The following is a 135,584-nucleotide window of genomic DNA, read 5'->3' on the forward strand; positions in this document are numbered from 1 at the left end:
ATTTCTTTTATACCATGTTATTCATTGTGTCATACTGGAGGCAAATGTCTCTGAAGTGCTTAGTGATTAGCCAGACTATACATGCTGCTGGTTATGCTGATAAACAGAGCAGGGTTATGACCAGATAAAAGCTTTAGCGCAGCTTTACATTTAAAATGCTGAATGATTTGCGCTGATGCAATTTACTTTCACAAAAATAGAAGTCAGATGTAATGACTGCATTAATGTCTCCGTTGTTATTTTATATCTCCCCTTTTCACTCCTGTCTCCTGGCTACGAGTTGTAGCTTCTCATATCAGGACAAAATCTCCATAAAAAACACTCGGAGTTGAATCGGTTTATTTTTTTTTTTTTTTAAATCATTTTTATTAAAGGTGACAGAAATATGTTCATGTAACTGCGCAGTGGCCGAGCCAAAATGAAGTGTATGTGGTCTCATTAGCTCCTGTGCCAGATGGAATTCTCCAGCGCTTCCATTGATCTCTGCTTTTCTAGTGACTGACTGAGCCTTTATATATTGTACGGGGCTACTGTGCTGGGGAAATCTGTTTTGTAAGTGACAGAGGTTGTTCTGCAAAAATAGGAATGAGAAGAATCCTAGAAGTTTTCTGTGTTGATATGATCTGGTTTCAAATAGTAAGTAAAATAATAAGTGTATCAGTCATTCAGCCATAGTTCAAAGAATATCTAGGACAGCTAATGGTTTCGCCCCAAATTGTACCCATATTAGGAGACTACATTTTCTGCTCCAACCCCTCCCCAGGAGAACCAGCCATACAGTTTGGGAATCTCTACTCTAAAGAAATCATGCACAACCTGACATATGGGGGCCGATTCATTAACTTCGAGTGAAGGATTCGTTTTTTGGGCTACTTCGACCATCGAATGGGCTACTTCGACCTTTCCTCGGACCTCGAAGGATTCGAACCAAAAATCGTTCGACTATTCGACCATTCGATAGTCGAAGTACTGTCTCTTTAAGAAAAAACTTCGACCCCCTAGTTTGCCATCTAAAAGCTACTGAAGTCAATGTTAGCCTATGGGGAAGGTCCCCATAGGCTTTCCTAAGTTTTTTTGATCGAAGGATATTCCTTCGATCGTTGGATTTAAATCCTTCGATTCGTTCGATTCGAAGGATTTAATCGTTCGATCGAAGGAATAATCCTTCGATCATTGGATCGAACTATTTGCGCTACAATCCTTCGACTTCGATATTCGAAGTCGAAGGATTTTAATTCCCAGTCGAATATCGAGGGTTAATTAACCCTCGATATTCGACCCTTGTTGAATCGGCCCCATAAGGTTATTATGAAGAATTGGTGATTCTTCCACTGTCCTAAATCTCATAGTATGTGCTTTAAGTGAATAAAGTACCCCCTTTTGTAAAATATAAGAATATTATAAGTTACCGAGGAGTTTCATGACCATATAAAAACACGAGGCCGAAGGCCGAGTGTTTTTATACAGGTCATGGAACTCCAAGGTAACTTCTAATATCCTCATATTTTACAACTGGGGGTACTTTATTTATTATAATACACAAACTTCAGTGAGTCATGTGACAGAAATGACATCAGAACTCACCGTTTATAACTGATGACATCAGAACTCACCGTTTATAAGGATATAATTTACAAGATATTCATGGCTTTTGTGTATTATATATACAGTATATATATACATCTCTATTAGGGAGGGGAGAAAAAAATGGCTATTACAAACTAACTGACAACTACTAGTGATGAGTGCATCTGTCTGGCGAAAAATTCTCGAAACGCATTGAAGCATGACAATTTTTCTTACTCAAAACGCATTAAAAGCAATGGTCGTTTTTCCTCATGGCGACTTTTTTTGTCCTAATGCATTAAAGTCAATGGGCGTTTTTCCTTATTGAGACTTTTTTTGTCCTAATGCATTAAAGTCAATGGGTGTTTTTCCTTATGGCGACTTTTTTTGTCCTAATGCATTAAAGTCAATGGGCGTTTTTCCTTATTGAGACTTTTTTTGTCCTAATGCTTTAAAGTCAATGGGTGTTTTTCCTTATGGCGACTTTTTTTGTCCTAATGCATTAAAGTCAATGGGTGTTTTTCCTTATGGCGACTTTTTTTGTCCTAATGCATTAAAGTCAATGGGCGTTTTTTTTTATGGCGACTTTTTTTGTCCTAATGCATTAAAGTCAATGGGTGTTTTTCCTTATAGTGACTTTTTTTGTCTAATGCATTAAAGTCAATGGGTGTTTTCCTTATGGCGACTTTTTTTGTCCTAATGATTAAAGTTAATGGGTGTTTTTATTTATGGCGACTTTTTTTGTCCTAATGCTTTAAAGTCAATGGGCGTTTTTCCTTATGGCAACTTTTTTTGTCCTAATGCATTAAAGTTAATGGGTGTTTTTATTTATGGCGACTTTTTTTGTCCTAATGCATTAAAGTCAATGGGCGTTTTTCCTTATGGCGACTTTTTTTGTCCTAATGCATTAAAGTTAATGAGTGTTTTTATTTATGGCGACTTTTTTTGTCCTAATGCATTAAAGTCAATGGGCATTTTTTCTTATGGCGACTTTTTTGGCCAAATACATTAAAGTCAATGGGCGCTTTTTCTTATGGCGACTTTTTTTGTCCTAATGCATTAAAGTCAATGGGCGTTTTTTTTTATGGCGACTTTTTTTGTCCTAATGCATTAAAGTCAATGGGTGTTTTTCCTTATGGCGACTTTTTTTGTCCTAATGCATTAAAGTTAATGAGTGTTTTTATTTATGATGACTTTTTTTGTCCTAATGCATTAAAGTCAATGGGCGTTTTTTTTTATGGCGACTTTTTTTGTCCTAATGCATTAAAGTCAATGGGTGTTTTTCCTTATAGTGACTTTTTTTGTCCTAATGCATTAAAGTCAATGGGTGTTTTTCCTTATGGCGACTTTTTTTGTCCTAATGCATTAAAGTTAATGGGTGTTTTTATTTATGGCGACTTTTTTTGTCCTAATGCTTTAAAGTCAATGGGCGTTTTTCCTTATGGCAACTTTTTTTGTCCTAATGCATTAAAGTTAATGGGTGTTTTTATTTATGGCGACTTTTTTTGTCCTAATGCATTAAAGTCAATGGGCGTTTTTCCTTATGGCGACTTTTTTTGTCCTAATGCATTAAAGTTAATGAGTGTTTTTATTTATGGCGACTTTTTTTGTCCTAATGCATTAAAGTCAATGGGCATTTTTTCTTATGGCGACTTTTTTGGCCAAATACATTAAAGTCAATGGGCGCTTTTTCTTATGGCGACTTTTTTTGTCCTAATGCATTAAAGTCAATGGGCGTTTTTTTTTATGGCGACTTTTTTTGTCCTAATGCATTAAAGTCAATGGGTGTTTTTCCTTATGGCGACTTTTTTTGTCCTAATGCATTAAAGTTAATGAGTGTTTTTATTTATGATGACTTTTTTTGTCCTAATGCATTAAAGTCAATGGGCATTTTTTCTTATGGCGACTTTTTTTGTCCTAATGCAAAGTCAATGGGCATTTTTTCTTATGGGTGTTCTTTCACTAACAACTACATTCCTTGAAAGTTTGCCAAAGGGGCCTTGGCTCTATCAAGTATGAATACACAGAGATTTATCACTAGGGCTCAGAAATTAGAAATAGTATACATCTGTGACTTATTAAAACCACAACTACAGTATATTGAATAGTAAGTAACAGTACAATTTGCAGACAGTTATTATAGTTACAGGGCTGGTTCAAAAACAATGTGACTGAGTCCCAAGTTTTAAGGGGTTCTGCCAGCATGAGACCACTGTCAAAAATGATTTATTGTCAGGGGAATTTTTGAGAAGACTAAAACTAAACGAGTTCCACTGCAGGATACAGAGACACCTTTTTGCAGAGGCTCCATCCTTCATCTCAGTAAAATTCAAATGTCTTGGAGTGTTTGGGAGAGAAAAAAAAAGTTTGTGGTACTTTGCTGGGGCAACTCAAGTGTTAATGCAGAACTAATTATCCATTTTTGTCAGTGACATATTGGCATGTTTGTGATTATTCAATGCTTATTAGCAATTTTCTGCAGTGATCTACAGGCATGTCTGGGGTTAATGCAGTGCTCATTTTTCTTTTTCTCCATTGATGCTACTGGCATGTCTGGGGTCAAAACAATGTCCTGAATCTATTTTCTGCACTGATATTTGTGCCATGTCTGGGACATTATAATAAGGCAACTCTGTATAGCTTTATGGCTTTCGACTGCTCTCCTTTCTGCTGAGACTGAGGGTCTGGACGGTTTTCCTGTAGCAAAAACTTTCTTGCCGTAAGTATTTTCGTTTTTTCTTTTTCATATTTCCTCAGAAAATCTTAACAGACCCAAAATCAGGCAAAACAGAAATAGAAAGTGACCCTGCCACTCTCACTACAATGCTTATGATTATTTTGTCAAAGGAAGCTGAATGCATTGGTTGGACATAATGTCGGCATCAGCACTAATTTTCTCCAAGGGACATCAAAAAAGAATGATGTAATCAGGCATGGAAAGAGCTCAGCATGTCTCCTCCCTCAGCTTCTCCACATTTGGCATCACATCTTTCAGTGCTGCATATTCATTGTGCCTTTGGGCAATGGCAGGTAAGTAGTGAAGGATAAATTGATACTGAGATCTAGGGACCTTGCTGCATTCCCGTGGGGCACAGAAATTATAGTTCATAGGGAACTTCAGCCTAGAATGTACTTTTAGTTTGATGCAGATATCAGGCAACAACAATTTAAAGCGGGTCCTGCTCGGAAAGATAGTTGCTGCTGACTTGGACACTCTTGAGCAAGTCAGAAGCTTACTGGTCTCTGTATGGGGCCAGAATTATGGAATACCTGATCATGGTTCAATCCGATTTTGTTTATTACGGCTGCAATCTCCTGTTTGGGAGAGGCCTCCATTGGGCTGTGAAGGTGCCTCTCTCTCCTCTGCTTAACCCAATCATTGTCCTGTAGTTCAAATGAACAGATGCCATTGTCGGGATACAGAGGTGAACAAATTATTCAATAGTTCGGTGACCCTTAAGGGAACAGTAACGTCAAAAAATAGAAGTGTTTTAAAGTAATGAAAATATAATGCAGTGTTGCCCTACACTGGTAAAACTGCTGTGTTTTCTTAAGAAACACTACTATTGTTTATATAAATAAGGTGCTGTGTAGCAATGGGGGCAGCCATTCAAATGAGAAAAAGCTCAAGTTACACAGCGGATAGCAGATAAGCTCTGTCTGTCTAATGGTGTTATCTGTTATCCATTCGTTAACCTGTGCCATATAGACTTTTTTCAATTTCCGCCATTGCTCCACAGCAGCTTGTTTATATGAACTATAGTAGTGTTTCTGAAGCAAACACATCAGTTTTACTAGTGCAGGGCAACAATACATGATATATTCATTACTTTAAACAATTACATTTTTTGGTGTTACTGTTCCTTTAATGGAACTGTCAGGGTCATCATGGACCCCTACACCCCATCCCCCCAGTATTTGCAGGGTCTGCTTTCCCTGTTGGTTTTTGTAAGATAAGAATGCGGTAAAGCAAATCGGTATTCAGTTTGCTCACTGATATATACTCTCTAGAGATTCACTGATGTATTCATCGCTAATTACTTCTGCAGTTTAGGTATCCATAATCATTGTGTGCTAGTAATTACATGGACACACACACACACAACTTCCATTGGGTTTTCTAAAGGGGTAGTAATAAACAATCAAGTGGTCCCCTATATAGATTGCAAAAGCCTCAAATACTAGAAATACCTATTATTTGGCATTATTACAACGAACAAACACACAAAGCAATGAACAGAAATTCAGCCAGACGAGCATTATCTATTCTTCCTCCTGATTGACCCGGCCAATCCCATACTCAGTAACTATAAATTGGTGCAAGTGGCGCGGCCGGTTTATAGCAACCAACGCTGTGGCAAGAGATCATGTTCTGGTGGGCTCTTTGCATTTATTTGTTCTATTGTATTTGTGCCTTGGACATTGAATCAAGGTTATCATTGTTGCCTTCACTTCTGGAGTCCTAGGGACAGATTTACTAAATTCGCTAGCGTTGCCACCCACAGGGACATTGCCAATTTACTAACAGGTGCAAGCACCAATTTGCTAGTGAACCAGACTGTCGCTGGGGCAGTTTCGGACCCCATTGCCAGGCGTATTTTCGTTCCGGCGAACGGGCGCTACCGCAAAGTGTGGATTTTACTGAACGTTCCCTCTTTCTCCAGAGTTGACTTCACCACCTCAGATCAGGCGAAGTGCTAAAAAGAAGCTACATATTCCTCAATCTTATGTCACTTACATCATATCTTGTGAGTGGAAAATGCATTAAAGTTCAAAAAACGCTGGTGACTTTTACTTTTTTGAAGCAGGATTGCCTGCAAAAGTTCTAACTTAGACTTTTTTTGGGTAACTGGTTTTCTCCAAACATTTTATTTTATAAGGAACATTGAGTTTACAGTGGGCTCATGGGCATTATATTAATTCTCTTGTCTTTTATTAAGGTTCCCTGGACATTTGTAATAAAAAGTGGTAACTTCAAGCGTTTGCACCAACATTTATAATAAAGACATCCAAACAACTTTAAATTTCAAATTGCAAATTGACCTAAGCACAAGATCACTAGCGAATTTTCAGTGGGCACAAATAAATGATATAGCTATGAAATGCTCACACAGCAGTAACGCTAGCGAAAAGTCGCCAGCATTTGACGCCTGATACGAAACTTTGCATTTGCATTAGGAAGGGCAGTTGATGTCCCGAAAACGTTTGATCGTGACCTGCGTGTCCAGAGCACTTAATAAATTTGGGAACCCCCCATTTTAGACTAAGGTATTGGCATCCTATTTTTTCTCAGAGGTCCTGTAGAAGTCAATGGCAGAGGTCCTATTTACAATTTGAAGATATTATGGTCTGCACTGGGTTTCATGCGATAATCCGAACACTTCTGGCTTTTTCGTTGATTCCTCAGATTTCTCGGAAAATTTTTACTTTCTGGGCATCAAATCCAAAACAATTTAAATTCTTAGCGCGTCAATCCGAATAAATTGCGGTATCCGTGCGACAATCCGAAAAAAGACGTGGTTTTTCCCAATCCGATTTCTTAGTGGTTTTTTAATGATAAATAAGGGTAAATCGTACATTCTATTTTAGTCTGGCTTTTTTAAATTAAAATGTCAGAAAAATTTAGATTTTGATAAAAAAACCTTCTAAATGTAATTTTCGATATCAAATATTTCAGAAAAATGAATTGGAAGAGCTGCGCACTTCTGTTGCTATGGGTAAAAAGAAGATTAAAGGACTCCCGGATACCTCAACAGCAGAGATGATAGAAAATGTCACGGTGGAGCCCAGATTATAGGATCTGCAGAAACATTTCAACCCATCATGAAAGAAGAGCAGAAGGGGTAATATCTCCCCAAGGACATAATAGTCTTCTTGTCCTTCAGGCAGCACTTACTCAGCCAGTCTTACCCAGAGATAATATTCCGCGCCTTGCACAACATATACCCACTTGATTGGAGTTGGAAATATCATTCAACATTACTGACAGTTCTTGCATATTTCCCTTCCCTACTGAGACAGGCAAATAATTAGCAGAGATTGTTCCAATTACAGATTATTAAAGCTGATTACAGGCAAGGAGAATGCAGGGTTATCTTGATCTGCTAAATCCTCTATTGCCAGAATAATAATGGCTCTTACACGCGGGCGGCTTTTCCTGCGCTTTTGTCCGTTCAGCCGCAGGAAAGCGCAGGAGTAGACGCACTCAATTATTGTGAAGGGGGCTGTACTCACACACACTTATGTAAGCGCCAAACGCAGGTGGGATGCAGCATGTTGCATTTCATCATCATGCATCTGTGTGAGTACAGCCCCTTTACATTAACTGAGTGCGTCTACTCCTGCGCTCCCCTGCGGCTGAACGGAAGAAAGAACAATGCAGGGGAGCGCAGGAAAAACCGCCCTTGTGTGTTTGTTGAAACATGCCAATGTCTATAAGTGTAAAGGAAAAAGTTCAATCAAAAATAATTTGAACTGGAAATATGGTCATGATTAACCATCGTCCCCGTGTTAAAGGGCAAGTAATGTGACCAATTTAGATTCTCGACCAATGAGCATGCATGCACAAGACAGAAGCATTTATGCCAAACTAATGTAGTGGTCTGGTAAATGAGCCACCCTTATTATTATTGGCAGGTAATCCCCTAGTGATATAGACACCTAAATGGCTCCTATAACACATTTACGTGGGGACCTATTTCTTTATTCTGCCTTAAAGGAGAAGGAAATTCATCCTGCACTTGGAGGTGCTAAATGTTAGGCACCCCCAAGTGATTGTATTTACTTACCTGAAACCCTGGTGCTCCTATCAGCAGAAAACTGCACCGTCCTGGGGTTATACCAGTGAGCACCACAGAGCGATCCTCTTCCGGCTTCTTCTTGCTTCAAATTTCCCGGGGCAAACGTATGCGCAGTTGAATGAAATGGCCGACTTTTTAGTTAAAGGGATACTGCCATGGGAAAAAAACATTTTTTCAAAATGAATCAGTTAATAGTGCTGCTCCAGCAGAATTCTGCACTGAAATCCATTTCTCAAAAGAGCAAACAGATTTTTTTATATTCAATTTTGAAATCTGACATGGGGCTAGACATATTGTCAATTTCCCAGTTGCCCCAAGTCATGTGACTTGTGTTCTGATAAACTTCGATCACTCTTTACTGCTGTACTGCAAGTTGGAGTGATATCATCCCCCTCCCTTTTTCCCTCCCAGCAGCCAAACAAAAGAACAATGGGAAGGTAACCAGATAGCAGCTCCCTAACACAAGATAACAGCTGCCTGGTAGATCTAAGAACCTCACTCAATAGTAAAACCCATGTCCCATGAGACACATTCAGTTACATTGAGAAGGAAAAACAGCAGCCTGCCAGAAAGCATTTCTCTCCTAAAGTGCAGGCACAAGTCACATGACTTGGGGCAGCTGGGAAATTGACAATATGTCTAGCCCCATGTCAGATTTCAAAATTGAAAATAAAAAAAATCTGTTTGCTCTTTTGAGAAATGGATTTCAGTGCAGAATTCTGCTGGAGCAGCACTATTGACTGATTCATTTTGAAAAAAAAATTTTTTTGCGCATGTGTATGTGCAAAGGTAAGAGAAAGCCGGATAAGAAGCTGGAGCTGGTGCTCACTGGTATAATCCCGGGCCGGTACAGTTTTCTGCTGATAGGAGCACCGGCCCGGGGTTTCAGTTCAGTAAATACAATCACTTGGGGGTGCCTAACCCCCAAGTGCAAGATGACTTTCCTTCACCTTAGCTATGCCCCTTGGAGTTCTCAAGTGTCGAGTAGATGGCACTGTGTGACAGTATAAAGGTCTGAGTAATCATGTGCTCAGGGTCCATTGCTTTAGCCCTAGCCCCAGGAAGGGAATGGGTAGTGGAACCTAGGTAGATCAGGCCTAATAAAGGATAAGCTACTGTATACTCTGTAATAGGTCACTCTAGGAGTGATAGACATGTTATTTAGTTGAGCAGCCTGAGGCTCCAACAAGGAGAGTGAGAGGGATTAAGATCCTGGATACTAACTGCCCAGAAGCAGGGACTAAGGGTAGAGAAGTGGCTAATGCTAGCAACTTTTCGCCAACCCGCATTGGCCAATGAACTAACAGGTGCAGGCGCTAAATCGCTAGCAAAACAGCACGTAGCTAGCAGTCATTTACACTCTATTGCCAGGTGAATTTTCGCTCTGGCGAACGGACGTTACTCGGCAAATTCACTAAAATGCGGATTTTACTGAACGTTAGCTCTTTCACCAGAGTTGCCTTCGGCCCCTCAGACCAGTCGAAGTGCTATAAAGCAGCTAGATCTTCCTCAATCTTCTGTCACTTACATCATATCCTGTGAGCCAAAAATGCATTAAAGTTCAAAAAACGCTGGTGACTTTTCCTTTTTTTAAGCAGGATTGGCTGCAAAATCCTTGCTTTTTTTGGTAGGCAGTTTTCTCCGCAACATTTTATTACATATGGAACATTATTTTAAAGTGGGCTTATGTGTAGGGCATAATATTAACTCTCTTGTCTTTATTAAGGTTCCCTGGACTAGGTTCGCTAGGCACAAATGAATGCTAGCGCATCTTCGCTATGAAATGCTTTCACAGCCAAAGTAACATTAGCGAAAAGTCGCCAGCATTCGATGTCCGGGACAAAACTTTGCATCCTAGTGAATTAGCGTATTCGTAGCATATTTGTACTTGGCAATGTGGTGCAATGGGTGCAAAGGTGACGCTGGCAAAAATTCGCCCGTAAGTGAATCTGCCCCTAAGTGTACAGACTTAGGGATGTAGAGTTTCCCCAGGGTTCCACTTAGGAAAATGACTAAAAATTTGGGTTTACCTTCAATTGCTGCTGTGTATGTTCCCTTGCCTGCAGGGACTGAGCTGATCCTTGGTGCTTGTGAGTGTATATACTATCCTCTGTTGCCCTATGTTCCTGTTAAATTCTATGAACTTCTATGTGGATTATTCTGTTGAATAAACGATGTTCTCTGGTTAAGCATAAAGAACCACTGGCACCCAATTATTGTGCACAGCACCCTATTACAGTTGCACTACACCCTGCCTCCACACCGTTGCGAGGGCTTAAACCCTGAGAGAAAGGTCTCATCCGTAGCACAAATATATATTAGGGTAAGCTCATAGTAGAGACGGCGCCACTCATTTTACTATAGCGCTACACTTTCAATCTGGCTCTTTTGCTCTCTATTGCCATTTTGGTCACCAGATGGTGATATGGGTGTGCAGCAGCTGAAGCCAAACTTCCAAAATCAGCCAGGTTGTACTGTATAAGTCAGCTCTCACCGGTGCATTCTTGATACACAAAATAACAGGGAATGCTCTACAGACCCCTGTAGAAACCCAGGATTTGATTGTCAGCTGCCCCATGTCCCCCAGGTCCGTCCCCCAATTATTAACTGATTGCTCACCTGTGCCTTTGGACCCCAATAGAAAGTAATGGCCTATGCATGTATTACCATGCCATGATCCACCCCATTATTCCAATACACGACCCATGATCCTCCCAAACCCCACCCCTTTCCCCACAAGCCACCCCACACTCTTGGGTGTCCTATGACATGGGCCCTCTAACTGCAGTACCCACTGTATCCTGATGGTGGCCCTATGCTCATCCTTGGTATAATGACTTTGATACAAATGTATAGTTACCCATTTAATAGATTCAATTTAAAGAGAATCTGTCATGGGAAAACATGTTGTTTTTTTACAAAATGCATCTATCTATCTATCAATCTATAAAAGAGCAAATTGTTTTTTTATATTTAATTTTGAAATTAGACATGAGGGCTAGACATGATTTTAGTTTCCCACATGCCCCCAGTCATGTGACTTGTGCTCTGATAAACTTCAGTCACTCTTTATTGCTTCTATGCAAGTTGGAGTGATATTGCCCACCTCCCCCCAACCAGACTATCATCAGAACAATGGGAAGGTAACCAGATAGCAGCTTCCTGACACCCGTATTGCTTAAAATGCTCCTATGCCCCATCTAGTGGTAGATATAAGAACAGCACTCAATATAAAAAAAACAAGTCCGTATAACCCTAGTTGTGACTCCTCAGTTACATTGAATAGGAGAAACGATGGCCTGTCTATAAGCAGTTCCATTGTGAAGTCCTGGCTCTTTCTGAAAGCACATGACCAGGCAAATGACCTGAGGCGGCTGTCTACACACCAATAATGCAACTTAAAAATACATTTATTGGTTCAAGAACATTTTTAAATGGTAATAACAGGAAGAATCCCATTAACTTAATAGAGGAACAAAGAGAGTGATTGGTGACCAGGAGCAAACACAGAACTATGGGTTGGCTTCTATTTTTAGTTAAGTTGGGTTGAAAAAAGAACCATCATGAAGAAGTCCATCATGTTCAACCCATCCAAACGAACCCCAGTGCATAGACATCTATATACTCACTTAAAGATCTATATATAAAAATATCTATATTCATTGTAGATTTTAGTATCAGAATCACCTTTGATATTATCGTCATCCATGTGAGCTTGCATTTCGTGGTCCATCACTAAGGGGGTTATTTACTAAGCTCTGAATACCAGAAATTCCCCGAAATCCGAAAAATTCGTGATTTTTTTTTTTATAAAATCTGACTTTTAAAAAAATCATGAATTTTTCGGAATTTATTAAACCCCGAGGGCTAAAAAGCCCAAATATAAAAACACGGCATCTCAAACCTGTCGAAGTTGCATAAAAGTCAATGGGATTAGTCCCATTGATTTTTGGTTGTGTCGAGGGTTTCGGGCAATTTCACTATGTTTTCGGAGCTTTTGGGTGAAAACTCTGAAAAATTTTGAGATTTCGGGGAAAATTCTCAGAAAAATTGTGAAAATCAGAGCTTTTCCCGTAAAAGCTAATTTTCGGCAAAATGTACTAATAAATATGTGTTCAAAACCCGAGCTTAGATCGGAGTTTGTAGCAGCTGATATTGAGATAAATTCGGACCTTGATAAAAAAAACCCCCTAAGACTAAGGCTAAGAACAGGAGTGACACTCATGCACTCACCATCACTACATTCTACATCCCTTTAACTATTACGTATCAGAGTAGCAAGTATGACAGCTGCCCCTTACCAATAATAGCAAGCATAAAGATAATAAAGCCCAAATTGCTGAGCAACGTCTGCACATTTATTTTCTTGCCTGTTACCAAATTAACATCACATTTTGTGCTATATTAATCTCCAGGATATGTTTTTAATTACAGGGGAAAAGGACACGTACTGTTTTTTAATCTTTGCTTTGTACAGTATATTCAATCACAGTAGGAACTGGAGACTGGCTGGTAAAAATGATTTATTATATAGGGGCCCATTTACTTAGCTTGAGTGAAGGAATAGAGGGAAAAAGAACTTCAAATTTCGAATGTTTTTTCTGGCTACTTCGACCATCGAATGGGCTACTTCGACCTTCGACTACGACTTCGACTTTGAATCGAACGATTCGAACTAAAAATCGTTCGACTATTCGATAGTCGAAGTACTGTCTCTTTAAAAGAAAAACTTCGACCCCCTAGTTCGCCACCTAAAACCTACCGAAGTCAATGTTAGCCTATGGGGAAGGTCCCCATAGGCTTTGCTATCTTTTTTTGGTCGAAGAAAAATCGTTCGATCGGTGGATTAAAATCCTTCTAATCGAACGATTCGAAGGATTTAATCGTTCGATCAAACAATTTTTCGTTCCATCGTTCGATTGAATGAATTGCGGTAAATCCTTCGACTTCGATATTCGAAGTCGAAGGATTTCAATTCGGCAGTCGAATATCGAGGGTTAATTAACTAGTGGAGTATCTGTGCCAGTAAGGACCCCTCTTGCTGTCACTGCTTGTCTGGCTGCCCAATCCACGTCAGACATTTTTAAGGATCTTAAAAAAGCAAAAAGTCAGTGCTCCAATCAAATTATTTTAAAGTCAGTTGAATTTTACAGCCTCCAGGTCTGTAGACAGTTAATGGGCCAGTTCTTAGTATGTTATAGAATGGCTAATTCTAAGCAACAATTTTCAATTGGCCTTCATTTTTCTCTTTTTTATAGTTTTTAAATTATTTGTTGCCTTCTTCTCAATCTTTACAGCTTTCAAATGGGGGTCACTGACCCCCTTCTAAAAAACAAATGAATAAAGTAGTTGATTTTCTTTTTTAAGTAAAAAAAAAAAACACAAAAAAAGTATCCAGAAATAACTTGGCACGTAAACTCTGCCGTGGTTCAATAGAAGTCAATGGGAACTGTCTCAGACAACTTCATTTATTTATTTTCCCAGTTCATTAAAACATTCCAGTTTTTTAGCCTCATGCGTATGGGAATATTCTGTCATGTTTTTTTCCTTAAATTAGCGATCGAGAATAAAAGTCACGCGTGTTTTGTTGCAATTATTTTTAATTATCAAAAAGTTTTTATTTTCTTTACCAATAAATGAGTAAATAGGCATTTATATTTATGCATATAAGTAAATAGGAAGGCAACAGCTATACTATAAAACATTTACTACAGGTATGGGATCTGCTCAAGACCTGGGGTTTTCCAGATAATGGGTCTTTACCTAATCTGAATTTATTTATTAAGGGGCCTATTTATTAAACCTCAAATTTTTTCTGGTTGAATTTTAAAGGGGGAAAAAACTTGAATTTTTAGAGAGAAAAAAACCTCAAATTTTTCTAAAAATGTATTATACCCGAAAGCTGCTAACAATTCGAATCTATAAGTACTCCAGTTAAAACCTGTCAAATCATGTAAATGTCAAATGTCCCTACCCTACATAGGATTAACCTTAATAAAGACAAAAGAGATCATATAATGCCCTTGACATGAGCCCACTGTAAAATGAATGTTCCATGGCCCTCAAATGTCTGCGGAAAAATGTTAATCCAAAAAAGTGCAAGTTTGGACACAATCCCGCTTAAAAAAGGTAAAGTCACTATCGTTTTTTCAATTTTAATGCATTTTCAGCAGACAGGATATGATGTCACTGACATAAGATTGAGGAAGATGTAGCTTCATTTTAGCACTTTGCCTGGTCTGAGGTGGCAAAGTCAACTCTGCCGAAAAATTCAGTAAAATCTGCACTTTAGTGAATTTGTAGAGCAACGAACCGTTCGCCTGAGCTACAGAGTATGAACGAACGTTAGTGGAGGTCTCTTTCGCTAGTGAATTGTGATCTGCGCCTGTTAGTGAATTGCCGATGTCCCTGCGGATATGATTTCCGGTGAAAAGCCGCTAGCATTAGCCACTTCGTCCGTTAGTAAATCTGCCACACGTTCTCTTGGCAAGACACTATGCTCTTTCTCTATGAAAATTCATCAACAATGTTGGCTCAGGCCTAAAAAAATTCAAAGGTTGCAGGGATACAAAATCTGCAAAATTTCAATTCTGTTAAACTGCATCTAAACGAAAAAAAAAGTAATAAACAGATACCTCCAGTGAATTTAGAAGAAATGACACTCGAAGACTCTAAAAAGCTTGTCAATCTCAGAGAAAGGCGGTACATTTCGCAGCCCTGCTCTACATAGTAAGACAGCAGCATTAAACCAACCAGGGTTAAAGTTATATTTGCAACACTTCCAAGAAACCTGCTTCTATATTTGAGTGACACTAATAATGCCCTGTGCTGGTAAAGGATGACCTACAATACAACAGACAATTTATCATGTTCTGTTTGCAGAAAGGAGGATCTCAGAAGAAAGATGGAATAGACACATCACAATGCGCTGCAAAGAAAACTTTCATCCAGTACTATATATATTCCCGCAAATCATACAGAAACATGCACAGAGCCTTATATATTGGACTAGACTGATATAAACTATACAGAATTATTCTGACTATTGATGGACGAAATTCGCGAAACGTCAAAAAAATTTGTGAAACTCGAAAATTGAAGCCCACATCAATTTTGACGCCGGCGTTAAAGTCAATGGGCATCCGAATAGTGTTGACGCACGGCGATTTTGACGTGAGCAACTTTTATCGGATGCGCATCCAAAAATTTTTGATTTCCGCGGGAGTTTCATGAACTCATTCACTGGCAGCGAAATGCGGAAATTGACCCATCGCTCATTCTGACAATTTGAAAAAGTTGCACAATTCGATTTTATTGAGACTTTTCCTGCATGGACAATTTTTAACTGAATTGTTAATAAATTAAGCCAGATCATGGATGGGGGTTTGGTCGAGTTTATTTCATTAAAACAAATTGAAAAATATGGGTTTTAGTAAATATGCCCCCAAAAAGTGCCCATTAATATGTTTTGCTCTTACTGGAAAATACTGAATGAATGGACATTATCTTTGGTCTATAGAACCCTTCCCCTAACAATATCTCACTTTTCGATTGAATTGTAAAATGCTGCTGCACCTTGCAATTCAATCTAAAAACGAAACCAGAAAAATTCTAAAAACTCGACCATAGATATTTGAAAGTTAATAAATCGTCCCCTTGAAGTAAATATAAATATTACTGCCATGCCAGCGACCAGCAAACACCTGAGCTAATAAGTACACAAGCTTCATTTTGTTAAATAAAATTTCACAAAATCATTACATGGGGGGTTCACTTGTAGTATATTACAGAATGGCTAATTCTAAGCAACTTTTGAATTGGCCTTTATTTTTTATTTTTTTATAGTTGTTGAATTATTTGCCTAACCAAAAACAAATGCTCTGTAAGGCTACAAATGGATTGTTATTATTTCTTTTTATTACTCATGTTTCTATACAGGCCTCTTATATGCATACTCCAGTCTCTTATTTAAATAAATGCATGGTTGCTATGGTAATGTGGGCCACAACAACTAGATTTAAATAAGTCAATAACCACAAATAATAAAAAATGAAAAGCAGCTGCAAATTGTCTCAGAATATCCCTCTCTACATCATACTAAAAGTTTCTTTAAAGGTGCAATGTTTGTTTTGCAGACTATAAGGTTATTACTTGTAGGAAAATGCTTGTAAAAGACCTTGCCATAGCTACAGTATATGAGAAAGTGGACAGACCTCCATCTGTTTTCTACATATTTAGGGGTGATTAGAGTTTTTTTTTTTACCTCGGATGACCTTGAAACTCGATTGGTATCTTATTTAAGAAAAAACTTTGACTTCTGCATGACTTCGGCAGGTTTTAGGTGGCAACCTATCGAATTCAACTTACTTCCAGGGTCGAGAAGTGATAAATCTCGAATTCGAATTCCCAACTAAAATTTGTGAGTTTTTGCCAAAAATTTCGAATGTACCATTCAAACTTTAAAGGGATACTGTCATGGAAAAACATGTTTTTTCCAAAACACATCAGTTAATAGTGCTGCTCCAGCAGAATTCTGCACTGAAATCCATTTCTCAAAAGAGCAAACAGATTTTTTTATATTCATTTTTGAAATCTGACAAGGGGCTAGACATATTGTCAGTTTCCCAGCTGCCCCCAGTCATGTGACTTGTGCCTGCACTTTAGGATGGAACTGCTTTCTGGCAGACTGTTATTTCTCCTACTTAATGTAACTGAATCAGTCTCAGTGGGACATGGCTTTTACTATTGAGTGCTGTTCTTAGATCTTCCAGGAAGCTGTTATCTTGTGTTAGGGAGCTGCTATCTCGTTACCTTCCCATTGTTCTGTTGTTAGCCTGCTGGGGGGGAAGGGAGGGAGTGATATCACTCCAACTTGCAGTACAGCAGTAAAGAGTGACTGAAGTTTGTCAGAGCACAAGTCACATGACTGTGGCACCTGGGAAACTGACAATATGTCTAGCCCCATGTCAGATTTCAAAATTGAATATAAAAAAAATTTGTTTGCTCTTTTGAAAAATGGATTTCAGTGCAGAATTCTGCTGGAGCAGCACTATTAACTGATGTGTTTTGAAAAAAACATGTTTTCCCATGAAAGTGTCCCTTTAATAAATCTGCCTCTTAGGGGGTTATTTATCAAAGTCCGATTTTATCTCAACGTCTTCTGCTTTTATGCTTATTTATTATTACATTTTCCCAAAAATTTGCTTTGCGGGAAAAAATTAGACTTTCCCAATTTCTTTGGATTTTTCACCCGAAAACTCAGATTTCTTATGTTTTTTTGCAGAAAAATCTAGGGGTATTGCACGAAACCCACTATTTGTTCCAGCTTTTTTTGGAAAATCTCCATTGGATTGTTTTCTAACTTTCTGTAAGTATTTGTGTCTCCTAATAATTCCTCACACTGAGCTTTATAGTGATCTATGTTCATAATTACCGTACCCACGTACCGTACAGCTAGTTCTGAAAGCTGAAAACCATTTGTTCTAGCTTTTTTTGGAAAATCTCCATTGGATTGTTTTCTAACTTCCTATAAGTATTTGTGTCTCCTAATAATTTCTCACACTCAGCTTTATAGTGATCTATGTTCGTAATTACTGTAACCCTGTACCGTACAAATAGTTCTAAAAGCTGAAAATGGGAATGTGATAGATAGGACAGAAAGGAATTATATAATAAATAATCATATGAAAATGCCTCTGTTCTATATCCTGCCAAAGATACAAAAAGATCCAATAACACCCCCAGGTTGACCAATTATTTCAGGCATTAATTACCCAACTAGTAACCTTTCTCACTTTATCGACACTAAATTGCAAGGATATGTAAGCATGCTACCCTCTCTCTTATTTAAAAGATTCAACAGAAGTATTAAATATTTTGGAAGGACGTAAGTGGAATCCAGATTGGCTGCTTGTTACCTTAGATGTTAAAGCACTATACACTTGTATTAAACATGAACAAGGCATAAAGGCAGTACAAAATTTTATATCTCAAGATGAAAATGTGAATCAGGAATATAAAGAATTTATTGTAAGTAGTATAGAATTTATCCTTAACCATAATTTTTTCTGGTATTATGGGAAACACTATCTCCAAGTCTGTGGGACGGCTATGGGAACAAGGTTCGCACCCAGTTACGCAAATTTATTAATCGATTATTAGGAAAAATTAATTCAGAAAACCAATTTCACTAGACATTGATGATATTTTAATTATTTGGAGTAAAGGGGAAGTAGAACTGATAAATTTGATTTAAAAAAAATAATTTGAATGACTTTAACCTGGAATTTTCACTTAATTAGATTTTCTTGATCTACAGATATATATATATATATATATATATATAGAAAATGATAAAATACATACACATACTTTTTTTGAAAGAAGTAGATACAAACAATTATATCTTAGCAGCAAGCAATCATAACCCCAAATGGATTGAAAACATCGCACAGGGACAATTTAAAAGAGTAAGAAAAAACTCTAGTGGCTTTAAGGATTATGATATGCAATCTAAGATTTTAAAACATAGGTTTATAGAAAGAGGTTATAATGAAAGTAAGATACAGAAAACATATGAAGAAGTGAGAAAACAGGATAGAAATCAAATGTTAGAATACAAAAAGGACAAATTGGAAGGGGGCCTTTCGGTCCCAGATATTCAACTCTACTACAAAGCGTGACCTTTCACGTATCCTGCAATGATAAAGGAAAATTATGGTTAGAGGTAGAACAAGCTGTAACAAAAATACCCCTGATCAACCTTATTTGGGCACACAGACTTCAACCACCAAACAACTTTGTAATGCATCCAACAATATCAGCTACTCTAAAGGTATGGCAAAAAAGCTATAAGAAACACAATCTAGCATGCCCACCATTCCCTCTACAACCTTTACTGTTTAACATTGACTTCCCACCCAGTCTAGAAGAGAAAATGTTCGATAGATGGAGTAGACATCAAAACAGACCTACGCTAATAAAGGATTTTCTAAAACAAAATAAAGTAATTCCTCTATCAAAGATACAAAAGAGATGGGGTACCCACCCAAGAGACTCATTATCTTAATAACTACCAGAGCAAAGAAATAAGAACACTATACACCTGGTCAGAAAACGTGATTGCCTCAAACTCCAACCTAAATAAACCCCTATCAATTATATACCAATGAATGAATGTATTGTTAAAAACAATACAGAAACAACACCAACACACCAGACAAAATGGGAAAAGGAACTAAACTTAAAACTACATCAAGACCAATGGAAACATATATACCTCTCTACCTACAAAGCATTCACTGCATCCATGACACAGGAATTTGTATATAAACTGATAACCAGGTGATTCTATTCACCGGCCCGACTGAAGCACTTGTTCCCAGAAGCACAGTCAGTGTTGGAGATGTAAACAACAAGAAGGCACATTTAGCCACATTTGGTACCAATGTAGCAAACTACTACGAGATTGGCTGGAGACAATTATGATTATGGAACAAGTGACTGGAGAAAGAGTAACCACAAACTTTCTACCTAAATTGATACTCCACTATGACCAGGACTCTAACTCCATTATCACAAACAGATTATTGCTTCACATGTTACTAACGACGAAAGCCATGATCCCAAAAAAATGGAAGGATACGGCGTCACCTACGTGCCAAGACTGGATACATACCAGGAAACTGAAAGAGATTACGGCAATTATCCATAACAAGAACACCATATATTGGCAAATATGGTCCCCCTGGATCAATTATCTTAAATTGGCTAACTTATAGAAGGAACTCAATGAGAAGATCCTTTGTTTCTACGAAACATCTTGGGGGGAATTCACAAAAGTGTCGGTAAAATAAGTAACCCAGAAGTGGCGGTCGACAAATTTGTAAAATGTCGTACGAACGGCAAGTTCACAAAGGCAGATGTTACCGTCTCTGAATGTCTCATAAATCCGATAATTTTCTAAAATGTCGTATATCTTTTCATCGTATAAACGACATTTACCAAGACTTTTTAAAAGACAGTTTGACTGACATTTTCATTTTGAAGAGCATAAAGTGTCTGAAAAATTGTCGGTAAAAAAAATGAGTTTACGAGTAATTCATAAAAATGTCGGGAAAAGTGGCACCGAAAAAGCCACGCCCACTTTTAACGACACTAATTCAAAAGTGTCTTACATGTCGGAAAATTGGCGGAGAAATGCTCTGTGAATTTGTCGGCTGTTGCTACGACACTTTTTACAACATTTTAAAGACATTTTTTCGTTCCCGACACTTTTGTGAATTCCCCAACTTGTCTTTGTCTTTTCGCAAACCATAAAGTGACAAAATATATTAATATGAGTCTGATTCAATAGGATTAGGATAGAAATAAGAAACCAGTAAGCTCTTTTTCAATTGAAATGAATATACAACAGTATTATATATAAATGTATGCTTTGTAAACTTTGTAAACATAAGTACTTATAAAATATACTGTGGTAACCTTTTCTTGCTTAAGCATTTATCCCCCCCTCCCTTCCTTCCTTTTTTCCTTTCTGTACCCCCAGGCCCCTTGAGAAATGTTTAAATAAAGAATTTAAAAAAAAAAAAGAATACAAAAAGGAAAGGGAAGTACAAAGGACAAGGGAGGACGGAGAAAAATTCACTACATGCTTTATAACACAATACAATTCAAAAGCAATGGAAATTTACAAATGGAAATTTAAAAAATTGTGGAGAAACATTGGAATGTATTGAGTTTGGATAGAGAACTAGAGTCGATTCTTCCTAAAAAAAACAAAAATCATTTTCCAGAAACAAAAATTAGTACACACCTGTAATAATAAAAATTTTAGGAAAAATGAGGGCAAATATTTTACCATGCAGCCTCTACAAAGCATGAAAACCAAGACCTTCAAAAGCCTAAAAACTGGGGAAACCTTTAAAATTCAAGATTTAATCAAGTGTGAAACTGTTAATGTTATATACGTATTGGATTGCCCATGTGGCCTTCAATATGTAGGAAAAACAAATAGGAAATCAAGGGAGAGAATAGGAGAACATATGAACAATAAATATAAAGGAAATACAAAACATTCAGTATATAAGCACTTTTTTTGAAAAACATAACAAAAATCCAATAGGCCTAAAATGGTTTGGAATAGAGAGGGTTAAAACTGACTGGAGAGGAGGGGTATTTGGTTATTAAAACATTACAAAGAGAAAGCTGGTGGATCCATAGGCTCAAAGGAGAAGGAAAGGCTAAAATGAAGTAAGCTTTATATAGCTATATAATTACTCCAGAAAACTATAGAAGTAAGCTATATAATTACTCCAGAAAACCCTCAAAGTAATGCTGTTCTGAGTCCTCTATCAAAAGAAATACAGCATTTCTTTCCTTTTATTGTGTACTCATGGGCTTCTGTATCAGACTTCCTGTTTTCATCTTAAACCTCCAGGGCTAGGGCTTGAGCATGCTCAGTTTGCTCCTCTCCCCCTCCCTCCTCCCATCCCTGCTGTCATCTGAGCTCAGAGCTGTAAGTATATAACAAAATATCTATTGTTCTGATGTAACGATTTTTATAAAGGAATATCTCTTTGCAACTGTTTGATAATATGTAGCGATAAGAAAGAAACTGTGTAGGATCAATAGAGCTAAGGACTCTTTGAACCATCGTGGGCAATAAAAAAGTGACGAGCAGGAGAAGACGTCATCGCTCTAGGAAGAAGCCAGTCGGTGAAATGTATTAGCGAGGACAACTGTGTCTTGAGATTTGTGGAAACGTGCTGCGAACATGCGCAGTGGATTGTAAAGGACGCTGGAGAACCAGGAGCAATATACGGAGGCTTTTACATTGATTTTACATGTGGTTTTACTGAGAACGCCTGTGAGTGTCATTTTGAATATTTATTAAAGTTATAAAAGCGCTTCTGCACATATCACTTTGTTACAATTTTATTTCTTCTTTTTTTATCTTTATTTTTTATTTTTTATAATTTATTCACTTTGTTACAATTTTATTTCTTCTTTTTTATCTTTATTTTTTATTTTTTATAAATTTTTTATTTTTTCACTTGATGATCACCATATGTTTATTTGATATTATCTTACCAATGAAAAATACTTCTAAGTTGATTGAAATATAAAGAAAGCACTAAGGGTGTAAAAAACATTTTTAAAAATGACTACACTATATTTCTGTTTTTATTTTTTCCCCCTCAATAATCTGTGGTTTTTGAGACATACCGTAATCCAATCCTGAATAGTGTCAAAGGTAAATATGGCATATTAAGACACAGAAGCACAGTGATATAGACAGGGAATGACACATTTAAATAAATCCATTCTGCTAAATCTGCAGTGAAGTGTGCACATCCCTGACAGCCAGATTGAACTGAATATTAACTGGATCAAATACATTTAGCTATAAAGACACCAATTTCCTATCTTTAATACACAATTCAGCTGCTGAAGACAGGCCACTTAGGGGGAAATCAAAAAAGTGGAGAGAGCCCATTTTTGGAGTGAAAGTGGTGGTAAACTGGTGTAAAATACTTTCTCCATATTCACAAACAGAAATCCGCCTAAATTCTGACTCAACCGCCACTTTTCATTTTTTAGTGAAAGACCGTTTACAGACACTTTTATGAATTTGTCTTTTAAACGACATAAAAATGGCGCAAAACTACATTTTCAACGACATTTTCTGCAGACATTTTAAAAATGGAGTAAAGCTCAGTATAACTCTTCCCCGTGTGTCAGATCAATTATAATATAATCTGCTCTACTTTGGTTCAGACTATCTTCATTTTACACCTCTTGTAGGTGCCCCATTGGGGAATTATTATCATATTAATAGGGATCAGCATTTTATAGTCTGGGCACAATTTTCTGTCTAACCCTATAGGTGTAAAAGCCTCATTAACAAAACAAGTAAAACACTGATTTAAACGAAAAAAAAAAGTGTATTTTATACAATTGTATATGTAAAAAGTTTTTAAATCACACTTGCATTATTTTACTAGTTTTATCTTAATGAATGAGGCAATATTAGCAATTTGAGTGAATGTATTATGTAAAGGAAAAGTAAAGCCTCCCAGGCAAGTTTTTAGTTTTAGCAGCACTGAGACACTTGACTTCAGATAATAAAACATTTTTGATACAAATCCCCATATTAGGCAAAATAGCATTTTTTGTATTTAGACCCTTATATCCTGTTACAGAAGTGGAATTACACAAACACGTAGGCAGATTTAGGAAGCCCGGGTTATCCTGAAAAAAATGATGTATAATTTTTCTAGGTAAAATAAACCCCCTCCCCCTGGAAATTCCAATTTGATGTTTGACTGACAGGTTTAGTAAGAGCTAAAGACAAATTCAAGAAAAATGTCATTAAAATGCTGTGCGAAAGACACAATCTGAAAACTGTCTGTTTAAAGGACAAATTCACAAAAGTGGAGATAGAGGTTTGTGAATTGATGGGAAATCCGACATTTTTATCTCCGCTTTTATTTAGTCTCCATATCACTAGGGATGTCGCGGACTGTTCGCCCGCGAACTAATTTGCGCGAACATCGACCGTTCGCGTCCGCCGAATGTTCGCGAACGTCGCGCGACGTTCGCCAATTTGGGTTCGCCTTAGCTGGCGCTTATTTTTGCCCTCTCACCCCAGAGCAGCAGATACATGGCAGCCAATCAGGAAGCTCTCCCTCCTGGACCACCCCCACACCCCCTGGACCACTCCCCTTCCATATATAAACTGAAGCCCTGCAGCGTTTTTTCATTCTGCCTGTGTGTGCTTGGAAGAGCTAGTGTAGGGAGAGAGCTGTTAGTGATTTGAGGGACAGTTGATAGTAACTTTGCTGGCTAGTAATCTACTTGATACTGCTCTGTATTGTAGGGATAGAACTCTGCAGGGATTTGAGTGACAGTGAGTTTAGGTTTAGTTAGCTTTGCTGACTAGTAATCTACCTTCTACTGCAGTGCTCTGTATGTAGCTGCTGTGGGCACTGCTTCTGATCTCATCTGCTGACTGCTGTAATAACCCAATAGTCCTTGTAAGGACTGCTTTTATTTTCTTTTTTGTTTTTTTTACTTTGCTACTATAAGAGCCCAGTGCTATTAGTCTAGCTGTGTTGGGGAGTGGGACTGGTGTGCTGCTCCTCCTAGTAGTTCACCACTACCAGCACCAACCAGAGTCAAAATTGTTACAAAGTATCTTATTTGCACCTGTTAGCTGTTCTGAGCTCTCTGCCAAAAGCTAATTAAGTTAGAAACTGTTTTTTTTCTGGCTGTTCAGTTCAGAGAAAAGAGGGACTTTCCAGTACAAAAGAGGGACAGGGGGTTGAGTGGTCAAAAGAGGGACAGTTGGGAGGTATGCAAGTGCCACCTAGCTGTGTGAGCTTTTTCACATTCTGTCTAAATAACAATAATAATTCCGTGTCCGTAAACATCACCTGAGTGACGTTTTTACAGCAGCAATAATATATTCCGTACCCACTACTGTATACGTTGCCCTTGCAGGCATTGTTTGCCCAGTCTTTAACCAAGTGCCACCTAGCTGTGTGAGCTTTTTCACATTCCGTGTCCAGAAACATCACCTGAGTGACGTAGTGTGATTTCTGCCCTTTACAGCACAAAACGCAGCGCTGTGTCAACAATGTATTTTTCAGATACATTTTTGCCCTTGATCCCCCTCTGGCATGCCACTGTCCAGGTCGTTGCACCCTTTAAACAACTTTAAAATCATTTTTCTGGCCAGAAATGTCTTTTCTAGCTTTTAAAATTCGCCTTCCCATTGAAGTCTATGGGGTTCGCGACGTTCGCGAACCGTTCGCATTTTTGACGCAAGTTCGCGAATATGTTCGTGAACATTTTTTCCGCCGTTCGCTACATCCCTACATATCACCACTTTTGTGAATTAAATTTGAGTTTTCGAATGCAGGCAGGCTGCTGTACATAAATAGCATTTACTGTATAAGCAGATATGGAAGAAGTGGATAGAGCTGAAACCAATTTATAATTTACTATGAACCTATAAAATGCACTAGATTGGATGACATCGTTTTATATAAACCATGTATTTTCTGACTCTGTAAACTCACAAAATCAAGTGAATAAACACCTGCCGACATAAGTAGACACTTTTCTGTTAGCAACAGTCCTAATGAATTGTCTTGGCAATGATGAGTTCTAATGAATGAATTAGGCTTTTATGGTTCTTGTCACCAACGAGCCTCAGATATTTGCAATTTTAGACTGTTTAAACTGCTAGGCAGGCTTCTCTTTGAAGGTAAAAATTGCCAGCAATTGGCCATACATGGGCCAATATAAGCCAGTCAGGGCCAGACTGGGCCAGCAGGACACCTAGGGGCAAATTTACTTATGGTCGAATATCGAGGGTTAATTAACCCTCGATATTCTACTGCCGAATAGAAATCCTTCGACTTCGAATATCGAAGTCGAAGGATTTAGCGCATTTCCTACGATCATGCGATCGAAGGAAAAATCGTTCGAACGATTCGAAGGACTTTAATCCATCGATCGAAGGATTTTCCTTCGATCAGAAAATTGTTAGGAAGCCTATGGGGACCTTCCCCATAGGCTAACATTGGCCTTGGTAGGTTTTACTTGCCGAAGTAGGGGGTCAAAGTTTTTTTTTAAAGAGACAGTACTTCGACTATCGAAAGGTCGAATAGTCGAACGATTCTTAGTTCGAAATGTTCGATTCGAAGTCGAAGTCGTAGTCGAAGGTCGAAATAGCCCATTCGATGGTTGAAGTAGCCAAAAAAAACATTCGAAATTCAAAGTTTTTTTTCCTTTCTTTCTTCACTCGAGCTAAGTAAATGGGCCCCCACCTGACACCTTAGCCTTGGTGATCTGCATCTAGAAAATTGTTTTTATTTAAAAGCAGCATGTGATTGTGGAGGAGCTAAAGACTAATTATGGGCGAATAAATTCACAAATCCGCGTTTCGAAGACGGCGAATAAATTCACGAATCTCCTGCGAAAATTCGCTGGTGTAAATTTCCATTTTTCACGATTTCTTCATGAAAATGTTCGTATTTCACGATTATTTTGTGAAAACGTTCGAATTTCACGATTTTTTTGTGAAAACTTTTGAATTTCACGATTTTTTTTGTGAAAACGTTCAAATTTTACGATTTTTTCTTGAACTTTCCGATTTCACCATTTTCCCGCAAATCTTCGCCGACGGGAGAAATTCTCCCATCACTACTAAAGACTGATATTCTCCAATACTTTAGAAACAGGGATGCTGCTGCCAGGCAACCGTAGCACCCAAATTACCAGGGGGGTGGCAAAAAGCTGCTCTCTCTGCACTAGTGATGTGGCCCCCCTAGACCTGCTCCTGCGCAAGAATGGCAAGTGCTTCGGAGCAGGGGGAGGCCACATTACAGGAGCCACCTCTGCTGGGGGGGCAGATGGGGGCCCTGGGACAGCAGCCTTGGTGGTGGCCCCCCAATCTTGATTCAGTTAACCCAAGGGTTAGCGATTCTCGACTCTCACCAAAAGTCTGGTATTAGCAGCCTAAAAATGCAAATATCTCAGAAAGTGCTAAAAAGAGAAAATGATATTAAACTGTAAAAGCAAATACACTCTCCATAAGTTGACATTAAATTAATTTTTTGGGTTTAGATTTAGGTACTTAGAGCCCTATTTATCAGAATCCTAATTTGTGTAGTTTTTTGAGTTTATTAACCACAACCTTCTTTAAACAGAAAAAGCCCAAATGATTAAAAACATGAAATGAACCCGTAGAAGAATATGAAAACCTCAAAATCCTCATTATTATAAACATTGTCATGCAATTTAATACGGGCAAAAAATGTTGAAAGATTTAACAGCTCCCATTCACTTCTACATGACCTCTAATTGCATTGTTAGTGGTTTAGAGAAATTAGTTAAAGGGGTTGTTCACCTTTAAATGAACTTTTAGTATGATGTAGAACGTGATAATCTGCAATTGTTTTTTTTTTATTATTTGTGGCCTTTAAGTTATTTAGCTTTTTATTCAGCAGCTCTCCAGTTTGTGATTTCAGTAGTTGGTTGCTAGGGCCCACATTAACCAAGCAACCATGCACTGATTTGAATAAGAGACGGAAATATGAATAAGGGAGGGCATGAATAGAATGATGAGTTATAAAAAGTTGCAATAAGAATACATTTGTAGCTTTACACAGAATTTGTTTTTAGATGGGGTCAGTGACCCCCCCCCCATTTGAAAGCAGTTCGGAATAAAGAAAATAATTCAAAAACTAAAGAAATAAAGAAAATAATTCAAAAACGAAAAAAAACGATAAAAATGAAGGCCAATTGAAAAGTTGCTTAGAATTATCCATTCTATAACATAGAAAATTTACCTTCACCCTCTGGCGGTGCCCTACCCTGAGGCATAAGCTAGTCTCCTGCCATCTTTCAAATAAATGTAGGATTAGTAAGAGAGATAAGTAAATAAATGGAAGATATAAGTAATATATAAACCTGATATATTTTTCACTTTAAGAATTCCCCATAAATGCCCCCTTTACTGTAATTTACTCTCATACCTCTGTGACATTCCATCATCCAAAGGCCTGACAGCTGCCTGCCCTTCAGTGATGGGCAAATCAATTCCTCGAGCCGTTCGCGTAATTGTTCAAGATGGTCGTCTTGAGATGTCATTTTAAGAAAGATGAGAGAAATACATTACTTGTGTCTACAACGGTTCCTTTCCTTCCATGCAGCGTTTGAACTGAAATATAGACATTGTCAGATGTACGGGGGGGGGAAGACGTGTTACATGTGCCGAAGAAGCAGCTACAACATATTTTTAAAAAATCCATAGATATATATGCATAATTCATCTGGAGAAAGCAGAATGCCATCGACTTGATTAATTATAATAATTTATACTGCAGAATCCAGTTGATCGCTTACTCCATTATGTTCTAGACCTGTAAGGAAGAATGACATATGGTCAGATGCTGCTAGAACATCTTGTAGAATGAGAATGACTTTGACAACATGGAAAAACGCTGCCCCAACAGAAAGTTTTCAATAACAGAGCTATCTCCTCAGCTCACGCACCTGTGTTTGGGACATGAGACTTGGTCATGGTGCAATGGGTTAGACTAGGTTTGTGGGACACCAGGAAAAAACCCAGTGGGCTCACTTAGAAAGACTGGGAGATGGGCTCACTTAGAAAGACTGGGAGATGGGCTCACTTAGGAAGACTGGGAGATGGTCTCAATTAGGAATACTGGGAGATGGGCTCACTTAGGAAGATTGGGAGATGGGCTCACATAAGAAGACTGGGGGATGGGCTCACATAAGAAGACTGGGAGATGGGCTCACTTAGGAGGACTGGGAGATGGGCTCATTTAGGAGGACTGGGAGATGGGCTCACATAAGAAGACTAGGAGATGGGTTCACTTAGGAAGACCGGGAGATGGGCTCACATAAAAAGACTGGGAGATGGGCTCACTTTGGAAGACTGGGAGATGGGCTCACTTAGGAAGAATGGGAGGTGGGATCACTTAGGAAGACTGGGAGATGGGCTCACTTAGGAAGACTGGGAGGTGGGATCACATAAGAAGACTGGGGGATGGGCTCACTTAGGAAGACTGGGCGATGGGCTCACATAAGAAGACTGGAAGATGGGCTCACTTAGGAAGACTGGGAGATGGACTCACTTAGGAAGACTGGGAGATGGGCTCACTTAGGAAGACTGAGAGATGGGCTCACTTAGGAAGACTGGGCGATGGGCTCACATAAGAAGACTGGGAGGTGGGCTCACATAAGAAGACTGGGGGATGGGCTCACTTAGGAAGACTGGGTGATGGACTCACTTAGGAGGACTGGGAGATGGGCTCACTTAGGAGGATTGGGAGATGGTCTCACTTAGGAAGACTGGGAGGTGGGCTCACATAAGAAGACTGGGGGATGGGCTCACTTAGGAAGACTGGGCGATGGGCTCACATAAGAAGACTGGAAGATGGGCTCACTTAGGAAGACTGGGAGGTGGGCTCACATAAGAAGACTGGGGGATGGGCTCACTTAGGAAGACTGGGAGATGGGCTCACATAAGAAGACTGGGAGATTGCAGATATAGTAGACTAAGATGGCAAAAATTAGAATAAGCTGTCCATTTTGCCCAACTTGCAGAAGAAGGCTGTTGGTGGGAACTAGGAGTTGTATTTCCTCAATATAAGTAACGTCTACTTTGCATCAGTAGTTGGACCCTTCAAAACATACTTTTCCCTGGGTCCTGCCTTAACTTAAAGGGGTTCTTCACCTTTATATTAACTTTTAGGGGCCGATTCATGAAGCTCGAGTGAAGGATTCGAATTAAAAAAACTTCGAATTTCGAAGTGTTTTTTGGGCTACTTCAACCATCGAATGGGCTACTTCGACCTTCGACTATGACTATGAATTGAACGATTCGAACTAAAAATCGTTCGACTATTCGACCATTCGATAGTCGAAGTACTGTCTCTTTAAGAAAAACTTCGACCCCCTACTTCGGCAGCTAAAAGCTACCGAAGTCAATGTTAGCCTATGGGGAAGGTCCCCATAGGCTTGCCTGAGATTTTTTGATCGAAGGATATTCCTTCGATCATTGGATCGCAGGATTTGCGCTAAATCGTTCGACTTCGATATTCAAAGTCGAACGATTTTAGTTCCTAGTCGAATATCGAGGGTTAATTAACCCTCGATATTCGACCCTTCATACATCTGCCCCTTAGTATGCTATAGAACAGCTTATTCAAAGCAACTTTTCAACTGGCCTTCATGTTTTTCTTTTTTATTGATTTTTTAATTATTTGCCTTCTTACTTTTCCCAGCCTTCAAACTAGGGTCACTGATCCCATTTATAAAAACAAACACTCTATAAAGTTACTCTCCTATTCACATTCCAGTCTCTTATTCAAATCAGTGCATAGTAGCTGGGGTAATGTGGACCCTAGCAAGCAGAAATTGCAAACCGGTGAGCTGCTGAATAAAAGACCTCAAATTTAAAATATCAATTTCTATGTCATACTAAAAGTTAATTTAAAGGTGAACAACCCCTTTAAAATATAAACATTCAATAATTTGTGTAATCAAATCAAATCAGCATTTATTGCTAACTATAGGATTCTTCTGGCCTACAGATGGCCAAAAAACATATTCCCTCCACTAAACATTACTACCTGGGCCACCAGGCAGAATAAGCACTCTATGTAAGTTAACTCACTAATACCAAGTGGAAATTTAATAAAATTGTTAAAGGAGTAGTAAAGGCTTTGTGCACTTGGGGGTGCACCCCTATTGACCCCAAAGTGACTGTATTGACTTACTTGAAACCCCGGGCCAGTGCTCCTATCAGCAGAAAACTGCACCGGCCCGAGGTTATTCCAGGGAGCACCACGTAGCAATCGTCTTCTGGTTTCTTCTTTCTTCAAATTTCCCAGAGCAAACGCAAATGCAGTTGAACGAAACAGATGATTTTTTAGTTAAAGTTCAGCTTTTCGTTCTACTGCGCATGCGCAGCCGTGCGAAGAAAGAAGAAGATGGAAAAGGACCGCTCCATGGTGCTCACTGGTATAACCCCGGGCCGGTGCAGTTTTCTGCTGATAGAAGCACCGGCCTGGGGTTTCAGGTTAGTCAATACAATCACTTGGGGCTGCCTAACATTTGGCACCCCCAAATGGACCAAACCTTTCCTTCTCCTTTAAAGAGAGTATTCATTATTTATATCATATTTGAATTATTTATACTAGGGATGCACTCATCAAGGATTCAGTTTGGGATTTAGACAACATTCTGCCTTTTTCAGCACTATTCGGCCGAATCCAAGTCGGCTTTCAAAACTGAATCCAAAAAATAACGTGACTTTTTATTACAAAAAACGAGGAAGTCGACAATTTTATTTTTCCCCTTCATTTCTCTAATTTGCATATGCAAATTCGGATTCCGATTCAGTTCGGTATTTGGCCAAATCTTTCACAAAGGATTTAGAGTTTGGCCGAATCCTAAAATAGTGGATTCAGTGCATCCCTAATTTATACAGTATAAGCAGGGCTGTATCCAGTGCCAAATTGGTTTTTTTAATTAATTCTTTTTATCATGTAGACACCCAAGGGCTGCCCTCTAACACTGCTGCCCTAGACACAGGTCCACCGGTGCCTGAGCATAAAGCCAAATGCAAATGGGGTGTGTTGACCACCCCCATTGTCTGGAAGAAGAAAACAGAGGCAGAAAAAAAAACTTCTTTCTGTCTTTCACTGTCCATAATGTTATATATTAGTGAGTGCCCTGGTTGACACACACCCCTTGCACTTTTTGTACTGAGGTCCACCTGTCACCACTGTGCTATGTTATTAAGTTGAAAATGTACACTAAATGGCCATTTATATCTCAAAAAAAGCATCTATTACTTTCTGGTTTATTTTTTTAGCAATGAGGCTGAATTTTTTTTAGTGAAGGTCCTATGAGAACTTATTGCTCAGATGAGTAAAGTCCATAAAGTATAACAGAGGGTTACACAGATATCATATATTCTACCTACATAGGACAATTCAAACACTGAGCATTTTGTTAACAGTTCACAAAGGTTATTTCATCCTGGCAGGTAATTGTATTTTCTTAGAAAAGAAAAGGATGAAGAAAAATATGAACTCTACAATATCAAAGTGCTGGTTCCCAAGCGAAGTCCAAATTCAGTTTGATTATTGTTCCTAATTGGACTGCGGGCTGACTGTAGAGCTTTCAATTTGTGAGTGGATTCATTCTAACCAAAATAAGCCTAAACGTCTCCAGACATAGAGTAAATAAACATCACATAATCAGCAAAACGGAGAGAAAAAGAGGTATTTTATGACCTCATTCTGCTTCCTCATTCCTCCTGTTGTGAATCGCTCAATTGCAATGGCACAAATGTAGTCGGTCGTGCAAAGAATCTCATTCATTAAAGGTACTTGTGTGAATGCGTGTTCCTTGCACTCCCCTGTAGTTGCCCTTGGCCCCGCTGCTTTCTCGCTCCTCCTGTTGTGAATTGCACAAGGTTGTGTCTCTTGTGTTGAGGAACCCTGGAGCTCCAGGTTTGCCACAGTGGCCTTCACAACAGCACAAAGATAAAGGTGCACTCTTCACTCTCACGTTAGAAGATTAGAAGATTTTACATGTTAATAATAATATTTAGTAATAATAGCCATAAAAATAAATAGAACAGGTAACAGCAATTTCTTTTTTTCATTTGTGTAGTGTAGCCTTGCGTTGCTTCTGGCTGCCTTTAGTAAGTTATTCTCCGCCGGTTCACCTTAATTATCGGGAGATTAAATATCCCCTGTGTGTTCCATTAAATATTACTTGGTAAAGGATCAGCGAACATAGCTTGATGCTTGCCTGAATTTTAGTGTGAAATGCTGCAAAAGGCTTTAAGATTTTTTACTTATTATAATATGTAGGACACCAACAGCTGTTGCAATCACTCAAAATATTAGAGGGCTCTTAACATAGCATGTGAGCTTACAGATTCTGAACAATATTTGATCCCAGTGCCTCAAGTCTGGAGTGACATTACCATATTCAGACTAACAAGCATAGGCTTATTATTTGGATATCAGTAGTAGGTATCAGTATGCTTTTGGGGGTAATAAGGTATAAGCAAGGCAGCAACAGCCATGAGGCAGGTGGCAGTAAATGGCCAGTTACTAGGGGCAGCAAAAAGCTGCCTACTGTATCTTTAAGAGCAGAATTTCTGTTTTTTTTAAAACAGAAATTCGCTTGATTAAACTGCAAATCACAATGCTGTGGAGGTCATTTACTAAACTCTGAATGCAAAAATCCCGAAAAATTCATGATTTCTTTTTGTAAAATCAGACTTTTAAAAAATCACAAATTTTTTGGAATTTATTAAACCCCGAGGATGGAAAAGGCCGAATCAGAAAATCCGGCATCTCAGATATGTTGAGGTTGCATATAAGTCAATGGGAGAAGTCCCAACGATTTTTGATGTGTGCTGGGGTTCGTGCAATACCCGAAAGTTTTTTGGAGTCTTCAGGCAAAAAGCATAAGAAATCTAAATTTTTGGAATTTATTAAACCACGAGGATGGAAAAGTCAGAATAAGAAAATCCGGCATCTCAGGCCTGTTGAGGTTGCATATAAGTCAATGGGAGAAGTCCCAATGATTTTTCGATGTGCGCTGGGGTTCGTGCAATACCCTGAAGTTTTCAGAGTTTTCACTCAAAAAGCATAAGAAACCTGAGTTTTCTGGTGAAAATTCCAAAAAAATCTTGAAAACCAGATTTTCCCGCAAAGCAAATTTTCGGGAAAATGTAATAATAAATAATCATAAAAAACCTGCTTGGATTTGATCAGAGTTTGCAGCAGAAAATGTTGAGAAAAATCAGACTCTGATAAATAACCCACTGTGAGTCTGTGCCAGCATGATTTTCTTTTTCAATTGTGTTTATTAGCATTTTCAAATAAGTATGGTTTTCTGTGTAATGGATGTTGCCTTTTATGAGGTGGTGAGCAGAAACCTTGACTCTGGAATGTCATTTAATGTGATCTACTTTTATTTTGCTAAAGCTTTCGATATAGTAGCACACAGAAGTTTATTGGTTAGATGATTGAATGTTGGCATGGAACATAAAATTAGTCATTTACAAACCCTGGGGACTCAAAGTCAAAAACATAAAGGGCGCAAGAGCACCCCCTTAATGCTGTTAAGCTTGTATGCCCCAATAGTTGTTGCTCTATGCCCAGAGCACCAGATTTAAGATTCAGCACTCCATGCAGAGCTGTTTCCTGACCACTAGAGTTTATTATCTAAATAAGCGTTTGTGAATTTTGTTGCTTCTACGCTAAAACATACGCCTGGCCAAAATCCTCAGATTCTCCACTTCTGTACTTTCTTGTTACTGATTTGAGTGATATTTGCATTATTCTTCTGACCCACCCCAGCTTTCAAATGGGGTTCACTGACCTCATCTAAAAAACAAAGGCTCTGTAAGGCAACAAATTTATTTTTATTGCTACTTTCTGTTACTTCTCTGGCCATTCAAGCCTCTCCTATTTATATTCCAGTCTCTTGTTTACATCAGTTCATGGTTGCTAGGGTATTTGGACCCTAGCAACCAGATTTTTATGACTCTTCTGTTAACACTTGATAATTTTGCCAAGCATATTCCCATATTTTAAAAATACTTAGTTCAATGTGAAGAATTTCCTGAAGCCAAGAAAGCAGTCTACAAGTGTGGGATCTTTTATCCAGAAACCTGTTATCCAAAAAGCTGTGATTTACGGAATGGCCATCTCCCTTAGACTCAATTTTATCCAAATAATAATAATAAAACAGTAGCTGGCACTTGATCCAAACTAAGATATAATTAATTCTTATTGGAAGCAGAACCAGCCTATTGGGTTTATTTAATGTTTACATGATTTTCTAGTGGACATAAGGTATGAAGAACCAAATTACAGAAAGATCGATTATCTGGTCCCAAGCATTCTGGATAAAGGTCCCATACCTGTACAATGGTACCCTTTAAGGTTTACTATGCCCAGATTGTTTGGTGATCCAGGCAGGTTGTTTGCTGGATGACTACATTGTGACATGACTACATTGTGTTGTACATCTGACTCTTTGTGAGTTCAGAATTGTTATGTTTTGGTAGCCGAGGATGAGTAGAGTATAACAGTGCTTTATTAGCAGGCTCATGCAGCCATTACACAACTGGAAGCAACTCTAACACCACAAGCTGTATAGAAAGTATGCACAGTATAAGTCTTGAGCACAGTGACATCTACAGGCCATTTGTATAAACACCACATATTCCCCCTATAGTAGGAAAGCATTTGGACAACTATAATAAACAGCAACAATTAAACAGTATGCATTTTAAAACAATATTATACATTCTTCACATCACAAAGTCCCTGGTCCATGCAGGAAGTTTTCTGATTCTCTCAGTACGCCTTATAGGTTCACTTTCTTCAGGCCTATTGCAGTTGACATCAGGAGTAGAAAAATGTCCTTCATCAAATGGAGCTTCTCCAAAGTCATATCTAACAGGAGCAAGACGACTTGCATTCCATATGCGACCATCAGACAATTCATATGTGTATGGTCCTTGCTGGCATCTCACTTCAAGTGGTGGACATTTAGACTGTCCTTATTTCAGTATTCCTGGTTTCTTAATTCTGACTAAAGATCCAGGCTGAATGTGTACATCTCTGGCACCACGTTTTCTGTCAGTATAAGTCTTGAGCACAGTGACATCTACAGGCCATTTGAAACACCACAAGAATCCAAGAAGCTTGTGTCAAATACATTTTGTTTTTTACCTCTTTAAGTGATTTTCATGACACCATGTATGCTATATAGCCTTGAGCCAATGTTTTATCAAAAAAAAACAAGTCAGTAGAAAATCAGAAAATGATCCCTTCAGTGTTGTTTTATAAGATATAGGTATTGGTTCGGTTATCCAGAACCCATTATCCAGAAGGCTCCAAATTACGGAAAGGACGTTTCCCTAGACTCCATTTTATCCAAATTTTTAAAAATCATTATTTTCTGTAATAATTAAACAGAACCTTGTACTTGATCCAAACTAAGATATAATTAATCCTTATGGGAAGCAAAACCAGCCTATTGGGTTTATTTAATGTTTACATGTTTTTGTAGTAGACTTAAGGCATGAAGATCCAAATTATGGAAAGATCCGTTATCCAGAAAGCCCCAGGTCCGGAGCATTCTGGATAACAGGTCCCGTATCTGTACTTTAATATCCAATTACATTCAGAAACTCAAATAAATGAACTTGGAACAAAATAATACGATTTTTTATATGCCTCAAGTGGGTCCATTTATAGAGAATCTGGTCCAATAGAGATCTGAGTTCTTGAGATATCTGAATGTCCTTAATCTCAATCCACAAGTAATACATTGTAGTTTATTTCCTGATGCTGTATAAAGCCCTATAATTCTGTCTTTTAAATGCACAATAGATACACTGTTGAATTTCTGTGTTAATGGCCATTTTAAACACGGTCACTTACCTGTTTAGGAAGTATAACAATTTTCTAGCAATTTCCTTGGATTTCCCATATATTTACATTGCTGCACAGGCATCATTAATACTAAGTGCATCCTTTGTGCTTCCGAGCATGCTGACTGAAAGATTTGCTGCAGCAATTTCTATCTTCGTGTAGACTTCTTATAGCTCTAAGGGTTACTTGGTACTTATCAACAGCATTACATTATATTGTATTTGGAACTGTATTTCGAAGAAATGACGGCATGGCATTTTTTTGCTCATTATTCTTGATGTGTATGTGGCACAATATGTGCAATTTTAGGAGAGTTAAGCCTCCATAGATTTAGATCATTACCAGCATATTGCTTTTTTATTGTGATTTTTATGTGTTCATATTTTAATCTGTTTCTAAGGATGTGGTAATGTATTTAAGATTTATTTAACCTATTTTATTGTGTTTTATTTAACCTTTCCCCTCCTTTTATTGAAGCCTATTTCTCCATTGCAGAGGGGATCCCTGCGGATTCCGGTGTTCACCCACCCCCTTTTGGGGCCCGGGCTTTCTGCTGTGGAAAACACAAGGGAAAGTGCATAATAAAACAACAAGTCCGTAAATGAGGTACTGGCAAGGAATTAGAAGAGACGTGGTCGAGAATCAGGCAAAAAGTTCAAAGCAGGCGGCAGGAATCGAAGTCAGAGTCAAAACCAGGAAAACAATCTTAGAGTAAATGCTTCAGCTGGAACAGTAAACTGGAACCTAGCTTGGGCATTTTCAAAATGGAGGCCTGGCCTTTTAAAGAAGATTTGGCGCCAAGTCATGACCTCATGGTGATGTCATGACGCTCGGCTTCACAACGCCAGCGTCAACCCGGAAGTGCGCGCCTGCGCACTGAGAGCCTTCAAGAGACTCGCCGAGAGGTAAGCAATCTCCAACCCTTTAGCCAATCAGGGTGCCCTTCTCTCAACATTTTCTACTTGTAGAATGGTCATCCCAAATAGTACTACAGTTATGGGTCATGGAGGAGCAGCACTACCCATAGCAATCTCTAAGGGTGATGAAAAGATGCCCTTTTATTTTACATTAAAATGGGGTCCATGAAAATCTGACCTGTTTTTATTTTTTATAAGTAACGTAGGAGTTATCTTATGAAGGGTATCCATTTTGATGATAAACCCTGAAACTCAAAAGTGGGGTTTAATAAAGAGCCAGGGCAGTTGCTGATCAAAGCTACAGACCAGGTTCTCCTTTATTATGGTTCATCAGTGTAACTCAAGGCCTTCTGATCAGTAAGCTATATTTAGATCCACATGAAAACCATTCTCCTAAAGCACATGCAAAGAAGATTAAATCCTTAGAAGAAAACCAAGCTTTACTTTTAAAATTTCCATGCAGGCCCGGACTGGCAATCTGTGGGTTCTGGCAAATGCCAGAGGGGCTGCTATAAGGTCCCATAGAAAGTCAGTATTTAGTGGGCTGGTGGGGGCTGTTTGGGCCTCTGTGTGGGCTGATTGGGCCTCTGTGTACCTGAAATGCCAGGGCTTATTTTGATTCTCAGTTCGGACCTGTTTCCATGCACTAAACTACAATAATAAAAGCCAATAAGGGCAGGACCAGTCTATAGGTGGGATCTGATCAGTAACTGACCGCTATAACAAAGCCAAACTTCCACTTTAGTTTATGTTACTTATGTAAAAACTCTGGTTGTGTTATTTATAACATTATACATATAACCGTACATTAGACATCAGAGAGAAAAGATGCCAATATATAACGACATGGGAACAAAGTGGTCAAAGTCTAGTAAATCAAAAAGGTTTTATTCCTGACATGTATAACTTAAGTGGCATTTAAATGGGCCCCACCATTCTCCTCTTCAAAGAGGAGGAAATAAACTGCTTTAATGAAGTCAACACTTTTAGGCCCCTGAGAAAATCAAAACAGCCATGGCTACAGTATGGTGCAGTCAGTGAAGAGGATGACCAGGCACATAATATGTACAAGGAACTACCGTAAAGGGGAACTATCGCAAAAATGAAAATGAAATATAAGCTTCCTCATACTGAAATAAGAAACTTTCTAAATACAATCAATTAAATATTCTGCATCATTTCTAAAACAAGTTTATCTTCACTATTCCTCTCTCAGCATCTGTTTCTCTTCATTCTGTCTTCATGCAGCAGTTGGGTGTCAGACAGTTAGAACCAATATATGTTATAGGGGGGGACTCCCTTTCCTATCAGATAAATTTTTAATTGATTGTATTTAGAAAGTTCCTTATTTCAGTATTTGGAAGCTTACATTCAATTTAAATTTTCCTGATGGTTCCCCTTTAATATACTCCTTATATTAATCACTTAATCCTGAGTGAAATGGTTGCTATGATGATGACTTATTGCTGAAAGCTCAACTTTATGCATTAAATCCTGAAAGAGACTTAATAAGCGAGAACGGTATAAAATGATCGCCAATGGGATATGTACAGGTCATTGGTTTCTAGGATTCCAAGCTGGTTTTTTTTTTCATTTTTATTCAAGTTAATCAATGGCTTATGAATCATAATAGGCTATCTACGTAAATGCTTATAAATAGGCTGGTACTGACAAAAAGGATCTTGATTATCAGCTAAAAAAAGGAGAAATCAGACACAGAAAATCATCAGAAAACTGTTGGTTTAAAAACACAACTTTGAAGAGGGTTGAATTCACCTTCCTCTGAATAGATAGGTGTTACCCGGACAAATGCTTGAACTTGAAGGACATGTGCCTTTTTTATAACCTGAACATATATGTAACTAAGCATTAATGTCCTCTTTGAGAACAATGAAAACAGTGGCTTGACACTCCTTTATATTCCAATCCAAACACATGTTTCAGTTACTATCAGCAACCTGTAGAAGAAAACAGCAGAGTGTGATTATGGTTGAGTAGAGAAGATTAAAGGCCACTCTACAGGTAAGATGAAAGCTTAAGTACTTTATTACAGCAGAAAGATTCCAGTACTTGAAGTAGGTGACCTTCTAGCCAACAAGAAGGTTGTTTAGTTAGCAACATCCAACACTCAACACTAGAAATTCATGTTTTTGTACTGGCTGAGTTACATAGGGGCAGATTTACTAAAGGGCGAAGTGAGTAACACTGGTGACGATTCACCAGCGATACCGCTTTCAGGCACTTTGTCGATTTATGGGCGCAGGCGTAACTTCGCTAGTGAAAGAGATAATCCAACGATTTGACTTTCTTTTTTAGTGTGTAAACATACTTAAATAATCCTCTTAGTGCGTAGAACTAGAACTAGAAGCTTTATCTGTGCAACACAGACACAGGGGTCATTAGCCAGCAGCAGTAATAAGCAAGGAATGTTTTTATTCCAAAATTAAATCAATATTACTACACAAATTCAAATATAAGAACCCTTCTGTCATTATAGAATAACATAATAAGCACGAGGGGCTGTATGGGAGCACAATATAAAGGCCAATGTACTGATCCTTAACAGAGGCACTATACCGTGAGTTCAGAATTGTGGGTTTTGCCTGTTTATATTTTAATCAATCATATCTATTTCCATTAAATAACGCACATGCTTGATAAATTATTTATCTGCCAACACCTGCACTCTCTCTAAGGGGCCAATAGGGAGATGAAGGATAAATATAAACTTAAATGGATACTGTAATCAGTATTTAATTTTACGCAAAGTAATGGAAAAAATGAATGGCACTTGCCAGCATGAAGCGCTTAAAGGAGAATTCAACCCTAAACTTAAAAAACCCTTCCCCCCCACCCTACATAGACCCCTTCCCTCCTCTCCAGCCTAAGTGTTACACCGGGCAAATGCCCCTAATGTTTTTCTTACCCCTTGGTGCAGATTCAGGCATCGAAGTTCACGGGCGCCGTCTTCTTCTCTTTGGAAAGAAAATGGCGTGAAGGTGCATGCTCAGTTTGAGCAATTTTCTGTTCCAGGACAGCTGCGAATGCGCTCAATAAAATCGCTGTCTCATTCCAAAGACTACAGAAGTGAACTCCAATGCCTGAATCTGCACCGGGGGTAAGTAAAACATTAGGGGCATTTGCCCGGGGTAACACTTAGGCTTGGGGGAGAAGGGAGAGGGGTCTATGTAGGGTAGGGTTTTTTTTAAGTTTAGGGTTCAATTCTCCTTTAAATACTAGATTGAACTTTGTCAGGAGATCCTATTCAAATTAATACTCGTTTACTATTCATGGATTTGCTTTTTGTATGTAGACAACACCTTGTGCTTGATGGACATTGATGATCTTTTTTAATTGGTTATGTGTTTCCAATTAACTATCATATATCCATATTGATGGCACATCATTTCTTTACTTTCTTAGTAGCCTTAAGGCACAATGCTGCAAATTATGGAAATTTACTGAAGGGCAAATTCACGCCTTGGAAGGCTCTGCCACATTTCTCGCAAATTCGCTAACGTTAATTCCCAGCGAATATGCTTATTTATCAAAATTTGAAGTTTCGTCTCGGCAAACGAAAGCGGGCAAAGTTTCGCCATCGAAAATCCGTCAGCGTCAACCTGGCAAAATAGACTTTGGCAAAAAGGGAAACATACTGGAAACTAATTTGCAGAGTAACGAAGGATGCAAAATGTAGTTAGCGCTGAGCTCTTTCACTTTGAATTAGTCCTTTGCACCTCTTCATAAATTGCCGTTTTGGAGATTTTTCACTAGTGACGGCCACTTTGCCCTTTAGTAAATCAGCTAAAAGACATTTTGTGCATACTGCTACTGAAAAATGCCTTACCCTTTAAACTAAACAGGGATTGTTTGTCCATATATTGCAATATATTTAAGCTGGCCAACTACGTCAAAGTCATCCCATATCTGGCCAGTACTACGCTCAATTGCACATTATCAGTAGCAGTATGCACAAAATGTCTCTGTCTTAAATATATTGATAATGGGTTGAGTGCAGAGGACTCTTGTATTTGTCTATATGTATTTTGTGGTCACAGCCTCATTGCACCCCTTCCTAATGGTTTTAAAAAATAGTGGTGAGCACAACTTTCCCTTGTTTGTTATCGTTATACAGGAGCAGTGACCAGCTCTATGTTGTAGCTCCCACCCCTCCCAGCTATAGTCAGGTGATCCCACTGGTGTCTAATAAAAGGGCAGCCAAGTTTGGGAGTTTTACTTTGAAAGCAGCAAGTAAGTTGCAGGTAAAACCTAGTCCCTTTGTAAAATGTATAATGAAGCAATAGAATTCTTAATGAATCAGATGAAAATTGAGCGTAGGACTGGCCAGATATGGGATGACTTTGACGTAGTTGGCCAGCTTAAATATATTGCAATATATGGACAAACAATCCCTGTTTTGTTTAAAGGGTAAGGCATTTTTCCATTTGTATTTGTGTGTGTATATATATATATATATATATATATATATATATATATAAATAGTTCCACAGGTTGCCAGATATGCCTGGGTGCAGAGTCAATAAAAATCTCTATTCACTGCAAAAAGATTCAGCACTCTTAGGACTAATAATTATTTAAAAATTATTTTATTGCAAAGGACTAACGTTTCGGCCTGTGTCTAGTCCTTTCTCAAAAAGCTATGAATATCGTGTAAATTATATCCTTATAAATGGTGAGTTCTGATGTCATCAGTTATAAACAGTGAGTTCTGATGTCATTTCTATCACATGACTCACTGAAATTTGTGTATTATAATAAATAAAGTACCCCCAGTTGCAAAATATGAGGATATTAGAAGTTACCTCGGAGTTCCATGACCTGTATAAAAACACTCGGCCTTTGGCCTCGTACTTTTATATGGTCATGAAACTCCTCGGTAACTAATAACATCCTTATAATTTACAAGAGGGGGTACTTTATTCACTATATATATAGTCATTGCTTAGCTCACTGTGATTAAATCCCACAAAGACAGGTTTCAACAACATGATTAAAAGTAAAAAAAAAAATCCATAAAACTTAAAGGATAAGTAAACCTCTAAAATAAATGAATGTAAAATTGACAAGAGTGCCATTCTAAGCACCTTTGCATTTACATTAATTATTTATTTACTTTTTATACCAAGATATTAAGGGATACATGTGCTGTTAATATGAATGAATTTTGTTCTAACAGCGCCACTGCTGGTCCGTTTTCAACCAGTCTGATCACCAAGTAGTAAGAGAAGTTGTCAGGAGAAAGGAAGAGGCTGCTCTGATGTCCTTCTGGTTAGAAAAGATTTGAGAGAGGTTTCTAATTTGTTTTTCCTAACCAGAAGAACACCAGAGAAGCCTCTTTCTCTCTCCTGACAATTTCCTTGACTACTTTGTGGTCAGAATGGTAGGAAACTGACCAGCAGGTGGCACTGTTGTAACAAATTAATTCATATTAACAGTACATGTATCCCTTAATATCTTGGAATAAAAAAAAAAATCAATGAATGTACATTGCATCAATTTTATATTCACTTATTTTAAAGGTTTAGATAATGTTTTTCAGCAAATCCAAATAAAAAGGAATGACTCTGCCAGTCAAGTGAGAGCAACAAACAAGGTGGGTCTCAGTGAACCAGCTCTCAGAATGATTTCAACTGTACGTGCAAGAATGCTCTATTTACCAGAAACCTCACCAACACTCATATATTCTTAGTTTGAGGATTTATGTATCTATTTCTTTTTCATTTACCACTGCATGGATATTCTGCTTTTTACCGTTCTGCCATCGCAGAGAATAGAGCAGCAAAATGAAATGCCGATGACTCTGGGGACTGTGCCTCTGAACCGCAAATAATCGTCCATAAGTAACTCAGTCCAGAGATGAAACCACTTCATTCTGCCTATTCCCCAGTTCCAGTGAAAAGAGATCATTTAGGAAGATGAAATGGTTCAGATGCAGCCCAGGTATATGCAGTAGGGACAGCGAGCAATATAATCAGCCTGTAGAACGGCTTCCCTGCTGAACTGCTCAGTCACAAATATGGAGGTAATTAAAATGAATAATAGCAAGGTTCATAGAGTACATAATACATACACTCCAAATAAAATGGTAGGAACCCGCAGACCACTTATTGACATAGTAATTTCGGAAATTGGCACGCTGCGTTTCCCAGTTTCCCAGTAACGCAGCAGTCAGTGTCTATGGGATAATAAGAGTTGCAGCTCAGCAAGAGCTGGTGGCGTTTTGGCTTCAGGTCAAACCTATCCCTGATGTATATACTAAATATTAATATATATAAATATTGTTCCACAATATAATAAATAATTCTCCAGGGGGTCCCTCTGGTGCTAGCCATGTTAAATGCCCTTTTTATTTGTTATAAAATTCATGACATATTTATATAACATCACTTCTCTGTCCACAGGGCCACTGGTATTACTGTTTGATGTAGGGACCAAGGAAGAGGTTGGCTGGGAAACAGGCAAACAGGGATTAACAGCTAAAGTAGCTTTTATTCATCAGAACAAACATAAAAGGCAGAAACAGGCACAGAAATTGTTAACAGAAGGCAGGCACTGGCACAGGTTGGGAGAAAGCACAGCACTGCAAGGGTTAATGTATATAAACTTCAAGGAAATGGGAGGGCAGATTTAAAGCAACGACAGACAAGGGTTAATGCAAGAATTAGACCGGGAGCCATACCTCCCAACTGTCCCATTTTCAGAGGGACAGTCCCTCTTTTGACAGGTCAAACCACAGTCCCTCGTTTGTACTGGAAAGTCCTGTTTTTTCTCTGCACTGAACAGCCAGAAAAAGAAACAACGTTTCTAACTTAATTGGCTTTTGGCAGAGAAATTTTGTAAAATGAACATGGTAATTAGGGGGTGTGGCCACAAAAATGGGCATGGTCAAAATGTCCCCTCTTTTTTATTTCCAAGATGTATTTCCAAGCTTGTCAGTGCTGATGTCTCTTGCTGCACAGGCTCAGTGATGTCAGACACTCTCTAATTACCAAATGCTCCCTTAGAAATAACCTTGGCTCTGTACATGATCTTCTTCTCAACTCCTCACGCATGACTTTTTCTCACTCCCACATCCAGGACTTCTCAAGTGCTGTACCCATCCTCTGGGACTCTCTACCCTGTCCCATTAGCTATTCCCAGAGCCTCCAGGATTTCAAACAATTACTTAAAACCTTTCTTATCATTCAAGCCGTACACAAGTTGACCATCTGCCTATCCATTATTCATTATGCACTTACCATTACCATCCTAACCAAGAACTCTACAATGCCACTGGTTACCGTCACTGCACTTCTCACTTCCTCTGTTTCTTAGACTGTAAGCTCTTGCGAGCAAGGCCATCCCCTTAATGTCCCCTAACAATATTCAACTGTAACTGTGAATTGATTCTGGTGTAATTTTTGTCTCTATATGTAACAGTAATGTCTTACATTTTTTTTATCCCTTACTCTTTAAAGTGCTGTAGGAAACAATGGCGCTATAGCAATAACTATTGCTATAGTTTTTTTTTCCACTAAAATTTTATAGTTAAAAAAACGAAATTTTTTTTAGTTGTTTGGATTCGGACTTTAATAAATAAAAGTCACAGTACAGTAAAGCATCAGCACTAATAATCATGGCGCAGGGAATTTGGAACAATAAACCAGTCATTTTGCCATTCAGCATGTATCACATGGACAACGGAGGGGGGCCCCTGAGCGCTCTTATTTCTATCAGGTGCTTCTCTACAAGGCACGGCAGCTACAGTTGCTCAGCTGGCTGGTAATAATAAGATTCGTGTCAGGTCCCCTATATCAAAGATTGGGCCAGTGAGGTAACACTCCAGCCATTACATTACTCACTTGCCATTTATACCCAGCAATTCCAGATGATTAGATTTGATTGGTACAGATGCAGACATGGCACTGAATGGAACCGCAAACTAATCTCCACATACCCAGGCAGCAGCTGCTCCCCAAACGCTCCTGCTTTATGGCATCTTCCTACTTATATATTTTAGCTTCCTCCAGAAATATCTCAGAGCTGCTTGACATTTGCACTGAAAAAGTGTTTGGAGGGTGAACAATCCTTTTAATGGATGGTTCGCCTTTTTAACTTTCAATATGTTATAGAATGGATAATTCTAAGCAACTTTTCAATTGGCCTTTATTTATTCTTTTTTTTAATATGCTGATCAAGTCCATGACTGCCTTGAGGCAGAACCTTCAATATCAAAGCAAGAAATGTTGCTTTTAAGAGGGTCCTTTTATTGTACCCTTAACCTGCCTGCAACAAGTGGTCCCATTCAAAACATGATCCCCATTGTTTGATACTAATTTCATTATAACTTAACTTTTATTTCACGGACATTTTCAGCATGATCCGACGCGATGCAAAAAATCGCATTCAACGGAAATAAGGTCAGAGTTAGAAATATCGGATGAAGTCGCAGCGTTGGTCAAACGCGACACGACTGTCAGATGCACTCGCTGCAGATGGATCGCGCCAAAAACATCCGTGTAGTCCTACCCGTAAAGCCATACTCAAAACATTTCATAAATGAAAATGAGCAGCCACCCACATGAACAACTTCTACAGGTGACAGGTGTCCCTAAAACACAAAAAAAGCCTTGTGGTCTACAGAAGCCAAAGCCAGCAATCCTATCTGATGAAGCTGTGTAAGTTGTGAAATATATAAGGCAGGTGGGCATTAATCAAATGGACTGTGGAGTAGCCCTCACCAGCCCCAATGCTTTGAGAGTCATTTTGGAGGAACGATGGAGGCTCATGTGTGAATTATGATAATCCAAGTCATTTTTGTGATTAAGGGTACAATTAACACAAATGGGCAGATTTACTTAAGAGTGAAGTGGCCGTCGCTAGTGAAAATTCGCCAGAAATCTTATCCACGGGGACACTGCCCATTTACTAACAGGCGTAGAGGGCAATTCGCTAGCGAAAGAGACCGTCAATAGCAGTTTCGCGCCCTATCACCAGACGAATTTCCACTCAGGCAAACAATCGGTACTCTGCAAATTCCCTTAAGTGCGAATTTCCTTCGCCAGCTTAGCCTTGGCAAACCAATAAGATGAAGCTACATCCTCCTCAATCTTATGTCAGTGACATCATATCCTGTATGCCGGAAATTTAAGGGTCAGTCCACACGAGCAGATTCGGGGAGATTAGTCGCCCCATTGACAAATCTTCTCTTCTTCGGGGCGACAATCTCCCCGAACTGCCTACCCCCTGCCCTCCGCTGGCTAAAATAAAAATCGCCTGATGGAAGGCACACAAGGTGCTTCGTTTTCCGAAGTCGCCCGTAGTTACCTCGTAAGGCAACTTTGGAGCGACTCCGGAAAAACGAAGTGCCGCGTGTGCCTTCCCCCAGGCAATTTTTATCTGCTCGTGTGGCCTGACCCTAAAGGTGGCCATACACTGAGAGATCCGCTCGTTTGGCAATGTCGTCAAACGAGCGGATCTCTCCCCGATATGCCCACCTTGAGGTGGGCAATATCGGGCTGATCCGATCGTGGGCCCTATAGCAATGGGCGGTCGGATCGCGGGACTGCATCAACGAATAGATGCGGCCACGATCCGACGGGATTTTTTGTCCCATCCGATTGAGATCTGGCCGACTTTCGGCCAGATCTCGATCGGTGAAGCCCGTCGGGGGACCCATACACATTTATGGCCACCTTAAAAGTTGTAAAAAATGCTGGCGATTTAAATTTTTTTAAACGGGATTGCCTTTACTATAAACGATTTTTGTGTATAACCATTTGAGGGACATACCACATTTGTTTTAGGGTGGGCTCATGTCTAGGGCATTAGAGGATGTGGCCACTTCAAGCATTTGCAGCAACATTTCTAACAAAACACCTATATGCTGCTGAGATGCAACTTCGCATTTTAGTAAATTAGCGTAGTGGTAACGAGTTTAAGCCTGGCGAAGTGTGGCGGAGCATTCGCTGTCGAAAATTTGCCCTTTAGTGAATTTGCCCTTTAGTGAATTTGCCCCAAGGAGTTTGTCATTTCTCACTTCCTTTAGCAAACGTTTTGTCTGCACAAACCAAAGGCTATAGCACAAACAGGAGCGGATTTGAAGTGGCACTGCAAGTAATTACAAGTGACAAAGCTATCAAATGTATAATAGACTCAGAACAGGCAGACGACACTTCTGGAATAGGTTTATTGGGGTTACTGCTGTAAAACCTAATGCGTTTCGGGAGTAAATCCCTTAATCATAGGTGACCAGGAGTAAATCCCTCAATCATAGGTGATCTATGATTAAGGGATTTACTCCCGAAAACGCGTTAGGTTTTACAGCAGTAACCCCAAAAACCTATTCCAGAAGTGTCGTCTTGCCTTCTGAGTTCTATTGGATGTTTGCAGTGGGACACTGTTTGACAGAGCACCTGGTTAGGGAAATGCGGTGAGCAGTAGTGTCCCTTTCTTTTGTTTCCTATCAAAATGTATATACCAAAGTTACATAAACAATTCTAATTGCCCGGCACATTCAGCAATAACACCATTGCAATATTTTCCGATACACAGACAGAATATACCCAATGGATTATTCTAGTTGGCATTATATTCTAATAGAACAGCAGAGCCATCCATGTGACATAATATGAAATGAAATGGGAGGAAATGCCATTAAAGAATATCAGCCTTGATCTAGGGATAAGGTCTGCTCAATCTGTATCTTACATTCTCCTCCACAGTTCACATTATTACAAAACATATCCCTGTACAGAAGGGAACAATAAAATGAGATATAAAGGTTGTTTTGTGATTGAGGACTGCAATGACAACCCACACACATTTCTGGTACTGGTGAATTATTTAAAGGTCCCCCTGTCTGTTGCTTATACCTAAGACTGATGTTGGAATATTACACTGAAACTACAATGCTCTAGTGCAGTCAGACAGAAAGTCTCCTGCTATTGGAGAAAGGATGCAGAATAAATGTGGTCCAGAGTAATGGTGTCCATTGCAGTAGACGTATAGTCAATATGCAGAGGAAAGGCAGTCCGGGTGCAGAGTCCTTTAGTTTCTGCAATTACATATTATCAGGCACTTTAAAAATACTATGCAATAGAAACTTTCTAATCCACACATAGGGGCAAATTCACTAACATTCGTAGTTTCGCCAGGCGCAACTTCGCCGCACTTCGCCGAAGTTGCGCTCAGGGGTAGCGTAAGGTTGCGAAGTTGCGCTAGCGTTGATTCGCTATGTAAAGCGAAGTTATGCTAGCGAAGGCTAATTTGCATACGGCGCCAAATTCTAATTTCAATGGAGGAATACGTATCAGCACTACAAATGCCTAGAAAACCTTCAAAACATCAAATAAAAATTTTATTTTGCCCTACACATGTGCCCACTGTCTAGGTAAGTTGCCATGAGTCAGGAAATGTAGGGGGAAGGAGGGGAGCCCCAAAAAATTTTTCAATCTTTTTCAGCCTATCACCCATAATGTAGAAAACACGCCAGCGTTTTTTGGGACTTAGAAGAAACAATCCCTATCTACTCTATTGGCTTCGCAGGTCTGAGGTGGCGAAGGAAGTCTAGCGTAAAAGGTAGCGTTCAGTACACTGCGCAAGTTAGTGAATTTGCGTAGTTACGTCGCTAGCGAAAATTCGCCAGGCGTAAGGGTGCAAAGTAACACTAGCGAAACTACGCCAGCGTTCGTTAGTGAATTTGAGCAGTAACGAAAATGCCAAACGCTAGCGAATTAACGCTAGCGTTCGGCGCTTCTGCGCTTAGTGAATTTGCCCCATAGGATCTTGCCCTTGTGTTTGGTTTATTGCCTGGGAAATTGTTTCATCAAAAGGTTCAGCAATGCGGATCACAAAATGCTTACCCACTACCTGAGTGCATTTAAATATTGGGTTACCATGGTAGCTGTAAATTCCGGACTGGAATTTGGTACTGTTTGCATTAATATTGATAATTTGTCTTATACATTGGCTTTGACCCTCCAGTTATGCTGCATTCATTTTAAAGGAGAAGGAAATATGAACTTTATTGGGGATGCAAAACTTAGGCACCCCAAGTGATTGTAAATGCTAACCTCGCACTCTTGGACGGTGCTCCGATCAGGAAAAAACGGCACCGGCCCAGGGTTATTCCAGTGAGCTGTGCCATGTTCACTAGACGCCACGAAACACGTCAAGTGTGGGGATTATAACATCCATGTAATGTACTTACGATTTTAATGGATATTGAATAAACAGAGTTTTTATTTCTGGACCACCGTGTGCTCCGTACCAATTGCCTTGATTGCTGTTCAGTTCGTCAAACTCCGGTGACGTTTTCTCCGTGCAGCACAGGTGTGTCTGGATTCAAGGGACTTTTTGGGGTGAGTGCTCGCAAGTTATGTCTATTATTACTTGATTTGGATCCACAATAAACAAGCAAGGGTTCTCCCTGCTAGAAATACCCACATTGTGCCGGTGATTCTTTATCCCTTCACACTGAATTCGAGGTTGCCAACACCTCCTTCACTGAGCACCAGGGACTGTCTAGGACAGGACGGCCAGGGTTGTTCGAGGGTAATTCCCCCTTTCTTCCATTATTCCAGTGAGCACCACGGATCAATCGGCTTCTTCTTTCTTCGCGCGGGTACGTATGTGCAGTAGCGCAAAAAGTCAAAGTTTAACAAAGAAGCCGACTATTTCGTTCTTCTGCGCATGTGTCTGCCCCGGGAAATTTGAAGAAAGAAGAAGGAAGCCAATTGTTCCGTGGTGCTCACTGGAAGAATCCCAGGATTCCAGTGAGCTTTTCTCCTATAGAGCACAGAACACCGGGGGATCAGTACTCAGTATATATATTACGTTGGTGGATGACCTAAAATTTTTGGCACCCCCAAGTAACATTGCCGTTCTTCTTCCTTGTAAGGTTCGGGTACGTTTTACTGCGTGAAACAAAAGTGTGTCTTATTTGCACATATCTGTGACTATTTACATGCATTATTTTGGGTATTGTAGACCTAGGAGGGCAGGGTTTCTGCTAGTCGTTGTATACTTACTAACTGATTAGGTTGCAGACTTAATGCCAGGACTCTGGCTAACAGTGTTCGATATCTCTATATGCTGGCCATCATTAATTGATAACAATTGGGCAGCACAAATGTAAACCTTGACTTGCCATCCGGGAACATCTGGTACTAATCATCACAGAATACAGAAACATAGTGGGACATTCACTAAGATTCGAAATTGCGTCATCGTCCGCTTCGCCGCACTTCACCAGGAGTATTTTCGCCAGCGCTCCGCAAATTCACTAAAATCCGAAGTTGCGCTCAGGGGAAGCGTAAGGTTGGGAAGTGGCGCTAGCGTTAATTCGCCTATTACGCTAGCGATGCTTAATTTGCATACGGCGCCAAATTGAATTTGAAATGGAAGTATTGTAGCAGCACTACACAAGCCTGGCAAACCTTCAAAACATCAAATAAAATTTTTATTTTGCCCTACACATGTGCCCACTGTATAGTTAAGGTGCCATGAGTTAGGAAATGTAGGGGGGAAGGAGGGGAGCCCCAAAAAAATTATCGATCTTTTTCAGCCTATCACCCATAAAAAAGAATAAACGCCAGCGTTTTTTGGGTTGGGACTTAGAAAAATTTGTAACTTTTTTTGAAGCAATCCCTATCTACTCTATTGTTCTTCGCCTGGTCTGAGGTGGCGAAGGAAGTCTGGCGTAAAAGGTAGCATTCAGAAAAATGCGCACGTTAGTGAATTTGCGTAGTTACGTCCGTTGTGCAAATTCGCCAGACGTAAGGGTGCGAAGTAACACTAGCGATTTTACGCCAGCGTCCGTTAGTGAATCAGCGAATTAACGAAAATGGCGAATTCACGCTAGTGTTAGGCGCTTCGTCGTTAAGTAAATTTGCCCCAGTCTAGTGAGGGCTGGCCCAAAACCCACAGATTTGCCCATGGATCATGCGGCTGGGCCTGCATTTCCACATCCTTTGGCAGGTTTGGGCTCCACTCTTCCTTCCACCCACAGTCATACTACGCCCCACTTCCTCCTCCAGCAGTCAGTATTTATAGGCTCATGTCTACATTGTCCTGCGCCATCAGAGAAGGGTGGGGCATGATTCTATAAATACCAATGCCTCACCAGGTTAGTGTCTAGTAGAATCGACCTTGCCTAGCACTGTGTTACTTTAACGTTAGTCATATTGATTCTATGTCATTGGCATGAAAAGGGTTAACAGAAAATAAAAGAAAGAAAACACATTAGGTACATTATGTCTTTTATTTTACATGGATAGTTGGGGTTTGAAATCAGAGTCTCCTGGCAAGAAGGTTGGGCCTCCGATCTAAGGGGAAGAAATTATGTAAATAAGGGATGTCCACCCTGCAACCTTTTTAACAACAACTCTTGACATCCCTGACTGCTCTGTACCTTATATATACTGTGCCATAACTGTAACCATCAAACATAAACATGACCCTGACAATAGAGGGACAGCAGATATCAAACCATTTCCAGGATACGTTGAGTGCAAGGGTATAAAAATCAACGTTTGGAAGGATATGGGGGTTCAGTTACAAAAGTTCTCATTAGGTTTTAATTCCCTTTATGGTGATTTTTTACATTTTAAAAAATCATGTGCAAATGAACCAACTAACATTCATATGTAGTGAGACACATGAGTTGATAGAGGGGGTGAGATAAGGAAACTGTACATGACTGGAGACACGGGTGTTTTGGGGCCCATGTGCTTGTAGTTACACTACGGTACAGTAGGCAGAACAAGTTGCCTATAGATGGCTCTTCATACAGTATGTAAGGACTCTGCACATGAGGTATGAGCCTGTCACTAGTGCAAGTCTCCTGAGTTGCTGATGGTGCTTCTTTTCCCCACTTATTTCTCCCAAAAAATGCAACACAGGCCAATATTTGATTTGCAGGATCTTATTTTTCTGCAGATGCAGAGTCCTGATCATTTTCTGCTTTCTCTGTTAGAGATTCTGCTGGAATAAGATGTTGCACTTCCTCTGTGTTTATGGCAACCTTCTCTGGCTGCAGCCACCTTCTCAGATGTTCCAGTGAGCTGAAAATGTGAGCAGTGAAGAACAAATTCAATAGGTGCTTTTGGGTAAATGACTTTTTTGCTTCCTCGTCGTCCTGTTTGACTAACCTGGCACCAGTAACATTATATTTTAATACAGTTAGATTCTACTAACAAGAACTACCTACATGAGTCATTTGCTACCAGACACAAGTACTAAAGCACTATTGGGTGCAAAAGTGCTTAAAGGAGAAGGAAAGGTTAAAAACTAAGTACGCCTTATCAGAAAGGTCCATCTAAATATACCAGTACACCCCTAAAGTAATGTTGCTCTGAGTCCCTGTCAAAATAAACACAGCATTTCTTTCCTTCTATTGTGTACACATGGGCTTCTGTATCAGACTTCCTGCCTTCAGCTTAAACCTCATTGCCCTGGGCAAGAGCATGCTCAGTTTGCTCCCCCTCCCCCCCCCTCCCTTCTCTGCTGTAATCTGAGCCCAGAGCAGGGAGAGACTCAGGCAGGAAGTGATGTCACACCATGTTAATACTGCAGCTGCTATCCTAAACAAACAGAGAGTTTCTAGAGCTTTTTACTCAGGTAGGGTAAAACATTCTACAGAATAAATATGGCATTCTAGCTTGCACTATTGCAGCTAATCTATTGGCAATAAAATGCCTCCATAGCTTTCCTTCGTAAAAATAAAATTTTTAGTATAGAAGAAAAAAAAAACACAAGGACAAATTCAACTTTTAAATCGCTAAGTCATTATTAAGAAATAACTTACCGAAACTCCGCTTGCGCTCTTCTTCAGAAAACGCAACACATCGACGATCCATCGTGCGACGCTCGATTTCTCCTCCCTGCCTTCTATAGGAGATAGCCAGGGAGGAGAAATCGAGCGCCGCACGATGGATCGTTGCCGTTTCTGAAGAGGAACGCATGCAGAGAATCGGAAAGTAATTTCTTAATAAAAGCTTTGCGAATTAAAAGTTTAAACTGTCTTTGTGGGTTTTTTTCGTTAAAAAGAAACATATTTTAAAAAAAAAAAATTAAAAAATTATGTTACTGGTCCAAAAGTGCTTCATCAAAAAACACAAAAGGTTTTGGGTTGTGGCTGTGTCCTGCACCCAGTGCTGGATCAGAAATCTGACAATAGGTGCAAAAGGCAGTACCAGTGGGCACAGGACAGCCCTGTCCAAACCACCTGCCATAAGAGCAATTTAATACCTGGAATCCACTTCACAGTCTTCCACATATGGTTCAGGTTCCAAATTCTCCTGCAGAAATCTGTCCCATGATTCTTTCTTAGCCTGTCCAAGTGAGTGCAGCATTTCTTTGGACGTCATTTCTCGAGAGTGGCCTTTAATCTTCTGCAGCTTTCGTTCTAAACTCCAACAACGACAAAGACATTAGTAAAAGGTATTTTTAAGACTATGGGGTACATTTACCAAAAGTCGAGTAGAATCAGGTTTATAAAATATATTTCAAATTAAACAAGAAATCTAAATTGTTATTTTTTTTTTGCATTAAAACATAAATACCCGTTATAAACTTGTTTAATAATCTAAGCCAGTGATCCCAACCAGTAGCTCGTGAGCAACATGTTGCTCTCCAACCCCTTGGATGTTGCTCCAGTGGCCTCAAAGCAGGAGCTTATTTTGAATTTCAGGCTTGGAGGCAAGTTTGGTTGATAAAACAGATGTACTGCCAAACAGAGCCTCAATGTAGGTTTGACAATTCCACATAGGGGCTACCAAATGGCCAATCACAGCACTTATTTGGCACCCCAAGAACATTTTTCATGCTTGTGTTGCTCCCCAACTCCTTTTACTTCTGAATGTTGCCCATGGGTTCAAAAGGTTGGGGATCCCTGATCTAAGCTGTCAATAAATTACTTTCACTTTCCATTCTGCACATCCTAGGTGTCACTGCACTCCTTACATTTCCCATCTCTCCTCACTGTCTAATGCCAGGGCATGGACATCAGGTCCCCCATTCTGGCACATAAACAAGATTTTGGCATGATGCAAAGCTTTCCTTAGTAACAGTGTCCACAAAATGGCAGCTCCCTGCTTTATTTTATTTTTACTTTACAAACATCATAAAATAGGATTTGAAATTATTTTGTAAGGTGACAGGTCCCCTTTAAAGCTAATGCACGCCAATCAAGTTTCCCCTTGATTATATGATTGATTTGCTGAGCAATGTCATGAGGTTTCTTCCATCGTGCTCAATCTTAGTAACCCATTTGGTCTATCTCTTAAAGGATACTGTCGCAGGAAGACATGTTTTTTTTCTCAAAACACACATATTAACTGATGTGTTTTGAAAGAAACATGTCTTCCCCACGACAGTATCTCTTTAAAGGAGAAGGAAAGGTTAAAACTAAGTAAGCCTTATCAGAAAGGTCCATCTAAATATACCATTAAACCCCCAAAGTAATGTTGCTCTGAGTCCCCTGTCAAAAGAAACACAGCATTTCTTTCCTTCTATTGTGTACTCATGGGCTTCTGTATCAGACTTCCTGCCTTCATCTTAAACCTCATTGCCCTGGGCAAGAGCATGCTCAGTTTGCTCCTCTCCCCCCACCCCCCTCCCTTCTCTACTGTAATCTGAGCCCAGAGCAGGGAGAGACTCAGGCAGGAAGTGATGTCTCACCATGTTTATACTGCAGCTCCTATCCTAAAAAAACAGAGAGTTTCTAGAGCTTTTTACTCAGGTATGGTAAAACACTCTACAGAATAAATATAGCATTCTAGCTTGCACTATTGCAGCTAATCTATTGGCAATAAAATGCCTCTGTAGCTTTCCTTCTCCTTTAAGGAACCAATAGGTTTAAATAAACAGTAAACCAATCTGTTTCTTACTGGGAACAAGGCCCAGGCTGGGATTAAAAATTTGTCTTGACACTTCAAGTACACAGAGGCCACCAAAACTCCCTGTACAGGCCCAATAAATAGTGAGAGTCTATAGCCCCTCTGGCATTTGCCAGAATCCAGATTGCCAGCCTGGGCCTGCAGGGTAAGCACATTGTTTACAATATAAAGCTGCGCACAAACCTAGGGAAGCAAGATAAACCTCAGAGTCTTGTAATGGGGCCCAAGGCTTCTGGTTAGGGCAGAGGCAATCAATTTCCATCTCATTGCAATCTTGCAATTCCCTATCAGTATTTCCCTCAGGAGGACTGCACAGGAACGAGTCAGAAAAAGCCTCTGTGACATGCGAAGTTTGGGCTCCAGTAGGACATGGACAAATCTCCGCCCAAATGTCCTGTCCAGACAAAGATCCATTGCACTCTATATTGTCAATCATCTTCATTTGCTCTGTGAAATCAAATATGGGGAAACCATTAATACATTACTATGACAAAATGATGATGTACTCTGTGCTGGACATACAAAGTGAAAATGCAGAGACTTTAAGTGGCAGATTTATCAAAGCGTGAGATCAGAATGCACCACAATCACTCCCTTTCTATTCATTTCTATGGCATTTTTAAAAGCATATTTATCAAATGGTGAACTCAACTGATAAATACGATTTTAAAATATCTCATAGGAACCAATAGAAAGTCAGTGAGTTTTATTGTGGTGAATTCTAATCTCCCACTTTGATAAATCTGCCCCTATGGGTAGTTTATCTCACGTACATTTTTATTAAATAAAACAAAGAAAATCAGTGGAAGTGCTGTATAACTCAGAGTTGCAATACTGCTTGCCTTAGCCAAGTCCCTTAAAACTGACAAGTGATCACCTTTACCTGGTGCAGACAGTTGGTACTACAGACATGGAAAAGGCTAGGGCCACATGGGGGCCGAAAAATAGCTAGTCAATAACTGCTGTCTGATTTCAGCCCTACCACTATCTTTTCTGCAATGAATCAGCTTGCCGCAAGCAGACTTAAAATGCAAAGACTTGCAGTTCTTTGCCAAAATTGGCCAAGTCTGTTTGCACTGAGCTGATTCAATGCGGAGTCAATATGGAGGCTACTGCCCACAGCAGGTCTGAAATCAGCCAGATGATTTCAACTAGCTGATTTTGGCCTCCATGAGGCCCTAGCTATTAGCTAAGCTAAAGCAAGCAACATGGGAGCTTCCACTCATGCGTATACATCCCAATGGTACAGGCCGTTTGTGATTCATTGCTTAGTCTGTTTGTGATGTCATGAATGAAGCCCTGACCTTGCAAACGTGTCTGTTCCCCTGCAAAAATGGCTGTTCTTTTGTGGTTCTTTCAAAGGAAGCAATGAAATATTGCATTTATATCCACAAATGTAAAAGATCCGACAGATGATGTAAAAAGTAACAACAGTTTGTTATGGGGACATCCAGGGGCGATCCTGGCCCCTCTGCCGCCTGAGGCAGCAGCAGTTGCTGCTGCCCCCCCTCCCCCGGAAATTTGCTCTAAAAGTACCAAGAATAGCATTTTTGCTGCCCCTGGTACCTAGCGGGGTGCTGCCACCTGAGGCAACAGCCTCAACTCGCCTCATTGGTGAAGCACCCCTGGGGACATGTTCCCAGGGCAACCCACTCCTTCATAGGAGAGGTTGGAAGGAGAAATTTAACATGACAGTTATGCTTTTTCACTGACCCTCTTGTGCCAAGAGTCTTTATTAGATGGTAATTGAACTGCTATAGCCAGGAAGGGTCAGGGGGGACAAGAGTCCCGGGCCCGGGCATGAAGGGGGGCCTGGCAGTGCAGCATTTTTGAACGAGCCGGCCCCCCTCGAGAATGCTGAAGCTTTGTGGCCATTTTTGAAGTCCTGAACAGCCGAAATGCGGAAGTGGCGAAAAGCCGAAGCCCCGAAGCGGCAAAAAGACCTGAAGCCACGAAAATAGCTGAAGCCGAACTCCCGAAGCGGCGAAAAGACCCAAGAAAACAGCCGAAATTGAAGTCCTGAAGTGGCAAAAAGACCCAAAGTCACGAAAGGAGGCGAAGTTGAAGTCCTGAAGCCATGAGTTCAATTCTACTGAACACCAATTTGTGTTGTTTTTTTTATCCCCTGGCCACCAAAGTATTATTTTAATATTGTATAGGCCCCTGCCACCAATGATTTTTTTAAAAAAAAATTTAACTTGTAAGCGTAGCCCTGGTGCCAATGTTTTTTGTTTTTTTTTTAAAAAATATTCTTTGGGGCCCCAATTTTTTTTTTGTAAGGGGGGCCCTGCCACGAATGCTTTTTTTAAAAAAAAACTTTTATGGGGACCCTGGCGCCAATGTTTTTTTTTTTTAACTTATAAGGGGGCCCTGACCATCAATAGGTTTTTATAACTTGTGTGTGGGGTGGTTACTTTTTTAGCGCTGATGTCTGTGTGGTCTTTTAACTGTGATGTGGAGTGGGCGGGATCTGGGGTGGGGCTTGGGCGCCAGAGTGGGTGGGGCCCAGGGGGCCCGGTGATTTCTAATGGGGGCCCTGGCTATAGCAGAAACATGGGAATGACCGCTAAATTGTGCTCCTGAAATGTTCCCTGCAGCCAGTTCCATGTATTTCCTAGTTGTGCACATCACCGCACAATCCTTTCTGACTCCTACCACACCTCTGAACCAGCCGGTAACTCCAGGCTTCCCTTCAAACTCTGCCTCAATAGGTGCAGTGCACTTGCATCTAAGGGATCGGATGCAGACGTCACTGCCATGGAAAATACCAGAAATTAAGTGCAATTATGTCTGATTTGCAATAAAGTGCGCACACAGTTGCATTCATTTTGCCAAATCAATTGTGTCAGACGCAATATCCCCTCACAAACATAATTAACGCTAGAATTCTGGGGGGAAAACACGGCGATTGCGCTCGAAATGGCACTTTTCTTTTTCTGCACTTGCGGATGTAAATGACCACTTCTGAGTGCTCAGGTTGGGAAGAGAAAGGACTTGGATGCAGTAAATTCAGAGGAGTGTAAGCAGTAAGGGGCATAACTACAATGGAAGCAGCCCAGGAGGTATAGAGGCCCCATGAGGCCCTAAATAATGAGCGATTTCAACATATATTGGTAAAAAAGGGACAACCAGGGGCGTAACTAAAGAGGAAGCAGACCCTGCGGCTGCAGGAGGTCTAGGGGCCCATAAGGCCCTAATTAATGAGCAATTTTAATATTAGTAAAACAGGACAACCTCTAATTATTTTGCTGTGGGGCCCAGTAACATCTATTTACGCCACTGGGACAGACTAATTTATTTAGGGGGGGGGGCATGCATTATGATGTGACTCTTGACAGTTTTGCCAGAAGTTTTCCGCAGTCTCAAAGCTGCAGAGAGTTACAGGGTAACAACAGCTGTAACTGGAGATGCCTATAATGCAAGCACGTGACATATATTTCCTTTGCACAACACCACCAGTCCCCCCCTGCAATACAACATGACGTGCTAGGATTATCAAGCCACAGCTGAATCCCCTTGGCAATATGTAACACACTAGAAACATATTCACCGCAGTTATCATGAAGGAGAGCACAATTAACCCGGTTAATCACAGGCACAGTCCCGCAGCCCGACCCAATTCCGTCTTTGTATTTATAATACAGAATCACAACACAAGCCCTACTTACCAAGCAGTTCTCTACACAACAGCTGGAATGATTTCCGCCCTTTAGTGGGTGTGTCCAAGTTTCGTCGAATCAACGCCGAGCCCGCCCAATAAGTTGAGTCGCAGCGAGCTGATTCGCTTTCCCGTGCAACTCAGCCGCCAATAACTATAAAGGAGGCGTCGTCACCGCCCTTTTGCCATGGCAACTGACTAAGGCTGTGGTTTATAGCACGGCGGTCGCGAAATTAAATGCGGTTGTTGAGATGAGTAGAAAAGCAGAGCTCGTGTGTGGCGCAGGGCTGGTTAGTGAGACGCAAAACGTGTTGCCTTATCAAGTTCGCCTTGCAGTTTAGGACTCTGTAGTTGACGCAGTGGCTAGTTGAAGGATTTTAAAAAACCCAGCAAATTAATTTTTTGGGGCATTAAAAAAAAGTCTAAGCATATCACATACCTCCCAATATTTTGGAAATAGAAAGAGGGACAAAAAAGGTATTATGGCAAAAAAAAACAACAAAATTTGAACACGCCTGTTTTTGTGGCCACACCCCCTAATTCCCATGTTCATTTTACACAATTTGGCAGGTTATGAAAGTTTGAACATATTTCTGTGTTTTTTTCCACAGTTATTACAGTTTTGCTAATGAAGATAAATTGCCCTTTAAGCTGTTAGTCTAACTTCTCCCAAGAGACATTTTTATCTTAATTGTTACAATTACTTATTTGCTTAGCTCAAAATTGTTACAAAAGTATCTTATCTGCTGCTGTGGCTGTTCTGGGCTCTCTGCCAAAAGCCAATTAAGTTAGAAACTTTGTTTCTTTTTCTGGCTGTTCAGTGCAGAGAAAAACGGGCCTTTCCAGTTCAAACAAGGGACTGCAGGTTGAGCTGTCAAAAGAGGGACTGTCCCTCCGAAGTCGCCTGAAATTTCCTCGTGAGGCAATTAAGGGCGACTTCGGAAAACAAAGTGATCTGTGTGCCTGCCCCCAGGCGATTTTGATTTTAGCAGGCAAAAGGCAGGGGAAGGCATATAGTGGAGATTAGTCGCCGCGAAGAAGAGGAGATTTGTCGCCTGGCGACTCACCCCCCCCCCGAATCTGCCCATGTGGCAAGACCCTAAAAACGGGACAGTTGGGAGGCACGCAGATTCATCTCAACAACCGCATTGAATTTATCAACGGTCGTATTACACCGCAACCGTAGTCAGTTGCCATCAGGGTTGCCAGGTCTAATTTTCAAAACCAGCCCAAAACTAGACAAGAGTCGCTTCAAAAGTAGCCCAAAAATAGCACAATACACGCAGTGAAAAAAGTCTAAAAAATAAATGAATATAAGTGAAAATACGCCTTTTTTCAAATTTTCACAAAATTTTACCATGAAGCAAAATGGGACAGATTCACCGGTGTTGTAACTACAGAGGGGGGCCCAGGAGGTAAAGGGGCCCCATAAGGCCCTTATACATATACAATTTCAATAAATATTGGTTGGTGGCCAGCAGATTTTTGCCCCAAAATTGTCTTCAATGGAGGAAAGTTAACGGGAAACGCAAGACGGGAATGCAGAGCACAAAATCTGGCAACTCCTGATTTCTACACAAGTCAGTTCCATTGCATGCTGGGTATTGTAGTCTTACATTCAACAAAACTACATTACCCAACATGCATTGGGAGGCGCAGGCTTGGCACATTAGGGCAAGAAAAGACTTTGACTGGTTTCTAAAGCACAAATCAGCCAAAGGCCCATAAAGTAGCCCAAATCAATACATTGGCTAGTTTGTACCTAGAAAACCCGCTTGGGTCCAAACAACTCCAAATTGATTGTAGGAGGTCCCCATAGGCTAAAGCACCAATTAGGCAGGTTTTAGATGGCGAATAGTCAAATTCTTAAAGGGGCCATACATGATAAATTTTGAATTTTTTTTAAACTCGAATCTAATTTGGACTATTCCCTAGTCGAATTACACTGAAATAAACTCAAAATTTGCATTTAAAAAATATGAATTTTCAATATGACCCTTGATAAATCTGCCCCTAAGGCTACATTCTAAATCCACTTGTTAAAGGGTTAGTTCACATTTAGTTAACTTGTTAGTATGTTTTAGACTTTTCAGTTGGCTTTCATTATTTATCTTTAATAGTTTTTTTTTTTTTAATTATTTGCCTTTTTCTTCTGACTCTTTTCAGCTTTTAAAAGGGGGTCACTGACCCCATTTAAAAAAAACAAAACAAATGCTCTGTAAGGCTACAAATGTGTTAGTACTACTTGTTATTAGTCATCTTTCTATTCAGGCCTCTCCTATTTAAATTGTATTCAAATCAATGCATGGTTGCTAGGGTAAAATGGACCATAGCAACCAGATTGCCGACACTGCAAACTGAAGTGCTGCTGGATAAAAATAACTCAAAAATCACACATAATAGAAAAGACTAAAATTATCATACTTCAGGGTTGAATTTCGAATTTAAAAAAGTTCGAAATTCTAATTCAAAAAGACCAACTGAAATGTTTTTGAAAAAAACGAAGGTTTTTTTGACAGAATAGGTCAGTTTCCGTTCGAATTTGAATTGCACGAATCGAAGTAATAGCACATTCAAATCGTAAGATTCGAAGTATTTAAAAAAAAAAAAAACCTTTGATTTTTCAAAGTCCACCAATTGACTCCAGATAGGTTCTAGGAGGTCCCCCATAGGCTAAAACAGCAATTCACCAGGTTTTAGATGGTGAATGGTCGAAGTCGAATTTTTAAAGAGACAGTACATGATAAATTTCGAAATTCGAATTTTTTTTTTCATATTCGAATCGAATTTGGACTATTTCCTCGTCGAAGTACACAAAAAAGTATTTTGAAATTCGATTTTTTTTTTTCCATTCGATTTGATAAATCTGCTCCTAAAAATTAACCCTTTTTTAATTCAATTTGCACAGTAAATGGACTGCAGTCACCAAACTGCATCCTGAGACAAATAAACAGCAGCTGCACTCTCACTGAACACACATTAAAATGATAGAGAGCCCTTTTGTATTTGCGCCATGATAATTGTGCCAGCGTTTGTATATTTCCTATTTCTTTACAATAACTGCACTTATAAATTTACATTTCCAAAAATGCAAACATCACGACGAGGATGGGATTCGAACCCACGCGTGCAGAGCACAATGGATTAGCAGTCCATCGCCTTAACCACTCGGCCACCTCGTCAGAGATGAGAATTTCGACGTTGAGCTTTACCAAATATCGTGTTATGTTGTGAGAACGGCTTCATATAAGATAATCTTTTTGTACGGTGTCCGTAAGGGCCCACACAATGCGCCTAATCACATTATTTCACTAATATAAAGGCTTTTATATCTCCCAAGCCGAATCTAACCATAACGCCTCAGCCAACAGCGCTATTCTTTATCCAATGACGGAGAAGAGGCGGGGTTGCGAGTTTAGCCAATCGGCGCGCTGTATCTAGCGCGACGCAGAGGATTCTTCTGGTGGCGGTTAAATTTAAAATCATGGCTATCGGTTCTAGTGACTAGCCGTTGTTTAAACGGAGACTGGATCCCGGAAGGAACGAGCGCGGAGAGGCTTTGTGAGGTGAGGGGGTTTTCGGATACGTAGCGAAATCCTGCGGCTATAAAATAGTAAAGTCGGAGAAGGCGCCTGTGTAATAACAAACGAGTGGCACGTACACTCCGAGCATCGCTCTCTCCTGACGTGCACACTGCAGCCGTCACAAGAGCGGCCCACTGGAATCCTTGCGGGGGTGGTAGAATTCACAGATATCCCCTGTCCCTGGCACAATGATTATAATTGGCAGCAAATTCTATGTAGCATCATAGAAACGAACACCGGTGTAGGACTTGCCCAAATAGTAATAGTTCAAGCCATAAATATATGTGTGCAAGTGGTACAATCGGGAGGGAATTGCTGAGAAGGGCAGAAGGTGGGCAGCTTCCATTTTAGTCATTGGCATTCCTCTACAGCTATATATATATATATATATATATATATATATATATATATATATATATATATATATATATATATATATTAATATCTGCCTCTGAAATTCTCTTTCAGCTGCACCTCTGCTATACAATGTAGCCTGCTTTAGGAATCCACATATACACAATACAATTCTTTTTTTTTTTACTACAGACCCATTAAAATGGCACCAGTGTGGGAGCCTAGAGCTCTAACACTATTATTGCTATAGAGGTGGCCCACTTAAAAAAATGGGAACACCAAAAGTCTTTTAAAGCGATATAATTATAATTTATTGTGCTACACTGGTGCTTCAGAAACTCTACAACAGTTTATATAAAAAAGCTGCTGTGTAGCCATGGGGGCAGCCATTCAAGCACAGGATACACAGTAGATAACAGATAAGTACTACTATAGTTTATATTAACAAGCTGCTGTGTAGTCATGGGGGCAGCCATTCAAGCACAGGATACACAGTAGATAACAGATAAGTACTACTATAGTTTATATAAACAAGCTGCTGTGTAGCCAATGGCGCAGCCATTCAAGCAGAGGATACACAGTAGATAACAGATAAGTACTACTATAGTTTATATAAACAAGCTGCTGTGTAGCCATGGGAGCAGCCATTCAAGCACAGGATACACAGTAGATAACAGATAAGTACTACTATAGTTTATATAAACAAGCTGCTGTGTAGCCATGGGGGAAGCCATTCAAGCACAGGATACACAGTAGATAACGGATAAGTATTACTTTAGTTTATATAAACAAGCTGCTGTATAGCCATGGGGGCAGCCATTCAAGCACAGGATACACAGTAGATAACAGATAAGTACTACTATAGTTTATATAAACAAGCTGCTGTGTAGTCATGGGGGCAGCCATTCAAGCACAGGATACACAGTAGATAACAGATAAGTACTACTATAGTTTATATAAACAAGCTGCTGTGTAGCCAATGGCGCAGCCATTCAAGCAGAGGATACACAGTAGATAACAGATAAGTACTACTATAGTTTATATAAACAAGCTGCTGTGTAGCCATGGGAGCAGCCATTCAAGCACAGGATACACAGTAGATAACAGATAAGTACTACTATAGTTTATATAAACAAGCTGCTGTGTAGCCATGGGGGAAGCCATTCAAGCACAGGATACACAGTAGATAACGGATAAGTATTACTTTAGTTTATATAAACAAGCTGCTGTATAGCCATGGGGGCAACCATTCAAGCACAGGATACACAGTAGATAACAGATAAGTACTACTATAGTTTATATAAACAAGCTGCTGTATAGCCATGGGGGAAGCCATTCAAGCACAGGATACACAGTAGATAACAGATAAGTATTACTATAGTTTATATAAACAAGCTGCTGTGTAGCCATGGGGGAAGCCATTCACGCACAGAATACACAGTAGATAACGGATAAGATAGAATCCCATTGTATACTACAGAGCTTATCCGTTATCTACTGTCTCTTCTGTACTTGAATGGCTGCCCCCCATGGCTACATAGCGGTCACAATGGTCTGAAACTGACAAACAGGTGGCGCTGTTGTAACAAAATTCATTCACGTTAACAGTACATGTATCACTCAATATCTTGGAACCTAAAAGAAATAAATAATGAATGTAAATTACAAAAGTGTTTAGAATAGCACCCTCATCATTCAATTATTTTTAAGGTTTATTTATCCTTTAAGGATAAGCGAACCTTAAAACAAATTTAATTTAAAATTACTTGGACTGCTTTTCTAAGAACTTTTGCCATTTATATCATTTTTATCTGTTTCAGAGCTATAAAATGTCATTTTTTTTTTCACTTTTTTTTCCAGTTCAGCTGGTTTTAGATAATTCAACGGGAATAAATCCTTTTTTTTTTTCAATTACTTTCTATTTGTGACTTGTTTTTTCTAATATTGAAGTTTATAGATTCATTTTTCTCTTTCTTATGTCTTTCTGAAGCCGGAGGAGATGACTGACTGTAACTGTTCTAAAGGAAACATTTAGTTGATACTAAATGATTGAATAAGAGACTGGAATGTGAATAGGAGAGGCCCGAATAGAAAGATCAGTAATGAAAAGTAGCAATAACAATACATTTGTAGCCTTACAGAGCATTTGTTTTTTTAGAAGGGGTCATTGAACCCCATTTGAAAGTCGGAAAGAGTCCAAAGAAGACGGCACATACTGTAATTAAAAAGCTACAAAATAAAGACCAAATGAAAAGTTGCTTGGAATTAGCTGTTCTATAACATAAAGTTGTGAAATACCTTTTTTAGGTAGTGCTGAAGAACAACCTCCAGAATGCTCCTGACAGCCTTTGGTTATTTAGGGCTAGTCCACACGAGGAGATTCGGGGAGATTTTGTCGCCTGGCGACTAATCGCCTTGTCTTTTGAGCGACTTATCTCCTCAAACTGCCTCAGCGTTTTTCCCCATAGGCTGCAATGAAAAGTCGCCTGCGCTAATGCACATGCGGCGATGCGTTTTCAATAGTCGCCCAAAGTTGCCTCGAGGCAACTTCGGGCGACTATAGTCCAGAGCATTCTGAAAACAGGTCCCATACCTGTATAATGAATTGTGTAAGAAATGTTATAACAAATTAACTGTGCCTCCTGCTGGTCAGTTCCTGTAACTGTACAGTCCAAGAGATCTACCTTCAGAGGGAAACCAGAGCAGTGTTTAAATGGTGCTCTGCTCAGGAAAGAGATCAGAAGCCTCCAATGACCTTTCCCATCCTTAAGCAGAGAAATATCAGAACACTTTAACCATATGGGTTTTGTTTAGGGTGTCCTATAGGCACTTATATGTGCAGGGGCATAACTAGATGTTACCGGTCCCCACAGCAAATTAATTTTAGGGCTCCCAACAAATCCAGAGGCTGTCCTTTTTTACCAATAGATGTTGAAATTGCTCATCAATTAGGTCATCGTGGGGCCCCTTAAACCCCATGGGGCCCCCTGCGGCCGCAGGGTCTGCTTTCTATTTAGTTACGCCCCTGTATGAGTGTAAGGCTAGCTGAATGTCTTGTTCTAGACCAGGGGTCCCCAATCTTTTTAACCGTGAGCCACATTCAAATGTAAAAAGAGTTGGAGAGCAACACAAGCATGAAAAATTCAGTTGGGGTGCCAAACAAGGGCTATGATTGGCCATTTGGTAGCCCCTATGTGGACTGGCAGCCTACAGGAGTCTCTGCTTGGCACTATGCTTACTTTTTATACAATTAAAACTTGTTTCCAAGCCTGGAATTCAAAAATAAGCACCTGCTTTGAGGCCATTGAAAGCAACATCCAAGGGGTTGGAGAGCAACATGTTGCTCACGAGCTACTGGTTGGGGATCACTGTTCTATGATGCCATGTTTCACTCATGGCTAGTGCTCTAGCTTTATTACTTGTTTCGGTGGCAGCATTTCCTTGCCAGCGTCCTTAGGGCACACACAATTCACCTAAGTAAATAGCGAGATGGTATCGGACACCGGTGGTATTGAAAGAAATGGGCTTGACTACGAAAGATAATCGTCGGAGGTTGTGAGAAGGCCCAAGGCACATTATTACATCTATGGTATTCATGCCCACTGTTACATTTTTGGAATTCTGTTTTAAAATACTGTCATGGGAAAACATGTTTTTTTCAAAATGCATCGGTTAATAGTGCTGCTCCTGCAGAATTCCATTTCTCAAAAGAGCAAACAGGTTTTGGTATATTCAATTTTGAAATCTGACATGGGGCTAGACATATTGTCAATATCCCAGCTGCCCCAAGTCATGTGACTTGTGCTCTGATAAACTTCAATCACTCTTTACTGCTGTACTGCAAGTTGGAGTGATATCACCTCCTCCCTTTCCCAGCAGCCAAACAGAACAATGGGAAGGTAACCAGATAGCAGCTCCCTAACACAAGATAACAGCTGTCTAGTAGATCTAAGAACAGCACTCAATAGTAAAATCCATGTCTCACTGAGACTGATTCAGTTACATTAAGTAGGATAAATAACAGCCTGCCAGAAAGTAGTTCCATCCTAAAGTGCAGGCACATGACTGGGGCAGCTAAGAAATTGACAATATGTCTAACCCCATGTCAGATTTCAAAATTAAATATAAAAAAATCTGTTTGCTCTTTTGAGAAATGGATTTCAGTGCAAAATTCTGCTGGAGCAGCACTATTAACTGATGTGTTTTGGAAAAAACATGTTTTTCCATGACTGTATCCCTTTAGCTATTTGAGGAGAAGTTATAGGAGTTTCCATATTGTCACTAAATCCAGAATGTATTTTACTATTTCACGGCCTAGAAAGATTTGAAAGAACTAAAAGAGATATTTTGCTACAATTATTACTTGTGGTTAAGTCCCTAATACCTTTATACTGGAGAGATAAAACCTACCTGCTGTAGAAAAGTTATGTGTAGGAATATGGACATGGTGGTTCCGATATTTTAAAAAGTCGATCGTAATTACCCATTGGTTAGTGTTATATAGTTATTCAGAGATCCCCAACCAGTAGCTTGTGATCAACATGTTGCTCTCCAACCCCTTGGAGGTGCTTATTTTTGAATTTCAGGCTTGGAAACAAGTTTTAATTGCATAAAAACTAAGTATAGTGCCAAGTAAAGACTCCTGTAGGCTGCCAGGCCACATAAGGGCTACCAAATAGCCAATCACAACCCTTATTTGATGCCCCAAGGGAATTTTTCATGCTTGTGTTGCTCCCAAACTCTTTTTACATTTGAATGTGGCTCACGGGTTAAATAAGATTGGGGACCCCTGTAGTTATTTGTAATGTGTTGTGTTCAAGCCTGAATGAGTTCGGAATAAAGTTATTGGAGATGTCCTAGCCCCGGGGAATTGTTGATTCTACTGGATATTAGAAAAAAAACCATAATTCACCTGTGTCATGTCTCATTGACTATGATGGAAACCAGCTGACACTGCTGCTACTTGATGTGCTTTTTGAACCTCCTATACCAGTGGTGCCGGGTGATTTCTGTTGAACTCAATGGGATCCAGCAGGAGTGGTTTTGGTTATTTGTTTGAAATCAGAAATAAAAATAAGTGTGTGATTTTTTTTTTTTTTCCAGGGTCCCAGCAGCCTTGAAAATGGACGGCAATCCTTTGCCACAAGATGATAGGTAAGTAAACAATACGGGGCCGATTCAATATATATCGATAGTCGAAGGATTTCAATTCCTAGTCGAATATCGAGGGTTAATTAACCCTCGATATTCGACCCTTAGTGAATCAGCCCCTACATGTATGCTTCCTAACTGGAATTTTTCAATTCTTTGCTCTCCAAAGCCTTCCTGAATGCTATGCACAGTACTGTAGTCCAACCCATTGTTAAAGGGGAACTATCGCCAAAATGAAAATTTAATATAAGCTTCAGCATACTGAAATGATTACATTTCTAAATACAATCAATTAAATATTCGGTACTCTTTCTGAAATAATCCTGTTCATCTTCACTATTCCTCTCTCAGCATCTGTTTCTGTCTTCATGCAGCAGTCGGGTGTCCGATATTCATTGACAGTTAGATCCAATATATCTTATAGGGGGCGCCTTTTGCCTAGAAGATGTATTAGAGCTCACTCTATTAAAATCACCAGAAATTAAGATATATTGAACTGTCAATGAATATCTGACACCCAACTGCTGCATGAAGACAGAATGAAGAGAAACAGTTGCTGAGAGAGAAATAGTGAACATAAATGTAATTATTTCAGAAACAGTACAGAGTATTTAATTGATTGTACAGGTATAGGATCCCTTATGCGGAAACCCGATATCCAGAAAGCTCCGAATTACGGAATGGCTGTCTCCCATAGACAAAATATATCCAGCTCTCGCACACCACAATTCAATTAGATATCTGGTGCTCTGTGGTAGAGGTTCGGCAACCTCACAATCTGTTAGAAGTACAAAGTATCCACGGCACACAGCTTAGTGTAAGCAAGGATCTCCTTGCACGTTTATTGCGGTAGTGAGCAACGTTTCGGGGTCACACCCCTTTGTCAAGCCTGACAGGCTTGACAAAGGGGTGTGACCCCGAAACGTTGCTCACTACCGCAATAAACGTGCAAGGAGATCCTTGCTTACACTAAGCTGTGTGCCGTGGATACTTTGTATGTCTCCCATAGACTCCATTTTATACAAATAATCCAAATTTTTAAAAATGATTTCCTTTTTCTCTGTAATAATAAAACAGTCGCTTGTACTTGATCCCAACTAAGAGATAATTAATCCTTATTGGAAGCAAAACCAGACTATTGGGTTTATTTAATGTTTAAATTAATTTCTAGTAGACTTAAGGCATGAAGACCCAAATTACGGAAGAATCCCTTATCTGGAAAACCCCAGGTCCTGAGCAATCTGGATAACCTGTCCCATACCTGTATTTACAAAGTTTCTTATTTCCTTATGCTGAAGCTTATATTCCATTTTCATTTGTAGCAGACCCCTCAAGAAGCAATGATGAAAAGCAGATCTGCTGTTCACTGCTTCTTTGTGTAGACCCATTGACAAACACGGTGTATTTTGGTGAAAATGCAAAAACCGCAATACACTCCGTGTCGCTTCACACAGGCCGACTCCATGCTTGTCGATGGGTCTACACGAGGGAGCTGCTGACTGCAGATCCGTACAAAATGCAGGCGGAGGAAAGCGAATTTAGATCAGAAAGTTTAGCTAAGGCAATTCAAGTCGACACCACAGTAAATGTGTGCATCTAATATGATAAAGCAGCTCTTTTTTTTTTATTTTTTATTACAATACATCCGTCCCATTTCCCAGATCTCTTTTTGTAACGAACAGGATGATGTATTTAGAAAACTGCTATTCATTGTAATAACATTCTCTCTTTACTTGCCTCTTCCTCCCACCCAAACCTTTCACCAACTTGCTAGCGATGTGACGGAGCGCAGCCACAGGAGACGTCTTTCCTCTGTAAGTAGAAGTTTTGTTCACTCTCTTGCATTCAAAACAGTAACTAATTCAATGAGGGGAGCTTTCTGCAACTTGGACTTTCAGCATGGCATAAACACTAGTAACCCAAGGCAATGTGCAGTTTGTTTAGAGCAGTGATCCCCAACCAGTAGCTCGTGAGCAACATGTTGCTCTCCAACCCCTTGGATGTTGCTCTCATTGGCCTCAAAGCAGGTGCTTATTTTGAATTCCAGGCTTGGAGGCAAGTTTTGCTTGCATAAAAACCAGATGTACTGCCAAACAGAGCCTCCCCTAAGCTGCCAGTCCACATAGGGGCTATCAATAGCCAATCACAGCCCTTATTTGGCACCACCCAGGAACTTGTTTCATGCTTGTGTTGCTCCCCAACTCTTTTTACATCTGAATGTTGCTCACGGATGAATTGACTTTTGTCATATATATCTTTGCTTAATACTGTGTATATCTTCTGTGTAGATTTTAAAAGTACCACGGAGCCCTCTGAGAGATCTTGGAAATGTTCTTCATCAGGTATGTCTTCACATATAGGGGCAAATTCATTAACCTCCGAAAATTCGCCAGCAAAGGCTTCGCTCACATCGCAACACTTCGCCAGGTGTAAATTCGACAGGACAACACTAATTCACTAATCTGAAGCTGCGTCCAGGGTACCGAATGCTGGCGAAGTAGCACCAGCATTACCGCGCCAAGCAAAGCCAAGTTGCGCCAGCGTTGGCTAATTTGCATACGGCGGGAAGTTAAAGTTGAATAGACGTATATGTTGCAGCAAATACATTACACTACACAAGTCCAGGAAACCTTAATAAAATTAAAATAAAGTTGTTATATTGCCGTACACATGAGCCCAGTGTATAGTTTATGTGCCATATGTTAGGAAATGTGGGGGGGAAGCCGGGTACCCTAGAAAAAATTTACGATCTTTTTGCAGCCTATCACTCTGAAAAATTAAGTCACCAGCGTTTTTTGGGACTTAGAAAAATTTTCAACTATTTTTTGAGGTTGGGAAGGCAAGTCTGGCACAAGAGGTGACGTTCAGTAAACTCCGCATCTTGGTGAATTTGCGAAGTAACGCTCTTCGCCTGGCGTAAGAGTGCGAACTAGCGCTAGAGTCTATCTCCTTCGCTGGGGAAGTTCCGTCAGCGACCTTTAGTAAATCAGCGAAGTAACGAAATGACGTCACGCTGGCGAATTTTCACTAGCATTAGTCACTTCGCCCTTTAGTAAATTTGCCCCATAGTTGGGGGTGATTATTTATCAAAATCCGTAAATTTCTGATAATTTTCTGTAAAATAGTCCGACCAATCCACACAGATCTAATCGTATGATTTTTTTCGGATTTGACGTCCGAAAACCACTAAATCTTCGGATTACGAAACCCAGTGCAGATCAGGATATCTTCTGGACTTCTACCATTGACTTTTACATGATCTCAGCAGGTCTGGGTTGGAGTACTTTTTTATTCTGATTTTCAACACGGGTGTCCTGGGTGCACACTCTTAGCTATAGTAGGCTCTGACTGGCCCCAGGCTGGTGCGGGCCCTGGTGTGATCGTACCCCTGGTTTTTCTGCCACTGCCTAAGGGAAATGGCACATAGAGGAATAATAAATGTTTTGTTGCCCCAGCGTTTGGCAGCTTGGAGAACAAAAATTCTTATTGCCCATATTTATTCCAATGCAGTTGCAAGAATTGTCTCCTATTGGCCGAGCTTGAAATTGCTCTTATGACAATGTGTAGAACTGCTCTGTATGCCATTACTCTAAGGGGCAGATTTATTAAGGGTCGAATTCGAATTGTCAAATTTTTTTTTTATGGTCAAAACTCTTAAATTTCGAGATTTATCATACTCTGGCCCTTTAAGAACTCAAAATCGACTATTCGCCACCTAAAAACCTGACGAGTTCATGTAAAAGTCAATTGGAGAGGTCCAGGGACCAATGTGGACATGTTAGTAGCCTCCCTGACATTCGAGGTTTTTTTTCGGAGAAAAAATTAGAATCGAGTTTAGTCTAATTCACTTCCAGTTTTTGAGTGGGTAAAATTAGTGCGAGTTTTAGATATTCTATTTTTTTATTAAATAACCCCCCCCCCCAATTGAATGTCGAGTATATTCTAATTTAAAAAAAAAAACTCGCATGGATTCGAAATTCGACCTTTGATAAATGTGACTCTAAGGGTTACTGAGCATATTTTGGGCACTTTTTTATCATGGAAATGTGGTTACAGCCTGATATGCTGTCTATTTGTAACTAGGCCGGGGACTATTTTATATTACTTCAGACTGGGAAAATGTCATGCTGTACTGTGCAACACATAGCTGTGGCTAGGCTTTTATTGACATCTAGGCTTTTTATTAACGCTTACTGTTGGATTATTTTCACAATAGTTAAAGTGGACCTGTTGCCCAGACGCAAAAAGCTGTAAAATAAAAGTCCTTTTCAAATTAAACAAGAAATCCAATATTTTTTTTTATTAAAGCATTCATAGCTGTTGTAAATTAATTTAAAAATCTCAGCTGTCAATCAAATATTGCCTGCCCCTCCTCTATGCCTTCAGGCATAGAGGCGGGGCAAACAATTACTTTCACTTTCCATTCAGCACTTCCTACTTGTCACTGCTCTACCCACATTCCCCCTCCCTCCTTACACTCTACAATTGTGTAGGTCAATGTGTATGGGCATTAGGTCCCCCATTCTGGTGCACAAACAAGATTCTGAGATGATACAAGACTTGCCTTAATAACAGTGTCCACAAAAATGGCGCCTGCTTGCTATAATTATGAATTCCCAGACTGATGGAAACAATAGTCAAATAATTTATACAGTGTAATTAAAGCTCATTTTGCTTGACTAATGTGATAAAATAGGATTTGGAATCATTTTTTTGGATGACGGGTCCCCTTTAAATAACACTATAATAGTTACCCTTACAAACCAATTACATCTAGTTTAATAAACGGTTGGTTGTGATTGGTAATAGGGTTTCTGTTGCAGTTTAACCCCCTTATTTCTCTGTGGTTCCATACACACCAGAGACCAGCTCAGGTCCTATTCGTTTTTATCTGACAAACTTAGTAGTAAGTTTGCACCTTTTCGAATCTGCCTTGTTACACCCATAGGGGTATATTTATCCAAGAGTGAAGTTAGAGATCGTCACGGTCCTCTAGAGTGAAATACAGCCTCTTCTCCATTCATTTCTATGGGATTTTTAAAGTCGTATTTATTTTTTTGATAAATACGCCTTTAAAAGTCCCATAGAAATGGAGAGAGAATGGACTTTGGTGATCTCTTACTTCACTTGTTGATAAATATACCCCAATAGGCTCAGTCACTCCAAATTACATATATTTGGTCCGAAAACATTAAAGGAAAACTATACCCCCCAAACAATGTAGGTCTCTATAAAAAGATATTGCATAAAACAGCTCATATGTAAAACCCTGCTTCATGTAAATAAACCATTTTCATAAAAATATACTTTTCTAGTAGTATGTGCCATTGGGTAATCATAAATAGAAAATTGCCATTTTAAAAAATAAGGGCCGCCCCCTGGGATCGTAGGATTCACTGTACTCACAAACAAACCAAACAAACCATACATGTTAGGTCACATGAGCCAATTAACAGACAGAGTTGTGTCTTTTGCTTCAACACTTCTTCCTGTAACAGTTAGAGTTGTAGTATTTCTGGTCAGGTGATCTCTGAGGCAGCACAGAGACCATCACGAAATGGTGGCTCAAGGCAAGAGATGTAAAAGGGCAATATTTACTTAAATATATATTCCAGTTTGGTAAGATTCTTTAATATGCCACTTAATATGATATGAACTATCTGTTGCTTAAGTGTTCATTTTGGGGGTATAGTTTTCCTTTAAGGAGGTTATTTATCAAAGTCCGAAATTTATCTCAATATTTTCTGCTACAAACTCCGGTTAAATCCGCTCGGGTTGTTTGCGCTTATTTATTATTACATTTTCCGGAACTTTGCTTTGCGTGGGGGAAAAAAGATTTTTTACAGATTTTTCATCCGAAAACTCAAATTTTTGCCAAAACCCAGCGCACATAAAAAAATCATTGGTAGGGATGGGCGAATCTGAGCCGTTTCGCCAAAAATTGGCCGGCGGCGAATTTTCACCGACGCCCATTAAAGTTTATGGGCGTCAAAAAAAATTGTTGCGCAGCGAAATTTTTTTGACACACACCGCCATACAAGTCTATGGGCGTCATTTCTGTGGCGAAAAAATTCGCCCATCCCTAATCATTCGGACTTCTCCCATTGACTAATTTGCAACCTCGACAGGTCTGATATGCCGGCTTTTCTGATTCAGACTTTTTCATCCTCGGGTTTAAAAAAATTCATGATTTTTTTTTTTTTTTTTTAAAGTCCGATTTTATTAGAATAAAAAATTTTTGCTTTTGCAGTTAGTAAATAACCCCCTTAATGTAGAATAATTAACTCAGAGCCCACTAAAGATCTATTTCAAAGGAGGCGCCACCCAGAAACTCAGACTGCAATATAACAGACTAAGTGCCTGGTTTTTCAGCTTTATCTGGGCTCCTCCCACCTGCAGTGAGACAGGAAATCCTGTTTCCCTAGGCTTCCATTTCCTGTCTCCCTAGGCTTCCATTTCCTGTCTGGGTGTGGAAAGTGTCACATGACCAGATCTGTGTTCAGGCACTGGCGGCAGCTTGCAGGGGACATGGTGAGAGAAGGAGACAAATACACAATGATTTAACATCAGGGCTAGGAATCTTGTGTATCATACATACATATAGTTTCTGAGTGTATGCTGTGCAAGCAGTAGTAAATATGGCAGCACTACTTTACTGTCAGGGCGATGTATACACCTTGTTTTCATTACAAATGGGCTTTATTATAAACTGCTCTTATAATGTGATTTCCATAAGCCAGGTAGTGCAGGTTCGATGGTAGCGAAAAACAATAAACATAAGTAGTTATTGACTATTCGTTACAGTAAAGAGACTGGCAAACTTAAAGGGACAGTAACACAAAAGAATGAAAGTCTTTTAAAGTAATGACAATATAATGCAGTGTTGGTAAAACTGGTATGTTTGCTTCAGAAACACTACTATAGTTCATCTAAACAAGCTGCTGTGTAGCAATGGTGGAAATTAAAAAAAAAAAAAAAAGTCTATATGGCACAGGTTAAATAGTGGATAACAGATAACACCATTATGTTCTACAGAGCTTATCTGTTGTGTAACCTGAGCCTTTTCTCCTTTGAATGGCTGCCCCCATTGCTACACAGCAGCTTATTTATATGAATAATAGTAGGGGCACATTTACTAAGTTCGAGTGAAGGATTCGAATGAAAAAAAAACGTCGAATTTCGAAGTATTTTTCTGGGTACTTCAACCATCGAATAGGCTACTACGACCTTTGACTCCAACAATTCGAAGTAAAATTTGTTCAACTATTCGACCATTCGATATTTTTTGATCGAAGTAAAAATTTTATCGAACGTTTTTTACTTCGATCGTAGGATTTGCGCAAAATCCTTCGAATTCGATATTCGAATTCAATATGCGAATTCAAAGGATTTTACTTCGAGGGTCGAATCCGAGGGTCCCTTATTAAATGTGCCCCGTAATGTTTCTGAAGCAAACAAATCGGTTTTACCAGTGCAGGGCAACACTACATTATATTTTTATTACTTTAAAACAATTTCATTATTAGTATATTAATAGTATAGTATTATTATTGCTACATTTTATTACTCCTCTTTCTATCCAAGTTCTCTCCTATTTATATTGCAGTCTATTATTCAAATCAATGCATGGTTGTTATGGTAATTTGGAACCTAGCAACCCAATTGCTGAAACTGCAAACTGGAGAGATTCTGAACAAAAAGTTAAATAACTCAAAAACCACAAATAACAAAAAATGAAAACCAAATTCTCAGTATCACTCTACATCAGATTACGTTAAATGCGAACAACCCCTTTAAAGGGGAACCAACCCATCAATTAACATTTTTCAAAACCATTTACCAATGACTGTAGTTTGATTCTAGGACACTAAATCTAACCGTTCAATTTCCTTCCTCTAGGATTCAACCACTGAAAAGCGAAGAAAAAGTCGCCGCGTTAGCTTTGCTGAGAACATAAGGTGCATTTTTTTTTTATGTCTCTCTAATGGAATGAAACACAAATACACAACCACTCTTTTATAGTAATCAAAAACATAACCCAGTGATAAATGAGTAGTAGGGCATATCTGTTTATTTTGTTTATTTTGTTTATTCTGATTCTAGTCTGTTATTTTGGTGTTTGGTGGGACAGAGGGGTAACAGGATGCAGACAATGTACAAAACAGAATCAAATGACCCCACTTTATTTGTTTTTTCACTAAAATTTTAACTTTAATGGGACATTAACCCATTAAAAGCATTATAGCAATTTTCTCCTTGAGGTGTTCTATTTATTTTTAAAATTTTTTATTTTTTTTGACACACTAAAGTGCTTAGTAATAAGATAGATCGGGGGAGGGGGGATTCACAAGTACCCAGAAGAGCATATGGGCAGAGACGCACGTGGAGATTCTGGGAGATTTAGTCGCCTGGTGACAAATAATCTCTTCTTCGGGCGACTTATCTCCACAAACTGCCCTGCCGGCTAGAATCTAAATCGCCAGTGGGTGGCACTCGGAGCACTTTGTTTTCTGAAGATGCCCGAAGTTTACTTGTGGGGCAGCTTCAGAAAACGAAGCGCTCCGAGGAAGGCAGTTCAGGGAGATTAGTCGCCCCGATGAAATGGATATTTGTAACCGGGCAACTAAATCTCAATGTGTGTCTACCCTTTTAAGCCGATTTTTTTTTTTTTTTTTTTTTTTTTTGGGTGGGTTTATGACTCCTTCATTTTGTGTTAATATTTTATCAAATATTTCACCTGCTGTAAAGGATGCTTTTTCATTTTTATGTTTTTTGCTTAATTTAAAGTGATACAGACTCAAAAAAAAAAAATACTCTAAAAGTTACCTATAGGTCATGTTAATTGTATATTTATTTTTTTTTGCTAATCTCCATCCTGGGAGATAAATAGCTCAGCCGCAGGCACACAGTGTTTATTAAGGTATAATGGCCCTGGGTAGAGCGCCAGCCTACCTGCCACCCCCCCGAGCAAATGGCCCTAATTTTTTCTCTCCCCTCCGATTAAAAAAAAAACCCTCCCATCTACCTGCCCCCCCCCTTGCGGCAGATTCTGGACTCGGAGTTCACAGCAGCCATCTTCTTTCTTCGGTCTTTTTCTGAAGTTTCGGCGCATGCGCAGTTGGAGTAAGTTTCCAGTCCCGAACCACTGCACATGCGGCGAAAGTCACAAAAATTTCCAAAAAACATTTCGGAAATTTTTGTGACTTTCGCCGAATGCGCAGTTGTTCGGGACTGGAAACTTACTCCAACTGCGCATGTGCCGAAACTTCTGTCAAGACATGAAGATTACCGGAGAAGAAAGAAGATGGCTGCCGTGAACTCTGAGACCCGAATCTGCCGCACGGGGGGGCAGGTAGATGGGAGGGTTTAAGAACCGGTTCAATTCTCCTTTTAAGTCTACTAGAAAATCATGTAAACATTAAATAAACCCAATAGGCTGGTTTTGCTTCCAATAAGGGTTAATTATATCTTAGTTGGGATCAAGTACAAGTTACTGTTTTATTATTACAGAGAAGAAGGAAATAATTTTTAAAAATATGGATCATTTGGATAAAATGAAATCTATAGGAGACAGACTTTTTGTAATTCTGAGCTTTCTGCATAATGGGTTTCTGGATAACAGATCTCATACCTGTATAGTGAATAGCCATGTTCTGATCCTTGCAGTTTTCTGTATAATAAGTCTGTGGAAATATAACGGTGGCAAACTGAGTTTACATAAATTGAGACTGTTTTTCTCTTAATGGCAAAGTTTGTCTTTCTTTAGATATTTTATAGGGTTATGCATTTTGCATTTGTAAGGGCTTCTCAAGTTCTAGTTAGATAAGAAACCCATAGAGTGCTAGTAATTTTACTAAATTTGTGCCATCGGTCTCCAAAAGGTTCAACTTCTATTTTTTTCCTTTCTTAAACGACAGTAAAAGAACATACCTAATATTACTGTACTGATGAATTGTCTTTCCTTGTCTTGTAGGGTTTTTTCACTAGAATCCCAAATTGCTGCTGATGACAATGGTAGGAAGGATTGTGGGGTATACGGACAGGGATTAGAGGGGAAAAGGGAGTATGAATTTGGAGAATAAATGTACTTTGGAGGGGAAAAGGGGAGTTTGAATTTACAGATGAAATGTACAAAGACACTTTGCTTAAAGACACCTTTGTGTTTTGGGTAATGTTGGAAAAACATGTGACTAGAAGGCTACTTCTGTGGTGGCATTGTATACAAAAAAAACTATATAGTGGAGCACTTATTTAGTCTATTTCCCTTAAAGGAGAACTAAAGTTTAACTAAAGAAGTAGCTAGAAATGTTGTACATGATGTTTTGTGCTTCTGTACCAGTCCAAGGCAACTACAGCCCTTTAGCAGTAAAGATCTGTTTCTCCAAAGATGCCCCAGTAGCTCCCCATCTTCTTTTCTGCTGATTCACTGCACATGCTCTGTGCTGCTGTCACTTACTGAGCTTAGGGACCCACTCACAATATACAGTACACATAGAATAGAAATATCATAATATAAGGCTGATTAGTAATTAATACAGATAATTACTACATGGCAGCACAGAAACCAGTGCAATTAGCATCAGAATTTTATAATCAGCAAACCTGTATCATCAGCTTATATTACAGGGGAAGCTCATTTTCTGCTGGATAATTAGTGACGAGCCCTAAGCTTAGCTTCTCAACAGCCAATCAGAGCCCACTGAGCATGTGAGTGTCACAGACACTTTCCAAGATGGTGACCCCCTGTGACAAGTTTGAAGTCCTGGATCATTGCTGCTATTGACAAGCTGAAACTTTAGCCTCGTGCAACAAGTTAATTATATAAAATATGGCATTTTTTAGCCATATTCATTTTTTTTTTTTTTACAATCCATTAACTTGATATAATCTCTTTTTCTACAGGGCAAGTTACTGTGTCAGGAAATGAGTAAGTTGACCATTTGAATTGTTCCTAATGGATTTGTCTTTTATTCATTTAATACCATCACTCATTATTTAAAGGGGATCGAAAAAATAGATTGATCTCTGCATACTTAGGAGTACTTTTGCACTATGCATTCATTTTGTATTTTTAGTGGTTTGTGAGATATTGGTAGTTTTAGACCGTTTTATACTGCTATGAAGGCTTTAGCTCATGAGATCTCTTTGAAGACCAAAACTGCTAATGTCCTTTCCATGCAATTCCTGGATTTAGTGAATCCTCGTGTTGCTGATTTCCAGTAAAGCTAAAAGTCTGATCTATTTGCAGCTTAAACTTATAATACCAAACTACTAAAAATTGATAAAAAATGTAAAAAGTAAAAGTGCTCAGAGAAACCCTCTGAATAAGTTTTACGTCCGCTCAGATCTGACCATTTGATTAAAATCTACGAGAGACGTCTTTCCCATAATTCAAAGCTTTCTGGATAACTGGTTTCCGGATAACCGATCTTATACCTGTACTGCACTTCCCGTTTCCCCATGTGTAAAAGCTGACAAGAGAATGCCTTTGTTTTCAGTGTGTTTTCCTGTACAAGGGGCTTTGAATCCATTTTCAGCTTTTTGCTGGTTTAAAGATCAGGCACTAAATTTAACATGAAGGTTAATTTAAAGGAGATATATGAGCAATGCAAAAGAGCTTACACACTAAATAGCTTACTTGTTGGGAATGGATTGTAATATAGAGGGACTCTATCAGCCTTTCACCTCCTAAGAAACACACAGGGTTAAATCTCTTCCCCGTGATGTGAGATCATCCCTATAAAAAGTCTCGTGCTGCAGCCCCTTCCTTTTAACAACGGCTATGACAGTAGTAGTCCATTACTTCTGAGGTTCAATCCCAGTCACCTGGAGCAACACATAGAGGCCCATTTATCAAAGTCTGAATTTCTCATTCTTTTCTGAAACATACTCCAACCAAATCCGCATGGGTTTTTTCACCCTATTTTATCAATACGTTTTCCCAAATAAAAAATTTCTGTATGGGGAAAAACCCGAAAAAAATTGTGAAATAAACATCGTACAAATTTTTATTTTTTTCTGATTTTTGCCCGAAAACCATGAAATCTTCAGATTATTGCATGAAATCAAGCACAGATCAGGATATCTTCGGGACTTCTCCCATTGATTTATATACATCCTCGGCAGTTCTGAGATGCTGGATTTCTGGATTCAGACTTTTTCCATCCTTTGGGTATAATAAATCCCGAAAAATTGTAAAAAAAAAAATTTCCCCCATCGAAAAATTCGGATTTTATTAGGGATGCACTAAATCCAGGATTCGTTCGGGATTCGGCCTTTTTGAGCAGGATTCAGATTGTGCCTGGCCAAACCGAATCTGAATCCTAATTTGCACATGCAAATTGTGGGGAGGGACGGATTTCACGTGACTGTTACAAAACAAGGAAGCAACCCAATTTTTTTCCCACTTTTTCCTTTCCCGCCCTAATTTGCATATGCAAATTCGGATTCAGTTCGGTATTCGGCCGAATCTTCCAAGATGGATTCGGGCGAATCCAAAATAGTGGATTTGGTGCATCCCTAGGTTTTATAGTAAAAAAAACAACTATTTTTTTCGGGTTGTCTTCATTCAGAGTTTAATAAATAACTCCCTCAAACTGTCCCAAACCTGCCTCTTTTTTTTAACTGTTTCTTTTTCTGTATTTGCTTATCTTTAATCTAAACTATTCAGCATCCATTATAGTCAATATTTAATTGGCAACTGATGCAATAATCAAGATCCACTAACTGTAGTGTTTGTTCACAAGTGGATTTATTATTGTCTTTTTTTTTTTTTCTGACTTCACCCACCATACAATTCTGTAAGCCACTGCCAAATCTCACCATCTCCAAATTCGGAGTCGGCAGTTTGCAAAGCACTATGGTTGGGGTGTTTGCAATAAGGGAAATAAGTTGGGTTGGGAAGAAATTTTATAATAAGCCATAATTAACCATTTAAAAAAAAAGAATCTGTTTGTGAAAATGAATCAAGCATCCACTGCAAATGAGTGGATTTTTATTAATACATGCAAGGGATGCAGAGATTACATGGTTAAGTTTGAGGGTATTCATAAAAATTCTATAACTTCTTTTTCTTTTTTTAATTCAGAAATGAAGATGGAATGAAATCCAGGTTCCAGATCACTGGTGAGTTTCTGTAATTACAGTTAAGTTTAAAGCAGGTAATGACACTGCTGCTCAAAAATGTGTGGCTTCTGCCTTCATATTTACACAAACTGTAGGAAAGAAAATCCCTGGAAAGGGAAAAGTGCCCTCTACAATGCCAGCCTTGTTTTCTGTCTGGTAGTTATTTCACTTAATAGATTAACCAAGCTCTTGTAATGATTTTATAAAGCCTGCAAGGCTGACATTTTGTGCTTTATTTTTTTTATATATATATTTTGTGCTATAATGTGTTTTTCATAGATGTTGGCAATAACATCATTGTACATTTATACTAATTCAAAGACCTATGATTGCTATGAAATGAAAGTGCTGAGCAAGCTGTATCACATGTGGTCACATGACTAAATTCGATTTGAAGGATTTAACCATTCGATCGAACGATTTTTCGTTCGCAGGAAATGCGGTAAATCCTTCAACTTCGAAGTCGAAAGGATTCTACTTTGACGGTCGAATATCGAGGGTTAATTAACCCTCGATATTCGACCAATAGTAAATGTAGGAAAGAAAATCCCTGGAGTTAATTGTATGAAATAATCAAATACATTTTTTGTAGGCATGGATACACTGCTTCATGGCCCTATACAAACTCCAGCTCCCCAACCTGAGGTACAACTGTAAACTTATTATATTTTTTTTTTTTTGTGAGTGATGCCTTCATTGTGTCCCTACTTACTTAGATGATGGGGGTTATTTATCAAGGACCGAATTTATCTCAGTATTTCTAATAGCAAACTTCGAGCAACTCTGAATTCCCGTATGGATCTTATTTATGAAGAAAAAAACCTGAAAAAATAGGGTCGGGGAAAGTTCGGAGTTGTCCGCAAAAACTACGATTTTTTTCGGAGTTTTTTATGCTGAAATCATCGGATATCGGTACGGAGCTTTTAGATGCCAGGGTTTCGGATTCCGAGTTTTTAGTTCATTGGACTTTAATAAATCTCTCAAAATTCGTAGGAGTTTTTTTTTTTTTTTTTTTTTTATTGTTGCTCAGAAAACTACGAGGTTCGGATATTCGGAGCTTGATAAATAACCCCCGATGTGTGTGAATCCTTTATTGGGCCAGTGGGTGAAATAAATTGGTTGATGCATCTAAAATGTAAAGTGTGTTTTTGTTTTTTTTCTGTGGCTGCTTTATTACCTTAAACACCTTTATTACCAGTGTTTGTCAGTATTTGAATTTATATTCATGAATTTAAAATGTTCTCGTATGTTTTTACTTTGTAGCGGGACTGTGCAGATAACGAGAAGACCTTATTCTTTTCCTGTGATAATGATATGGAAATGACCTCTAGTAACACCATAAACATTGATGCATTCCTTGAAGAGAAAACAGACAAAATTGATGTTACTTCATTTTTAGCAAGTTTGAAATCTCACGGTGAGGATTCCTGCGAGAGTGTCAAGTTGAACCCTTCAACGACAATAGATTTTCATTCGTCATCCGAATCTGAAGTCCAGCCAAAGATAAATTTTAAGGATTTTTTGACTGGTTTAAAAACTGAAAAACAAACTATTTGTCCTTTTCAGGGAAACGACAAAGAAAACTTTTTTTCCTTTAGCATTTCTAATGAAAAATCTACCCCTGGCAGTGACGTATTTTCTACATTTGCTCAAAGACAAGAAGAAAAGGAAAATATTACTCAGGTTTTTACTGAGCAGGATGATGGACTTGATATGACAAAATGCCATACCACCAATATTACTGCATTTGTTCCAGTAACCGATGCATTTCCATATCATTTTGAACCCAACACCATAAGCTTTCCTAAAGCTCCTTCGAGTCATGAACATTTGCAAGGTGGACTTCAATTACAAAAATTAAAAACTGTATCCAAAAACCAAACCGTCCTTTTAGAAGATGATATGGATATAACACAAAACCGTAGCGTTTGCTTAGATAATGTACTGAGCAAAACCAGAAGTGGTGGAAATACTCAGGCACTGAATAAAGGAATGGGTGTTTGCCCTGCTGATAAGACTGTTTTTTTTACCGATTCAAATGAAATGGAGTTTACACAGAATCATACCGTTGCAATAAATACCAATACTGGAGCAGGGGACCCACTTTTGCACAAGAAAAATCTTCTGAATGCTGAAAATAATTTTGTTTCTCCAGATAACAGCATGGATCTCACAAAAAGCCATACAGTAGCTATCGATGGGAGAAGTATGGTGGCCTCATGTGCATCCACATCTACCTCTTTGCCAGATGCATTGGGAAATCGTAATAATGTCGGTGATCCAATTTATTTCAGTAAGTCAATACTTAGGCAAAACCAAGATCCTTCCTTGCCTTTTCATTTAACAGCTGAAAAGACCATAGCATTTGATGATGAAGATATGGATTTGAACACTAGCAATACAGCTCATATTATGTTTGGATTGGGCTCAAACATCTCTATGCACAGAAAATCTATACCCGTTATGCCAACTAGCCATCTCTTTATCATGAATGATAAGACAGTTGTCTCAAACCAAGATATGGACCTCACGCAATGTACAACTACTGTGCTTGACACTGATTCTTGCTATGGATTGCAAAGTTCAAATGAAACATGTTCAGAGCAAAAAGTTGTTCGCAAGTCAGGTTTCTTGCCTAAACCAACCTTTTCATCTGAACAATCATCTCCTTTTGAAGAAGATAAACCTTTTAATAACACTGTCTCCAGTTCTAAAAGTATGCCATCTACTGTAGCTGATAAAACTCTCTTGTTCTCATGCAACCAGGATGATATGGAGATTACAAAATCGCACACTGTTGCTATTGATAAGTTTTTGCAAGATCCCGATCTGGCTAAAATACCAGAAAATGTTTCTAAGGGTAAAACCGTAAAACCGGGAGGTTTAAGGTTATCTTCATTTTCCAAACATGTATTATTTCCAAAGGCCAGTAATGATGTGGAACTTATAAAAGGCAACACTGTTAATGAAAAGCCCTGGCAAAAAGCAAAGGAGTCTTGCCAGCCATCCTCGGATCACCAGGAAAAGGCACCCACTTTCAACAAAAGCTGTGCAGATACTAAAATCTCTGAAACACGAGCAGTGGAAAATATGACAATGAGAGGCTTGACTACAAATTTTAAAAATATAGTTGGCACCTTTCCTTCCAGTCATAATAAGACCATATTATCCTTGGAAAATATGGACCTCACTGTGACTACTAAAAATGCTTTCAGGGACGAGGGCACATTTCCAACTGAGGAGGTGAAAACTGGTATTACTGCTCAAGATAAGACCATCTTATTTTCATGTGAAGAGGAGAATATGGACATGACAAGGTCACATACTGTTACTATAGATAGGAAAGACCTGTGCAAAGGTTCCAAAAATGCCATAAACATGCTTTCAACCAAAAATGTTTCTACGTTTTCTTCTGAACTAGACTTCATAGAGTCACATACTCTTACTAGGGAGAACAAAGTTTCTGTGGTTGATGAATATTTAAAGTTGGCTAGTAATGTGAAAAGCACAAGTAAATCTATTCCAGATCGTGTGCATACTATATCCGATAAACGGTCTGAAAATAGAACTGTTCGCCTATCTGAAGAAAAGAACATGTTTTCACCCAGTGAGGACTACATGGACTTTACACAGTCTTGCACAGTGGCTATTGAAAATAATTTGTGTGAAGAACTCAAAACTGCTAAGACTACTTCACAGAAATTTGATTTGTCAAAATCTGTTGCTTTGGACGAGACTGTTGAAGATAACATGGAACTTACCAAAAGCCACACAATGGTTATTAGTGCAAAGTGTCCAGATGAGCATCACCACCAATCTTTTGCTACCAAAACAAATACTGAGGCTGGTTTTGGAGAAGATGACATGGACATTACAAAGTCAAATACCATATTTATAAATGAAATTCCTGAAATATCCAAGGGGCTAGTAAAATCTTCTGCTCTAAGACGGAAAAGTGCACCTGAGCCCAAGAGATCTTGCTTTGCTAATGATAAGACCATACACCTAGAGGGTGACATGGAAATGACTACTGCCAACATTGGACCGTTAATAAATGATGCAAATATCCTAAGAGTGAAAAATGTGGGGTTAGATAAAACTGTGGTCTTTTCACGTGAGCAAGATAACATGGATTTAACCTTGTCACATACTGTAGCTATTGAAAGCAAAGGCCTCTGTGAGCTTAATCTGGATGCGAAAAATAAACCTGGCCACTACTCTAAGCAAACGCCATTGCCTCTGAATAAAACTGTCCACATGGTGGAAGATGATATGGAACTTACCAGAAGCCACACTATGGTCATTAATGAACAACCAGCTGAGCTCCACCTCCAGTCAGATCCTGTAAATAAAAGTAATTCTGATGACATGGACATTACAAAGTCAAATACAGTGTTTATTAAAGAAACTGAAATATTTAAAGGGCAAGTAGACCTTTCGATTTTGAAAAAAACAAGTGCATCTGGATCGAGAAGATCTTATGTTTCTGATAAGACCGTACGTTTAGAGGGTGATATGGAAATGACAGCTGCAAATGTTGGGCAGGTTATTAATGGCGCACCATACCCAGTACAAAGAAAATCCATAGGGCTCTCTCATGATAAGACTCTGGTGTTTTCCTCTGAGCAAGAACACATGGACTTAACAATGTCACATACTATAGCCATTGAAAGCAAAGGCATTTGTGAGGTGGCAAAAGCACTCAATCCAAATGTGAATTGCTCAGTACTCTCTGTACCTGTGAATAAAAGTACGGTCATCTTAGAAGATGACATGGATCTCACAAAAAGCCACACAATGGTCATTAGTAAAAATGACCCATCAAATTCCGCTCATAAACGCAATTACAGTACTGATTTTGGACAAGATGACATGGAGATCACAAGGTCAGACACTATATTTATTGATGATATGCCTGTAGCTGAACGATCTAAGGGGCAGTTAAATTGTCTCTTGAAAAGAGAGAGTGTTTGTTTAAAGGGATCTGACTTTTCTGTGCATTTGGATGGTGATATGGAGTTGACACGCGCAGGGACTGGACTGTTGGTCAGTGACACAAATGTACCATCAACAGAAACCACGTTGGGATCGTGCAATAATAAGACTATGTTGTTTTCATGTGAGCAAGATAACATGGACTTAACTGTGGCCAATACCGTGGCGATTGAAAGCAAAGGCCTTTGTGAAGGTTCCGAAACTCGCAATCTGGGTGTTAAGAGAATATTGGGTAGTAGCTCGAAGCACTCGTCTGTGCCTGAGAATAAAGCTTTTACTATGTTTGCAGAAGAAATGGAAATGACTAAAAGCCACACCATGGTTATTGAGCAGAAAACCCCATTGTTAGATGAGTATAATCATTCTGTTGACAAACAAAGCCTTGTCAGTGAAACATCTGAAGCAGATGGCATGGATATTACAAAGTCAAATACAGTTTTTATTGACAGTCACTTAGATGGCCTGTGTAAAACATCACTCGGCTCAAAAAAGCAAAACTTGCCTCTGGCACAACAGTCGTGTTCCACAAATGAACCTTTACATGGTGATACAGTGGCAAAAATGAGAGGGAAAAATGGAAGGTCATCTAATGTTTTCCAGGGATATGACCAAGGTAACACAGATATCGATATGTCTCACACTGATGTAACTAAACAATCGGCTCTGAATAAGGAAATCGGTAATTCAGACAGATTTCAAAATTACATTGATCACCATTCTGCACCTGCATGTAAAACTATTGTTTTCTCTACATTGGAAGATGATATGGATCTTACTAAAAGCCACACCATGGTTATTGATGGGAGAAACATTTTAAAAGGAGAGAATGTGTCCTCCAGACAACCAGGTCAAATAACGGCAAATAGCGACAAAAGTGTTGCTTTTTCTAGTGGTGACATGGATTTTACATTATCTCCCTCTGCAAGACTTGAAAAGGGAATTTTTGAGCTAGCCCAACATGAAGAAATGATAAATATCCTTTCCAAGGCTAAAAAGGGGAACATTTTAGAGTTGCAGAGGCCCTTTCTGAACAAGCATGCAACTGTCAATTTTTCTATGCATGAAGGTGATGTGGAATTCACTAAAAGCCATACAGTGGCTATTGAACTGGACAATCAAACCCCTTCTTCTGTTTTAAATAAGCAAGGTATGGAACCAGAAACCAATATGGGGAAACGCATGAAGTCCCTTGTAAAAGGTGGGCGTATAGTGTCTGACGCCAACATGGACGTAGGCAACATACACACAAGTAAAACTCTGTGTAACCTCAATGACATGGACATGACTAGATCTCTCACAGTTGCTATAGAAAACAAAACTGAAGAGCTACAAATCATGGTTGCTACTGACCCTAAGAATTGGATGGCTGAAAACCCAGAGAATTTGCGAATTCCTTTATCCACTAGCAACCCCAATGTTTTTGTTCCAGATCTTGGTGAAAAAAATTTAAATGAAATGGTTTTCTGTGAAGATGCAGATAAAGCTTCTCCCATGGATCAGCAGGAAACTAAAGTTGTTGAAATTGCATTGTCCGATACAAAGAATTTTAGCAGTGTCGCTTCTTTAGAACCCGCAGAGCATATAAATAGAAGTGAAGAACCAGTTTTGGCAGACGAAGCCTGCATGCTACATAAAGATACAACAGACCTTAAAACCACAAAAAAAGCAAGACCAAAATCAAAGAGGGTATCTTTCATGCTACCAGAACCTGAAGCAGGGTCTTGTGTTCCCAAGGCCAATGTTTTAGAAGCATCGACTAAACCCACCACTGAAATAAACATGGACGTGTGTAACCTAAAGCAAAATTCCTCTATGGCAATTCTGGGAAATAGTGCTGATAAAGAAGGTGAGACTGTGAAGTCCATGGCTGATTATTATGATGCTAATGATGGTCTTGCTCAAGGTTCATTAGTCCACTGTAAACCCAAAGAGCAAAATATAAGTCCAGGGAATGTAGGCAATTTGGAGCAGGAAGACCAAGATACGTTATCATGTAAAGGACCAGTGCTCAAGTCCAGTAACTTAGTGGAGTTCTCCGAAGCAGATAAAATGAGACGCAGAAGAAGTATTGCAGATATTCAGTCAAAGATAAGAAGTTTAAACAAGAAATCCTTTCCAGATTCCCAGACAGCTCCAGTCACTTTCCTTGTTGACCATCTCTCAACTTCATTGCAGGCACCTACTGTAAGTTTAACCAATAAAAGTGAAGATATTTTAGAAGATGCAGAATTATCCAGCAAATTGCCCATTCATGAGAAACCAAACCTGTATACTCAAGCTGATGATGTTGCCTCTTCTGGTGATAAAGAGACCACCTCGAAAGAAACAAATTTGCCAAACAAGCTTTCAGTCAAAGTTTTTCAGGCCAAGTTACCCCAGAAAACCAATCCTAATAAATGCAATGTACAAGAGTCGTCATCCTTCTATGAGGCACATGTAAAACCAGAGCGAAACTCCTTGACTCTTCTCAAAGCACTGACCAATTGCAATAGCTCTCAATGTATAGATGAAGAAATTCTTCCTCTTAGCCCAGATGAGAAAGACCATGATGGCATATTTCATTATGAAGTACCAGAAGGTGCTTGGGAGGAGTTGTGCGAAAAAGAGGCCCTCCATTGCAGTCTGGAGCAGGATATACCTGCATCGCAAGATGGCATAAATGACAAAAAGAGGAACCGTGAACCCGAAGAAACCAATGAGTTTCAAAAAGAGAAGCGTGGACGAACTGAAGGCAAGCTCAACAGTGATAAATCCAAGGTGAGCTTTCTATTCACTATACACTTAGTACAGGCTAAGTATTTAAAGGGATGGTTCATCTTTAAGTTAACTTTTCGTATGCTAAAGAATGGCCCATTGTAAGCAACTTTTCAATTGGTCTTCATTTTTTTTTAGTTATTTGGCTTTTTCTTCTGACTTTTTCCAGCTTTCAAATGGGGGTCACTGACCCCATCTAAATAACAAATGCTACATAAGGCTACAAATGCATTGTTATTGCTACTTTTTATTGCTCTTCTTTCTATTCAGACCCTCTCCTATTCATATTCAAATTAATGCATGGTTGCTAGGGTAATTTGGACCCTAGCAACCAGATTGCTGAAATTGCAGAGCTGCTTAAGAAGAAGCTAAATAATAAAAAACCACAAAATAATAAAAAAATCTAAACCAATTGCAAATTGTCTCAGAATATAACGCCATACATCATACTAAAAGTGAACTCAAAGGTGAAAACCCCCTTTAATTATAGGCTTTGAGCCCCATGACATTAGATAATAGTTCTGTATAATACTTTGTGTATAGGATATTAATGTATCACATATCCAAGTATATTATGTGTAAATTGATAGCATAATTGTTAAAACCATGCCTAGATCTCAAGTGCTGTACTTAAAGGGATTCTGTCATGATAGTTATGATGTCATTTTTATTTCTAAATTACACTGTTTACATTGCAAATAATTCACTCTACGATATAAAATGTAATTCCTGAACCAGCAAGTGTATTTTTTTTTTAGTTGTAATATTGATGTGTAGGTGCATTTCAGGTCATTTTGCCTGGTTATGTGTTTTCTGGCAGGCTGTTGTTTCTCCTACTCCTACTCAATGTAACTGAATGTGTCTCAGTGGGACCTGGATTTTTACTATTGAGTGTTGTTCTTGGATCTACCAGGCAGCTGTTATCTTGTGTTAGGGAGCTGCTATCTGGTTACCTTCCCATTGTTCTGTTGTTAGGCTGCTGGGGTGAAGGGAGGGGGTGATATCACTCCAACTTGCAGTAAAGAGTGACTGAAGTTTATCAGAGCACAAGTCGCACGACTCGGGGTAGCTGGGAAACTGACAATATGTCTAGCCCCATGTCATATTTCAGAATTAAATATAAAAAAAATCTGTTTGCTCTTTTGAGAAACAGATTTTAGTGCAGAATTCTGCTGGAGCAGCACTATTAACTGATGTGTTTTAAGAAAAAAAAACCATTTTCCCATGACCGTATCCCTTTAAGGAATTCCCGGCAACTAAAACGAATTAGACTGGGATATCGCCAGGCGTCAAGACTGACTTTGATAAAGATTCTACACATTGTTTTTGGGTCTGTGGTAGATACTATTACCAACGTGTTTCTTTCTTTTAGGCTTCAGTGACTATCGCTAGCCCTGATGATTATCAAATAAGTGAGTTTTCATCTCTCCACTTAACAAAAACCATAGAGCAGACCAACTACAGCAGCAACAGTTCTCAGGACTCCCGAGGAGATGGGATGCATATGGAACTCAGCTGTAGTAAGTGTTTCAAATGTATTTTGTTGTGTAATATCTTTCATAATCCCCCCAGAGTTTTTTATTATGCAAAGTAAAAGTTTTAAATTTTTATTTATATAGTTGAGTAAGTTGCACTGCCACTGCAGTATATCTGCTGCTGTGGCTTAATTACCCAAAGAAGCAAGCAAACATTTAAAAGGCAAACTGGAATTGGAATGGTTGGGGTCTAAGCAGACCATAGCCCCACAGTCCATATGTTTTTTTGGTTGCTGTGGTCAACAACCCTGGCAGCCAAGAAGAATTTAAAGGAAAACTATTCCCCCAAAATGAATACTTAAGCAACAGTTTATATCCAATTATTGGCATATGAAAGAATCTTACCAAACTGGAATATATATTTAAGTAAAAACTGCCCTTTTTACATCTCTTGTCTTGAACCACCATTTTGTGATGGTCTGTGTGCTGCCTCAGAGATCACCTGACCAGAAATACTGCAGCTCTAACTAACAGGAAGAAGTGAGGAAGCAAAAGACAGAACTCTGTCAGTTAATTGGCTCATGTGACCTAACATGTATGGTTTGTGTGTGTGCACAGTGAATCGTAAGAGCCCATGGGGCGGCCCTTATTTTTCAAAATGGCAATTTTCTATTTATGATTACCCAATGGCACATACTACTAGAAAAGTATATTATGAAAATGGTTTATTTACATGAAGCAGGATTTTACATATGAGCTGTTTTATGCAATATATTTTTTATAGAGACCTACATTGTTTGGGGGGTATTTTTGTTAAATGAATGCATGGTTGCTAGAGAAATTTGGCCCCTAGCAACCACATTACTGAAATTGTAAACAATTAATAAACTGTGAAAAATCAAAAACCAAATGCAAATGTTATCAGAATATCACTCTCTACATCATACCAAAAGATAATTTAAACAACCCCTGACATGCTTTATTATATTTCCTCTTCAGGCCAGCAGTGCAGTCAGATGGAGTCACAGTTGCCCTGGGATACCGGGTGTGAGCAAAGCCTTTGGGTGGTAAGGAATGCAAAATGTAACTATGGGAAGATTGCAAAATACAAGTGTAAAGCACAAGACAAGCTTTCTTCCATTACTTTTGCAATGCCATTTTATGTATAGAGAGATAACCAAATCAAACCTTTAAAATTTAGTAGAGTTGCAGTAGCAAGGGGAAAACAATGTACTTAAAATTTTGAATATTTTTCTCAAGGGCAAATAAAGACCACAGAAAACACTTGCTAAATTATAAGAGAAGGAAAGCTCCCGAAGCAGTTTATTGCCAATAGATTAGCCACAATAGTGCAAGCTATAACACTATATTTATTCTGCAAAATGCTTTACCATACCTGAGTAAACAGTTCTAGAAGTTCTCTCTGTTTGTTTAGGATAGCAGCTGCAGTATTAGCTTGGTGTGACATCACTTCCTGGCTGAGTCTCTCCCTGCTTACTCATAGCTATGGGCTCAGATTACAGCATGGAGGGGATAAGGGAAGGGGGGAGAGAGGAGCAAACTGAGCATGCTCAAGCCCTAGCGCTGGAGGTTTAAGCTGAAGGCAGGAAGTCTGATACAGAAGCCCATGAGTACACAATAGAAGGAGAGAAATGTGGTGTTTCTTTTGATAGAGGACTCAGAGCAGCATTACTTTGAGGGTTTACTGGTGTATTTATATAGACCTTTCTGATAAAGCTTACTTTGTTTTAGTCTTTCCTCCTCCTTTAAAGGGATCCTGTCATCGGAAAACATGTTTTTTTCAAAACACATCAGTTAATAGTGCTACTCCAGCAGAATTCTGCACTGAATCCATTTCTCAAAAGAGCAAACAGATTTTTTTTTTATTCAATTTTGAAATCTGACATGGGGCTAGACATTTTGTCAATTTCCCAGCTGCCCCTGTTCATGTGACTTGTGCCTGCACTTTAGGAGAGAAATGCTTTCTGGCAGGCTGCTGTTTTTCCTTCTCAATGTAACTGAATGTGTCTCAGTGGGACATGGGTTTTTACTATTGAGTGTTGTTCTTAGATCTACCAGGCAGCTGTTATCTTGTGTTAGGGAGCTGTTATCTGGTTACCTTCCCATTGTTCTTTTGTTTGGCTGCTGGGGGGGGAAGGGAGGGGGGTGATATCACTCCAACTTGCGGTAAAGAGTGATTGAAGTTTATCAGAGCACAAGTCACATGACTTGGGGCAGCTGGGAAATTGACAATATGTCTAGCCCCATGTCAGATTTCAAAATTGAATATAAAAAAAATCTGTTTGCTCTTTTGAGAAATGGATTTCAGTGCAGAATTGATCATGATCAGGAACTCTATTGCTGTCACGGGGCTTCTGAATTTTTTTTAATCATTGAGAAGCCCAGTAACAGATACAAGTGTGGGACCCGTTGTCCGGAAACCCATCAGAAAGCTCCGAATTACGGAATGGCCGTCTCCCATATCCAAATAATCCAAATTTTTTAAAATGATTTCCTTTTTCTCTGTAATAATAAAACAGTAGCTTGTACTTGATCCCAACTAAGATATAATTAATCCTTATTGGAAGCAAAACCAGCCTATTGGGTTTATTTAATGCTTAATCCTTTTCTAGTAAAATTAAGGTTTGAGGATCCATATTACAGAAAGATCCATTATCCGCAAATCCCCTGGTTAACTGGTCCCATACCTGTACCACCAGTCCATCTAATGTGTGAGCAGTTTATTTGGTCTTTAAAGGAGAATTCATCCTGTGGGCAAAAAAACCCGTACCCAACACCCCACGTAGACCCTCCTCCCCCCAGGCTAATCCCCCCCAGGGTAAATGCTCCATACTTACCCCTCGGTGCAGATTCTTCCAGCGAAGTTCCATGCATCCATCTTCTGCGTCCTCGGTAATTAAGGGAGAATACCATGTCAGCAGTAATGTGAGTGATACATAATTGTTGTACACTTTTGTGATCCATTTTTTTTTTTCCTTAAAGAAATTCCAAGATGGTACCATTACCGTAAAGGAGTTTTTTATGCTGCTTCGGATTCGTATACTTATTCAGAAACCACGATACAGTGAGCTTCCTGCAAACGTAAGTTTCCAAACTTTTCCTATTGTCATTTGTCTGTTTCCAGGAAAGATTACTGCCCCACATTAAAGGAAAAGGAAAGGCAAAACAATAAAATCCCATTTTTACATTCTTTAATGAAAAATAAACCTTTCTCCAATATACTTTAATTAAAATATGTGTACAGTTTTTATAAGAAACCTGACTGTATGCAGTGAAATTCTCCCTTCATTTACTGCTATGGATAGGAATTGTCAGACAGTCCCAGGGAAACAATCATACTTATGAACAGCAGGGGGAGCTCCTGCCTTACTTCCCAGCCATGTAGAACTCAAGCAGCTTTGTTTATGACGATCCCTAAGCAGCCCAGACCTCACTGAGCATGTGCAGGGTCAGGGTCAGGCCAAGATGTATAACAAAGTTACAAGATGGTGACCCCCCTGTAGCCAACTTTGAAAGCATAAATCATTTGTTTGATTAGGCTTGTGGTGCAGTAAGTTCATGCTTATGTTTAGTATACAAAATACAGCATTTCTAGCCTTATTCTATTTTACACTTTCCTTGTCCTTTAATAGTTCCTGAAACTGCATTTCATCACATGGCTTTGTAATGAGTTGTGTCTTGAGTAAATTTTGCAATAATTCATATGTTTTGAATGAATAAATATCATTCCAATTGGCTACAAACAAGATTCATGAAGCCAGTTCAGTGCATAAGCTCTCACCACATATTTACTAGTGTATGATTTCTGAACTTTTTGTTTCAATAACATTAATATTCTAAAATACAAATCTTTTGCTCTGGGCTTTCCACAATTCTGCGTTTATATATGGTGGTGTTCAAGGCAATTACAAATAAGTTTCCAAGCTGGTTGCACCAGGATCGGTTTGGTCATTTATCAGTAATTTGCATGACATTTGCTTTTTGTGCAGAGCCCTCAAATGTTCACTTTGGCTCATAAAAGTGATGACTAGCCAAAATGTGAACTAAGGCCAATTAATGAACCCTATCTGTATGGTATGCTCTGTCAGTGATCCCCAACCAGTAGCTCGCGAGCAACATGTTGCTCTCCAACCCCTTGGATGTTGCTCTCTGTGTCCTCAAAGCAGATGCTTATTTTTGAATTCCAAGCTTGGAAGCAAGTTTTAATTGCATAAAAACTAAGTATAGTACCAAGTAGAGCCTCTTGTAGGCTGCCAATCCACATAGGGGCAACCAAATAGCCAATCACAGCCCTTATTTTGCACCCCAAGGGACAATTTTATGCTTGTGTTGCTCTCCAACTCTTTTTACATTTGAATGTGGCTCACGGGTAAAAAAAGGTTGGGGACCTCTGCTCTATGTGATCACCGTTCTTAATAGTGGTCTAACCAATGTGTGCTAGAATGGCAAAAATGTGTATGTGTTGCAGGTTTTCCCACTGAGCATGATTAAAGGGATACTTTCATGGGGAAATGTTTTTTTCAAAATACATCCGTTAATAGTGCTGCTCCAGCAGAATTCTGCACCAAAATCCATTTCTTAAAAGAGCAAACAGATTTCTATATATTTAATTTTGAAATCAGACATGGGGCTAGACATATTGTCAGTTTCCCAGCTGCCCCCAGTCATGTGACTTGTGCTCTGATAAACTTCAGTCTCTCTTTACTGCTGTACTGCAAGTTCGAGTGATATCACCCCCTCCCTTTCCCCCCAGCAGCCTATAAATATTAAAAAAAAATTCTTATCTTACTTTCATGGTGGTTGCTGATTTGTGAAATAATAATGTGTTTTTGTTTTTGTTGCCCCAGTACAGAGCAAACAAAGCTGCAATGACAGAAGACCTCCTGTTAGACCAGTACATATATCAACCTAAACTACAAGTGTATGAAGAAGAATGCCATGCTCTGGGCCAGATCATTCAGGAGTATGTTTTAGCCTTTCCTTACACTGTTCATTGGTAATAGGTCAGAGATACAGAATACTGCTGCAGTTTTTTTTCTTTTTGAGTGGCTGTTATACATTGCCAGTACCTTCAGGTGATTATTATTGCTATCCTTTATTAAAGGAGAAGGAAAGCTACCAAAGCAGTTTATTGCCTATAGATTAGCCACAGCAGTGCAAGCTATAACACTATATTTATTCTGTAGAATGCTTTTCCATACCTGAGTACACTGCTCTAGAAGTTCTCTCTGTTTGTTTAGGATGTCAGCTGCCATATTCGCTTGGTGTGACATCACTTACTTCCTGAGTCTCTCCCTGCTCACTCATAGCTTTGAGCTCAGATTACTGAGCATGCTCAAGCCCTAGCCCTGGAGGTTTAAGATGAAAACAGGAAGTCTGATACAGAAGCCAATTTATACACAATAGAAGGAAAGAAATGCAGTTTCATTTGACAGAGGACTCAGAGCAGCATTACTTTGAGGGTTTACTGGTGTATTTTTATATAGACCTTTTCTGATAAAGCTTACTTAATTTTAGCCTTTCCTTCTCCTTTAAGCACAGCCTCATATTTCCTGTGCTTGAGAAATTGTTCATTATTCACATCAGTCCCTGCTTCAGTAGATCTTACAGTTTACAGATTCTACCACTGTGTCATTAATAGTTATTTAAAGGAGAATTCAACCTGTAAAAAAAAAAAAATGCCCCTAATATTTTACTCACCCCTCCGTGCAGATTCTGGCCTCGGAGTTCACGGCAGCCATCTTCTTTTTCTACGGTGATCTTCGTGTCTTGACGACATTTTGGGGGCATGCGCAGTTGGAATAAATTTCTGTACCCAAACAACTGCGCATGTGCCGAACTTTTTTGCCAACTTTTGAAAAAGACAGAAGAAAGAAGATGGCTGCCGTGAACTCCGAGGCCAGAATCTGCATGGAGGGGCGAGTAAAAAATTAAGGGCATTTGTCCGGGGGGGGGGGGGTCTATCCAGGGGAGGGGGGGGTTTATTACAGGTTAAATTCTCCTTTAAACCATCTTTATATATTTGGCATGTGGGAGAAAACCAGCATGCCTGGACACAATTTCATGCAGATCCAACAGTTGCAATTAAACTCTGATCCTATGCACTGTAAGGTAGCAGTGCACACCACTTAGTCACCATAGGTAATGGTTTGTACAAAATATTTAATTGCAGGATAAAGCAATGTCCAGTTGCTGTGCTGCCAGATATTTCATATGATCGCCGCGTAGTTTCTAACCCTTCCTTCTTTTTAGACTGAAGACATTTGCAGAGACACAAGAAAAACCGTTGATGCAAGTAAATAGCCTCCTCTGGGAAGCCATGAGAATGTGCTCAGAAGATGAGGTAGGAATCCTTTCTGCTTTCTTTTTTGTATTTTGTTATGACCTTATTCAGCAACGAGTGCAAAACATGGCAACCTGATGCATGTTCTATTTTAATCAGGTGATCTACTTCGGAGTAAAACTAAAGAGCCTGAAGTCCTTATATTCCAAGAAAAGTAAAGTCCTGGCTCACGAGAGGAAAGTGACTGTGTACAGCAAGCTGCTTCATGTAGCCCAGGTACATTGTAACATTTGTGTTTAGAGGTCTTTAATTTTTAGCATTAATGCTCATTATAAAAGTACTGGCAACAAATGTGCCAGTTTAGCATCAGTTCAGTTAGGGCTTGGAATTAAGGAGAAGGTACAGCTGGTGGACAGCAGGAATTTTATAGCCGAGGAAAAGTTGGTTTGGAAAAATTGGGAACTGGGTTTTGACTTGTTTCCTGTTAAACTTTGCAGACTCGGTGTGAGCAGCTGCAGTCAAGAATAAATGAAGTGGATACGTTTCTTGAAGAAACCGATAAATGCATCTCTGAACTGCAAAGTGGTGAGTTTAATATCAGAGTGGTCTACTTGGAAGTCTTGCAAATGCTATTGGAAGTCATGTTAAAGGGAAGTAAATTCTTTCCTTCAAGTTTAGGGATTCCTTTAGAATCTTTATTTTATTTTATTTTTGATACTGTTACAAGCTACAGTACCCCTCAGTGACATCTGATAGCAGTGTCTCCAAACATGTTCAAATCAATATGACCGCCGGACGCACACACTTTTCTCTGCTCTGTGCTATGCGCCAATGCTTGCTTCCTATTGGCTCCTACTGAGGAGTGTGCAGTTGATGATTTGCATGTGATAGGAGATGTTGATATCAGATACAGCTGCGGGGAGATAATGGCTTCTAAATGGTAAAATAAATAAGTAGAACCTTTGAGATGCTTTTATATAGTACACCTTTTTCATATTGCTCTCTTTTTTTTTATTTCTAACCGTTTTTCTAAAACTTCAAAACTGCTGTTTGTTTGACAGCCCAGTAATCCAAGTACAGACTCTGATCTCTGCTGATCTGTTACGATTTGCTACGTTACTGATACATTTCTCAGCAGTGTGGAATGTTGGCAACTATATGTATCAACTGTAACACCCGCCTTTAGTAAAACTCAGTGGTTATGTGCTGCTCAGGAGAGGCACGAGTAGGTGAAAATGAAGTTTTAAACTTCAATATTAGAAAAACAGTCAAAAATAATAAGCAAAAAATGGTGAGAATCAGCTGAAATGAAAACTGCTAAACTGAAAAAAAATGTTAGAATGTGACAGAAAATGTGTTAACAAATCCTGAAACTTGGTGGAAAGCCTTTTACTTCTCTCTTAAGCAAAATGATTCCATGCAATGCTTCAAATGTGCTTCCAAATCCTAGTCCTCTGAACACAAAACATTTTTTTTTGTGTAAGTGCTAAAAATGGTCATATCTTTGCAAATCTCTGTTTTTATCTTACGTTGCCACAGATATATGGAAACATGATTAGAATGTTAATCCTTTTAATACAATTTTGAAGATACGTGTACTTAGTTTTGGGATTAGTTCCTTGAAGTTCTCATTGCTGGCACATAGGTTGACTGCTCTTCATGCCCAGTAGGCTTTAATTCAGACCACTTGTAGCTCAGTTTGCAGAGTGTGCATTGTCTTGTCCTATCCCTGTGCTGTCCTATCCCTGTGCTGTCCTGTCTTGCAAGAGTTGCATATTTTTGCACTTTTTTCACTGTTGTCCGGTACATCTACAGTATGTTGTGTGTAGCACCATGGTCCTAGAGGAACGTTGTTTCGTTTCACTGTGTACTTTTCAAACGTATATGGATGAAATGACCATAAACTGACTTGACTTGACAGTGGGAAAATATCCCATATGAATATCCAATATGCTGTTTATTTTATCATTTTAAGAAATTGACAAATTGGATGAAGATATCCAAAGCGGAAACCTGATCAATATGGATCCTACCGTGAAAGGGCTGCAAACAGGTATGCCAATAGGCTTTTGCTTCATAAATGAAACTTATAACTGGAAAGGAGCACAAATAATAGCAGAAATTACAGTAGCAAATTCTAAGGTTTATTTTCACTCTGTAACATATTTCAGGCCAATAGAGCCCACTTGGCAAGATCCATATTGCTCACATCAAGAAGAAACGGCCAGTGTGTGTTGTCATGTTTGGTCACACGTATATGCATAATAAGCAACCCAGGACACTAAGCCTTTATTGTTTTCATTTTACTTACAATTTGTTCCTCAGAACCCATAAAATTGTATGTTTCCTTTAATTACAGAACTAGAAAAACTTCAGACAGAAGAAGTGAACCGTCTAAGGTGGAATTTCATCCTTTTTTCATTCATTCCATATTTCGTGCTTCCTTTTTTCTGCACTGTTCTTTGTTATGGTGCCTTTGTCACTTACTATGTCTTTATTTCAGTCCCTTTTATGTGACTTACTTATACCTACTTAATTTCTTCTGTTCTGCATTTTCTTTTGTAATACTGTGTGTGTATATAATACTGTGTGTGTAATACTGTGTGTGTGTGTGTAATACTGTGTGTGTCTGTGTGTGTGTGTGTAATACTGTGTGTGTGTGTGTGTAATACTGTGTGTGTGTGTGTGTGTAATACTGTGTGTGTGTGTGTAATACTGTCTGTGTGTGTGTAATACTGTCTGTGTGTGTGTGTAATACTGTCTATGTGTGTGTGTAATACTGTGTGTGTGTGTGTGTGTGTGTGTAATACTGTGTGTGTAATACTGTGTGTGTAATACTGTGTGTGTAATACTGTGTGTGTAATACTGTGTGTGTGTGTAATACTGTGTGTGTGTAATACTGTGTGTGTGTGTGTGTGTAATACTGTGTGTGTGTGTGTGTGTGTGTAATACTGTGTGTGTGTGTGTAATACTGTGTGTGTGTGTGTAATACTGTGTGTGTGTGTGTAATACTGTGTGTGTGTAATTCTGTGTGTGTGTAATTCTGTGTGTGTGTAATTCTGTGTGTGTGTAATACTGTGTGTGTGTGTGTGTCCTTCATGAACGATTTGGCCGAATACCAATCCAAATCCCAATTTGCACATGCAAATTAGGGACAGGTACAGGAAAAGCATTTTTTATTTCATTTCCCTTCCGCCCCTAATTTGCATATGCAAATTAAGATTCGGATTTGATTCAGCCAGGCACAAGGATCCCGAACTATAAAAAAAAAAAAGCTGTTGTACTCTAGGGACTTTTGCAGTAAAAAAAACTATTAGAATCAACGTTTCGACCCTCTATGGGGGTCTTTATCAAGATAACAAAACATAAGTCAAAGTAACAAATTTATAACCTCATAGGCTCACTCCCCCCAGACAGGCGCTACCATCAGGTGTCCAACATCCAACCAATTAAACCACAATTCCATGTGAAATTATAAGTCAATACTGCCACCTGAAGGTGAAATACAGAAAAACCAAAAGTAAATGGATAAAAATGTACTAGGGATGCACCGAATCCACTATTTGGGATTCAGCCGAATCCTTTGTGAAAGATTCGGCCGAATACCGAATCCGAACCCTAATTTGCATATGTAAATTAGGGGTAGGAAAGGAGAAAGTGAAAAAATTCTTCTTTTGTGACGAAAAAAGTCATGTGATTTCCCTACCCGCCCCTAATTTACATATGCAAATTAGGATTCGGATTCCGTTCAGCCACGCACAAGGATTTGGCCGAATCCGAATCCTGCTGAAAAATGCTGAATCCTGGATTTGGTGCATCCCTAAAATGTACATAAACATTCTTGTATATTAAAAACAAATATTAACATTCACCTAAAAAGGACAGATATGAACAATATTCAAAGTTGGATGAATATTGTTCATATGTGTGTGTGTGTGTTGGATGAATATTGTGTGTGTGTGTGTGTACACACTTAGGACCTGAATGTTTACAGTCTGCATTAACAAACCGGGTTCTCACAATGGCGGAATTAAAAAAGCGACCCTGTTGGTGATACATTATAGTGGCATAAAGCACAGGTCTATCTGCCAGTCAAAACTGTAATCAGCACAGGGTTTCACTTTGACTAATGTGGTTTATTGAGCCAAAAATGAAAGCCAGCTATGTTGACACACCAGTCCATACTTTCTGTTCAGAGCATCCTTTATCCTTACAGAGAATGCGCACAGCTAGAAGATAGGAAGGATCAGGTATTGACACAACTTGGCTGCTTGCAGGAGCAGGCAAATAAGATGGAGAAACAGTTGGAAGAATTCAAGTAAGAAACTTGTTAAAATTAGCCAATATTACCATCTGCCTTCATGTTGGAATAGTCCAAGTGGAGAACATCTGCTTAGTTTTTCATCACTTGGTTAAAAAACAGAAACTTTAATTTGTATTAAAGGCAAATTGCAACTTCTACACATGTTGTTTATATGTATGGATACATGTACATATTGGCTAATGGGGGTTTGTATGGGATGCAAAAAATGTCTTTATGGTGAGATCTTGGTGTTAGAAAGTTCATTAAAGTAATTGTTCAGTGTAAAAATAAGCATCTGTTATGGGTCTGAAAACAATTGTGTTTCTAGTTATCAGAGTTGTGTGAAAGCAGTAGAAATGTCTTTGCCTTTTTACAGTCGGCATCCACATCATGTATTCATTAGGAAGTGTGGATTTCAGGTCTGGCAAGTTAACACAAGCCAAACAAAAGCAAGCGTCCGTCATATTTGTCCAATTAGTCAAGGCCCTGTTGTGGATGTTAGCCAGGACTGACCCAGCTGCATCTTTCAATAGCTGGAGCTGCCACAAGATCCCACAGCCTTGGCAAGCAATATATTAGTGTTTAAAATGACCTGCTTAGTTGAGGGCACACACATGGGGTTATGCAAGTGACCGCAACATACACCTGACTAATAATCTTCTACTTTCTTTTTACCTTTTCACTTTCCCGCTTGCAAAACTGCAAAGGACCACGTGCTTTCATCTTATGTTTTTCCCGTTATTCTTGCTTGTCCCAATGGCCGGCTGACCTTGGTTTTGGTGATCATTGGGCAGGTGCTCAATACTTGTAGCAATTCTCATTGTCCCCAATTGAAATTGATTGCCATTGATGTAACCAAACCTAAAGTCGACTGGCCAGATACTAGTACAACATTTTGAATCCCTCTCTTTGCACACTCCTTTTGAGCTTTTCAACATTAAACATCTTTGCAGGGTTTCTAATAGGGATGCACCGAATCCACTTTTTGGGATTCGGCCGAATCCATTGTAAAAGATTCGGCCGAATACTGGAATCCTAATTTGCATATGCAAATTAAGCAAAAGGTGGGGGAAAAAATGTTTTTTTTTCCTTCCTTGTTTTGTGACAAAAAGTCAGCTCAACCCGCCCACCACCCGTGAAGAAGAGTGCGAGGTCGGCCTGAACCCCCAACCCGTAGGTAGAGTCCTGCAGTGGTTCGGGTACCCGCGGGTCACCCGCAAAAACCTGCGGTACCTTGCAGGTTGAAGGGAGAAGTTCTGGGTGCAGGTAAAGACGCGGCCCGCGGGTCTTCTTAGTAGCTACTGTATATTTACTCCTTTTTTCTGGTCACGGCTACTTCCGATGATGTCACTTCCGGTTTACAATGACAGCACTTCCTGATTCTTGATGGTCAGCGGGTCGCAGGTCCAGATTGCAGATAAGGTACTTGCGGGTAGGGTCGAGTATCGGTTCCAAGCCGGTAAGAATGCGGGTACGGGTCCCAAAAAATGGATACGCGCAGGACTCTACCCGTGGGTATCGGGCCAGCCTGCACATCACTACTTCCCACGCCTAATTTACATATGCAAATTAGGATTCAGTTCGGCCATGCATAAGGATTCGGTCGAATCCTGCTGAAAAGGTCAAATCTCGAACCCAATCCTGGATTCGGCGCATCCCTAGTTTCTAATCCCACGAGATGGTTTACTCCCTCACACAATCTACACAACACTTCAATATTCCAATATCGGCAAAATTATTACAAATTGATGTTTGTCTTATGTGCAGCACAGATATTTTTTGCTGTTTTGTGGCTACTCGTTCATGCCAGTTTATTATATTTCAGTTTTACAGAGTGGGACTTGGATAAGTGGACAGAGGATCAGGCCATTTTTACTTTTCTCTATGACTCCATTGAACTTTGCATACAGTTTGGAGACGTTGTTGGTAAGTATGGCATAACTGATGGTTTTCTGTGGCAAGCCTATGAATGGGCCACATGTAGTAGTAGTGGTAGTAGTAGTAGTAGTAGTAGTAGTACCAGTAGTAGTACCAGAAGTAGTACCAGTAGTAGTAGTACCAGTAGTAGTACCAGTAGTAGTAGTACCAGTAGTAGTACCAGTACCAGTAGTACCAGTACCAGTAGTAGTACCAGTAGTAGTACCAGTAGTAGTAGTAGTACCAGTAGTAGTACCAGTAGTAGTACCAGTACCAGTAGTAGTACCAGTAGTAGTACCAGTAGCAGTACCAGTAGTAGTACCAGTACCAGTAGTAGTACCAGTAGTAGTACCAGTAGTAGTACCAGTAGTAGTACCAGTAGTAGTTGTAGTACCGGTAGTAGTACCAGTAGTAGTACCAGTACCAGTAGTAATACCAGTAGTAGTACCAGTAGTAGTACCAGTAGTAGTACCAGTAGTAGTACCAGTAGTAGTACCAGTACCAGTCGTAGTACCAGTAGTAGTCGTAGTACCAGTACCAGTAGTAGTACCAGTAGTAGTACCAGTACCAGTAGAAGTAGTACCAGTAGTAGTAGTACCAGTAGTAGTACCAGTAGTAGTACCAGTAGTAGTACCAGTAGTAGTAGTAGTACCAGTAGTAGTACCAGTAGTAGTACCAGTAGTAGTAGTAGTACCAGTAGTAGTACCAGTAGTAGTACCAGTAGTAGTACCAGTAGTAGTACCAGTACCAGTAGTAGTAGTACCAGTAGTAGTAGTAGTAGTAGTAGTACCAGTAGTAGTACCAGTAGTAGTACCAGTAGTAGTACCAGTACCAGTAGTAGTACCAGTAGTAGTACCAGTAGTAGTACCAGTAGTAGTACCAGTAGTAGTACCAGTAGTATTACAGTACCAGTAGTAGTACCAGTACCAGTAGTAGTACCAGTACCAGTAGTAGTACCAGTAGTAGTAGTACCAGTACCAGTAGTAGTACCACTACCAGTAGTAGTACCACTACCAGTAGTAGTACCAGTAGTAGTACCAGTAGTAGTACCAGTAGTAGTAGTACCAGTAGTAGTACCACTACCAGTAGTAGTACCAGTAGTAGTACCAGTACCAGTAGTAGTACCAGTACCTAACTGCTAGTTGATCCAGAGGAAGACAAAAAAAAACCATGTAAAGTCTTCACCAATTTGACCTTTTTATTGTTTGTATACTTGTTTCTCCAGATGGTATGCCTTTTGTTAGCAAACCTTGTCGGAGACTGTCCATGGTGACTTTTGACTCCCAGTTGAACGGTAAGTGTCCAAAAGTGGGTTTTTCTATTAGACCTAAGGTTTGAAGATCCAGGCAGTGATCGTTTTCATACACATACTTAAACCTCCAGCATGTTTATTGCTGAAAACAATGGGTGGTGGATGCCAAGTTACAGTGATCACAGGGGTTCTTCCTTAAAGGGATACTATCATGGGAAAAACGTTTTTTTTTCAAAAACCATCGGTTAATAATGCTGCTCCAGCAGAATTCTGCACTGAAATCCGTTTTTCATAACAGCAAACAGAATTTTTTTATATTTAATTTTGAAATCTGACATGGGGCTAGACATATTGTCAGTTTCCCAGCTGCCCCCAGTCATGTGACTTGTGCTCTGATAAACTTCAGTCACTCTTTACTGCTGTACTGCAAGTTTAGTGATATCACCCCCTCCCTTTCCCCCAGCAGCCTAACGGAACAATGGGAAGGTAACCAGATAGCCGCTCCCTAACACAAGATAACAGCTGCCTGGTAGATCTAAGAACAGCACTCAATAGTAAAATCCAGGTCCCACTGAGACACATTCAGTTACATTGAGTAGGAGAAACAACAGCCTGCCAGAAAGCAGTTCCATCCTAAAGTGCTGGCTCTTTCTGAAAGCACATGACCAGGCAAAATGACCTGAGATGGCGCCTACTCACCAATATTACAACTAAAATAAATACACTTGCTGGTGCAGGAAAGAAATTTTATATTGTAGAGTGAATTATTTGCAGTGTAAACAGTGTTATTTAGAATAAAAACTACACCATAAAAATCATGACAGAATCCCCTTAAAATAATAACACATTGTTATGCCACCAACCAAGAGATTTGTACAGTCTACGAAGGAAACAAGCTGAAGCCGTCCTTTTATTTCAGAGGAAGCAGCTCCTCCGTCGTCTCTTCTGGCACACAGACTGATAATGCAGTTCATTGAAAGAAATGGATGTTTTTATGAGAAGTATAAGACCCAGCAAGATCTGCCACAGGTACAACAGTGACATTTTGTCTGTCTATATTATGTTATTGTTGGATATTGTGCTGCTGTCACTTACTGAGCTTAGGGACCCACTCACAATATACAGTACACGTAGAATAGAAATGTCACAATATAAGGCTGATTAGTAATTAATACAGATAATTACTACATGGCAGCACAGAGACCAGTGCAATTAGCATCAGAATTTAATAATCAGCAAACCTGTAGCATCAGCTTATATTACAGGGGAAGCTCATTTTCTGCTGGATAATTAGTGACGAGCCCTAAGCTTAGCTTCTCAACAGCCAATCAGAGACCACTGAGCATGTGAGTGTCACAGACACTTTCCAAGATGGTGACCCCCTGTGACAAGTTTGAAGTCCTGGATCATTGCTGCTATTGACAAGCTGAAACTTCAGGCTGGTGCAATAAGTTCAGTATATGACATATGGCATTTTTAGGGTTTAGTTCTCCTTTAACAAAAGGTGGGGGCCAATCTGTTCAAGGAATGTAGTTCAACGTGGCTGGTAGGCATTTAGCTGACATCATTCTCACTTTTCTGCAGATGTTATTCGACCTGTCTCTGGCTATGAGTAGATGCCGCTTACTTGGAGAAGAGGTTGACTATCTAATGAAATGGGGGGCCAAGTATAATATTCTCAAGATACAAGTTCAGAGCACTGAGTGAGTGTGGCATCTTCTTTACCGAATTATATATGTTTCTTGGTTTTTGTTCTGTTAAGTTTTTTTTAAAATCTGTTTCTGCATCTAATTTTAAAAGTGCCATGTTGAAGATACCTTTTGCTTATTGCTTTAGGGCAGAGACACACGCTCAGATTCTGAGAGAACAAATCTCCTCTTTTTTGGGGTGACTAATCTTCCCAAACTGCCTCCCGCCGGCTAGAATTCAAATCGCCGGTGGGATGGCACTCGGAGAGCTTCGTTTTCCAAAGTCGCCCAACGTGGCCTCACGAGGAATATTCTGACGACTTCGGAAAACGAAGCGATCCGAGTGCCATCCAGCCGGCAATTTCGATTCTAGCCAGCGGGAGGCAGTTGGGGGAGATTGGTTGCCCTGGAGAAGAAGAGGTGATTTATAAACGGGTGAGTATCTGAGCGTGTGTCTCTGCCCTTAAAGGTATACTGTCATGGGAAAACGTTTTTCCAAAACACATCAGTTAATAGTGCTGCTCCAGCAGAATTCTGCACTGAAATCATTTTCTCAAAAGAGCAGATTTTTTTTATATTCAATTTTGAAATCTGACATGGGGCTAGACATATTGTCAGTTTCCCAGCTGCCCCAGTCATGTGACTTGTGCCTGCACTTTAGGATGGAACTAATTTCTGGCAGACTGTTATTTCTCCTACTTAATATAACTGAATCCGTCTCAATGGGACTTGGCTTTTACTATTGAGTGCTGTTCTTAGATCTACTGGGCAGCTGTTATCTTGTTTTAGGGAGCTGCTATCTGGTTACCTTCCCATTGTTCTTTTGTTTGGCTGCTGGGGGGGAGGAAGGGGGTGATATCACTCCAACTTGCAGTGCAGCAGTAAAGAGTAATTGAAGTTTATCAGAGCACAAGTCACATGACTGAGAGCACCTGGGAAACTGACAATATGTCTAGCCCCATGTCAGATCTCAAAATTGAATATAAAAAAATCTGTTTGAAAATGGATTTCAGTGCAGAATTCTGCTGGAGCAGCACTATTAACTGATGCGTTTTGAAAAAAACATGTTTTCCCATGACTATCCCTTTAAGAATTCCTATTGCTTTAAACATTAATCATCTAGTGGTTGTACTTTATTGAGCTAAACAAGGCAAATAAGGAAATTGGAGCTATTCCATATTTGGTCCTTGAGAGGTAGATCATTAGATTACCAGTATCCGACTCCATTCCTTCACCCTCTGTTGTCGATGTTTTGTTAGCCGGAGTCCACTGTGAGGGGGGGAACTGTCTGTGCAAAGGGTCCAAGAAGGCTCAAAATATTACCTTGATTTGTATGGTTTTGAACCCAAAAAATATTTTTTTTCACCTTTTACAGCTTGTGTGCTTCAATTTTTTTTAACGTACAAGAGGTTGTGAATGAAACAATATCCCTTTTGGCATGTTGAATAGTGATGTGCAGGTTGGGTTTTTCCCGAGCCCGGCTTCCCTTTATAGACCCGAGCTGCCCGCCCCACCGATGACGTCACAAAAGGGGCAGAGCGAGCAGGTGTGCGGTTATAAAGCTGGCAGTTGAAGGGGGCGGGCAGGGTAGCAGGAGGAAGAGCTCGACCCAGACCCACCCGCACAAGGGAGTGCGAGGTCGGCCCGAACCCGACCGAACCATAGGTATTGATTGGTCTGGCCCGCACATCACTTGTGTCTAATTATAATTCTGTCTTTGCAGGGTAAAACTTCTCTTTTCAAGTTCATTGGCTTATGCAAAGTTTGAACTGGTAGTACATCTCTCTGAATCCTATCCGACACTCCCTCTCACATTTACATTTCGGAATCATATTGGGAAAATAGGGTAAGTCAAAGTGACAGTAAGTTTGTGTAAAATGCCAATTCTCTTACGAGGGCCAGGTGTCCAGTGGACCATTTTTGTAAGCCACTAACCTCAAAGGGGATGTGTGCACATTCTGTTGTGACCCTAAATGTACTTTGCAAAATAGGTATACTTTCGATTTAGATTTGTTTAAAGAAATATATCCTTTTAAAGGGAAACTAAAGCTTAACTAAAGAAGTAGGGCAGACAATGTTTTGGGCTTTTGTTAGTAAAAATGAATTAATAAATAAATACATATATTTGTGTGTGTGTATACTCTCAATTTGGAATAAAGCATTCCCAGGCCAGCACTTCCCTAAGTAAATCAAGTGATTTTATTTTTCACACATCACAGTGCTCGGTGATGTGTGAAAAATAAAATCACTTGATTTACTAAGGGAAGTGCTGGCCTGGGATGCTTTATTCCAAATTGAGAGTATATGATTGATATTTGGCAGTGCACCCCTGCAATTGCTTTGTTGGAGTGCGGATACTGAAGATCTCTCTCTCTCTCTCTCTCTCTCTCTCTCTCTCTCTCTCTCTCTCTCTCTCTCTCTCTCTCTCTCTCTCTCTCTCTCTCTCTCTCTCTCTCTCTCTCTCTCTCTCTCTCTCTCTCTCTCTCTCTCTCTCTCTCTCTCTCTCTCTCTCTCTCTCTCTCTCTCTCTCTCTCTCTCTCTCTCTCTCTCTCTCTCTCTCTTTCTTCTCTCTCTTTCTCCTCTCTCTCTTTCTTCTCTCTCTCTTTCTTCTCTCTCTTTCTCCTCTCTCTCTCTCTCTCTCCCTCCCTCTTCTCTCTCCCTCCTCTTCTCTCTCCCTCCCTCTTCTCTCTCCCTCCCTCTTCTCTGTATATACACATACATATACACACACACATATATATATATATATATATATATATATATATATACATACATATATTTATTTTTTTCACCTTTTCATATACAGGGAAACCCATTATCCAGAAAGCTCCGAATAACAGAAAGGCAGTCTCCCATACACTCCATTTATCCAAATTTTTAAAAACTATTTCCTTTTTTTCTGTATTGATAAAACGGTACATTTGACTTGATCCCAACTAAGATTGGGATCAAGTCTTAGTTGGAAAACCCCAGGTCCTGAGCATTCTGGATAACAGGTCACATACCTGTATAAAGGTACAGTGTTACTGTTCCTTTAAAGGAGAATTCAACCCTAATGTTAAAAAAAAAACCTGTTTTACCCTGGGCAAATCCTCCTAATGTTTTACTTACCCCTCGGTGCAGATTCAAGCATCTGAGTTCAAGGGCGCAATCTTCAGCCGCTTCGGGAATGAGGCCGGTGCTTCGGCAATTTTTTAGTGAGTTTCAGCGTATGCGCAGTTGTCCAACTGCGCATGCGCCTCCATGCCAGTCTCGTTCCGAAGAATTCCGAAGAGAAAAACATGGGCAAGTAAAACGTTAGGGACATTTGCCCAGGGATCAGCTAGGCTGGGGGAAGGAGGGTCTAAGTGTTTTACTTACCCCCCGGTGCAGATTCAGGCATTGGAGTTCACGGTCTCATGCCGGCATGAGACCGGCATGGAGGCACACGCGTAGTTGGAGCAATTTTCTGTTTCGTGACAACTGCGCATGCGCCGAAAATTGCAGAAGCGCCGGTCTCATTCCGAAGATTACCGAAGCGGCTGAAGATGGAGTCTGTGAACTCCGATGCCTGAATCTGCACCGAGGAGTAAGTAAAACGTTGGGGGCATTTGCCCAGGGTAACAATTAGGCCGGGGGAGGAGGCAGGGGGGTCTATGTAGGGTAGGGGTTTTTTAACGTTCGGGTTGAATTCTCCTTTAAGTGCTTCTATCCACCTTTAGAGAGAGAGAGAGAGAGAGAGAGAGAGAGAGAATAACTTACAGTATAACAATTGCTTTGCATTGTTTGGCCGTGAACTTATGTTTTCATATTTTTTCAGCCACAGCAATATTTCTGCCGTTCTATCAGAAGTTCCTGTTGGCATGTGGTACCTGAAGAGAGCCGTGCGTCGTATCCATCGGCAGCTTCTTGCGTGAATTTCCTTCGTACAAACGGACGCAGTCTGAGAAACGGATAAAGCTCCATTGCGCACGTACTTATTCAGTGTGCCTGCCATGTATATACCTTGGAGTGTATTTATTGTTGCATATCGTTCGTAAGTCTTGCACATATTTTCATGTTTTTCTCATGAAATATTTTAAGAAAGGTGTGGCCAGCATAATCTCTTGTTTTACATTTGTATTGCTCCTTGTTTATAAATGTACATGTCATGCAACGTAATGTTCTTTATTTACAGGCTGCTGTATACGCAACTTCAAATTGATCTCTTTTGAGCAATGGCAGTGTAAATAAAGCACAGTATTAGCGGAAAACCAATAGTTAGTTGCCTTTGTACAGAGCTTCCCCTGCAGTCATTTTAAATCATCATATAATGCTGATGTACAGCCTAGCTAGAGCCCAGTCCCATGTGTGTGCGATGCAGAGGCCAGGTTTGACCTTTCTTTTAATATTTTACTGTTTGTCGTTTTTTATAGCGTATTATTCTGTATGGTTAATCTTTGTTGGAGCTTTAATAAAGCGCTGCCTGTTGTGCAATTTCATTGGCATTAAACGTAAAGGGTTTATATTTTAAGCTCATTGTGGTCCTATTTTGTAAATAAAAACAAAGTAAAGATAAGAACCGAGTAACAGACTGAAAATGACAGAGATCCGATGCAAAAGGGCAAACAATTCTCATGCATGGCTACTTATTAAATTGTTATATGCTCTTTGAAATGCATTCCACGTGGTTTTGAATCGCTCATTCCTGCTTTTCCAGGCATTGGATTTGATAACATATAGTTAAAAAAAACAGTCTTGGTGAAATCTCCTTTCAGTGTTATAGGACCAGTAACATCAAGTTTTTTGTTTTTTTTTAAATTTGGTATACAACGAAAAAAACCACAAAGACAAATTACATTTTGAAATCGCTAAGTCTTTATTAAGAAATACCGAAAATTAGTTTGCGCTCCTCTTCAGAAAAGGCGATCCATCGTGCGGCGCTCCATTTCTTCTCCCTGCCTTCCTTATAGGAAATGGCCAGGGAGGAGAAATCGAGCGCCACGCGATGGATTCTCGCCTTTTCTGAAGAGGAGCACAAGCTGAGTTTCGGTAAAGGTGGCCATAGACTCAAAGATCCGCTCGTTTGGCGACATCGCCAAACGAACGGATCTTTCCCCGATATGCCACTAAACAGCATGGCTATATCGGGGGTAATTCGAACGTTCGGCCGTATGGCCGAACGATCGAATTACGATGCGCCAAGGGGCTCCGACGGGTCGGTCGGTTAAAAATCCAACCTTCCCGATCGATATCGTGGCCAGATATCGATCGGGAAGACCCGTCGGAAGCCCCCATACACGGGCAGATAAGCTGTCAAATTGGTCCAAACGACTGATATCGGCGGCTTTATCTGCCCGTGTATGGCCACCTTAAGTTATTTCTTAATAAAGACTTAGATACCCAAGTTTAATTTGTCTACGTGGGTTTTTTTTCCATTGTATACTAATGCATTTTAGAAAAAAAAATTGATGTTACTGGTCCTTTAATGGAGAAGGAAAGTCTATTTAACTTGGGGGTGCCAAAAGGTAGGCACCCCTAAGAGGATGTGTTTACTTACCTAACACACCCCAGATCAGAGCGCCTATCAGCAGAAAACTGCACCAACCCAGGGTTCTGTATAATGATAGAATTCCTAATGAATCAAATGAGAGTCGGTGTCAGTCACTATCCCTCTCTCAGCATCTATTTCTTTTTAATCAGCAGTTGGGTGTCAGATATTCATTGACAGTTAGATCCAATATATCTTATAGGGGGGGGGTCCCCTTTCCTATCAGATGAATTAGAGCTCACTCAAATAACCGGTTCCAGTACAAACAAAATCTAACAAAATAACTGCCTTTTGCACAAATCCTGCATGTAGAGAGACATGATGTCTGGTGATTTTAATAGAGTGAGCTCTAATACATCTTCTAGGCAAAAGCCCTAGAGGGGCGAAACGCGTTGCTGTGTCAATACGTATATAATCTCATAAGTGATTAGAACTCCTAAATCCATAATCCAATGATTGGATGTGACTTGGGGTGAGAAGATGTTTTGTGTTCCACAGTGGAACGCACGCGCTGAACAGCAACCAGCTCCATCTTGGATCAGCAGTGTGAAGCGGAGCACTCACAGAGCGAATAACTTTCTTTGAGTAAAGCGTATCTGCACAGAGGGAAGGTGCACTATTGGGCTATAACGTGAACCGAAACGCAGGATCTGGTGAAAGCTGTCCATTACTTTGGGGTGTGTGCTTGAAAGATGGAAGTGGGGGATGCCCTGATATATTTCCTCTCACCTTGCAATTGACTGTATATGCCCTCTGTGTATATTCACATCTGAGACGCTGCTGCCATTCTTATTCCACAGATTTGTAACCTTGGAGACCGGTTGGAGAACTGTAACTCGCACTTTAAGAACTCGCTTAGCGAAATTCCGGATTGGAGAGTAGTAAATTCACATAGAGAAAAATAATTTAGGGACAATTGATAAGTTCTTTAACTATCTAACAATTTCTGTTATAGGTGACTGGTTTTATGAATTTGTTCTAAAATTGATCGGGGTCCTGGCCGGACAGGTTTTTCAATTGATTTAGAATCTATTAAGGGTTAATAAAATAAACTTACTACATATCAACTTGGTAATTAATTATTTTTATTTTTGGTATCCTCAAAAGGACCTTGGGGATTGAAGGTGTATTAAAGAAGGGTTGGAGAGAGAATACTTTCCCTTTTATGTCACACTACTCTATACGGTTCTTACAGTAACTTGCACAATTTTTATAACCATGACCCATGCAAACCCAGCATGTCTGTACACTAATGCAGAAAAAAGTCATTTATTTAAGGGCAGAGACACACGCTCAGATTCGGGGAGATTAGTCGCCCAGTGACAAATCTCCTCTTCTTCGGAGCGACTAATGTCCCTGAACTGTCTCCCGCCGGCTAGAATCAAAATCGCCAACTTTGGAAAACGACGCACACAGATTGCCATCCCGCTGGCAATTTACATACTAGCTGGCGGGAGGCAGTTCGGGGAAATAAGTCGCCCCGAGAAAGAGAAGATTTGTCGCTGGGCAATTAATCTCCCCGAATCTGAGCGTGTATCGCTGCCCTTAGTTTACCTGCAATAAATAGCCCAAACTGCCTCCTGGCGGCTAAAATCAAAATCGCCGGCAGGGGTGGCACTCGAAGCGCTTAGTTTTCCAAAGTTGCCTCACGAGAAAACTTTGGGCAACTTTGGAAAACGAATCGCTCAGAGTGCCATCCCGCCAGTGATTTCGATTCTAGCTGGTGGGAGGCAGTTCTGCGAGATTAGTCGCCCCGAAGAAGAGGCAATCTAAAGTTGCTTAGAATTGGCCATTCTATAACATACTAAAAGTTGACTTAAAGGGGAAGTAAAGTCTAAAATGCTAGAAATGCTGTATTTTGTATACTAAACATAAACTTTTTACACCACAAACCTAATTAAACAAATGATTTATCCTTTCAAATTTGGCTACAGGGGGGTCACCATCTTGTAACTTTGTTTAACATCTTTGCAAGACTAAGACTGTGCACATGCTCAGTGTGGTCTGGGCTGCTTAGGGATTGTCATAAATTAGCAAAACAGCACAAGTCACATAATATCTGCCAGAAGCCGATACAGCAAGACTGATTAATAATCAGAATATACAGACTGTACTGGGTCCTGTGTTCTCATGTAATCTAATGTGGATTTTATAGTTTTTGTATTGTTTAATACAAACTTTCTCCAACTCTGCAGAACCAGTGGCTGCAACAAAATAATCTTCCAAATAGAATCCCAGTTTATCTGTAAATCTGGCTCCATGATCTTTGTAAAAACGAAGTACTCCAGCACACATATTCTGCTTAAGGGTTACTACCCGTGTTTAATGTCAAGCCAAAAAGGTTACAACGTTTCAGGGGCGTACCTGATGAAGGGGTACGCCCCTGAAACGTTGTAACCTTTTTGGCTATAACATAGCAAACATTAACTTTAAGGGGTTGTTCACTTTTAAATTAACTTTTAGTATGACGTAGAAAGTGATATTCTGAGAGAATTTGCAATTGGTTTTTATTTTTTACTATTTGTGGTTTTTAAGTTATTCAGCTTTTTATTCAGCAGCTCTCCAGTTTGTAATTTCAGCAACCTGGTTGCTAGGATCCAAATTACCCTAGCAACCATGCATTGATTTGAATAACAGACTGGAATAGGAGAGGAGAGGCTGAAAAATAAAGAGTAATACAAAAATAACAATACATTTGTAGTCTTACAGAGCATTTGTTTTTTAGATGGGGTCAATGACCCCCATTTGCAAGCTGGAAAGAGTCAGAAGAAGAATTCAAATAATCCAAAAACTATAAAAAAATGAAGACCAATTGGAAACTTCCTTAAAATAAGCCACTCTATAACATATTAAAGGTTAACCTAAAGGTAAACCACCCCTTTAAGGATGAAGTGCCCCTTTAAAAAGAAAACTTTTTTGCTCACAGCAAAGACACGTGCATACCTCCCAACTGTCCCGTTTTTCGCAAGACAGTCCCAATTTTGACAGCTCAACCGGCAGTCCCGGGTTGTTAGTGAAATGTCTCTTTGATCTCCTGCACTGAACAGCCAGAATAAGATACAACAGTTTCTAAAACTTAATTGGCACAGAGCCCAGAATAGATACTTAGGTACTTTTGTAACAATTTAAGATCAGCATAAAACAATTGTAACAATTCAAGATAAGCAGGTCTCTTGCTGCTTAAAGGGCAATTCGCCTTCAGTAGCAAAACTGTAATGACACATAAAAACCACAGAAAAGTGTTCAAACTTTTTGTAAAATGAACATGGTAATTAGGGGGCGTGGCCACAACAATTCGCCTCCCAATGCGCATGGCAAATCGTTTTGCCCCTCTTTCAATTTCCATAGTGTTGGGAGGTGTGGGACACGTGCAACGAGTGTGTTCCCGTGTATTCAAGTTGCATCTGAATGAATGGACATTCCATTGCCCGTGTGTAATAGGCAGGCAGAAGTTTCTATCTACTCCAATGTGCGATGGAGTCGGACATGTCCAGACTAGACCGAGGCGGAGTGAATAAGCTGAAGCGCTAGGACCCTGAATTCCCTCAGTTACAATCGTAGAAGCGCAGACGCCTGAGTGGGCGGAGCTGTGCGTGTGACGTAGTACGCGGGGTTCGGCGGGAGTTTCGTATTGGGCCTGTGCAACAGCTGAGTGAGTGGCTCATATTGGACAGACGTGTTTGCTGCTTGAGGGTCCACATCCTGGTGCTTCCTGTGTAGCTGAGGGACTGACTGTACGCGGCACTTTCCTGTATGCGGCTAACAGCGAGTTTATGTAGTAAAAACGACGGGAACGTATTATCTGCTGTTGTGTAACAGCTCCGGGTATGTACTGAGTGTCACACGGCTGCTACACCCGTAACGGGTAGCCTAGCTCTGACAGACACACGTGACCATGGTGTGGGAGGGGGGAGGGGCTGCTTCCTGTCTTGTACCTTTGGCTCACAATGATCACCTGTTGCTGCTGCCGGGCTTGAAATGATGGGAATTGTAGTTCCTGGACATCTTGCCAAGATATCAAGCCTCCCCTTGCCTAGATATTATAAGAGGGTCCCCTGGCTCCTTGGAGGGTTACAAGATGTGCACAAATAGGGTTGCCCACCTTTGCTGATGGTTAAACCAAAACATGGGGGGGGCAGTGACGTAGGAACAGACATGATGACATCAGAGGTGAGCACAATGATGTTGGTGGAGTTATGACACCAGGGCAAGGTTATTGCATCACTTAAATTTCTATTCGGTATTCTCAGTGTTTTAATGTTTTGATGCCCATTTCAACACCACACAGGTGGCAACCCTATCTCTAACTATATTCTGCTTGATGATTAAGCCCCATCCTTTAATTCTATGCTACAGAAATCCTTTATCCAGAAAGCTATGAAATACAGCAATGCTAATTTAGAAAAAAACACTTGTTTTATTTTTATTGATTTGCTTTTTTTTTTGCATCTGTAATAATAAGAAATGAACTGCACTTGATAGTAACTAAGCCATGTTGAGGTGAGTATTTAAAGGAAAACTACACCCCTCGAACAATGTAAGTCTCTATAAAAAGATATCGCATAAAACAGCTGATGTGTAAAACCCTGCTTCATGTAAATAAACCATTTTCATAATAATAGACTTTTTTTAGTAGTAGGTGCCATTGGGTAAGAGAAGAAAAAGAAGTGAAATCGAAACACTGTTAGTCCATAAACACTCAAACTAGTTCAGTGTGGCGCCTATATAGTATAATTGGCAAAACTGCCTTATATAAAACTTAACTTTTAATAAAATTAGGCTAAAAAGAGGAGCGCCCGCAAAAGACAAACCCACTGCTAGTAGCCTATAAGGCCGCAGTGCAGGAACAATGTCCTTAAAGGGATACTGTCATGGGAAAACATGTTTTTTTCAAAACACATCAGTTAATAGTGCTACTCCAGCAGAATTCTGCACTGAAATCCATTTCTCAAAGGAGCAAACAGATTTTTTTATATTCAATTTTGAAATCTGACATGGGGCTAGACATTTTGTCAATTTCCCAGCTGCCCCTGGTCATGTGACTTGTGCCTGCACTTTAGGAGAGAAACGCTTTCTGGCAGGCTGCTGTTTCTCCTTCTCAATGTAACTGAATGTGTCTCAGTGGGACATGGGTTTTACTATTGAGTGCTGTTCTTAGATCTACCAGGCAGCTGTTATCTTTTGTTAGGGAGCTGCTATCTGGTTACCTTCCCATTGCTCTTTTGTTTGGCTGCTGGGGGGGGAAGAGGGAGGGGGGGTGATATCACTCCAACTTGCAGTACAGCAGTAAAGAGTGATTGAAGTTTATCAGAGCACAAGTCACATGACTTGGGCAGCTGGGAAATTGACAATATGTCTAGCCCCATGTCAGATTTCAAAATTGAATATAAAAAATCTGTTTGCTCTTTTGAGAAATGGATTTCAGTGCAGAATTCTGCTGGAGCAGCATTATTAACTGATTCGTTTTTAAAAAAAAAAAATTTCCCATGACAGTATCCCTTTAAAAAAAACATTCACTTAAAAACCAGCAAATGGTGGAAACGGTGGTATCTTAATCAGCCAACAAAAATACTTCGCCGGTAGTAGTATAAACCATTGGTTACAGTGCAAACGCTACCCGCTCCCACCCTTCCATTTGTGCCCCAAGTTTGTCAGCAAGAACCTGCCTGTCTACGTAGGGACAAAGTGGGAGCTAAGCTGCCACCGTCCACCTATGCCACCCAACGCGTTTCGCTGACTACTTCAGCTTCCTCAGGGGCATAAGTGGTGGGCGCTCATCTTTTCAAAGTTTAAATAGGCATTCGCGTGAGATTATGCTGGGCGCGATTTCCGGGTATTGCGCATGACATCATCAAATAAAGACGTTGGTGCGTCTTTTCGCTGGTGTATTTTCGCACAATCATATTGCGCCTGACAAATATGCAGGCGGTTTTTTTTCATTGGGTAATCAAACAAAAACAAAACAAGGAAGTAAAAAATATTTTCCCCTTCCCACCCCCAATTTGCATATGGAAATTAGGGTTCGGTATTCGGCCAAATCTTTCGCAAAGGGTTCGGGGGTTTGGCCGAATCCAAAATAGTGGATTCGGTGCATCCCTAGTAGCTTTAAAGGGGAATATGCAGAAAGTGGTTCCCTGAGCACTTGAGCATGTAATAATGTTATCCAGAATGCTCGGGACCTGGGGTTTCCCGAATAACGGATCTTTCCATAATTTTGATCTATTAGAAAATCATATAAACATTAAATGAACCCAATAAGGATTAATTATATCTTAGTTTGGATCAAGTACAAGCTACTCTTTTATTGTTACAGAGAATACACTTTTAAAAAGTTGGATTATTTGATAATAATAGAGTCTATGGGAGGCAACCTTTTCTGGATAATGGATCCCATACCTGTATTGTGTGCTACAGTATTAAAACACATGGTCATAGGCTAAACATGTCTTTTTACTTATTTTTGTGTTCAGCCACATCAGCACTCTAGCAAAATGGCCATGCAAGCGCACTATGAAGCCGAAGCCACAGAGGAAGAGCATTTTGGACCACAGGCAATATCCAGATTAGAGGTAAAGTAACTGTATTTGGGCAAATCATTAACAAAAAAAAAGACTTTCTATAGTACAGCCAACGACCACCAATAAAGTTGACTGGAAAGGAATCCTCGGCTTAATCCAAGTGGTTACATATCCATTCTCTCACATAAGCCTGCACCAACACACTTGCAACGTATAACACGGTTGGGGGTGCAGAGTGCGGGTTTTAACAGTAGAACATAAAATCCGTTCTCCTTCAGGTCGGCTGTCTTCTACATTGATTAGGAGCCAGAATCAGCAGTGCAATGAAAATGTAGACATTCAGACAGTGAGCGCTTCAAGTAGCAGTTGCACTTGCAAATACAGTAGAATGATTGTATAAATAAAATATCTATTTTTTTATCTACAAACTTCGGGCTGATCTATATGTGAGTTACCAGTGTGCCCGGCACCTACATTTACTTTTAAATACAGTAGAACCCCCATTTTAGTTTTTTCAGGGGAGCAGAAAAAATGGTGTAAAATCAGGTTAATATAATATTTAGGTGGGACCACAAAGCAACAATGTAAAATGAGGTAAAACCTAAAATCAGGGGATGTAAACTTGAGGTTTCACTGTAACTTCAAATCCATTGAAAATGTTTAACGGATGTTAAGTTTCCGTAGGCAATGGATCTTTTCTGACATAAGTCTTCATCCTTCCCAACAGCAATGTGGGATAAATGCAAATGACGTCAAGAAACTGGAGGAGGCCGGGTTCCACACAGTAGAAGCAGTGGCTTATGCTCCAAAGAAGGAACTGCTCAATATAAAAGGCATCAGTGAGGCTAAAGCTGAAAAAATCCTAGTAAGTTCATTAATTGTACCTTCAAGTAAAGTTGTCCTACAGGAAAGGATAAGTAAACCTTTAAAATAAGTGAATGTAAATTTGACGTGAGTGCTATTCTAATCAAAGCAGCCTCTTTCTTTCTCCTGACAACTTCCTTGACTACTTGATGGTCAGACTGGTCGGAAACTGACCAGCAGGTGGCGCTGTTGTAACAAAATTCATTCATATTAACTACATGTATCCCTTAATATCTTGGAATGAGAAAAAAGAATAAATAATGAATGTACATTGCAAAAGTGCTTAGGATAGCAACCTCATCAATTTTACATACTTATTTTAAAGGTTTACTTATCCTTTAACAGTACATGTATCCCTTAATATCTTGGAATAAAAAAAGACAATGACTACATTGCAAAATTTTTATAATTGGCTTGGAGGCCTGTGGGCGGTGCTTGGAGGCCTGCTGACCACCACTGTGCTAATGCATAATAAATATCTGTAATACATTTGAGATTATGATATTGATGCCTATGAAGACACTTGCCCTTTTATATAAATATATATATATATATATATTTACAATGGGTGACTGAAGTGCTAACATTGAAATGTTTATGTATCTCTTATTTTTCAGGCAGAAGCTGCCAAACTGGTTCCCATGGGATTTACTACAGCCACAGAGTTTCACCAGAGACGCTCTGAAATAATACAGATCAGTACAGGTTCCAAGGAGCTTGACAAGCTTCTCCAAGGTGCCAGCAACTTCTGTTACATTTAACCTTGGTTATAGTAATGATGTAGTTAACGCTACGGGAAGTAATTTCTGTTTTCTTGGAGTTGTCTAAAAGCACGGGCTGCTGCAAGTAATGTTTGTTCCTTGGGATGCACCGAATCTAGGATTCGATTCGGCATTCAGCCTTTTTTTTTTTTTTGCAGGATTCAGCCGAATCCTTCTGCCCAGCCAGACCGTATCCAAATCGTTATTTGCAAATTAGGGACGGGGAGGGAAAATGGTTTCCCCATTTCCATCCCTAATTTGCATATGCAAATTAGGATTTCGTTCGGTATTGGCCGAATCTTTTGAAAAGGATTTGGGTGTTCAGCTGAATCCAAAATAGTGGATTCGGTGCATCCAAATTATGGGTAAAAAGGTCCCCTGCTATTTGTCTATAATGTCCTCTAATGTACTTGTAAAGTGTAATCATGTCCCCTCACAAGTGCCTTTTTTCCAGGGAAAACAAACCCCAACCTTGACAGTCTCCCCTCATGATTTAAGTCTTCCATCCCTCTAACCAGTTTAGTTTCACTTAGTCTCTGCACTCTCTCCAGCTCATTTATATCCCTCTTAAGGACTGGAGTCCAAAACTGCACTGCATACTCCAGATGAGGCCTCACCAGGGACCTATAAAGAGGCAGAATTATGTTTTCATCCCTTGAGTTAATGCCTTTTTATGCAAGACAGAACTTTAATTGCTTTAGTAGCCACAGAATGACACTGCCCAGAATTAGACAACTTGTTATCTACAAAGACCCCTAGATCCTTCTCATTTAAGGAAACTCCCAACACATTGCCATTTAGTGTATAACTTGCATTTATATTATTATTGCCAAAGGGCATAACCTGCATTTATCAACATTGAACCTCATTTTCCAGTTTGCTGCCCAGTTTTCCAACTTAGACAAATCACTCAGCATCCTGCATGGAACCTATAGTTCTGCACAATTCAGTATCATCTGCAAAAATAGAAACAGTACTTTCAATGGCCACCTCCAGGTCATTAATAAACAAGTTAAAAAGCAAGGGACCTAGTACAGAGCCCTGCGGTACTCCACTAACAACACTGGTCCAATTAGAAAATATTCCATGAACATGACAAATGTATTTCTGCAATAAGAAGTTAATTATTTTTTTCCCACTAGGGGGCGTTGAAACTGGTTCCATCACAGAGATGTTCGGTGAGTTTCGCACAGGAAAGACTCAGCTGTGTCACACTCTTGCTGTCACCTGTCAGGTAAGGAATGTTCTGTACATTACTGTGCCCTAAATTATAGATAACCCAGAATAGGACTATTGGTGAATGTTAGCCCTGAACACAAGAAGACAGCTTGGAGTTGTAGTTAGACTGCAGTAAGACGCCCAACACATGGTACTCTACTATTAGGGCAGTAAGCCATGTCATATCCGCTAGGCTGGGAGCAGTCTGGGGCTGCTTTTGAAAAAAAAAATCATGCCATTATTTTGAGCAATACTGGCAATTTGCTAAGGCTTATCATAGAAATGTCATTATTGCTTTAAACTGAAAAAGTCTGACAATCACCACTTAAAGGGATACTGTCGTGTGAAAACATTTTTCTTCAAAACGCATCAGTTAATAGTGCTGCTACAGCAGAATTCTGCACTGAAATCCGTTTCTCGTAAGCGCAAAAAAAATTTTTTATATTACATTTTGACATCTGACATGGGGCTAGATAGACAGATTGTTAGTTTTCCAGGTGCCACAGTCATGTAACTTGCGCTCTGATAAACTTCAGTCACCCTTTACTGCGGTACTGCAAGTTGGAGTGATATCACCCCTCCCTCCCCCCCCCAGCAGCCAAACAACAGAACAATTGGAAGGTAACCAGATAACAGCTCCCTAACACAAGATAACAGCTGCCTGGTAGATCTAAGAACACCACTCAATAGTAAAATCCAGGTTCCAATGAGACACATTCAGTTACATTGAGTAAGAAAGCAGTTCCATCCTAAAGTGCTGGCTCTTTCTGAAAGCACATGACCAGGCAAAATGACCTAAGATGGCGCGTACACCACCAATATTACAACAACAAAAAAATACACTTGCTGGTTCAGGAATGAAACTGTATATTGTAGAGTTAATTATTTGCAGTCTAATTTAGAAATAAAAACTACACCATAAAAATCATGATGAATATCGTGTGATTCTTGAGCCTAAGTCTGGAATGACTCTGTGGCACGGCACATATTGGCTTGGCACCACATTGGTTAAAACTAGGCTTAAAGGACACTAGTTTGGGCGGTTATTTATCAAAATCCGAATTTTTCGTTTTTTTTTTTTTATTGACTTTTACATGAATTTGGCAGGTTTCAGATGGATTCGGGCATAATAAATTGCGGAAAAAATTGCTTCTTTTTTTATCCGCAGCTTTTTCAGGTTTTCGGCGTCAAAACAGACACCGCAAAAAAAAAAAGTCGATCCTTAATAAATAACCCCCTAAATGTTGCAGGGCAGTTATCACAGCCAGGATTACTATTCTTCATCTTCAGTCATAGTCTTCGTTCAGTCCGATCTGAATCAAAAATCCAATCAAATAATTTGCCTTGTGCCATTGTTGTTTTGCCCGCCCTTAGTGCTTGTGTCATTCATTTCCATAAAATCTCACTTGTGTTAATTTTAAGTGTATATGCGTATTAAAGGAGATGGAAAGGCTAAAATGAAGTCAGCTTTATCAGCAAGGTTTATATAAATACACGGTAAACCCTCAAAGTAATGCTGCTCTGAGTCCTCTGTCAAAAGAAACACTGCATTTCTTTCCTTCTATTGTGTACTCATGGGCTTCTGTATCAGACTTCCTGTTTTCAGCTTAAACCTCCAGGTCTAGGGCTTGAGCATGCTCAGTTTGTTCCTCTCCCCCTCCCCTCCCTGCTGTAATCTGAGCTCAGAGCTATAAGTGAGCAGGGAGAGACTGAGGCAGGAAGTGATGTCACAACAAGCTAACATGGCAGCTGCTATCCTAAACAAACAGAGAGAGCTTCTGTAAAGCATTCTGCAGAATAAATATAGTCTTATAGCTTGTTATATTGTGGCTAATCTATTGGCAATAAACTGCTTTGGTGGCTTTCCTTCTCCTTTAAGCTGCCATTGATTTATGATCCCTGTCTGAGAAATTGCCTTTCTTTGTTTCCAGCTTCCCATTGATAGAGGTGGTGGTGAGGGCAAGGCTATGTACATTGATACAGAAGGAACCTTTCGTCCAGAACGTTTGCTTGCTGTAGCTGAAAGGTATTCTCTAAAACCGACTAGTTCAAACTCGGCACAGAAATTATATTTGTAACTTTCCCTCTACTTCAGTAGAATTGGCAATGGAATTATTTTGCATCAAAAAAAAAAAAATCCTGAGAACCGATGCACGACAGAATGTTTTCGGATCATTAGGCCAGAAATGATAAATATAATAGTGGAAGGCACATTTATCAAGGGTCGAATTTCAAATTCGTAATTTGAAATGTATTCATAAAATATAATTTTCTCAGCTCAACTCGAAAAACTCAATTCGAAAGGGGGGCTTCCTTTCCTAGCAGATGTATTAGAGCTCACTCAAATAACTGATTCCAGTACAAACAAAATCTGACTACATAACTGCCTTTTGCACAAATCCTGCATGTAGAGAGACATGATGTCTGGTGATTTTAATAGAGTGAGCTCTAATACATCTTCTAGCTAAAAGGAGCCCCCCTATAAGATATATTGTCTGTCAATGAATATCTGACACCCAACTGCTGCATGAAGACAGAATGAAGAGAAACAAATGCTGATGGAGGAAAAGTGAAGATAAACTTGATGTTTTCAGAAACCTTACAGAATTTTTAATTGATTCTATTTACAAAGTGTCTTTTTTCTGAGATGGTTCCCCTTTAACTGTACGTCTGTCTGTCCTAGTGGTCCCAGAGCCATTTGCAAATAAATTTGCTTGTGGATAAGTTAAAGATTCTGTGAGGAGCTCCATGACATTAGCGATGTGTGCTATAGCCTGTATTAAAGGGTTGGTTCACCTTCAAACATCTAGTTGTTTTCCGATAGATCACCAGAAATAATGACCTTTTCCAATTACTTTCTATTTTCTATGTTTGCCCGTTTTGTAATATTGAGGTGTAAATTGTAACTTTCTAAAGCAGCCATGGGAGGGGGGTCACCGACCCTGTAACTGTTCTAAATTGATACATTATTTGATCCATTTGTTATCTTTGTCCCCGCCGGGCAGGATCCCTGAGTTTCATTACAGGCAGCTGTTAGAATTGATACAATAGTTGCTAATGCTCCAGAGATGCTGCTGAGAAATGGATCAACTAAATGTTGCAAAATTGAAGTTTAGAGTCTGCACCTGAATTACTGAGCTGCCTGAGACACGAACATTCAGCTTTACACTTAGATTTTGGAAAAAATAGTAAAAAATAAATAATGTAAAGTAATTTAAAAAAGTCTTTATTTCTGGGGAACAATCTAAAAACAACTGAACAACCCCTTTAATGTTGTCCTTTTTCTTCTAGATATGGATTATCGGGAAGTGATGTTCTTGATAATGTTGCTTATGCCCGTGCCTTCAACACCGACCATCAGACCCAACTCTTGTACCAAGCGTCGGCCATGATGGCAGAGTCAAGGTAATTTCAGCTGCAGTCTCCATAAAGCAAAGCCTGTGTTTACTTCTTCTGTATGATGGGTTTTACAGACCGTTACTAGCAGCTGTATCTGAGTCTTGTTTGAGTAGGAAAATTGGACTTCTCCCATTCACTTAAACAGCAATTCGGCAGGTGTTTTAGTAGCGAATAGTCAAATCCAAGTTCTTAAAGAGCCAGAGTATGATAAATCTCAAAAACAAATGTGAATAACTCACTAGTCGAATTTGACAGCTTTGATCATATAAAAAAAATCAAATTTGAATTTTCAATAAAACCAATAAGAATTAATTCTATCTTAATTGGGATTAAGTATAAACTACTGTTTTATTATTACAGAGAAAAAGGTAATTGGCCCATTGGTCTGTAACAGATGAGTGGGATTTACTGCATTCCCCTGCTTATAAACCACTCCTTTCATTGTTATTATTTCATTCACCTGTGGGTGAAGTTCTCCATTAAAGTAAAATTAGATGTACTTATAATAAGGTTGTAGGTATACTCGCTTTTTATTAGAAAAATGGTTAACGCATAACATCTTTTACTTGGGTATCTATCAATATGATGAATGTATGTAGAGAACTGTCAATGGCATCAATGCTCTAATTTTAATTACTGATCTCTGACCCATTGCCCCACAGATACGCCCTTCTTATTGTGGACAGTGCGACTGCGCTCTACAGGACGGATTATTCTGGGAGAGGGGAGCTTTCAGCACGTCAGATGCATCTGGCACGCTTTCTTAGAATGCTACTTCGACTCGCAGATGAGGTAAGAGAAGATAAATGCAGCATGAGTTTCAGGTGAGGGGGGGAAGAACTATAAAGGAGAACACCTTGGCTTAGATTCTGGCATCAGAGTTCACAGCAGCCATCTTCCGGGTCTTCATGTCTTCTTCCGGCTCTTCGATGATTTTCTTGAGTTTCGTATACCGGCAAATTCCTCCAACTGCACAAGCGCCAACATGCCAATCTCCCACTCAGGTTACCGAAGACCCGGAAGATGGCTGCGTGGAACGCCGATGCCACAATCTGCGCAGTTCGGGGGCAGTTAGGCTTGGGGGATGAGGGAGTGGGGTGGAGGTTACAGGTTTTTTTCTTAAAGGGTTGAATTCACCTTTAAGAGACTTCTTTGATTGTCAACAATTATATGGGCCAGTCTATTGTTGAAGTTCTGATCAATTTTTCAATTACATTTTCTGGATACCTGTAACATCTAGAAGACCTTTATCCAAATCAGCTGCCCACATGGTAGCCCAGATCCATCGAATAGTCGGTTCACCCATAGACCTTTTACTATGTCATAGGATGCTAGTGATGTGTGGGCCGGCCGATACCCGCGGGTCGGGCAGGTTTGGGCCGACCTCACACCCCCAACCCGCATTAAGCTCTTCTGACTGCTCTCCCCACCAGCGACCTTACAAATGCTTCCGGGTTAACATTTATAGACGTGCGCCACGCCCCTTTTGTGAAGTCTTCGGCTGGTCTATAAAAGTTACCCGGAAGTCAGGTGCGGGCTGAGGGAGGGCGGGTGCAGGTCGGGAAATTCCCGACCGCACATCACTATAGGATGCATAAAAGGAGATGTGGTTCTGTGATTTTTTTTTTTTTTTCCTTTTTACCCTATCCGATTTTGAGCAGACAAAGAATATAGAAGATTGTTGAGTTATGTGAATTTACTCTGGGACCTTTTCCAATGTCTGGAAGAGGCCCAGGTGCCCTGCCCTCAGCCTTCAACTAGGGGAGCCAATCAAACCATATTAGTGTATTTAGCTACCTCCATGTTTATTTAGCTATCTCCATGTGTACCTAGATAAACTTTCTGAATTTTACATGTCTGTTGGAAGACTACTCTTTGAGTACCTGCTTTACACTTCTATGGTTTGAGCGGATCAGGTTCAAGATGGATTGAATCGGCAACCATTGTTTTATAAGGGTATCCCTTAAAGGGATTCTGTCATGATTCTTATGATGTCGTTTTATTTCTAAATTACACTGTTTACAATGCAAATAATTCACTCTACAATATAAAATTCCTGAACCAGCAGGTGTATTTTTGTAGTCGTATTATTGGTGTGTAGGCGCCATCTCAGGTCATTTTGCCTGGTCATGTGCTTTCAGAAAAAGCCAGCACTTTAGGATGGAACTGCTTTCTGGCAGGCTGTTGTTTCTCCTACTCAATGCAACTGAATGTGTCTCAGTGGGACCTGGATTTTACTATTGAGTGCTGTTCTTAGATCTACCAGGCAGCTGTTATCTTGTGTTAGGGAGCTGCTATCTGGTTACCTTCTCATTGTTCTGTTGTTAGGCTGCAGGGAGGGGGGGGTGCAGTAAAGAGTGACATGACTAGGGGCAGCAGGCATATTGACAATATGTCTAGCCCCATGTCAGATTTCAGAATTAAAGATAAAAAAAAAAAAGTTCCCATGACTGTGTCTCTTTAATAATCGTTGTGTATATATATTTTTTTTGCCCCAAGTTCGGTGTTGCAGTCGTCATCACAAACCAGGTTGTTGCCCAAGTAGATGGAGCCGCCATGTTTGCTGCTGATCCCAAGAAGCCCATTGGAGGAAATATTATAGCACATGCATCAACTACACGGTAAAACAACACGTCTTGTTCTGGCTACTCCATTTGTCTGGGATTTGCTTGGAAAAATTCTAGACTGACAGCAATTGACTTTTCCAATCCATTCTTCCTGCAGGTTATATCTGAGGAAAGGCCGCGGTGAAACGCGTATCTGCAAAATCTACGACTCCCCCTGCCTCCCTGAAGCAGAGGCTATGTTTGCAATTAATGCTGATGGAGTGGGAGATGCCAAGGACTGAGCTGCACAAAATTCCTGCACTTCAGCACCAAACTTAATGCATTCACTTCTGATATGTCCTTCCTGCTAGTGGCTTGTGATCACTCCTTAATATTTGGCAAACTTAAAGATACAGGCAACACTGTTTAAGAAAAATTCCTATGCAATGGGCATTGTTTAGAGATGCACAACAAACTGCCTGCTGCCAAGGATGGAGGCCAACAACCATCAGCAGTCTATATTGGTTTGTATCCACCAAAGCAAAACTGCTTCATCTATTTACAAATGCCTCTGTCTGTCAGGGTGAAACATGCTGCTCCGGCCTCTGTTTCTATAAAACAACACATAATAGTACAGGAGGCCGGGATCCTGAACCACACGTAAGTAGTCTTCAATGTACAAAGGCCTAAGACTTCAAGATACTAACTGTCATGTAGAAGCCTGGAAGTCAATAGAACTCCTTTGGCAAATGAATGGTATTGGAAAGGCGAATTCTAACTATTGGAATCCTCCGATCTACCAAGGAATTATTTCTGTGTCTGTAATATACATGTTATGAATGTGTTTTTGATGAGTTTCAAGAAGATATTTTTTTTTGTTTTTTAGTTAAAGGATGTGAATAAATTGTATATAGATGGAGATGTTTAAATATAAGCTTCTAAATCGCTTATAGTATTCCGTGATCATTATTATAAAGACTTTTTCTCAGATGACGAGTTAAGCTGGCAACAGACGCAAAGATCTGATCGTACGAATCATCGAACAATCGGACTTCCCCATCTCCGACCTGCCACTAACCATTCCGATCAAATAAAGTAGTAAAAGAACAGATCAGCCGATGTTCTGCCCCTGACAGTAATCGTACGAAAGTTATGTCCGACCAAATCTAGTGACAGTCTCCCTCTGAAAATCGTACAATCGGCAATAAATGCAGCGATATTACCCGCAGCCGACAAATCTTTTAACCTGTCCGATCGACCAAATGACCGATCTCCACCACCAAAAAATGTCGTGACTCTCCACACACGGTCCGAAAATTGTACGAATCCTCAATTCGTACGATCGGATCTTTGCATCTATGGCCAGCTTTATATGGAATGTAGTGAGTGCTGAAATAACCCACAGTATAATGGTTGTCATTAGGGATGCACCGAATCCAGGATTATGGTTTGGGATTCTGCCTTTTTCAGCAGGATTCGGATTTGGCCAAATCCGAATCCTAATTTGCATATGCAAATTAGGGACCGGCAGGGTAATCACGTGACTTTTTGTCACAAAACAAGGAAGTAAAAAAATGTTTTACCCTTCCCAACCCTAATTTGTATATGCAAATTAAGATTCGGTTCGGTATTCGGCCCAATCTTTCGTGAAGGATTCGGGGGTTCGGCCGAATCCAAAATAGTGGTTTCAGTGCATCCCTAATAAACTATGAAGCGGCTTAAATGTTAAGTGTTAATATTAAATAAATGTTACCAAAGATCCTTAGCAGAATCCATCCAGACTATTTGTTAAACTACAATTCTCACCGCATGACAAGCAGAGGTTATAGTCAAACAACATGTGATTATTGAATGCACTGGCTCATTATACACACAAGATGCACATTTAATTTAGATGGGGATTTAATTACTGGAATGTGGGGTCAGATGACATCTGGAGGGCTTTAGATCTGGTTTAATTTAGAGGGAATTTAGTAAAATGATAATACTGTAATTGAAGGTGTTTTTTATTAATCAAGCTGAGAAATATTTGGACCACAGATCCCATTTAATTTGTACTGGCATTAAAGTTAAGTTATGGAGAATAGTGTTGGGATAATTATTTGTCTTTGTGGGCCAAATGAAGTTCTACAAATAGGTCTTTGGAGCCATGGGAATCCGGGGAGTCGAAAAATACATGGGCCGATATAAGGTGCTGACAGATTAAGTTGGCAGTTTATTGGGCAGTGTATGGCGCCCTCCGATGGGCTTCCCCGATCAATATTTGGCCGAGGGTTAAAAATCCCATCAATCAGAGTCCGAATTCTGCTCATGGTGACCTGTTTGTTGGGCCCTAGGGCCCATGATCATATCAGCCTGATATCGCCTGCCTCAAGGTGGGCATATTGGGGAGAGATCCACTCGATCTCTGTAGGTATGGTCACCTTTAGGACAGACATACGCGGTCAGATTCGTTTTCCAAAGTTGCCCTAAGATTCGAGCGACTTCAGAAAACGAAGCGCTCCATCCTGCCGGCGATTTACATTCTAGCTGGCGGGAAGCAGTTCAGGGAGATAAGTCGCCCGAAGAAGAGATTTGTCCCAGGCAGATATAAGAGAGAATAGTTTCCAAGTCCCCAAACAAACTGCATTCAGTGATTCCCTACATCCTAAAAAAATGAAGTGTCAAGCAGCAGTGAAGTTAGGAGAATGAGTAGTCGTTACCATCACTGGCGTAAGATTTCTTTCTATTGCAATAGTGCACATATCACTGTATGACTGTGCCAAACGCCAGAAGAATTCTTGATGGTCTCCATGCTTAAACGCACAAAAAAATTGTCACTGAATTCTAGAATAAAAATCTCTTATGCAAGAAATTAAAAAAAAAGATATGAATACACTTCAATGCAAACCAGACTTTGTTCTGATTAAACCCAATTAACAGTAAGAAAACAGATTCACCTGTGTTGCTTATAGTTTAGTGTTCTAGAGACTTAATTTTCAAGTCAAAGGTAGAAGGTTCATTTCCCCTTTTGTTTTTTTTTTACTCTTTTCTGTAATTGTATTTAACTCATTATCTTTTACATCAAAAGGAAACAACTAGGCCAGGGATCCCCAGCCTTTTTTCCCATGAGCCACATTCAAATCTACCCAAGGGTGACAAATAAGGGTTTGTGATTGACTATTGGTGGCCCCTATGTGGACTGACAGCCTATAGAAGACTCTGTTTGGCAATACACCTGGCTTTGTATGCAATGTAAACTTGTCTCCAAGCCTGAAATTCAAAAATAATCACCTGCTTTGAGGCCACTGGGAGCAAAATCCACGGGGTTGATGAGTAGCATGTTGCTCACGAGCTACTGATTGGGGATCACTAACCTAGACCATTACACTAGAAGCAATTTAACTGACGTTTAAGCGTCAAAACTATCCTTTATCTTATATGACTATATAAAGAGCATCCAATACATATCAAAAGGAAAATAATCAAAATTTTTGGAAAAAAAATAAATCCACTTCTGAATTAATAAAGGAAGAAAGTGAATGTGCAAACTATGGAAAATCATGGCATAAATAGTTTTATTGCTTGGGCATGTCCTATGTGTGCCCACGGCAATGCGGCAGGACCAGGAAATTAGAAAATTCACGTCATACTTATCAGAATTTTTTTTTTCCTGGACTGGAACATGGCACAAGAACCCGCCCCTTTGCTCAGACCAACTCAAATACACGGAGGGTTAGCGTGGGGACTTTCTTTACAGCTTTTCAATTTCCCCTTACATCTTCCAGTCCAGTTAAAAAAAAAATCCTTTAAAGGGAAAGGAAACCTAGTCGGCGCAAACCCCCCACCCCCCCTCCCGTTTGTTGCCCACCCTCCCTCCTCCCCCCTGGTCTACCCGTCCCACTGGGCAAATGCCCCTAACTTGTTACTTACCCTTCTGCGCAGGTCCAGTCCAGGGAGTTCACAGACGACATCTTCTTCCACGCGATCTTCTTCCTGCTTTGAACGGCGCATGCGCAGTAGGATCATTTCGCCGGTACGATCTACTGCGCATGCGCGTGACTTTTGGTGCATGCGCAGTAGATCCGTACCAGCGAAATGCTCCTACTGCGCATGCGCCAAAACGCCGGTCAAAGCAGGAAGAAGATCGCGTGGAAGAAGATGTCGTCTGTGAACTCCCTGGACTGGACCTGCGCAGAAGGGTAAGTAACAAGTTAGGGGCATTTGCCCAGCGGGACGGGTCGACCAAGGGGGAGGAGGGAGGGTGGGCAACAAACGGGAGGGGGCGTGGGGGGTTTGTGCCGACTAGGTTTCCTTCCCCTTTAAGTATGAAGTGAAATTTCTAAATTGTGTAATAATAATAATAAAATCTAATTTGGTTGCTATGAGATACCACGCTGTCAATCACTTGTGCTAGGCATGAATGAGGCAGCTTAGTTGTAGATGGAATAAAGGCCGCTGACGATTTTTTTGTAAATATTTTTGCACTACAATTTTTTTCATGAAACATTTCTGACTCATCCTTCAAAGATGGCTGCAATGGTGAAGTTGGGGTGGGGGGTCTTCCTGATGCAGAAGACCACTCCAATGTGAAGTCTCCTGAATGAGGTGCCCTCCTTTCCTCCCATTGTTGCCAGTTCACTCCATTCTGAATGGATGGTACCGTAGCAGCACCAGGTCCTAGCTAGGATTCCAAATAAGCCCTGGCATTTCAAGTACACAGAGATCTTAACTGCCCCCCACCAGTCCAATCAATAGTTGCCGTCTATGGCATCTTACAGCAGCCCCTCTGCCATTTTGAAGAATCCACATATTGCCAGTCCGGGCCTTTGTAAAACATGTTTATTCATTTTCATAAACAAGCCAGTTACAGAAAAATACATTTGAAACAATCCAATTAAAAGAAAAGCCCGAATTAGAACAAAACACCTAAGACTGTTCATTACAGTAAAAGGAGCAAATAAAGATAAAGATGAACTACAGACATCAGTGTAAAACGGAACACAATAGAATAAAAATATCAGACACTTAGAAATCCTGAGATAAAGGTAAAAGTCGTTTCCATTATGTGAATCAATTACATATACTTCCTTTATAAATCCCAAATGGACAATACATTCGTATAAGGACGATCAAATGTATCTAAACATCTAGACCAAAGAAAACGGTGTTGGATTTCTCGTTCTTGAACTTGCAACAAAGATCTTCTTGAAAACTCAAGCACTTAAGAAAATATATAATGGTTGGTACAGCACTCGCCAATATATTTAAAACAGACTTACTAAACTCAATTAATTAAGTGGTGCAGGAGATAAAAAATTATGATAAATAGCTTAAATACGAAAAAGTATCTCCGAAATTGCACTCGGTATTTCGTCTCTAAAGAAAAAAAATTTTAATTATCCTCACAGCCACCTGCTTCAGAAAGTTGGAACCACATAAATATATGCAAATGAATTATCTTTAATACAAAAATCACATTTAAATGAATAACTCGATTAAACATTATTAATAAAGTGCATGAATTAGTGTTGGGTTAAGAAACTGGAACTGTTGGTCAGTTAATATAAAAGTTCATGATTAATTGATGGTCAATAATTATATAGTGAATAAAGTACCCCCTCTTGTAAAATATAAGGATATTATAAGTTACCGAGGAGTTTCATGACCATATAAAAACACTAGGCCGAAGGCCGAGTGTTTTTATATAGGTCATGGAACTCCGAGGTAACTTCTAATATCCTCATATCTTGCAGCAGGGGGTACTTTATTTATTATAATACACAAGTTTCAGTGAGTCATGTGACAGAAATGACATCACTACTCACCGTTTATAACTGATGACATCAGAACTCACCGTTTATAAGGATATAATTTACAAGATATTCATGGCTTTTGTGTATTATAGGAGTTTATGATTAGTAGGTAGTGAATTCATCTGTTATAGACCAGTTAATAGAAACATTTTGATTCCTTAGTTATGGTTAGTTTGTTAATGTCCCAGAAAAATTCATTCATAAATTTCCAAGTGATCAGTTAAGAAAATTTTTAAAAAAATACACCGAAAGAACGCTAATTCCGTTTACTCCTTCCTCTTGCTCATTTTGAATTAATGAAGTTGCCACTTTGAACACTCATCCTTTCAGCTGGAAACAATTGGAAACAAATGTATCGGCATGTGGCAATATATGTAACTTTACCTTCCTTCTGTTGCCGGCTAATTTAGAGACACAGCCAAACCGCAACAACGTACTGTAAAAGAAACTGTTGCTTGATGGATAACATATTACTTGGCATTCCCAGGCCCCAAAGTTACTCGGAAAGAGCTGCGCTTACTCGCGCTTCTAGTATAACAGCGAATGAATTGCTGCCGGCATACATTACCGCATCCCAAGTATCGCCGCGTGTAGCTTCCGGCTAAGGGCACTGTGTGCTGCACATCGCTCTTTATCCGATTCTCGGGGCATTGACATCACCGCTTGTAGCGTACTTCTGGGCAATCCTTGCAGAAATCTTTATCGGCTGTAAACGCAGTCTCAGATGCGCTGGCTTTTGGGAGGGCAGTAGGCAGAGGAGAGTAGCGTTTTCTTTCAGTGTCTGCACGCCGACGCGCGTTTCACCGTCCTTGGCTTTGTCAGGGCATATATATGCACACACAGTTAGACCCATAAATATTTGGACAGAGACAACTTATTTTTTCTTATTTTGGTTCTGTACATGACCACAATGACTTTAAAGGAGAAGGAATGGTTAAAACTAAGTAAGACTTATCAGAAAGGTCCATCTAAATATACCAGTAAACCCCCAAAGTAATGCTGCTCTGAGTCCCCTGTCAAAAGAAACACAGCATTTCTTTCCTTCTATTGTGTACACATGGGCTTCTGTATCAGACTTCCTGCCTTCATCTTAAAACTCATTGCCCTGGGCAAGAGCATGCTCAGTTTGCTTCTCTTCCCCCCCTCCCTTCTCTACTGTAATCTGAGCCCAGAGCAGGGAGAGACTCAGGCAGGAAGTGATGTCACACCACATCAATACTGCAGCTCCTATCCTAAACAAACAGAGAGTTTCTAGAGCTGTTTACTCATGTATGGTAAAACATTCTACAGAATAAATATAGCATTCTAGCTTGCACTGTTGCAGCTAATCCATTGGCAATAAAATGCCTCAGTAGCTTTCCTTCTCCTTTAAATGAAACAACTCGGATGCAGTTGAACTGCAGACTTTCAGCTTTAATTCAGTGGGTTGAACAAAAAGACGGCATAAAAATGTGACGAACTTAAAGGAAAACTATACCCCCCCAAACAATTTAGGTCTCTATAAAAAGATATTGCATAAAACAGCTCATGTGTAAAGCCCTGCTTCATGTAAATAAACCATTTTCATAATAATATGCTTTTCTAGTAGTATGTGCCATTGGGTAATCCTAAATAGAAAATTGCCATTTTAAAAAATAAGGGCCGCCCCCTGGGATCGTAGGATTCACTGTACTCACAAACATACCAACAAACCATACATGTTAGGTCACATGAGCCAATTAACAGACAGAGTTGTGTCTTTTGCTTCCACACTTCTTCCTGTTACAGTTAGAGTTGAAGTATTTCTGGTCAGGTGATCTCTGAGGCAGCACAGTCCGGGCCTGGAAAAAAGGGCAATATTTACTTAAATATATATTCCAGTTTGGTAAGATTCTTTAATATGCCACTTAATATGATATGAACTATCTGTTGCTTAAGTGTTCATTTTGGGGGTATAGTTTTCCTTTAAGCCTTTTTTTAACACAATCACTACATTTCAGGTAAGTGTTAAGTCTTGTGTGAGGTTGTTTCCATGATGGGTTAATCTCTGTTTTATTTCATGATACAGTGATTTTAAACAGAACTGCCCTGCATGTCTTATCAGTAACGTCATTGCCTGTGGTAAGAGCACTAAATTCATAGATCCTAGACCGATAAATTAGAAATTTAATTCTGGAGCAATGTGATTTCAGACTGCCACGTTATTGGTACGTAGCAGGCAAGACTGACAAATATCTGCTTCTACAAGCGGATATTAAATACGGTATCTGCATTTGAGATCAGTCTTATTTTATTAGAGAAATGATTAATGCGGCAGCAGCCATATTTGATTTCCTGTAGATGCTACTTTGGCACAATACAGATCATCTCAAATCTTTCATTTAGAGGCATATCGTAGCCACTGACCAAGGCTATAGGATCTGAAAGGGAAACAATCAACCTAATATATGTATTTGTATGCAATTTAACACAGTACGGGAACACCAATAACTTACAGAGCAATGGGCAGACATCATTGGACCCATTCACTAACACTAGCCTGTAATCCTGTCCTAGAGCAGTAGCCTATGGCTGCAAATTATCAATTGGTTTTACCACACCGGTGCAAATTTGATCAGTGCTAATAAGTGAGCCCGGCATTGAAAGCAGCAATCCCCAGACAATGAACAGATCTCCTTTTATTGATAAGACAGTCATCAATGCATGGATATGAGTCTCCATCATTATGTACATTTATGCGTATATAATGATGGAGTCGCCCGAAGATACCTCACGAAGAAAACATCAGAAATCGAATCGCCGCCAGTGCATTGGCGCTGGCGTTTTCTCATTATAGAAGGCGGAAGGCAGTTCGGGGAGATTGTTGCCCCGCAGATGAGGCGATTAGTCGCCAGGCGACTAAGGGGCAAATTTACTTACCTCCGAATTTGTGCCAGCGTTGACTTCGCCAGGCGTAGATTCGCCAGGGCTGAGCAAATTTAAATTCTGAAGTTGTGCACAAGTTACCGATCGCTTGCGAAGTTGCAGTAGCGATGTTACGATCAGCGGTTCGAAGTTACGCTATCGATTGGAAATTTGCATACGGCGTGCAGTTAAAGTACACTGGCTGTATATGCAGCAGAAAACACATTACACTACACAAGGCCAGGGAACCTTAATAAATGTGTTCTAATGCCCTACATATGTGCCCACCGTATAGTTTAGGTGCCATATGTTGTCAAATGTAGGAGGGA

The 135,584-nt window shown here is 39.7% G+C and overlaps 3 protein-coding genes and 1 non-coding gene across 5 annotated transcripts; 2 read left to right on the plus strand and 2 right to left on the minus strand.

Annotated features, from left to right (window-relative positions):
* Positions 1–51,551: 51,551 nt before the first annotated feature.
* Positions 51,552–58,882, minus strand: LOC494726 (uncharacterized). 2 transcript variants are annotated; one of them, NM_001094565.1, is given in 4 exon segments: positions 51,552–52,367; positions 53,554–53,710; positions 55,386–55,649; positions 58,871–58,882. In NM_001094565.1, coding segments are annotated over 3 exon segments (555 nt in total). In that variant the 5' UTR covers positions 55,645–55,649; positions 58,871–58,882; the 3' UTR covers positions 51,552–52,228.
* A 3,078-nt stretch (positions 58,883–61,960) lies between these two features.
* trnas-gcu lies at positions 61,961–62,042 on the minus strand. Its single transcript has one exon. It is a non-coding gene; the product is annotated as a tRNA-Ser (tRNA).
* Positions 62,043–62,269: 227 nt separating this feature from the next.
* LOC108700584 (kinetochore scaffold 1) lies at positions 62,270–110,254 on the plus strand. The gene is made up of 26 exons (XM_041574354.1): positions 62,270–62,426; positions 67,902–67,952; positions 69,724–69,763; positions 70,238–70,291; positions 75,849–75,907; positions 77,923–77,963; positions 78,852–78,876; positions 81,037–81,074; positions 81,667–81,719; positions 82,338–88,826; positions 90,196–90,343; positions 91,298–91,365; positions 93,302–93,400; positions 95,167–95,282; positions 96,572–96,662; positions 96,762–96,878; positions 97,100–97,187; positions 98,578–98,655; positions 98,962–99,001; positions 100,819–100,920; positions 102,731–102,831; positions 104,048–104,116; positions 104,994–105,103; positions 105,659–105,777; positions 107,486–107,608; positions 109,562–110,254. Exons 2-26 carry the CDS (start codon positions 67,921–67,923, stop codon positions 109,656–109,658), a joined length of 8,397 nt encoding a protein of 2,798 aa, XP_041430288.1. The 5' UTR covers positions 62,270–62,426; positions 67,902–67,920; the 3' UTR covers positions 109,659–110,254.
* Positions 110,255–114,969: 4,715 nt separating this feature from the next.
* rad51.S (RAD51 recombinase S homeolog) lies at positions 114,970–128,658 on the plus strand (the record flags this gene model as incomplete). Its single annotated transcript, NM_001087767.1, is given in 10 exon segments — positions 114,970–115,096; positions 117,742–117,840; positions 118,517–118,654; positions 119,271–119,388; positions 120,557–120,648; positions 122,564–122,658; positions 123,924–124,037; positions 124,694–124,823; positions 126,531–126,652; positions 126,756–128,658. Coding segments are annotated over 9 exon segments (1,011 nt in total). The 3' UTR covers positions 126,880–128,658.
* Positions 128,659–135,584: the final 6,926 nt, after the last annotated feature.

This window comes from Xenopus laevis, chromosome 8S (genome assembly GCF_017654675.1).
Source record: "Xenopus laevis strain J_2021 chromosome 8S, Xenopus_laevis_v10.1, whole genome shotgun sequence".
Lineage (NCBI taxonomy): Eukaryota > Metazoa > Chordata > Amphibia > Anura > Pipidae > Xenopus > Xenopus laevis.

Bases quoted from the DNA above. Each gene is read 5' to 3' on its own strand.
- LOC494726 (XM_041574281.1), bottom strand. From the start codon at position 55,644: ATGAAGATGATTGACAATATAGAGTGCAATGGATCTTTGTCTGGACAG. The intron at 53,711-55,385 runs GTTTGTGCGCAG...GTTGGAGTTTAG, and splicing joins GGTTTATCTTGCTTCCCTAG to AACGAAAGCTGCAGAAGATT. The intron at 52,368-53,553 runs GTATTAAATTGC...TCACATTTTCAG, and splicing joins GACTGTGAAGTGGATTCCAG to CTCACTGGAACATCTGAGAA.
- LOC108700584 (XM_041574354.1), top strand. From the start codon at position 67,921: ATGGACGGCAATCCTTTGCCACAAGATGATAG. The intron at 88,827-90,195 runs GTGAGCTTTCTA...TCTTTCTTTTAG, and splicing joins TCAACAGTGATAAATCCAAG to GCTTCAGTGACTATCGCTAG. The intron at 97,188-98,577 runs GTGAGTTTAATA...TATCATTTTAAG, and splicing joins CATCTCTGAACTGCAAAGTG to AAATTGACAAATTGGATGAA.